The sequence below is a fragment of the Lagopus leucura genome, unplaced genomic scaffold (assembly GCF_019238085.1).
Source record: "Lagopus leucura isolate 7727_CA_CO unplaced genomic scaffold, USGS_WTPT01 Super-Scaffold_100002, whole genome shotgun sequence".
NCBI lineage: Eukaryota > Metazoa > Chordata > Aves > Galliformes > Phasianidae > Lagopus > Lagopus leucura.
This window is the reverse complement of record NW_024962263.1, coordinates 15,714,108-15,842,579: the sequence shown is the minus strand read 5'-3', so window position 1 is coordinate 15,842,579 and position 128,472 is coordinate 15,714,108. Positions and strand designations below refer to the sequence as shown.

General features: G+C 34.6%; 1 protein-coding gene across 2 annotated transcripts; it reads right to left on the bottom strand.

Moving 5' to 3' along the window:
* Window positions 1-7,241: 7,241 nt before the first annotated feature.
* CDH9 (cadherin 9) lies at window positions 7,242-68,384 on the bottom strand. 2 transcript variants are annotated; one of them, XM_042869321.1, is made up of 11 exons: window positions 68,157-68,384; window positions 51,443-51,737; window positions 32,983-33,102; window positions 30,598-30,765; window positions 26,599-26,786; window positions 25,096-25,349; window positions 24,409-24,545; window positions 23,400-23,521; window positions 10,886-11,003; window positions 10,537-10,788; window positions 7,242-7,729 (listed from the first exon to the last, which is right to left on the bottom strand). In XM_042869321.1, the coding sequence occupies exons 1-11, from the start codon at window positions 68,382-68,384 to the stop codon at window positions 7,242-7,244; spliced, it is 2,370 nt and encodes a 789-aa protein (XP_042725255.1). The 2 variants fall into 2 exon arrangements, with proteins under 2 accessions (XP_042725255.1, XP_042725256.1); XM_042869322.1 differs by lacking the exon at window positions 32,983-33,102 and having other exon boundaries at window positions 68,157-68,225.
* Window positions 68,385-128,472: the final 60,088 nt, after the last annotated feature.

The following is a 128,472-nucleotide window of genomic DNA, read 5'->3' as shown; positions in this document are numbered from 1 at the left end:
TTCTTTCTTTCTTTCTTTCTTTCTTTCTTTCTTTCTTTCTTTCTTTCAAGAAGCAAGCCCTTGAAAGCACATCACTTTCTCTTGCAGCTATCTGAGATCTCCCTCAAAAACTCAAAAAAAGAGCAACCTTATCTTGGGAAATATTTGACTTGTGGGGTCCCATGGAAGGTCACTTTCATTTAAGATGTCTGAAGACTGTGTGGCTGTAAAAACTCTTTTAAAAGCAATATTTCTCATCAGTTTAAGCAGTGAGGATACAAAAATTATAACCTCCTGAATAGTAAGCTGTCCTCCTCGAGGTAGCGTGGCATGTGAAGAGCACGCTTCTGCTCCCACTACTGTTCTGCTGGGTGTCCTTAGGGAAACTGTTGCACAAATAAGTGCTTTTCCTACCTGTAAAATGGTGATAATGATATTGACCTTCTTTATAAAAAGCTTTAAAAACTAGGGATGAAAAGCATTATGTAAGAAGTAAGTATTATTATCGTTGCTCCTAGCAACAAGCAGTCTGTTTCCTGACAGCCACAAGAGCAATTCTCAAGTGCCAAAAATCCCAACCCTAATTTCACTCTCCTCATTTCTACTTGTGAAACTTCAGCTTTCACCTCTTCTTCCAGTAGTAAGTGCCAGATATGTACTTTTGTGGTGCAGTATCTGAGATTGGAGTGTGGTGTCCTGCTGCTTTGGGGAAAGGAAAGCTCCAATGCTCCTGATCTATATTTTAAAAATAAGATATTTTTTGGATCCTGTGCTGCTCCAAATATATTCTTTCACTATGCTAACAGATAATGAAACTGCTTCTGATGTGGTCCAAATGCCTGCCAGTAATTTGAAAGACAAACTGAAGGACAAAACTATAAGTAGTGAGCAGTGTTATTATTATTTTACTCACAAAAAAAAAAAAAAAAAATCTGTTTGTGCAGGACTACTTTGTACAGCTTGTCATTCCCCTGTGAGAAGTGATGGGAGAAAAGCTTGGCACGCTCACTCTAAAAGCAAATGCTTTTTGAAATTATGGAGATCAGTCCAAGCTTGATGAAGGTATATTAATATGTGTTATGACAGAAACTGTGTCAGATTCCACAGTAAAATGAACAAAATCGGGAATATGCTCATACTTCAAGTCATAGGATTGCTATGAAAATGTATTTCTTGCTGTAACAGTGCACATGAGCAAGAGAAAAAAAAAAAAACACTGAAGTTGTGAAGTTGTGACAAGACTATCACTTCTTGAGCTTTTACTGGTGATCAGAAATTTGTTAAAAAGTATTCTAATTAATTTTGCTACAGCTGGTGAAGGTGTTGCAGAGTTTGCTTTGCTTTGGGTGGGAATGACGGGGGGAAGGGAATAAAGGCAGAAAAGTGAATGCTTCTGAATCTCTTCTGTTAGAATGCCCTGTGACAGCCAGTGGGTTGATTCCACATTTCCTTCTCCTGCAGAAATAACAGCAAAAGGATTTTTTCAGAAGGCAAGAGCAATGATATTCACAACCCACTTTTCTGCATTTTTATTTATGTAAGATCTTAACAAAGATTCAAAATCCCAAATTTAAAGTAAATCTTTCAGTAGAGTTCAGGCCAAATCCCTTCTAGTTTGATTTAAGATTCATGAACTGAAATTCATGCATGAACTGAAGAGTAAAATATATCCTCTACTGTTGAATCAAATTATTTTATGTATTTTGGTGTGAAAACAGTAGAATTTGTCTTGTATTCTGACATGATTTTAATCTCTTCAGTGAATATCGCTAAGTGACATTTACAATGTCTATTGGTTAACTGTACAGATAATTAGTTTATATATAGATATGTACATACATATATATGCACACACTAACACGCACACATACACACACCTGGGTCAATCTGAAAGTAATATCTCCTCTTTATTTCCACGGAAACTACAAAGATAGAAAGAGTACAATAACACAATTTGTTAGAATAAACGCTCATCTACAACATCATTTTTCAACATAGTCACCACCAGTAGCTATGAAATTTGACCAGCGATGGGGAAGAGCATTTATGTCACACTTGTAAAAATCTGCATGGCCATCCAGACATGTCTTGTCTTTCATGTAGCTTCTGCTGAAACACTCACCACGGCACTGCTTTCATATCCAATGTTTGGTCTCCATAGGTGTTCAGCAAGCATCAATGAATGTCAGTGCATACCATCTTTTCCTCATGGAGGAGTACAGTGACACACTTTTACTTTGCACACACTCTCATGTCAGATGCCATTCTGTCAGACTGCCCCTTTGCTGCCACCTGTTGCATGTCAACAAAACTTAACAGAACATTCATGGGACAGGCCAACATCTACTGTCATACCAGCAACATCTACCTTGGATGTCATGGGCCAGCATAATAATATATGGTAATAAAATAGAAGACATTACTTTCTGAGCAGGCCTTGTACATACATAGCCATGTGAGTACAAAGAAACAGCCATGTTATATTTCCTGAAAGCAGCTTCTACAATGCATTTCTTCCCCATACATCTTCCAGTGGGAGAGGCAAAAATGCTTCCCATTCCAGTGTATAATTTTTTTTTTAATCTTTCTTTCTGGAACTCAAATTCATAAATAAATTATATTCTAAAGCATTAAGAATGTAACAGTTCTCCAGTATGCAATGACCCAATGAGTTATCTTTTCTGTCTTTCTACTTAGCGTAATTGAAGTGTAAATATGACTTTAAAATACAAGTTTCAGTGTGAAATAGACCATTAACTGTTGAAGTGTCCTCATTAGATATCATAGCAACTAAAAATTTTAGGCATGTTTACATCTGGTGGGAGTATAGTTTGGTTATTTAACCCAATTTAATAAGGAGAAACTGTGTCAGTATTTTACTGAAAGTTATAACCTTCCATGGGAAATCACCTCCAGCAGTTATTTCTTTACTGATGAAACAACTTAACAGTTTATCAATTTATAAAATTCAAAATAAAAGTACAAAGAAAATATATATGCATTACAAAGCTGGACCATCATACATTCATCTTTTTTCAGCTTTTGAGATATTCGCTTGTATTGAGATAGATTTGCTTCTTTTTCTTGGAATATTCCTTCATTTAGACTTTTTTTTTTTTTTTTTTTTTTTTTTTAATTTCGCTTAATCTCTCTCCCATCTGCTTTCATTCCTTTTCCTGAGTGGAAGAAAAATTGATCCTTGCTTACATTATCATCATAAAAATGATATTTCTCCTTCTTGATACTCTTTTAAAGTCTCACAGCCTTTAACTTGTTGGTGACACATGTATGAGATTTGAGGAAACCCCAAGAATCTGTAGCCTCACTAGATATGGTAGATTTCATATATGATGAGGTGGCGAAGTGACCAGAACTTCTGTCTCTCGCTTCCTTTGCAGATGCAGAATTTTCTGTAGAAATATTGCTAGAAGGAGTTCCTTCTTTTCATCCCTCCCTTCTGTTCCTGGTACCTAGTCAATATTGTATATCCCAAAGAATCAATCAGAAATACTGCCAAGGTTGGGACACATATTATATGCCTATTCAGAAGAAGATCAATCTTCTTTGGACCTTTTTTTCATTGCAACTATAAGTGTATCACCTTAGAATGCCAAAAGAAACCAATAGCTTCACAGGTATCAAGTAGAACCATTCAATAAATAAGTAAATAAATAAATAAATAAATCTATGCTTGTCAGCCTCTTCTACTATGTTAAGGGTTGTGATAGACATGAATTCCTCCATGGAAGTACACTGGGAAGCAGTCTGGCTTATGACACCAGAAGATGTTCTTTGCATTGCATATGTATGTCATTTTAGTTCTACTATATTACATACAATCAAAAAGGCAAAAAACAATCTCAGTAGATGGAAACAGTTAAAAATGATACAGAACAAAATGGAAATATTACAATAATTTATACTGTGAATTCAAATGATTCTTTGATGACATAATGAGTATTTACTGTGTTACTTTATATAGAAGAGTAAGAATAAAAAAGGACATATATAATAGAAAAAAATATTTTTGCAGCCCATTTGAATGCATAAACACACATAGTTACAAGTAAGCATATCAGGTAGTATACTGACCAACCAGTCAACCATTTTAAGAATGCTTGAAATTTTTAGTAATTTCAAGAAATGCCTTGTTTTGCTACATCAGCTATGTGAAAATCTGTGAGCTGTAGATCTATGTAGGTCATCCTCTCGACATATAATACTTTAAGTAGCACGGGGCTCACTGCTGAAATAATGCAAAAGCATGGGAAAGTACAGTATCATTCCTGTGCTGAAAACAAAGTCTAAAACTCTCCTTTTTGCTTTAGTAACAATGACTCATGGAATGAGAAATCCAAGAATGAGAGAAGGAGAGTCTTGTGCCTTTTTTGTCTTTTAAGATCTCCTGGAGTTTATGCTCTTCCCAAAGTACTGCAGAGGTGCCATGATATATTGACATCAAGTATATGCCTGCATCAGAGACTTCTGTGAGCAGACTTTTGCAATGCTTCTTCCTCTATCTTCTTTCGGGCAGGGAAGGGGGGGGAAATGAATAGTAACAATACACAAATTAGATAATTTTCATACGGAAAATATGAATTATAAATTAAATGCATACATGTAATGAAGATTAATGCCCTGGCACTCTGTTTCCTTCATTCTGCTTTCACCAGTAGCCTCTCTCAAATCAAACTGATAACATTTGATGCACTCTGTTCCAGCTCTTAGAATCTAAAGGCCTTATTCAACTCCACTGATATTTACCTTGTCTCTATGCAGCCCTGCCTGGGGACAGACATATTCTCGTTTTCATCTCTCCTGACACTACATCGTCGTCTAATATTCAGATTTCTGATGACAGCTTACAAAACTGCTAAAAGCTTGCCTCTTAGTCCAGTACACTGTGTTTGTCACTGAAGTTTGTGTTAACAACTTCTTTGTTTCAAGGAAGTTCTTCCTACAGTCCTGTTCTGGTTTGGTTTGGTTTGAATATTTTCACCCAGCAGTTCCTCTGCTTACTGACAACACTGTTTAGGACATGCATTCTGAAAATCTGGTTTTCACCTCCAAAAGTCACAAAAAAGAAATACGCATTCGTATACCATCAAGCTTTAAGTAGATGTCTTGCTACTACAGCATCTGCAGGCTATTTTGACTTTTTGTCACTGTTTTGTTTTGTTTTTTTTTTTTTAATTCAATATACTGTTGCAAACTTGACATGCAGCTCAAAGTGAGCTGTTTAGGTGCTAGCCTGCAGCTCCTTGGCCCCCTGACCTCCCTCCAAGAACAAAGCTCAGAGATGCATTATTGGAACTAGCAGGAGAAAGCGTTACAGGGATAAAGTGAATAACAGTAAAGAGAAATTTTTTGAGAAACTTAGTAGAAAGGAAAATATTAGGCAGGACTGTGTTCCTATGCCTGACTGAAGTGACTTTGTATGTAAGCTCTCTATCAGATTTTTAGTAAGAGAAGAGTGCCTCTGTAGGCACTTTATATCATCTTTTGTATATGAGGTAAAATTAACTAATGCAGAGTCAACAAAATATGTACAAACACAAACAATGAAAATGTTTTCAGATCCACTGTCTCAGATTTCAGTTAATTTTATGTGGGATCCTTTTATCAAAATTTGAGCTTCTGAGAAATGACAAATATCCTTTTAAATATAGAAGGTACTTGTTTCTGAAAAAATACAACTATTTTCCATTATTAAAAATTATGATAATGAACAAGAATTATATTCTTAAAATGTTTTGAGGAGCTTTCTGACAGAATTAATTTGAAGGTGCCACTTAATTTTTTTTTTCTGAAAAAGAAAATCTGAAAAATACCTAATTTATATAAATCTAGATTATGAAATTTAATAATCTAGAGAAAATTGTAAAAACATGTTATTTTGGACATCCAAATGCACTTAATTTTCCCTAAAAATTGTATTAATACATATGGTATGCATCCTGTATTGTTAATTTATTTGGTTCTTTTAATGCTTCATTTTTTAAAGAGAAACTTTTTAACTCTCAGTCATATCACAACTGATCCAGGTAAATTCTTCCTATCCTGTATTGGAAAGAAAAATGTGCATTGCATGAAAGGTGAGGCAGCAAACGTATTAGAAATGTAAATGTCAACTAGATAACTGTATTAACACTTTAAAATATATGCAAATGTAGATAGTTCTTTGAAAGAAGAGAACGCTAAAATATTTAATAAAATATTCAACATGAACAAAGTTGAATTTTATTTCTACTGCATGTCTTGCTTTAATTTAGAAAGGCAGTATTAGTAAGAGAAGTCTAATCGTCCTAAAACCACAAAATAATATTAGAATACAATCTAATTCCCCTTTCTTATGTCTACCAAAATAAATCTTCAAGGTTCCTTAAATCCCCAGGCATGTATCTATTAAATCCAGCCTCTTGTTACCTGGTCACAAACGAAGATAAGTGTGGGTGTAGAGAAGTTTCACAAAAAAAAAAAAAAAAAAAAAGAACAGTAATCTTATGCCATATAGTAATACACATTGCAAGGCAGATGGCATTTATTTATAATTAAAATTTCAAAATCATTTATCTTTTTTCTATGCTACATTCCCAATACAAAGTACTCTCCATATTGTTCTTGCACAGCACATTTCAACTACTGATCCATTGTAAGATGCACCTGAAAATAAAGTTTTGCACGATACGCGTTTTTATATTGTTCAGAAAGACTGAACAGTTTTTTTGTGATTAACAAATTATGTGCATAAGTAGTGTTTTTATAAATACTAATTTATTTAATAAAAATACAAAAATATAAATATACATATATAAAAATATCATGATGAATCAACACACAGACATTCTTTAACTCAATAAATATGGCAGTAATATTAATATAATTTAAATATACTTTAGAGATTATATTACAGCGTGGGTTCACAATGTCCCAGCTAATAGGAAAGGTAAAGCAAAGTAATTAAAACAAAAAAAAATCCACCTCATTATTAAAGGCACAAAAAGCCTTTTATTGTGTTTTCATTGTAAATGAAAACCTTTTTCTCAGAATTGTCTAGGCAGAAAGGGTGAATTATAGACTTTTTTATCTAAATCATTCATAACAACTTACATTGACTTACTGATTAAGCAAACCCTTACTAAGACAGCAACTATTTTTAGTAAAAAAAAAAATAATAATCCCAAGTAAGAGAGAGTAGGCCACTTTATCTAGTAATATAGACATGAATTCCACTAACATTGACCAGGTCACAGATTACTTCCTCAGTCTCTATCACTTTCCTCTCCACCATACATATCTGCTAATTTTTTAAACCGAGGTCCCCAGTCACTGAGGTAATCATAGTCTTGGTTGCCATCTGTGGCGAGTGATTCCAGGCTGCTGAGTGAATTTGCTATGGAATCATTTCCTTCATAAGCATACGTTGCTAATGAATCATAAGGAGGGGCAGCTGGGTCTGAATCATTTTCCTTTAGCCTTCGATGAATAAAATCTTGAACATCAATGTTTTCCCAAAGTGGTGCAGTCCGTCTTATCTGAAATATAGTTTCTGGTAAGACATCTCTTCTCATCTTACTTTCCTCCCTTGCTTCTGGATTTCTCAATGTGCCAATGTCAAAAGCCTGGGTGTCTTCTTCCCCACCCCCTTCATCATTGTATGTCACAATGTTGTCTCGAACATCATCCTTCGAGATGATCAAGGGTTCTTTCTTCCTCTGTCTCTTGAGGGCTGCAAACAAGACAACTAACACTGAAAAGAAACAAAAGACGAAGGAAGAAATGTAGAGTTAGAAATGAAATATATGAGAAAATATTTTCATTACCTGTTGTACTTGAAATGTCAAAAGATTTTTAGTAGGGAAATAGGTACAAAAGCTGAAGTTGAGGTTAATAAGTAAAAATATTGTGCAGCAGCCAAATGTATATGTTCTTTTAAACCTATGGGAGCAATGGTTAAAATATTATGTATTCCATATAGATATACAAGTTACTATTAAGATAATGTTTAAAACTGGAGAATGTATTAAAATAGATCATCCTATAGGCATTTGACTTCAGCTTTACTTTTGTGAAGTACTGCCTTCCTGGCAGTTACTAAAGGCAATGTTATAAAAAAAAAAGTAGTTGAATCTCCCAAACAAAAACAATTCACTCTCTTGAAAGCTAGTGATTTAGGTATTCCTAAGCTCATGAATCACTACTGAAAGCAGGATCTGCAAGCTCTCCCGAAATCAAGAACCTAAGAATCTTCAGCTATCAATATTATTGACAAAACTGGTGTTTTTTTTTTCTTCAGTGACTGCAGGAATTGAAATCTGATCTCTGCTACTGTTTCATCCAAAGCATGATTCTGGTAGTTTAAGAAATACTGGTTGAATAAGACTTTGTTTTGGAGAGGTAAGAATTGGCACTAAGCTGAGCCTCTACAGAGGTAGATGAGAAACTAAAGTCAAGCTTTGTAAATACATTCTGCTGGTTAAATGCTATTGATTTCAGTAGGAATTCAATACTTAAATGCATTTAAAAATCTGACCCTTGCTCCAGTATCTGAAGTAAATAGGAAAGGCCAACAAAATCATCTGTCAGTGAGGCGTAACAGCGGATGCCAAGCCACACTTAAAGGCATTAGAGCAGTATATTAAACCTTGGGAGCAAAGTTTTTTACTCTAAATGACTTGAGTGATGGTGAATAAAAAGAATGGACATACTGAGGCCTGAGGGGGAACAAAGATCCTCTGCATGTCATAGTACAGTGCTGCAAATGTAAAGGGTCTTCTGTTTGTGATTTTGTGAGTGTACAGGAAGAATCTTTTTCAAATTTTTTTCTAGTACTAGACAAGGAGTAGTCTATTCATAAATTTAGTAACTTCATATAAAAGAGGGCAGCTGTAAGGGCAGAACACTAAAAAATTATTATGAAAAAGTACAGCTGGGTACTTAAAGCTTCTCCTGTGACAGGCACAGTCACGCCACTCTACTGTCTGAACATACTTCTTGGTGAATAGTATTTAAATAAAGTTACAAGAACTACATCAGCTGTAAGCTAAGAATTTTGTTTAGCTGAATTCCAGCCTTATTCTACTTCGTCTTCAGCTATGTCTGTAGTGTTAAGCAAAGCAGGGTCTCTGACCCTGGGTCCAAAAGATTCAATCTGGTCACGCTTGTTTTGCACAGTGCAGGTCCCTGAGGCTGTTCTGTCTCATGTGGTGTTGCTATGGTTCTAAGGAGCAATGATGATCTTGATTTTTATTTTTAGTTCAATGTTTCTGTACTAACACACTGCAGCCTACTAGAGTGGTGTATTCATAGTGAGAGAGTATGTGTTTTGTGGTATATATTTCATGTTCTGTGTTATCACATGAGAGAGGGCTTTGAAGATACAGACACCATCGACATGGTGTTAAGAACTGTGCAATCTGGAGAGCCAGATCTGATTAGAGCTTGCATCAAGATTGATAGCTGGGAGGTGTGCCCTGCAAGTTCTGCTGCTCAGGCTGCTCTTGGACAATGTCCTGAGGAAGTAAATTTGGATCAGGCTGAAAACAGGAATGCAGTGATGCTCAAACCTGAACATTAGGAATAACTGTATTATCAGAACTCAAGCAGTCTCCCTTCCCAGATACAGTTCCCAAATATGTAGTTCTGTCTCCTAACAGCCTCTGTGGTCATCCGAACATTTACTGGAGGTAGCCCAAATCCACTTGATCTTGCTAGCAATCCAAATACTAACAAAATTATATAACCTTACACCTGTTAACTTCTCACTCCCCCCTTGGCAATCTGCACTGGCTGAGATGGGTGGGAAGCAGATGAGATCTAACATAGAGATTGACTGGAAAGTGGAGACAATGGACCTCTTAAAGAGGCATTTTTGGCCAGCAAAACCAACAGGCTACAATTTCTGTGCTCTTAACAACATGTTATGAGCTACCATTTATTCTAATTCCTTCAGATATTTCCTATTTTTTCAAATGCTGCTGCTGTCCAGCTACCCATCTAACTTTTGTGCTCAAACTTTATTTAATCAGCTGTACTCACTACCACTTGCAAGCAATTGAACATTTCTCTTCTATGCTTTTGAGCTAAATATTTCCTGAGTATAAAAATTACAAATCATTCATGATTAAATAGCTGGTATAATTGATATTTTTCTAATCATGGAGAAGCATATCACTCATCTTCAGGAAGATGATTTTCAGAGTCCTGGATTAAAATTACAATCTGTTTATAACGTAAAATATTGCTCTGATATGCACAGTATCTGCAACTGAACTTAGATTTTTAAATTTCTTTTCCCAAATAATACCAATAGTCTCATTGTTTCATTTTTATTCATTCTTACAAATTATAATGATGAATAACAGCCCACATTTGTTCCTTTTCCCCTCCAATCTCCTCTTCCTACTTAGAAAAGATTTCTTACAAAGGATAAAAGATTGCATTAGATATGAAATATTGCTCTGCAGTGTCATATGAATAAGGGGTTGAAGAATATCAGGGGTCTAGAAGCAATCAGTCCTTGTGTTGTCAATCATATGTCACCCCACAGGTACATACCCAGCAGGATGATGATGCAGAGGAGAATGGCAATCAGTGCCCCTGTGCTGAGGCCAGCAGGAAGGAGCAGGGCCTCTGTGTTGCAGGACTGCATGTTCCCTTGGCTGTCACAGGCACAGACTTGGATGGTTAGGGTGCCAGTGCTGCTCTGAACTGGGTAGTCATTGTCAAATATTATGATTGGAAGGTGATAGGTACTTGTCTTACTTCGGCTGTATCCATTTCTTCTAGTTATAATTCCTGCTGTGTTGTCTACAATGAAAAAGCAGAATAAATGTTTGTTACAGGATGAACACAGGATGGTATTGGGGCAGGGGTAATAGGGAAGCTGGCGCTGATCAGCAGTTACCTTTGTTGTCCATAATGGAGAAGTTTGGATGAACAGCAAATTCTGGCACCAACTCAAAGAAAAATTTGTGTCCTCGAGGAGGTTCATCTTTGTCAACTGCACTCACAGTCTGTATCAGCTATAAAGAAAACAGTATTTCATGCTTTTTTCTTTCTTAAGAGATTGTGTTCGTTTTAAATGAACTCTCTGATACTCACGTCCAGTGAAAATCTGATGAATCTCTGTAAGTAGGCACAAACTGATGTCCTAAGCCAAATGTTCCCCACATAAACACAGGAGAGGTTCCAGTAAACAAGTTGTTGCTTTGTTGTTTAAACATATAACAGAGAATGAAAAAAGGACAAGTCTTCACTGTGAGACTGCCATTTGCTTTGATTTGTACTCAGTATCTTGCAGTGGTACAGAAACAATTGCCCTTCTAAATAAGACATAAACCTCCTGTGGCCTCATATAGCAACGACACAGAGCAGTGTGTAAACCAATTGTTAAGTGGGTCTAATTCCCAGACTACCTCATCTGCGCCTGGTGATAAATTGTAGTACTGCACTGGCAGGATGCTCAGCTCTCCTGAGGTAATAAAGGGAGATACTTTACTCTTTCCTAAATTGAAATCTCTGGCTGTGAAGTTTTACAGCTGTAAACAAGGGCACTCAAGCCTTCTGGGGGCAGTGGAAACAGCCCCAGCACAGCATCAGAGCAGAAAAGATTGAAAAAGAAGGGCCTCAACAGTGATTCCATGTTGCAAAGGTTTTCCTGTTGCATAAAAATAAGTGCAATTATGTGAACCTGACTATATATAGACACATGCACACTAGTAATTTGTCTTTTTTTTTTTTTTTTTTTTTTTTTTTTTCTCTACCTTGCTGCTACTGGAGGCTAAGGAATACAGCTGCAGAACTGCAGAAGTAGAAGCTACCTGAGAATATCCATGAGCAGAGCTATGACTTGCAGCAGTTAGTACTGTGTGTGAGCTGTGTAAGGAGTAGTAATGCAACAAACTGTTCAAGTGATTGCTATGCCCCTTGCACTCTCCAGTGGATACTGTGGATACAGCTGGAGAATGGCCCATACTCCACCTTGAATTTCAAGGTATGTTTGAGTTCAGAAGATGTCATCTGAAGATGACAAAGCTCATTGGTGTGAGAATGAGAGTAAGCTTCTTCCAAGGATGCTACAACTCAGTACAGCTGTGTTTCTGTAGCACCTAAACTTAGAGGCAGAAGGAGCTCAGCAGTCTGACTTGATTCTTTTAAAGCTGTGAGGGAGCCAATGCCTGATTTGAGGTTTTCAAGAGTTTCCAGTGCATAGGGTGTCCTGAAATTCCGCAAACATCAAAGCCATTTGTTATCAAAGGCTTACTTCATGCCTTGTTTTTCTGATATTTCCAGGAAGAGTACAGCATGAGCCCTTCAAGAAATACAGTAATTGACAAGAAACATTGATATGATTTTTAAGCTTTGTGGAAATAAAGTAAGGAGCAGCTTTTTTTTCTTGCAGACTGCTACAGACATCACCTTGAGTGAGAGTTGAGCATAATGAAATTTGGATGAGTATTAGCATATCTCAGAATGAAACTCTATTGGATGAACACAAATACAGGGCTGTAATATTCAGAAACTAGAAATCTCTACACAATGAGCATTCACCTATTTTTCTGGTAAACCTTGGGATACTTTAATTACATGTAATTACAGTCAACTGTTACATAACAATTTAAAAAAAAAAAAAAACAGCAAAAACAATAGAGAAGGTCCTAGGACCTTCTTCTAAAATAATTAAAAGAGATTTTTTTATTTATTACTATTTTATTTCTATGTTCCTAGGTATCCTGTCATCAGAAATGGACTCGAAAGGGAACGTGCAAATATCAGCACTGTACAAGAGGAAAAGAATATGCTGAAGGTAGGATTATGCAGTTTATTTAAGCATGAATAAAATAATGACTATATACTGAGGTCTCTTCACTTCTAGAGCATTTGATGATCATTCATCACCTCACTTTGGGTGTTTTAGTTAGTTAGTTTGGTTTTTAATCAATTTCTCAAGATTAAACAAACTTCAGTTTAGGACATAGTATTCTGCCTATGTCTCTGATTCTGTCCCCTGTTTCCAATTTACAGTCTATTCCTCTTCTTCCTGTTACTATATGCTTCTGAGAGTGGCCACAGAGAGAGTAAGATGAAGACATTGCTTTGCTTTAAGTGAAAGTGGAATATTATTATAACAAAACACACTTTTGATAGATGTAGAATATCAAAATGAAAATATTTCTTCCCTCAAATTTTTATAAGTTTGAAAACACACACACAAAAGTGCTAGAGATGAGTTAGAATTAAAATATGTGGTAATATTTGTGCAATTACTTGATGAAAAACTCAAGGATAAAAAAAATCCTCATGTAATAGCTGCCAGAAATTACTGTTGAGAATCTTGGAGTTTTTTGAGATGTAATCAGTGGGATGTTTATAGCATCTGGATTTTATTCCCTTCATGTGCAAATGACATGGGGGAGGACAATTATGCCAGGCGTAGCGAAACCTAATTACATTGAAAACTTATTGTTGAGGATAAGGCTGAAGGAGAAAACAATAATAACAACAACAGCAGAAAAAATCTTTTCATCTGCTCAAACTATTGGCTGCATAAATTGTGAACCAGCTGTTTTTTCATCACGAAAGATTTGAGAACAGAACAATGAAAAAGGATGAATGCAGGTGATTTAAAAAAAAAAAAAAAAGTTAAAAGGAAATTAGAAATGTTATCTAATTAAGTTTTTGTTTGTTTATTTGTTTGCAATACAACTGTAAATAAAATAGATGGATGTTAGTGAAAATCACTGCAGAAATGAAAAATATGAGCCTATTTTTATTGTGCATTAAATCAGTTATTTAAAAAAAGAAATAGTACTGATTTGTTTATATTTTGCAATTTTACGATGAAAATATATTCTTCTTCCATTTTAGGGCAATTGTTGAGTTATGATCACTTTTCTGCAAGACCTCAGAGAAAGATCTTCAACATTGTAGGATTTATGAGGGAAGCCCTACTTCAGGAAATTTCCTTTTACTCAAATGAGTAAAGCTTATCAGTGTTAGAGGAGAAAAGAAGCATTCTCATTTTGTCTTCCATTGTTTCCAGGAGAAAGAGCATAATTTGGAAATACAGCATTATTGCCACTATTTTAATGTCAGTGCTGTGTGCACTTCTCTGCACTTAAAGAAATAGACATTTTTGTGTTACCTTTGAGGGTATTAAAAATACAAACTTAGACACTAATAACTTCTCTTTTATATTTGGGACAAAATGGTTCTACTAACTTGACAATGTAAGATGAGTTGTGAATGATGAAATATTCTCACTGGGAGAATATATTGGAGAATTCTTTTCATGATGAGACCAGAGAATCTTTCTAAAATATTTGGGCCCATTTCCCACTGGAATCTATTTTTTAAATATGACAATGGTTTGGTTAGAATATTGCTTTCATTTTTTTTTTATTCTTTTCTCCAGAATACTGTTTTTCAAAGATCATGACTCACACGAAATTCAAAACTGTGACTAGTTTTTCTTCTGGCTATTTTATAGCCATTTGCATTAAGCTCTGGAAAAAGAGAGAAAAAAAATGATCAGGAATGAATAGACTACCTCATAACAGATTCCACAGATGTAGTACAACCACAGACACTGACTGCTCTATAGTTTGATTCATGCTCCTTCAAATACAGGAAGAATATAAAAGCTAGGTGGGAGCATTCTGAAATAGTAAGAGTCCCTAATCACTTCAGAGATGTTCCTGAGGCTGCATCTGTAGACACAGAGTTGAACAAGCAAGAGTGTTGGGTTATGGACTCACTCTTAGGACTGTCTTCAAAAGGAAAAGAAGAAACATTAAAGCAAATGTTAGGCTAAAAGTACATCTTCACCTATACAGATATTTTAATAAATAGCACCAGCTAGCCACCTTTTAGGTGAAGTTTTCAGCCTGAACTGGTTTGATACTTCGTCCGTACAAAGCACAGTTGCAGCTTGGCTCCAGAGCCCATACTTCAACAATGCAACACAATGCTTCAGGCATTATTAAAAAGTTAAATGAAGAAAGCTGAACAAGATGAGGTGAACAGATGAATTCACATTAAAAATTTCTACCCAGAAAACAAAATTTGAGATAATTTGAGTGTCTACCGAATAATCTGCTGCTAATTATTTTTTTCGAACAGAAGCATACTGGTGATGACTGTCATGTTTGAAAATACGTATAAAATGTTTTAATTTTTTTTCAAATTTTTTTTTGTTAAAATTCACTTTAAACAAGACAGTGAAAAATAATGTCACTTGCAGAGGAGTTTAAAGATGCTCTGCTGTTTTAACCAGCACCTTTGTGAATTTTTAACAATCCATTTGTCGTATAGCATGAAATTTGTATCTCCAGTGACTGAGAAACAAGACCTCTGATGAATGACATTATTAGGAGAGAGACTTCACAGCAGGATCTGCTGAATTTTCTTTTATTTCTTTTGTGGGATTACAGACTGGCAGAGGAATAGGCCTTGAATCCGGTTGAAATGTTTGGGCTTATGTTCTTGTTACATTACATTCTTAGATAAACCTGGATATTGTACAACACTGAGAAATTTTTCAAATGCAATTTTTCTACTTTGGTGTGCTTCTGAAATAAGTTTTTAAAACATCACTAGACACTTGAGAAAGGGACATTTTGTTCATTGTTTTTGTCTGACACTTTTTTTCTGAAGTGACTTAGGAGAGAACAGAATAAATCCTGCATCTTGGAGCACTGGCTTTGTCATTTCTTGAAACATATTAAACTTCTTTTGTGTAGCAAATAATTCTGTGGTGTTTGATCTCAACAATGTATCTGCAATAAGCTATGCAAAATACATAAGAGTCTGTTTTTGAGAGATCAGAATGTAACAGTTTACACATACTGTAGTGAAATGATGGAAAAGCAAATCTGTGTCTCTCCTGTCCTTTCTCTTTCTTGTCCCTTTTTCTGCCTATGTGATCTGGTAGGAACAATTGAACTAACCTTGAATACACTGCTAATGCAGCACAGTGGGAAGTGATTGGGTTCAAGATCTTGTGGAAGATTAGAAAGCAGCTACATTTCTCCAGGACTAAAGTAATATTGTTCACAGAACGATAGATTCATAGAATCGCAAGGTTGGAAAGGACCTACAAGATCATCTAGTCCAACTGTCCTCCCACCAACATTACTACCACAAGCTACTAAACAGTATCTCATAGCTCTTCATCCAGACACCTCTTGAACACTGCCAGGGATAGCAACTCCACCATCTCCCTGAGCAGGCTGTTCCAATGCCTGACCACTCTCTGAGAGAAAAAGTTCTTCCTTATGTCTAATCTAAATCTCCCCTGGCTCAACTTGCAGATGTTTTCTATTCCTATTTCCTCGGGTCCTGTTTGTTGCCTTGCAGAAGAGGCCAAACCCCTCTTCACCACAACCTCCCTTAAGGAAGTTATAGAGTGCAGTGGGGTCTCCCTTGAGCCTCCTCTTCTCTAGGCTCAACAATCCCAGCTCCCTCAGCCACTCTTCATAAGACTTGTGCTCCAGACCCCTCACCAGTTTTGTTGCCCTTCTCTGGACAAGTTCCAGGGCCTCAGTGTCTTTCTAGTAGTGTGGGACTCATAACTGAACACAGTACTCAAGGTGCGGCCTCACCAGTTTGATCTCCTCCCTGCTTCTGCTGGCCACACCATTTCTAATGCAGACCAGGATGGCACTGCCATTCATGTTCAGCCAAGCATCAACCAGTGCTTTAGGTACCTTTCCTCTTCACAGTCATCCAGCCACTCAGCCCCAAGCCTATAGTGTTGCATAGGGTTATTGTAGCCAAAGTGCAGGACCTAATTCTTGGCCTTGTTGAACCTCATCCTATTGACCTCAGTTCAGTGATCCACTTTATCTAGATCCCTCTGCAGGGCCTCCCTGCCCTCAGGCAGATCAACACTCCCTCCCAGCTTGGTGTCATCTGCAAACTTACTGAGGGTATGCTTAAACCCCTCATCTAGATCATCAATAAAGATGTTACACAAGATAGGCCCAGTACTGATCCCTGGTGGACACCACTTGTAGTGGATCGCCAGCTGGACTCAATTAACTACTACCTGTTGGGCACGGCCTTCTAGCCAGTTTCTTACCCAAAGAAGGGTATACCTGTCCAGGCCATGGGTAGCCAATTTCCCCAGCAGAATAATGTGAGAAACCATGTCTAAGACTTTGCTAAGTCTAGGTACACTACATCAACAGCCTTTCCCTTGTCTACCGGTCTGGTCACACAGTCGTAGAAGGAGATGAGGTTGGTCAAGCACAACCTGCTTTTCATGAACCCATGCTCGCTGGGCCTGATCCCCTGGAAACCACGCACGTGCTTTGTGATCTCACCCAAGATGATTTGCTCCATAACTTTCCCTGGTACCAAGGTCAGGTTGACAGGCATATCATTCCCCAGATCCTCCTTACAGCCCTTTTTGTAGATAGGAGTTACATCGGCAAGCCTCCAATCCTTTGCGTCCTCTCCAGACAACCAGGAGCGCTGGTAGATGGCGGAGAGCAGCTCAGCAATCCCACTCCCCCCAGCTCCTTCCTCACCCTAGGGTGGAGCTCGTCCATTCCCATGGACTTGTGATAGTCCAGATGGAGGAGGAGATCTCTGTCTCCACCTGAATGATCAGGGGTGTATTCTGCATAGCATCCCAGGCTTCCAAATCAGGGTGTAAAGTGCCCTGAGAATAACTGATCTGGCTATTAAAGACAGATGTAAAGAAGGTGTTGAGGACCTCAGCCTTCTCCTTATCCTCAGTGGTCACATTCCCCGCTGCACCAAGTAAAGGATGGAACTTCTCCTTGTTTCTCTTCTTACTGTTGATATATTTATGAAAGGATTCCTTATTCTCTTTTACTGCAGTGGGCAATCTGAGTTCAGGTTGGGCTTTTGCCTTTCTAACTTCCTCCCTGCATATCTTAACAACTTCCTTGCAATCTCCTCAAGTAGCCCATCTCTTCTTCCAGAGGACATAGACTCTCTTTTTCTTCCAGAGTCTCAGCAGTAACTCCCAGTTCATCCACACCAGTCTTCTTCCCCTATGGCTCACCTTACAGCATTCAGGAACAGTATGTTCTTGTGCCTCTAAAGATTTCCATCTTGAGGAGCATCCAGGCTTCCTGGACCGCTTTACCCTTAGGGAGCAACTCCCAAGGTACCCCTGCAACAAGCATCCTGAACAGTCAAAGTCCGCCCTCTTGAAGTTCAAGGTAGTAGTTTTGATAGTCACCCTTCTGACACCTCCAAGAATAGAGAATTCTACAATTTCATGGTCACTCTGCCCAAGACAGTCCCCAGCCTTCACATCTCCCACCAGTCTTTCTCTGTTAGTGAAGAGCAGGTCTAGCAGGGCACCACCCCTTGTAGGCTCTCATACCAGCTGCGTAAGGAAGCTATCTTCCACACACTCTAGAAATCTCTTGGACTGCTTCCTCTGTGCTGCATTATATTTCCAACATATATCAGGGAAGTTGAAGTCTCCCATGAGAACAAGTGCTGGCGATTGTGCAACTTCCACAAGCTGCTCATAAAATGCTACATCTTTCTCTACATCCTGATTAGGCAGTCACCCACCAAGATATCATACCTATAGGCCTTCCATCTTATCCTTATCCATAGACATTCAATTTTGTCATTCCCAGTCCCAAGCTCTTCAACATCAAAACACTCTTCAATATAAACCACACCACCACCCTTCCTTCCTCATCTATCCCTTCTGAAGAGCTTGTAGCCATCCATCACAGCACTCCAGTTATGGGAGTGGTTCCATCATGTTTCAGTAATAGCAACTATGTCATAGCTAGCCTGTTGCAAAATCACTTCCAGCTCCTTCTCCTTGTTGCCTATGCTGTGTGCATTAGTGTAGATGCACTTCAGCTGAGTCATTGGTCTCACTCCCAGCTCAAGCGTTTTTCCCCTAGCCTCATCTCTGGTGAGCCCTGTTTTTCCCTTTCCCCATCATAGCTAGTTTAAAGTTCTTTCAATCAGCCCTGCTATCTCCTGTGCTAGGATTCGTTTCCCCCTTTGAGATAGGTGGGTTCCATGCACTGACAACAAGCCAGGGGCTGAGTAAACTGCCCCATGATCAAAGAACCCATAGTTTCTGCCTCGACACCAGCTTCTGAGCCAATTATTCATTACTTGTGCTTTCCAAGCCTGCCCCATGTCCTTCACTACCCCTAAAGGTATAGAACAAAAGATCACTTGTGCTCCTGTACCTTGAACTAAATGCCCTAAACACCTGAAATCTCTTTTCATATTTCGTAGGCTTCTCTGAACAATTTCATCACTGCCCACCTGAAGTATGAGTAATGGAAAGATATACCCCCAAAAGAATTATCAAATACCCCCAAAAGAATTATTTCAAAATCAGTGAAATCCTAAGTGGATGCCTAACTTGTCAACGTAGTGCTTGTGCAATCTCATGTGTTCAGGTAGTGATCCAGCATGTGCATCACTACAGTGACACATGTGGGTAAGATTGAATAGACTTCTGATCCTGGTGCATTATGTCTTCAGAAATGTTCTAAAATACCTACAATTTAATGAAGTTTCATGTTTGCTAAAGCAAAACAATTTTTACTCTTTGGCTCTGGGCCAACCATATGCTGACAGTTTTAATGCAGGGCTGAATTCTTTATAGAAGTTGGAAAGATTTTAATTAAACTACTATTCTTATTTTAAAAGTGAGACAAATAGGGAATTTGTGCCTCTCATGAAATCAATAGGTTTCTACTTGGAGAAGAGAGGGACAGCATACAGCTAGTTGTGACTGATAATTAGCAACAACCACATTAAAAATGCATTATCTGTCTTCTTCATCTTAAAAAGGAAGCAGTGTATGGAGAGTAATGAAATGAAAAATCTGCCAGCTTTCCAAGAGAGAAAACAAATTCTTTCCCTGTTCTGATGCTTGAGAGCCCCTAAATGGCAGGAAAGAATATAGCATCAATGCTAAAAAGCAATTCAGGTAGTTTTCTTAAATATTATCAGTAGATGTTGAAATTAACTGAATTGTTGTCACTAACTTGCTCAGTTTATTCAACCTCCTTTTCAAGTAAATCTTCCTAGTTTCCATGGAGAGGATTCATCCTCTAATCCAGCTACAAAGACACAATTAATTCCTGTGACAAGGGCATGAGAGAACTTGTACCAGAGCCTTCCCTACAGCAGTCCCTGGGGCTCCAGCACACCATCAGAGGATTAGGAGTTTTTAAATTCTGCAAGGGGAAGGCTGCATCATACTCCTCTATAGCTTGTGCATTAGGCAGTGGGACTCGCAAGGTGACAGATCTATTCCAGCCTTATCAATGCTATTGTTTATGCATCTCTAGTGACAATATTTCTCCCTAATCATACCACTGTTATCTGGAGACAAAACAGTGGCAGAGGAGGAGGAGACACTCTGTAGGATTTTCTTTCTGAAAACAACAAATGGAGCCTCTAATATCAGCTGATATAGAGAATGAGTAATGTTACTAGACAGTAGAGAACAATATTTGATCATTCTGACTGCTTCACTATGCAACTGGGATTTAGAGAGCATGGTGATTAATAGTTGGGCACAATTAAAAAAAATAATAATCTTTTAGAAATTAACTAAATACATTTATCTTCTCAGTCTGTCTCTTCTGTTATGGGCACCAGATGTCGAAGCACTGCTGTGATGTGTGAAGAAGCAATAATGACTCTAATAAGAAAGTATTTTTAGGTGATATTTAAAATAAAGTGTAGTACTAATTGAATGCATATTAATTATACTTACTGGGGGCTGCTAAACATGAGCTATCTGGAATTTAGCATCTATAGCCCAAACATTCCAGTTTGCGTCTCTATATTCAGTGTTATTTTTAGGTCCCAAACTGAAAGTATTCTCATGTATTAAAGTTTATTTGTTTTCTGAAACAGTTTCAAATACAGGTAAATATCCAGGTGTAAATTCAGATGCCTGCATGAGGAAACTAACTGTTAAAAAATAGAAGAAAGGTCTAGTTCTCCCATCCTTCTGCATCTACATTTGATGCGTACTCTCTTTCTAGTATCTGCAGATTTTTCCAATTAAGGAATATAATATCTGGAATTAAATTGATACAGTAGATGGGTGGAAGATCTAAACAATAAAACACGTAATTCGCAGGCCTTCTCATTTTCTCATGGCTATTTTTAGAAAGGCACTGACTTCACTGGAAAAGTAAATGCAGTTTTCTATGTTATTGGGTAATTCATCAAGTATTCTAGACTATTTGGTGAAAGAAAACTGACAAGAGTTTTGACTGGATTGAACTAACTGATAATATTCTACATGATTAATTTCATTGAAATAGTACTACTAAGCTCTAAAGATTTCTTTGTGTTATTCAATTAAAGTATATGACCTACTTTGCTATCAGCCATTATACTAAGATTTTAAGATTTCTTTGTCTCAATTTCATCTTGTGCAAAGAAATTTTGTTGCACAGTCAGAATTCAGGTCATGTGCCAACCATTCAAATCAGTGACTAGAATTATCTGAATGTATTCAATCTGAAGAAAAAAATAAATAAATAAAAGAGATTGTAGATCATAAAAAATATGAGGTTTCAATAATCAGAAGTTGAGAGAAAGGCTTTTCTCATTCTATAAGTATTGAACTATACAGTTATATGACAATTAATGTTGTCGGCTATGACAGTATGTTCTGATCATAAGCTTCAGTTGTTTTGAATCTTTCAGTTGTTTTGAAAGATGTATCTTGTTCATTTTTCTGATATTTTAATTTCCTCCACTGTTTTAATTAAATTCACCACTGCCTTTGACATGCATATTTATCTATGTACATCATTCGTATCAAGAACAAAATCATGGAATCATAGAATGGTTTGGGTTGAAACAGACTTTTAAGATCATCTATTTATTTCCAACCTTTCTATTATAAGTAGGGACACCTCTCAGTAGAGCAGGTTGCTCAAAGCCCCATCCAATCTGGCCTTGAATGCTTCCAGGGAGGAGGCATGGGGGGCAAATACAATGAACTTTCTTGAAAAAGAATTAAAATAAGATCAAGTACCTCTCTGAAGCCAATCGATTTCACTCAGACTATCCTCTGTATTTAATAACCCATTTAACTAAGTTTCAGTAGTAGGGGCAATATTAACACATTAGTAGACTGAATGCAATTTACACACCTTTCAGTTTACACACCTTTTTCTCTCTCTTTTCTATTTTTGTCTTTTTCCATTATATATATATATTTGTTTTCATCTCTTAAACCTCTTTTAAAACACCATTGCTTTGCATCTGGTAAACTGCATATTCTTGCCCTTTCTAGAGTTCTGCAAGCTCTGACATTCTAGATCAATCCCAAGTATCATTTATGCTATTTTCAGTACAGTCATCATGGCCTTGGTAAATACAAATAACTCTCGACAGAGAACAAAGTTAAAAATAATGTATTTTCTGATGCATATCCATGTTGCTCAGTCCTATAAAGTCTTTGAGTTTTGTGTAGTTAGTATGCTCAAAAGACAGAAATAAAGATCTAGAATTCTGTCCTGGCCTCTACCTTAGCAGAAACAAACTCAAATTTCCTTTAGGGAAAATAATCATCTCAAGTCTTTTCATCCTTTCAAAGATGAGAGAGGAAATAAGACAGGATTCAAACGTGGACTTAAGCACATGCTAGAGTGACAATTTCAGGGTATATAATCTGATGCTGCATCCAGTTATTTGGTATCAACTCAGTAAGTACTTTCGGAATTAAAAATTAGCAAAACATTCTCTTCCTTCACAAAACTTAAGACAGAAAAGCTGACAGATGTAATCATAAATACACATTGTTTCTAATTTTCTTTCATAAATCTTATCATCTTTTTAGATAATTACAGAGTTTATCAAATAATTTTAAAAGCGATGTACATGAGTTTTGCTCACATTCAGCTCAATTCAGAATTTTATAAAACTTGCAAAGAAAACAGTCACATTAGCTTTATTTATTCATGTACTTATGCATTTTTTATATAAAAGACTTTTTTATTCTACATCTCCTTTACTGAAGCATAGTAAAACATTTTCCTGTGTTTATGTACTTGAAGGTGTGGCTATGTCAACTAAAGCTTTGAAAAACTTCCCAAAGGAAATGGAGTTATGAGAGAGTACAAAGATATTTTGTAGCATTATGCATAAGTAGATCCGAAAAATATTTTCTGATATTAAGGATGAAAACACACCCTAAATAAACATTTCCTTATACTATGTGATATTATATTAACATAAAATCTTCCATCTTTATCTTTTAAAATCTTCTGGTAAACAACAGGTAGCTACTGTAGTAGACAGGGACTAAAGAGGTTGTTGGTTTGATTTGCAGTTGTTGAAATGTAGACACTATGAAGTCTCTATAATGATACTCCTTAACAGTTTCACTAAAATTCTCAAAAACGTAAACATTCACTTACCTGTCCTGCTTTTGCATTTTCGCAGACAAATGTTTCATAGTATTTGGCAAATTCTGGTGCGTGATCATTTATGTCTAAAATCTGGATGAAGACAGGTATCTGGCTACTTTGTTTAGGATTATCTGAAACAAGAGCATGATTACAATGTACTATGTACAATGCGAAGTTTTGCACAGCACACAATTTGTGAAAAGATCTGTTTTGTTTTTTTTTCCTCCAATAGACACTGGAAATATTAATCTTCATAACATGAAAACAATTATCCTCAACTTTCTACTCTTGTATTTTGCATAGGATTAAAAGCCCTAGCAGTATTTGAAATCTTTTTCTTCTATTGTACTACTTGAATTTTGAAATTATACAAACGAAGTCTGCTTAAAAGATTTGCATAATTGGCCACTGAGTTGTTACTGACATTTGACTTGAATTCCATACATTGGTGAAGTAAATGATTCATTTTAAGGGCTGTTTCCCGATGCAGAGCTGTCAAGAATAATTTAGAGTCAACTAAAGAAAGAGAAAAAAAGTGTTGTCCCTTCTAAAACAGTAAAACCACAAAGTGGATCTGTGCAGATATTAAAAGCAGTTAGTATTGGCAAGCTTGACATCTGGCATCAGGCTATAGTCGGAGATGACTCATACACTACATTTACTGAAAATGGAGGCAATATTTGACCTTACAGTGAAGGAGTGTTGTGTGAGGAAAAGGTAACAGTCTTTCTAAAAATTAGAAAATTTCCTTCTGATGCCTGTTATTGGTTGGCTGAGATACATTTATTCTACAGTAAATGATTTGCAGGGAATTCTCAGGAAACCAGTTTTGTTCAGAATTCCAAATTATCTTTCCACAAATGGGCAAAGATAATCCTTAAGTAGATATATAAGCACATATAAAGATACTCTATGTATTGACAATATTTGAGGAAGGGCAGGCCTACATCATAAATACTGTAGTATTTCAGTCTTTCTCAGATCCAATGTGCTTCTTAGTTAAATCACTCCAACTTACTGATTTCAGTTGCTATGACAGTGATATTGTGCCAGGGAGTTTCTTCCCGGTCAAGTGGCTTTGAGATGAATAAGGATCCATTTCCTGAATAGATGTTGAAAATTCTATCCAGGTCAGTGTGTCGATCCACAGTATATCTGTTAAGATATATTACAACTGAGCGTCACTGTTTCTTGACACAGTCTTCAGATTAGTTTACAGCCACCTATAAACATTTTGTGAGTTTCACTGTAGTTAATCAAGAATGTTTTCTAAACAGGTAGTCCTAAGCTTTTCTGTAACTGCCACAGGAATGCAGTGTGTTACAAATACAGAGAAAAGTCTTTTTTAAGACTGAGCGGAATGAAGGGCAAATTAATTATGTGTACTGTTTATTAGATTGTTATTCAAAGTTATGTTTGAATTTGCAAAGTGAATGATGAAGTAAAACTGAATGTTCTTAGATAATATTTTGTCAGTGTAATTCTTGGAGAATTCAGCCATCAAAGGACATACGTTTCAGGTGTAGTTGTCACTTTATAACTGCTTGCAATCACAAGTTCCCATAGATGTTTATCTGTTGAATATTTTTCAGTGGCTCCTATGAGCTTAATTACATAAGCGCGCCACTGTACTACTCCATCCTCATCATGCTTTGCGTGAGATGTAACCAATATTTAAAGCATTTAACAACGTGTAATGACTTACTTTATTGTATTTTTTGTTATATCTGGATCTCGGGCTACAACCTGCCCAATAATGCTTCCTTCCTTGGCATCTTCATCTACTTCTATTAAATATGAGGATCTGCTGAACACTGGTGGTTCGTCTATGTCTTCTACAGAAATTTTGACCAGAGCTGTGTCTTTAAATGGCCCCAGCTGAAGAAAACGAGGATCCAGATGAGTGTTCGTTGCTTCCACTCTTAAGGTGTATAATATCTTCTTTTCAAAATCCAGCTGCTAGGGAGCAAATAATATTAAGAAAATTGCATCATTTTATAAGAAATGTGAGTCGGCTTTACAATGATGAATTAAATATTTAAGCATTTTTCAGAGAAAAAAAAGTCTCAAATTTGTAATGATCTTGGGGAAGATGGCATTTTCTAAGTATAAGAAAAAATGAGAATTATACAGGGAAGCAAGACAACTATGATCTCTTTGCCTACTACTTGTTCAGATTCATAGAAGCCCTGGATGATTTATCTATATAAAAATAGAAAGAAACAGGCAAGATGTACTCCCTCCACAAGTAGGAAGTGCAAATGTCCTTATTTTCCTTATGGAACAAAAACACTTATGCCAGCTCTTTAAGTCACTCTGCCCTATTTCCACTCTCCTGTCTGCTCCCATATTATCACCTAGTCTTGTTTATTCTGCATCAGTAGTAACCGTGATACAACTTATTCCTACACTCCATATTCCACAGCGAAAAGAAAAAATGCAAGATCTGATTTCCTGCCTATGTGTATATTTGTATGTATACATATATATACATAGATATGTGCATGCACGTGCACACAGAAATGAACACATATATACAGTTTCCATATATTTGTATTACGTATATATACAACAATTTACTGTTACTGATCATTTAAGAACAGAACTAAAAAGAGTGTTCATACTTCAACAGTCTGAACCATAAAAAGCACCAAACCAATCTGTCAGAGATGGCATTTTGAGATAAATTCCTATCAATCCCTTTGCTCTTAAGACCTCAATTGACATAATATCGAAGAACTTAAGTTTCACCGAGGCTGAACTTAAACCGAAACAGATTTAAGGTTCTGAGTGTACTGGATTTTCAAAGAGATTACAGGGTAACAGGCTGTAAATGTAAGATCATCAAACAGGAGGTGAGCCTCCAACCTTTTGTGAGTACTACTGCACCATTCAGCTGACAAACCCCACTGCAAACTGAACCCCTCCAGGTTCACAGAGCCCTAATTTGAAAGTATTGTGTGAGATTACATATATTGAGCAGACAGCTGCCACTGAAATATTGCTTTATGTGAAGTGACATGCCAGTAAATTTCCCTCGAGACTTGAAAATAACAGATATCTGCTGAAGAAAGAGAAGAACAAAACTAATAGAAGAACTCCTTGGCAGCTTTGACCCCTTGTGAGATCTACCCTCCCTTACCCTGGAAAAATAACCATAACACCTGGAGAGCTAAGTACATATAAAAGAGAAGGAGAAAAAATAAACCTTTTTGACAGTTATAATCCCTTCCTGTGTATCCTTGTCAGTGATGATATCAAACACATCTGATCCATCCCCATTGGAGATACTATACTCAATCTCTGCATTTTCACCCAGATCGGGGTCATTGGCTTTAATCCTACCAAGAGGAGTCCCAGGTGGTGCAGATTCAGGAGAGCTGAACTGGTAGGTGCCTGGAAGAGCAAAATCAAACTTTTTATTTTAAGAAACTTTGTTCTTCTGAATAATAAACACCTTCAATTTCACCTCGAGTTTTTAAAATTACACAAAGAAAAATGCCATTAGTCATTACACTAAACTTTTACTTATACAAAACAGGGCTTGGAGTTGATTGACAAACTGTCACAAAAATTTCAAATGATTCTTCAAAGCCATTTAGTACAGTGTTTTTAATATTTTTAATACTGGAACAGAGAAGCTCAATAATATGGCAGTGATTCTAATGCTGATTCATTAACTATTCTTCTTCCTCAGTTCTCCAGACATGTTGCCAGATATATTTGTAAGTAGCAGATTTTGTTTTGCTTCCTCAAGACAGAAGAGCAGTAGCAAAGCAGGAGACTAAGACAGAATAGGCTATACTTTTCCTCTTTTAATATTTGGAAATTTATATCCATTTCAGATGTTCTATCTAAAACAATTCATTTATCCATTATTGGTAATACATAATAAAGAGTCACAGTAAAGAGAATTTGAGTACATGTTCATGTTAATTGCTATAGTTAATTAAAATGCACATACTTTTAGATTTTCTTTAATTTACTCAGCACATACATATTGTGCTCCTTCAGTGGTTGGTGTCATTTAATGTTTTTATAATCAGGTTTTGCTAGAAAAAATTCTGATTACACTAACAGAAATATTTCATCTAATACACAGATGAAATGTGAATTTATATGTATTTTCTGACAACATTCACCATAAAAATCTTAATATTAAGACATGCTATAGCATAAAAAGTATTAATAAATCAGATGGTTTTCTTGACCAGTAAGAACTAAACAATGAAGATTCTTCACCATTAGCAAGACAATTCTAAATCAATATTTTCTGTAATTTGCTGGAGAATATTTGACATATATACATTTATATATATAAAGAGCATATTCCACGCAAATTTCCAGAATTTGAGGTTTTTTGAGCTATTTTCTGATGTAAATAAACATGAAATCACTATGCAAAATAATAATACTGGAAAAAATAGCTTAAAATTCTTGATCTGACTAATTAACACTGGGCAAAATGCAAAAATATTTTTTGAAGGATCTAAAAATTGTATTAACCTGAAGTACAGTACTAACAAGTATATTTCTTTTAAGTAGCCTATTGGCTGTTTCCTGTATTTACACATACTCTGCTTTCATATAAGACCCTTGCAGAGTCCTAAAGGTTTATTTTATGCAAAAAAGGCCGTAGTAGACATCTGAGTGATGAGGGAGTCTGTACCTCAAAATGTACGGAGTACAAAACATTGTCTCTGGAAATACCCTGTAATTATATAGATGTGTAACAACATGGAAGCTAATGCTTGATGCTAAATTTTATTTATTGTTACAAAATTGCTCAGCAATAGACTCTTTGACTGCAATCCACACAGATTAGAATAAACGTTATTCCCTTAAAGCTGAAAATTTGAAGAAAGTTAGGACTCTTGGCAGCTAAATATAAGTTTGAAGGCTTACTCAAATTCAAAGGATTGTCAGAAGTGCTGAGAATACTGTAAGAATAGATTTAATAATTCCACTTATGGCTTCTTCCATATATACATAAGTAATATAAATAAACAACTCCCTTAATTGTTTTTGCATCTGAAAACACTCCTTATTTTTGTTGTTCTGCCTGAGAACTATGTAATTTTGGGATGTGAGATGGCTAGTTTGATTTAGAGTACAATTGAATTTCAGTTTTGAATTTTCATTAGTGTGCCATATAAATTCAGCATTTAAATTTGCCTGTTTTTCAAGTGTGAAGAACATTGAACATTTCAGGAAATAGAACAAAACATAAAATGTTTCTTCTTATTGCAATCCAAACATCCAGTACTTCACAGTGCTCTCCACCAATTTCATTCTTTTATCTACTTTAATAAATCAGTCTTCAGTTCTTCAGCAACATCACATTAACTCCTGTTGTGTCCACTTGCTATTGACCCTCTGCACTGGGTCACATTTGTACTTATTCTTGCCTCACATAAAAGAAAATGGAAAATAATTGCCTTTGGAAGGAGAAAACCTCCAAAATCATGTATTAATTTGAAGGGATGTTCTTATTTATCTTAGAATAAATTAAAATTTTCGGATGTGTCTATATACCTGGTTTTCCCTAGAAATTTTGAAAATCACCCTGTTAAGGAGAAAGAAAATAGAAAGGGAGGGTCATCAAGAAAATGAAAGTTACTCCCCTGAAGACATCCCATAGCAATTAATGTATGGCCAATTTATGTTCTTTAGTGATATTCTATGTAGGAAGCTACATGGCATATTTTATGAAGCATCAAATTGTGTGAATTTCTTTACAGTTATGTACCAGAACCAAAACTAATCATAATTATCAGAACTTCTATAGACTTCAGGCTTCAGCTAATCTTTCAAGATCATCATTAAGGAATGAAGGCTAAGGAGACTGAGTGAGAAACTAACATCATTTTGTAGTTCTGTGTATCCTTCATTTTATTGTTTTATATAATTTTGTTTTGTTTAATTTTATTTAATTTTATTCAGCAACAAAGCTTGGAATGGGCTATACCACACTCTAATTTAGGTTCGGGAATTCCTGTTTGCCAAAGTACTGTAGGCTGTATTATGCTATAAAAGAGTATCCTCTCCTAAAATCAAGCAGAAAAATTGGTTGAAAACTGTACTGATTATGATTCAAATTATCTTTCTTTATAAGACCCACTGTACTTTCTCTCCCGTCTCGTTTTAGAACACAACCAAGTAGGAAGAATGAAAGCAAGCTTCAAAACTCCTCTCTCCCACTCTGAGTTTTCTAACATTTTAAAGAATCTGTTCTAGGCTGACATGCTTATACTGCTTTGAGTGTACTTATCGCCATGGAGCTGAAGTACTTTTCAAGTTTCTTTAAGTGTGGGAGAGAGTTCAGCCTTGTTTGTTCATTCTTTGGTGAATTTGTAAAGAGAGACGGTCAGGTCTCTTATCAGTGCTAACAAGCAATTCAAATTTTACAACATGGACATTCTTCCAGCAGACACTGAACTGAGGCTGTAAATTTATTATATCTGTAGCCTGTCAAGCAGTTAGTAGACACTAATTGTAACAACAAGGAACTGGATTTAAACAAGTAGCCTAGGATGAAAGGATCTGTAGTATTTCATGAAGCTTACTATATTGTGCATTTTTCTATTGTTTTAATTTTAATTTTAAATTTAATTTTATAAATTTTGTCACATTTATTAAACAGACATTTTTTAAAACCTCAGTTGTGCATCAGATACAGACTAGATTATACAAAGCAGACTTTATCAGGAATTAAGTACAGATTACAAGTACCTGAAGCAAATACTTAGACTTCCAGCAAAGCATATCTCCTGATCAACTCTGCCTGTGCAAGGTGGTATATAAGAAAATTTGGTGAACTACTTGGCTAAACATTAGGGGCATATAAACTCAATCCTAGATTTTGTTATTAAATTTCAGTAAAGGTTCTGAAAACCCTACAGTTACCCAAGTCTGCTGTTACAGTTAACATTCCTATGAGCAGAGTAAGAAGGTGAAGTAAGCTTATAGTTGCAGAAAATGTTTTGACATTTAAAAAAGAAGATTCACTTTGCCTTTATGTCACTGCAACAACAACAACAACAAAAAAAAAAAAAAAAACAGACAGCAGTGGGCTGGTATTTATAGTAAAACAATAAATAAATAAATAATAAAAGGCAAGAGAAAAAAAAGATCACAGAAGGTGACAGTGAAGCAACAGATTTAGAGAAATTCATTGGAAAGCAACAGAACTCTTAGTGTTCCATACTCTGAGGAAATCGAGGTGGATTGTCATTGACATCCGTCAGTGTGATGTTAACCGTGGTGGTCCCTGATAGTCCTCCCATCTGTCCTCCCATGTCTTTGGCCTGGATGACCACTTGATACTCCTCCCTGTTTTCTCTGCTCATGTCCGGTAGAGCAGTTTTGATTATGCCTTAGAGAAAAGAGAAAAAAAGAGACACAGAGTAGAAGGCACACTTTAACCTCCGATTTTTCAAATATATAGAAATAAAAGAAATATATTATTCATTGTTTCTAATATTCTAAATTAGTATTTCTTTCAGTGGCAAAATTATGTTTGTTGAACTAATAACCTTTTTTTCAGCTGCCATCCACAGCTATTATTTTAATGCAATATGAAATTTGCATCCCTGTAGAGGGTTTGATATTATGGCCTAATGATGAACTCTATCATGTCCTGGTTTCATTATTTCAAACTTTAATAGATCCATAGATTTTAAAGACTAGTGAGGGCAATGATAGTCAACCAGGACTATAGCTAATGAAGAATTGGAAAAGACTATAAAGCTAATGCTGGAAAACATTTTTACATAGCACACAAAAAACTCAGGTGATAAAATAAAAATAAAAATCTCCTACCCTGAAGAAAGATCAAATAAATCTTCTTGAGATCCAGAACACAAACAGTCTTTCCATTATGCATATTTTAGAATATAAGCAGAGTTGCTGGGTGGCGTTTTTTGTTGTTGCTGTTGTTTTTTGTTTTTTTGTTTTGTTTCGTTTTTATTTAAAATATAGTGGTTCTGCAGGACTGAAGTGATGATTACTTTCTCTGTTGAAGTGGAAGAATTTAAATACAGTTTCTTTTTTTCCCTTGGGGGATTCAAATGCCTTCCTTTTCTTTTTCAGAGGAAGGCACTCATTACCATTGCATGTATTTTTTTTTTTGTTTGTTTGTTTCTTAAATCTACAGAGTTTCCCCTCCCAAAAAGATAGTGAAACAAGGCAAAAAAACAAAAGTCAAAATTCTCTAGTATAGTTATGGCATTTATATCCTATTCAGAGTTACTGGGTTCTACCTACCATAACTCAGCATGTTAATGGGTGTAACATCAAAAAGAAAAATGGATAAAAATAAAGGTAATCCCAAAATCAAAGATGAGCTCTGAGATATTCCCCAAACTGTCTACCTTCTTCAACACCTGCTAGCCTTGGTTAATGAACTATCATTGTCCTTTTCCCTTGCTTCTGTATGGTAAAGTTAAGAACATGTGGAGAAAAAGAAACAAACTTCATTCCACATTATTCTCTCTTATTATCCTATATATAATGGCTATAATGGCCTTGCTGAATTGCAAAAAGTAATTGTTTCAAAAGTAAATTAGCCATAATCTGAGCATGCCCATTAGACTAGGAACTTCATGGACTCTGGAAAAAATTTCACTTAAATTTTGGATACTTATACCAGAATGAATTTGATGATACGCAGAAACATGGTAGTGCAATGCATGAAAAGTTTTATATGTGTTGATATGAACCGTTTCTTTTTGATTTCAGTAGCTTTTTTTTGTTGATTTGATGTTTTATGGGGCCACAATTTTGTGGCCCATGGTAAAAGTACAGGAAAAATGTATGCCTTTGAAACCCAGTACTGCATTAGTATTCTTCTTGAAATTAAAGAAAATAAAAATAAAAATAAAAAAATTTTAAAAATTAAAGTCTGTTCTTTGTTGATAACCAAAGAACCAAAGTTATTAACCAAAGTTCATATGAGTCTTTCTTCCTTTGCTTGACCATTTCTTATATAACAGTGAAAAGGATTTCTCCTTATGCTTTAAGGCCCTAAGTAATGTACTAATGGTTCTTATTCCAATTCTGCTGGAGTCAGAGTATAGCTTCAAAAAACTTTTTGACATAAAAATTGTAATTTAACAAGAATCTGTCACAAACTTTTATGGATAGTTTATTTACCTCTGGAGATACTTTTTTTATCTCATGGTCTGAAATTTTCCATGTGTGCATATGCATATGTATATCTACATATACACATATTTATATATATGCATACATTTAGAGATGAACCAGATAAAATCCCAGAAACTGGTGTAAAACATTTAAAACATGAATCTTTGAGCCCCTTCCAATAATCTACACTCTAAACGATTGACCTTAGAGTTAACAATTGTCTTCCATAAACCGTATTCATATCAAACAATGAAATTATTCTTCCAAACCAATTTTATTTTAACAGAAAAGTTATACTTTTGTGGATTACAACTTCCATTTGTAAAAAGATTGTCTGCTTTATGTCAAGTTATATCACACAATATTTAAATAAAAGTGAAAAATATCTTCATCCCTGTATCTACTCTCTGTCATTTCAAAAACCAGAACCTTGTGAGTTGCTAACCTGTTTCTGGATCCACTGAGAAATATGGCTGTCCCTGAAGAATACTGTACACCACTTTGGCACTATTTCCGTAGTTGGCATCATCAGCATCTGTGGCTGTCACTTGAATAACGGATGTACCTAAATGGGCACCAAACAAGGAATTAAAGAATTCTAAGAAGGCATGTATTTCTTAGAAATCATATGTAGTATTTTCAGAACTGGATTCAGTAAAAAGTCAACATCTGATAGATAAATCCAGTATTATCATCCTCAGGCAAAAAGCAAAATAAGTCATATCTTCTCTATGACTAAAACTAAAATCAGTATCACTTAAACTCCATGATTGGAGGTTGGTGGCCCTGCATGTGGCAGTGGGGTTGGAGATTCATGATCCTTGAGGTCCTTTTCAATCCTGTCCATTCTGTGATTCTGTGATCAGATAAGCATTAGAAATTTACAGGGAATGGCATATCCTTTGAAAAACAGTAAAGCACTAATTTTTTTCTTGTACACTTAGAAACTAGGAATCTACTATGTGAAAAATACTATTATGACTTTCAAGTTCGGCTTAAGTAATACACTAACTTGATTTTCTGTTTAGAAGACAACCTCAAAATATCTGGTCAAACCTAAAAAAAATTCTGTCTCAATCTAATTTTTAAAATTACTTTTTAAAAATTAGTTACATTTTGCAAAATCATATGATGCACTTTTTTCATCCTTATTAAAATTATCCAACTATCTGGCAAATAATTTCTGTTAAATCATAACTACGATTTTTTTAAATAAATATTTATTTTGAATAAAAACTTTTTCCTGAGGTCCTCTGATCACAATGAGAGAATAGGATATATGAGATTAAAAAAAAAAAAAAAAAAAAAAAAAAAAAAAAAACGGAGACAATTCACTGTGTGTAATTCATGGTTTAGAAGCAAATGAAAGCTTTTATAAAGCCCTAGACAACCCTATACAATAACTGTTAAAATATAATATTTTTAGAATATTACATATATATAAATCTTCTCAAGCTTTTATTTCTAAGCAATTTTCAAGATATCAGTATGCATTTTGCTAACCTAATCTAGAGCTGACAAATTTCTGTACATATGGAGGCAGTCTAACAACTGAAACTGTAAAGATCTTTAGCTTCTTATCAAGGGCTGATGGCTGACTGAGAAGAAGCTCTTTACTGTGCTTCTGGATAAGTATTGTTGGTATATCTCACTTTTCTTATTTAAAAAAAATAAAGGTCAAGCGAGTTCAGTCCACTTAAATGAAATCACTTCCTATCCTCTTTTTTTTAATTTACTCTTAGACACTTTAGATTGGAGTTCATTCCAATAACTTGTGGTCAGGTAGCCTTCCTGAACTATAAAATTGGTGTTCAGCTATAAAAGATGTTCAGTCATGTGAGATGTTGAAGTGCATGATTTCTACTTTGGCCATACCATATATATGAGGGACTAGGGTATGCAGAAACATGGGAGCATGTTAAGTCCTGTTATATGTATCTCTTTCCTCATAGTACGTAACAGGAGTTTGCACATAATTTTACCTACATAAGAGTAACTGTCCTTTCTATTTTAGGTTATCAAAATACAACAGTTAGTTATATTAGTTATTACTATTATATAGTTATTACTATTATTAGGTAGTTATAACAGAATAACTAGAGGAGAGGAATACTTCTTTCCCTGCAACGTAGAATCAGTAGAATGAGGTTGAAAAAAGGCTTTGTCACAATGCATCAAACACTAAAGAAGCTTTTTGCAGTTAGCAATCTAGATTATTTTTGGCTAGTTATACAGAGGTTGCCTGCGTGCCAAGGCGAACTATGAAAATAATCCTGAAACAGTGAATGTTTAGGGACAATTTTATCACTAAGAGTGTTCAGCTGAACTGTTTGTCTGGGTGTAAAATAAAAAGTATTCTTTGCAAAATTCCATAAGATCCATCTGCTTTAAAAAAAAAAAAACAAAAAACAGCAGTAGATAAATTAAAGCTCATGCCTATTCCCAGCCTTGGGACTGAGACAGAGTATGGTCATAAAAATTGAATGCACATTAACTTTTTTTTCCCCTACTTTCTTGTTCATCTGAAAAAAAAAGAAAAAAGAAATAGAATACTGAAGACTGTTACAAGGATAATATTTTCTTTCAACAAAGGCATTCCACTGCTTTAGTCAGTTTTGTGGAAATTTCTGTCTTTCTCTCAGTGGACTGTACATTTTTGTTTGTTGAGTCTCAAATGCCATGTAGGAAGGCTGCTGAGGAGAACACAAAAGCTTTAACCCTATAGAAAATATAGAGGTCACTACCAAACAAATCAAGCATATCTGATGTAGATATCATTAAGTTTACAAAATATTTAAGTTTTCTTTCATTTATTTGAATTAATGGAGTGACTAAACAATAGTGCTAAAACACCTACACCTTGCCAGTAAGCTAACAGTACCACTAAGGGACATGAATAACAGAAACATGTCCTCAGAAAATTTAGTATCAGCAAGCAGTTTGTTTTCTTCTCTACCAACACTATGCTGTGTTAGAAAAGAGAATATTCATGGACTGTAGGCAGTGCTTGCATAGCTATTTTTCTGAGGAGGAAATTTCTCTCAGTTTCTATGTTTAGAAATCCAAACAGAAAAAGAATATACTGAAGTAACTCAAAGCTATCAACAAATAAATTGGCAAGGTTGTAAAAATGGTTTGGATGTTTTTTTGACCTAAATCAGTTATGACCTTTACTCACCCTCACCCAAATGATACCCACAGAATGTGGATTTTCAATTTTTTTTTTTTTAATGTCCAGATTAATTCACAAGAAGTCTTTTTCCTCACTGTTATATTAGGCTATACTAGGCTGCTATACTAGATATTTTTTGAGATGCTTCCGCAGCTGCCAGCTTGAACACAGTGAGGAAGAAAGAGAACAGAGAATGAAGGAATTAAATTAAACATCCTGGAGGGTAGGGAGTATTTTAGCTTTTGGCTTTGTTTCTCATCGTTCTACACCTTTTTAATTAGCAATAAATTAAATTACCCTTTCCTAAGGGCCTTTTGTTGTCTGTGATGGCAATTGGTGATTATTTTAACAAACAGTATTTTCCATTTTTCTTTTTTCCGTACCCTGTTGAGGAGTAGTGAGTAGTGAGTTGAGAGAGTAGTTGGGCTGGTGTCCAGAAGCTATCCAAGGTGAAACCCACCACACAGCAAAGATATTGGACAAAATGTGCAAATTGCTTCAATAGTCATCTAAGAAATAATAACAATAACAAATGTTCATGTGTGTTCTTATATCTGAGTGCATGCAAGAATGTGGAGTCCAAAAAAGAAATTTGAATTAGAGAGAGCATCACTCCATATCTAGGACAGTGCCTGAACAGAGTTCCATGGATGGCCAAAACTCATGAAGAATGAGATATAACTTTGAAAAAGCTGTTGAAATGAGAATGCTTTTCTGAATTATCCTTAATGTGTTTGGGGTCTATGTAGTCTTAGGTCCTCGAAAGATTTCCTGTTAAAGAAGGTGTCATAACATGACACCAGAATGTTTTATATGGTGTGTGTGCACATCCCACAAAGGATTGCTGTAGTCCAAGAGGTCTTCTATTGAATGAGATAGGTATAACTTTATTTTTATGTAAAATATTACTCTCCAATATGCCCTTGTTCCTTCTTGGCTCAGCTGATATGAATTAAAACAGCTTCTGACAATCAGAAGAATGTATCTGTGTCTATTTGAAAATGTTAATTAGTTGATAACTTCTTTGTGACCTTCATTTTGGACAAAGCAAATGAGCGCATTATATTCTTAACACAGTGCATTTCAAGACTCCTCTATCAAAGCAGAATCCAAGTGACATACAGGGGTTTAAATATCATTCAGAACGAGGAAATCTCCTTTCCAAAAGGAATTCTGTAGCTTCAATGTGCATTTTCAATTTGATTCTTTGATTCTTTAATTCTTGACTTTTTTGATAGAAATATGATTTCAGATCTATTCCAACTTTGATTACAAGGAAAAAAATAGTGTTTGGTTTAGACTTTGATCTTCCAATATAAAGACTGCAAGAAGTCATTTCACATGAAAAAAACTGAAAATGCTGAAAAAGAATATTTTAACATTATCAGATGGTTCTGATTTTTACACATAATTTTTTTTTTTTTTTTTCCGTAGCTATGTTCAAAAGAAAACTCCACTCAAAGCAGAAAGACTGTTTCATTTTCAGAAATAGAAGGCCAGCTGGAGTAAGTGGAGAGGCAGGAAAGACTTTGTTTCTCTAAAGGAGAAGTTCTTGTGCACGCTTCCTGATTTCAAGTACAATGACAGACTGCTCTTCATCAAGTTTATTCATGGAGATAAGATTTTAGAGGAGGAGGAGAACTGTCACAAGCTGAAAAGATTTGGGAAAGGCCTAGAAAATCTCTGCAGTCAAAAGTAAGAATTTTGTTTCATTAAAATCCTATAGAAGATTAGTGGATAGATAGCTTGCTCAGACAGCATGAATCCAGATACTGTTTTCATCTGGACATGCAATAGAAATGCCACTACCGTAAGACATGAGTAAAATTTTTATTTTAAGTGAGCTACAGAATTACTAAAGTATAGTAAACAACTTTCAGTTTTGAGAGCTGGTTATTCTATTTGAATAGATAGAATCTCTGTGTAGGCAATATACTGGAAAAAATTATGAACTACAGGCAGTCAAAACAATGTCTAGGACTTAAAAAAATATGGATCCACAGAATTTATCACCAAGATCTCATTAGATTATCAGCTGGAGTGGATCACATTCCTTCAGGAATAAACACAGCTGAGACCTAACCTTCATGTTTGGTTGGAAGGCGAATACTACCTAGAAAGCTGAAGGAACATGGAATTGCAAGTGAACTTTGCTCTTTACTACATGACCCCAGTTTAGGAGAGATTCTGCTAGACTGCTTTTTCTTTGATACAGAAAGGGCAAAAAGGGTAGAAGCATGAAAGATTTGTTAAAGCAAGAGGAACGAAAGAGTATAAGCAGAAAAAGAGCGTCAACAGGAAAAAAATATAAAAGATCTGAAGTTAGAAGAGTAATAAATGGGCATAACAACACTAACTAGAAGAAATAAGGAAACTGTGAAACTGTACCCAAAGGAACAACAGCAACAATAACATTACATGGAAAATTAAGAAAGAACTTAAAATGTGGTTCAGTAATACATGATGAGCTAAAATATGTATTAAAAGCAAAGCAATAAAAACAGTAACAACAAACACACACAAAGAAGATGCAGACTTCTTTTTACCCAACTAATTATTTTTAATAGCCCAACAACAGACTTGAGGTGACATTTCATTACATTGAATATATGCTGTCCCATATTATCATGTAAATAATCTCACATAATGATTGATCCAGAAGTCAGCTGATGTGCTAACTCCAGTAGATGGGTACTCTACCTTTGATTTCACAGTCTACTGATCTTCCATGGACACAGTAATCTGTGCTAGAGTCACTGAAAGTAATTTCTGAGAGATGCAGGAAAACCAAGCTATGATAAGAAGAATAACTTCCTTTCTCAGAATTATTTTCCTTTCGCTCTCCTTCCAGACCAGTAAGACAAATGGGCCTTACTACTCATTTCCAAAATATGAGATACTATTCTTAGACAGGTTCACTCTTGAAACAATCCCTTGTATTATATAAACATAAGAGAGATATTGTCATCATTTCTTGTTTTGATGCTTTGGGATTTTGTTCTGTGCTCCCTTTTCTACAATAAAATCTATTTACATTTTAGAGTGCATTATCAGGACTTGCATTAAAATACGTGCTAAAGATTGTTTGACTGCACAGAAAGATGCAATGTTGCTAAACTACTCTGTGTAACCTTTTGAAATGCTGTGTGGGCTACAAGCTTTTGACAGTGAATACAAAACATATACCATTGCAAAATAATGTCTGGAATTGAACTAGAAAGAATGGGAAAGCTGAGCAAAGCCTCTAGCCTTTGCCCTCCTGCTGTTCAATCTCTTGATACAGTAACTTTAGTTTTTCTTTGCTAGTAATTGTGACTGCAAAGTGCATCAGATGCTCTGCATGAGAATTTGAAAACTTTTATGGACAAAATAAGAAGTGGAAAATAGTAAAAAGAATGAGAAATAGTTTGAAGTATTGGTGGGTGAACAAGACTGGATGTTTACCCTTTGAGGAATTTATTCTTTTTTTCCTCTCACCATGAAGAAAATCATTTCTGAAACAATATTGATGTCATCAAATGACAGTAAAGAGTAGTTAGACTCTTTCAAGTGTTAATGTTGATTTCCTCTTACACTGCATTTCCTAAAATAATGAGATAAAGTGATCTGTCACCCATAATTAATGAACTGCTTCTTAGAATTCTTTTACATTTGTTAGATATGCTTTATGTACTTACAATGAATTAGCAGACATTCAGGCAGAGCAAGTATCTTCAGTCCAACTAACGAAAACAAAACAAAAAAAAAACTCACACACAAAAACAAACAAAACCAAATAAGGAAATAAATAAATAAACCCACAAATTCAATATTATCATTAAAATTTCTAATCAAAATGAAGATGAAACTCATCACCTGTGTTTTTCTGGGCTTGCCGATGCTATGTATATTTCAAGTTTTCCAGTTATAATTAATTTCTAATGAAACTAATATGTGCAACAGGTAATACCACAATATGCCGAATAATTACCTCAATTATTTCTGTTTGTCTGGAATGCCTTTACAGAGTGTGTGAAAACACACCAGGTTTACCGACTAACAAGTGCCATTCATGGCAAGTCAAAAAGCTATTCCATCACTTAAAAATTCCTTAAAGTCCTGTTTTTTTAAAAAGGTTAGAGTTGTGAATCTTGCCCATTTTGCCTCACCTTAGTTCCTGGAATACCCTAAAAGGGAGAAACAACTTTTTCAGCTGTTCATATGAGAAATTTGGAAAGAACTGTCTCCCCCTTGATCCTGGCAGTAGAAGTTGTAGTTCAAAAATGTTGCAATACCTTACCTATTTATTAAAAATCCTGATAATGAATAGCAGTTTCAATCCTGTATTCAAGGCTATTTATATTTTCTAAATTATAAAATAATAAAATAATCACAAGGATAATATTTCTTCTCTATTGTCAAGACCTTCTTCATGAAGCACAGACTAAAGAATGCCCTTAATTTAATTATTCGTGAAGAGCTTTCTGCTTTACTGGTTTTTTTTCCCCCTACAAAGAAGTTACCTGGGGACCTCCATTAAGTCTATAACTTAAGTCTTCATTTAAAACTCAACAGACAAAAGAAACAGGTTTCAAGATTTGTCACTTTTTAGGACTACATTTAGAGTTTCCTCTGTATAAGCCCTTACATTTCTATATTTTACACTGTAGTGCAGAAAGATGTCTAACTTTTCAGGAAGAATCTATTTAGCTTCCATTTTATCTTTCATTTGCCCTCTCATTTTGAGCTTGGCTTTTGTATCTCTTTATTAGATTTTGCAGCTTCTTTACTGTAGATTTCTATTCAGAGGAAGAGAATCTCGTGTATCTTCAAAATACTTCTGCAATACAAATAGATAAAAATCTGAACAGTTTCTAGCCTTTTCCAGCTCCACAGACAAACGTGATCAAAAGCTGAGTGTTAATCTCTATTTTGACTGGGAAGGTAGTGCTGATGGACCTGCCCGTGGCAGGTGGGTTGGAGCTTAATGATCTTTGATGTTCTTTCCAACCGAAGCCATTCTATGTTTCTATGATACTGTTTTTAGACAAAAACAAAACAATACTAGAACCTGCATGATTCTATGTTAATGACTATAGATGTGAGTACAGTGTGTATGTGTGTGTGTACATGCAGATAAAAAGCCTCAAAATTAAAGTAAAATTTTAGGAGGTGCTAAGTCACAAGAATTTAATGTTATCATTTTCAGACATTTCATTTATTTTTAAGAGTTAAAATATCTACCAAATGATTCACATGCAGAAGTTTTCTTCTTTTTTTCAATGGTGTTAAGAGACAGGACAAGGAGTATTTGGGCACGGACTGGAACACAGGAAGCTCCTTTTGAATATGAGAAAAAAGCTTATTTACTTTGAGGGTAGCAGAGCAGTAAAACAAGCTGCCCAAAGAGGTTGTGGAGTCTTACATGTTCTGGAAATATTTAACAGTTCTTGAGAAGTCTCCTGGAAAAAAAAAAAAAAACGACTATCTTTGAGTTTTACTTTCAAAAGACAGTCACATGTTAGCATTATTTCAAAAACTAAGCCTGACATTTTACACTCAGCTGCATAGCATTAGCAACTAAAATGCATACTCAAGCATCCAGAAAGCTGTCTTTGCTTCTAAAAAGGATTGAAAGCTTCTGTGTTCATGAGATTAGACTGAGTGAACATCCCAGAGGTTTACCCTTATGTTTTAAAAGAATAAAAAATGAAATAATACTTCTAAATACAGTTTGTAAATTTGTTTAATGGTGCATATAGACAATTCTCAAGCTGATTTAACTCTGACCTAGTCAACTCCAATTCTTGACTTAGATCTCTTTGTCTATTTGAGAAATCTCATTCTCATAAATCATTTAAAGGAAGATATTTTTTGGGCACCTAGGATTACTTAATTAGCTTAACTGTATGGTGTGAAAAAAAAAAAAAAAAAAAAAAAAAAACTGTGGATTTGTGTGATGTAAATAGAAGTATTAATGCTGTCATTTCTACTTAAAGAAACCTACGTTTAGACAACAGATTACTTCTCTACTCTTAACTTGCTTATTTTAATGTTTTCTGTGTTTTAGCTTCAATAAAGATTGTTGCACACCTGTGTTATATTTAATGTGTTGCTTCTGATAGAGGCATAGGTGTTCCTAATCTTATCCATTCTAATTCATCCTAGTTATGCCAATCCTTTGCACAAGCAGTTCAACTGCTGCAAACTCCAATATGGGTCATATAAATGAGGTCTCATTGCACCTGTTACACTGCAGCCTGTCTTAAAAGAAGCAAAATTATCTGTACATGTAACAGCAGATAAATGAGAAAATTTGGTGCCTGGAAACTGACATCAAGTATAGGATTTGGTATTTTTCATAGCTCTGAAAACAGATTGCACGTGGCTGTGAATAGTAATTCATTTTTTTATTAAATGCTGTATAAAAGACATAAGTTTTTACATGTACTGGCTGAAGCAGCATGGCTGCTCCTTTCTGTTTTCAGAATGTCGTTGAGATTTCTACATTTTACTTGTGGGGATGTGATAGGTGAAAGGACCTCATTTGAGCACCCTATCTAAAAGAAAACATCACTAGGTATGCAGAACATATCCTACTGTACTGTGTTGCAGTGTGAGAAGAAGCACTGATGTCGAGGATTCAGGCCCATTAGGCTTTTGTTCAGAGATTGGAGTGTTACACTGAATAACTACGGAAGTAAATGGAAGTAAGATGGACACATCGAACAATTTTTAGTGTGAGTATGATGCAAGCAATTTTAACACTAATTTCATTCTTTAGTCTTGAGCTTACTCTCTTTTTTTAATGTACACAGATAATGGGAAATAATAAAATGGTTGCAATAAAGTAGCCAGGTGAATAGTATTGTACTGAATAATTTCAAAGAGAGATAAAAGGAAACTACATTTCTTTTGGAGCAGGACTGAAAATTCCCCTTGGCACAAAGACAGTCACTCTGAGAAATGTTCATTGCTGCAGCAGCAGATGAACTTATGTAGTCTTCCTTTGACTGGTGGGAAATTGAGACACACAGAGATTAAAGTTTTTCATTGCATCTTCCAAGCATAGGCCAGGCAATTTACAAAGCCTAGAGCCGTATGAAGTACTTTAAAATTTGTCTATTCTACTAATTGCTGCATTAGAACTGCCCTCATCTTATCTCTTCCTATAAGAAATAACTTAGATCATGAAAAATGAGCAGGTAGATGCAAATAGGAACTCAGGGAAGGTTAAAAAATTCACGGTGAGTTGGCAGCAGCTCAGTTTTCACAGAAAAGATATCTGAAAAGTATCTAAGCTTCACTGTGTTTAAAGCAAGAGCCAGTTACCTTTCCTTTCTGACAGTTCTACAAAAGCCCCATTCGTAGCACCAAGACAGTTATTTTTGGTAGGGAGTTAGTAGATGGCTTTGGTTTTCCTCCTGCATTCCTTGCAAGGGATGACATAGTATCCCTGTTGTAGTATCATAAGGAATCACAATAAAATAAAATAAAATAAAATAAAGTAACAAAAACATGTTAAGAAGATCTAAGGATTTAGAAGACAAAGAAAATGGAATAGATAAAGAAATTTTTAGTTTATCTGTGAAGCAGTCTCTCCTGTTTTTCCTGCTTTATTTTGCACTTGCACCCTCCTGTCACTTCATGAACAGTTTCTGACACAAGTCTAACCTTATGTGAACTTATCTGGGGAACAAAGTAGTGAAACTAGTAGTGAGGATGAATTCATTTATTTTTTCTTATGATTATCTGTTTAAGTTTTATTTTCTTAGTTTAGAGAGCAGATGAGGCATAAGTCAAGAAAGTTAGGAGCAGAGATACAGTAAAAGAGTTGCTTCTTTTGTTTATATCTTGAAACTTCCTTATCTGTAACGTGAAAATGTTTTGTACATCTTAAGCTTGAGAATAATTTAAATTCTTCAGAGGCACTGATTTGAATCTTATTAACACTGATTTTTGTCCCTCATTTTTCTGAATATGCAGTGCTTCTCAGTTCTTTCAAATGAAACAGTAATATATTCTACATAAACTGTAAGGGAATAATGATTTATCTGGTGATTTACAAGGAAATTTTCCAAAATTTATAGAAGGTTTTATTTCAATTTTCTCTCCACCTTCATATACATACATATATATCCCAACAATTCCCATATGATGTTCTACCCTTGTAAGATTTGTCTTCTTTATTACTTCTTAAACATATACTTATAAGGAAAAATACTCCTTTCAACAAAAGAAAGAGTAAATTTATGAAATTAATGTTTCTTAAAATAAATAATAAGTATGTAAATTAGAATAAAATGTAAGCAAGAACATATTATTGCAGGTTAGTAAAATAGTTTTAGTCAGATTACAGCAAAATCAAGACCGTCATCCACACATTTATTTATAAACATCTGAAACCAGAAAAAAGACGCAGAGAGAAAATATAACTGTTTCCTGCTGAAAAATGGAAGAAAAAAACTGCCTCCATTAAGTCATTTATATAGATCTATAGATTAATGCTTACTGACATGAGCAAATTCTAAAATAGAAAATAAGATGCTTGCTGTGTTTTGTTTAGTTTTTGTTGTTGTTATTATTGATAGTTTTGTTTGTTTGTTCTGTTTTTCTTTAATAAACTATCAGCTCCATTTGGTCTTGTAAGGTATTCCAATATGAAATAGCAAACTGTGAGAAATGTGGTTTTATGATTATATGACACTGAACAAGCAATGTAACTAAAATAAATATCAGAATGTAGTCCTATTAAAAAATTCATTGGTAATTGTGATATTTAATATTACAAATAAACAATACAGAAAGGGCGAACAATGATACTGGAATTTCTAAAACAACCATTGTGTAACTGGTGTTGCAGTATACAGAGTACAACAGTAAAAATGACAGTATGATCCTGTGAGTTTTCTTTCATTTTGATCTGTCTTTTTCCATTTCTCTTTGCATTTATATATTATGCAAGTATCTTTAATTTAGAGTAGCTGTTAAAGGCATGCATAAGCTTGCTGTAATCCTGTATGCCTGAGTCTAAAAGGGTCATATCTCTATTTCATGTATAATATCCCACTATCAATCTTCACTATCCAGCATTTCAATAAAAGTAATTTCATGAGAAAATGTTCAATTTTAAGTTTAACCATTTAAAATGTGGCCCTCCCTCCTCATAGATTATACAAGTCTTATCATACAGAATTTCTGAATAGGGAAGTGACTTTCCTCACATCTATAAAATCCAGAAATTAGCAGTGGAGTTAAGTATGGAGAAATGAATGCTAAACTAAATTAGGCATTATCCCTTCCCTTAATAGGATCAATTGAAACACAAAATGTTTTGGAAAATACTCATCAGCCATAAGTTAAAGACCTTTAATGAGAAAAAAAATTGTAAGCCTTACTCATTAATATAATCAGGGCAGGTACAGGAGAGCATAATAATATTGACCCAGGAGTCAAAAGCGATTTTAATCCACAGAACATCACATTGCTATCTTACATCTTAAAAATCAGGAACTTTTTATTTTCTGAGAAAAGTGGCTGTCATAGTGAAGTGTGGGGGGTTGTTTTATTTATTTATTTTTACTTGTTTCTTTTTTGTTGATATTCGGTCATTTGTATAGGTAATCACATTTTATTTAGACAAATACTTAGATCAAATTTTGTATTGGTGTAACATGTGTTTGGCCCTTCATAGACAGTCTGATGAAAGCCACAAGTTGAAATCATTACATTTCAATCATGATCAGAACTATACTTTTTCATTTACATAAAGAGGGAATTAAGACATTATTCTCCAGACACATAACAAGTATTTGTGTTCTCAAAAGTTTCCATCTATCATATTTCTAAAACAGCCAATTCAGAATGCATCATGCTCAAAATCCACCTGCTCTTCATTGTGACCAAGATTTCGTCTTACAGTTTTTATGTTATATTAATTTTAAATGTTGAAATTCACACATCTTGTGTGAACATCCAGCTTTCCTATACTTTCTTTTTTTTTTTAATTAACCTTTATTGTTCTGTCTATTTTTCTCATTTTGAAATTATTTTTCGTTAAATCAAATCACCTCATCTTAACAATCTTGAATTCTTATGCTATTCTATTTACAAACATATCTACAGCAGTTATTAATCAACAGTTCTTCAGTATAGTAGCTGACTTTAAGAAGAAAATCCATGCTACTGAGTTTTAGAATCTCTTAAACTTTCTAATTTAATTTTTTAAGTTAATATCACTGTGAGCATTTAGCATGATCATTTCCATAAAAGCTATCTGAAATTAAACTGCAGTCAGCTCACTTCACTAGTTTTGATTGCTTCTAGAACTAACTTTGTTACACAGCATTTTAGGTATACCCATAATGCTGCTGGGGATATGACTGGATCAGATATAAGCATAGCCAAGTTAATTTAAATGCAGCTTGATGGCTGCAGTGCAGATACTGCAGCATAGGATCAGCATAAACTAATGCACAAATAAGCATTCATCCCTTCTGGGCTTGGATAGGCTATGCTGAAAATCCATGTTATATTCTCACTCTTCTTACTATCAAGCAAGTCAAACATGAGTGAGTTTTGCCTACTGGTATACTGAAAATCACACATTCTGTCAGAGATGTTAGCTTATATTTTTCCCTTGTGTGCTCTAGATCTAACTATTCCAAGAAGCAGTCAGTAACACAGTGAGAGGTATGTAGTATGACATAGAATTTGAATAAGAGATACATAAGCATTCGGAAAATAGTTAATGGCAATTTCAGTTCAACTTCTCAATCACAGACATTTTTCTGAGTGTTCAGGAATATCTGCAGTCATTGTGGTTAACTTTACAAAAATACTATAGATTTAATATTTATATTTTAAAAATCTTTAGATATAAGACACAAAATTGATAGAAAGAAGTCAACAGTAGTAAGAAAATGAAAATGCCCCTGAAATTTTTTACCTCATCATTGTGAGTGCATTTGTGTCTTAAGAGGTATAGTGTATTTCTGTAGTTCTTTCCAGTCAGAAAAACAATTTGATTAAGCATGCAAGGATCTGTTTATACATAGTTATAAAAAATAACAGTCATCATCCTGAGTATTTATAGCATGTAACACAGTACTACACTGACTTTTTTATTCTACGTTCTCTGCTTGAGATACTGGATTTTGTTTTACAGTTCTTATTCTCTTCATTTGTTATAGAGGGTCTTAAAGAGGCACTTAATTCTTTCTTCAAAAGCATGGGCGTCCAACCTTTTGGCTTGCCTGGGGTGCACTGAGTGAACAGGAATTTTCTTGGGCCGCATATAAAATATATAATATATTAAACCTATACAAATAACAAAACCTCCTTTATTTTAAAATATTTTTATTAAAACATCAAAAATGTAACAACAGAAACTTAAGTGGGATTCTGTTTTTATGAAACTAATGAATGCATTAAATTATTTTATGAAATAACACCAGCGAACTTAAACAAGAAAGCTAATATGTCTGCTTAATAACAAAACCCACGTGTCTTCAGAGGCATTCACAGGTGTAAGTGGGTTGAAACTTCGTAATCACTGTTTTATTCACTCAGTGGCACAAGAGTAGTAACATGTAATACATGTGAGTTTCAGTTCAACTGAGTGTGTGTGGAGGGGTGTGAGAAGCAGTTAGCACTTCTCTGCTCCCAACTGTCTATAGCATACCATTGTTGCCTAATGAGCCCACATTCAAATTATGCACAATAAATTCATGAAAAATGAAAAATATCACTAAAAGTCACATCATAATATTAAAAATTGTGAGGCCACATTACTAGTTGTCCAGGAAGCCATAGGTTGGACAAAAAAAAAAAAGGTTCTAAAACCTTTTAATCTTCTTGAATGCACTTCTGTCATCTCAGTCTTTTCTTTTTCCATTCCATTTTCACTGCTTTCTGATCTTCTTTTTCAGATATACTAATTTTCCTAACAACAGCAACCCTACCAAGCATTATTTACTCTGTAATTCCTCAGGGCTGGTTGCTCTTCTGTCACCATTTATTTTACATAAATCTATGACATTAAGATTCATTTTAAATTCTGCAATCCAGAACATGTTTCCATATCAAATTTAGCTACTGGACACCTATCTCATTTACTAACAGCAGTGTGTGACAAAAACACTCAAGAGATTAAGTGTTGAGGTGTAAGTAACTTGATTGCATAACTCACAATTGAAAATCTGAAAATTTGTGTGCAACACGCACTATGGAAAATATAATTTGGACTGCATATCCATACAAGAGAAAAGTAAGCAGTTGTTCATTAAATCTTTTCTATAGCAATAAGAATTATAACTGCTTAGATATCATAATGCATTGGATATTTTTTAAAAGTATATTCTCCTACTGTGGAACTTTTGACCCAAGAGATACTTCCATAGCCCATTGCTAACCTGCATTGGTTTCGAGTCTAATTTTTGTTACTTTCTTTTCTTTCTTTCCTCTGCATTTCACTGTATGCACTGTTTAGTGCATTTTGCTGGCTTATACTAATCTTTGTTTCTTTTATCCAGTTAGTTCAAGAACTACATCATTTTCATTCTGTATTTTATGTATGTTTTTTGTTGTGTGTCTTATGGAAGCATTTGAGTACAATTTGCTCACTTGTAAATTGCATTCCCCTTAGGAGAATGATTTCACCTTCTTCCTCCCAGATCATTTACTTCAGTCATGGCATCTGCTTCCTCATCTGGAGGAACAGGGCAAAGAGACTCCAAGGAAGAGTACCTTTTCATATTTCTTACCAACCTCAATATACACCATGCTGCTTAATTAACATTTTTATGACTGACTGCAGAAATACAAAATTTCTGCTCCTTGAATTCACTGATCTGGATTTAGGGCCTTCTTCTCTGCTGCTTTGATAAGTTACAAAATTACTTTTACTCACTCAAATTCAAATGCTAAAAATTGACATTCTGGTGTAAATTTATAGTTCCAAATGCAAATAACATCAAAGCAGAGCAAAAAACAACTCATATTCCTTTTTTGCCTCCACACTGAAAGCTACTTACCACTTAAAACCATTTTCTGTAGTGCTGTCTTCACAGTAAAACTCTTTACTGCATTTTTTTATTGACAATTTTTCTATTGAAATACATAATTATCTTTTATCTTCTTCCTTATCGTTTATAGACATTTCATAGACTTAAAATTTCACAGACAATTCTAAGGCACTAAGTCCTATATCTTTCTATTATTCTTATGCTTTTCCACTGATTCTTAGGAGATTGGACTAAGCATTAAGATTTAACATGGACATAATGTTGTTTACTTTATCTGTTCCAACATAATACCTTACTGAAAAGAATATTTCAAGTTAAATATGACATGTGCACTGACAACAATTTTACTTCACAAGTCATCAGGAAAGAAAATTCTCAATTGGAAAAGATTTTTCTGTTTGCATGCATCCTTGAAATAACTATTTTAGGACTCTTCACATTACACATAGTACTGTAGGAATTCCACTGTCATTATTATAAAAGTGTCAGGTTACATTATCATACGATCATAACATGGTTTGGGTTGGAAGGGACCTCAAGAATTATCAAGTTCCAAACTTTTGCTGAAGGCAGGGCTGCCAACCTCTAGATCAAATACTAGATCCGATTGCCCAGGGCTCTGGTCTTGAACACCTCCAAGGATGGGCATCCGCAACCTCTCTGGGTGGCCTATTTCAGCACCTCACTACCCTCTCTGATTAGATATCCCCCCTGATATCTAATCTAAATCTCCCATCCTTCAGTTTAAAACCATTCCCTTTGTCCTATCATTATTTGTCTGTGTAAAAAGTTTATTTTTCTCCTGTTTATAATCTCCCTGTAAGTACTGGAAAGCCGTAATGAGTTCTCCCCACAGCCTTCTCTTCTCCTGACTGAATAAGCCCAGCTCCCTCAAACTACCTTCGTAAGAGAGGTACTCCAGCCGTCAGATTATCCCTGTGGTCTTCTTCTGGATCATTTCCAAAAGCTCCACATATTTTTTGTGCTGGGGGCCCAGACTTGAACATACAGTACTCTGTCCTGCTAGGGCAAAGAATAGGAGGACAGTCACCTCCCTCGCCCTGCTGGCCACCCTTCTTTTGAAGCCTAGAATATCATTGGCCTTCCAAGATGCATGTGGACACTGTTGGCTCATATTACAGTTTTCATCCACCAGGACACCCAGGTCTTTCTTCACAGAGCTGCTCCCAGTGAGTTCTCCCAGCTTGTACACATATCTGGGATTACCTTGACCCAAGTGCAAAATCTTGCAGCTAGGTTTATTGAACATCATTATGTTCACAAGGGCCCACCTTTCAAGTTTATCAAGGTCATTCTGGATAACATTCCTTCATTCTATCATCTGCACTACCCATCTTGGTGTCATCAACGAACTTGCTGAGGATACACTCAACTCCATCATCTATGTCCCTGATAAAAATGTTAAAGTGCATTGGTCCAAATAAGAATGGACTTCTGGGGGACTCTGCTCATTACTGCTGGCCTCCACTGGAAGTAGATCCACTGACCACAACCCTTTGACAATGTCCTTCCAACCAATTCTTTATTCACCGAATAAGGAATAATTCACACTTCAAATTCATACGTCTCCAATTTAGAGTTAGGGATGTGATACAGGACCACGTCAAAAAGCCTTGCACAAGACCAGGTAGATGACATCAGTTGCCTTTCCTTCGTCCACTCATGCCATCCATCACAGAAGGCCAATTACACTTGGTGATAATTATTAACTTCAGGAAATTATTTTTGCAAAGACACATTGGTTGCAAATATTCATAGGTGCTTTTTTTTTCTGTCTGAGAAATGACATCATCCAGGGCCTATTTTGGAAACCATTACACTAATTCTTGGTAAGTAAATTATTCTTGATATATTCCTTGTTATTTGTTCCCCATTGTCCCAGGTATTTCAGACTTAATCATCAGAGAGATTGTCTCTACTGTAAATGATTAAAATGCACAGATGATCATTATCAACTCTAATGAGTGTATGATTGTGAATACTATCTATGATGCTATTATTTCTACAAAGCTCAAAGATTTATTATACTTTGAGGCTATATTTCTCACCCAACTACTAATGGAATTCCACATTTTTCAGCGCAGCTGTGAATTGCTTTAAGCTAGTTATTTTTTAAAAAAATTAAATTTATCTAACTAAATATCTAATTTATTTGGGAAAGATGTTCACATGTTTGGTATCCTAAAAAAAAAAATAATAATAATAATAATAATCATATTAATGTTGATAACAAAGATACAAAAGCAACAATCCAAAACAAAATCCTTCATTATTTTAGCAAGATATTTTGCATCATTTTGATACATAAATTGATTTGAATACTTACTTCCTAAAAGTGGCTCATGTCTAAAGCTACAGAAAGGTTTGGAAGATTACACACTGTAAATATAATGAAAATGTATGTTATAGAAACAATACTCTCAGGTGTGACAAAACTGATAAGACAATTGTATATCTTACATTCCTTGCAGGTCCAGTGGGCTTAAAAGAGCAAAAGAGCAGCTTATAATGTAGAAAAAGGATTTAAATGTGGATGAAGATTAAACAAATAAATAAAAACATGAATCAATCATTTATGTTATCCTGCTGACAACAGAATATTTTCCTTGGATGTTTACAGAAACTAAGTATCTCAGATAAGAAATTATTTGCAATTCCAAATCAGCCCAAAAATGTTTGGAATCTACATAAGGATAATTTTTACCTACCAACTCCAGACATCTCCGGGATACTGGCGGTGTACAGATCCTTGGTGAATTTTGGTTCATTGTCATTGATATCGTGGATTTTAATGATAAATTCAGACTCTGGCTCCACTTGTCTTCCAGACTTTCTGTCTATAGCCTTGGCACGTAGCACATACAGGGACTTTTCTTCTCTGTCCAATTTCTTTGCAGCATGAATATCTCCTGTATTTTCATCTATAATGAACAGACTGCCAGCCCCATCTCCTGTTAATATGTATTTTAAATTTCCATCTCCTTTATCTTGGTCAGTGTGTAGCTTCAGGGAGGTAGAAAAGAAGAATTCTATAAATATATGTATTGTTATTACAGACCAAATCATTCAGCATATATGAATAAGTCTGTACAATCTTGACTGTAATTGGGGTCAGCAGTGGTTATCTTCTGTTTCACTGTTGAAAAAATTACAAATTTGTGACTCAGTAATACACAAAAAAATATTTCTAAACAAATCTGTAAAGACATGAGGAAATATAGATGATGATGTAGTAATGTTCAAAATTAAAACTTAAAACAAAAGATAACACTTCTTTCAATAGCCTATCAAGAAAGTGATAGTAGTCTCCTTATTGAAAACTTTAAAGATGAAAGGGAGTGTAAAATCCTCAAGTTTCTATTTGGGGAATAAATCTTGTTTTCCCATTTATTGACTGTTGATGATGCACTCTTGCATTAGTATCTTGTAACAAGAAATAGATTTTAAGGATTACAGCTTTTGAACTTCCCCAGATCACCTATAAGTGTTTTGGTCTAAACAACTTGTGTTTCTAACATATTTCTTTTGAAAGATCTTGCTTCAGTTAATTACTACCTTCCTTCTAGTCCTCTCCACATGGGTGAAATAATTCTCAAGAACACTAGGAGATAAATTTTCAAAGCATTGAGTGGAATTTTACAGTTTTTTTCTTACTACATTTCTACATAAGAGTTCAAAACAGTATGTTTGTGATCTTAGAGTTACTGATAACTTGCTGTACAATACCATTGTGAAAAAGTGCTTCAAAACATCAGCCAAAGCAAGGCCTTGAGACTGTCTCAGATTTTAGAAATTCTGATACAATGCTCTTTTCTTGAATTCTACTCCTATAATTTCATTTACAGGGGTATACACTTGCTCTTTAAAATCATCTGCAGTACATGTCCCTCAGATATATGTTTACAGTCCCATCTGACCACAGCTCAGTAGCCTGAATGTTTTGGATATGGATAGAAAGAATCCAGCTTTTTTTCTTTTCTCTGAATAGATGGTAATATGTCACCCACCTGAAAATATATTGTTCAGTATCAGTAAAGGCTTTAGTCTAGATTGTCAGTAAAGCCAGAAAAGTTATTTTTTGCCATTTTTTTTCCTCATTTCTCTATCTCAGTCTGTGTTTATCTCCATGTTTCATAGCTGAACCACTTCATCTTTCCATTACTCCACCTGTATAAAGGCTGATCGCGGAGGATTTTGTTAAAATTCCTTCACTTTGATTTTTTCCACTGGTTTTACACTGTAATGTAACACTATTAACACATGTGAGCTGATTATTCTCTTGTTCTTTTAGAGGAAAGAATGGATGATATGACTATCTGAGCAATTTTAATACCTACTGTATTCAGTCTACCACTGTAATAAATCTCAATGAAAATTCTTAAGGATTAAATACAAATTGTTTGAAGAATGTAATACAATATGCATATAGCACTCAGAAAAATCCTCGGTGGCAATTAGCCAGCTCTAAGGAGAATATAGAAAAAGTAAATTTGAAGACTGCATCTTAGTACAGAATGTGGAGTATTATGTAATTAACAAACAGAGTTAATTAAAAGCATTTGAGTATGAAACCTGATCTTGTTTCCAGGGCAAAGAAAAAGAAATCAAAGTAGATTTATGTGTATCTCAAGTGCAAAATAGAGTGTATTACTTTTGGTCAGATGATCTTGTCTTGTGTCATACAGCACAATTTCTGTGCACTAGGAAGCATGAGGCCTGGGGATAGTGTTGTTGAGGTTGTGGCCTCAGTTAAGCTTACATCCTTATCCTTTCTTAATGTTACTTAAACTTATATATATATGTTCAAATGCAGTTATTGATATAAATTTCTATGACTTGTTATACAAATTAAACTGAATTCTGGCCTACAGGTAATATCTGCATAGCAGTCTGCCTCGAAAACTGCATGTGGAGGGACTTAACTATCAGGAGCCTTGGTCTTGAATTCTCAAGAATGTGATTTGTCCAGAGACTCTGGAAATTTTCCACTTTTCAAAATAAGCAACCATTTCTGGAACAAAATATTACGCAATTCTGAACCAGGAAATGAAAGAAAAAATTAAAAAAAACAGGGCAGGAAGTGAAATGAGATTTTTACTACTTTTTGTATTATTTAGAACAGAAAACCAAAATCTGTATTTAAATAAAAATGTAATGTAAATGTGGAATTATATCAGAAACCATAAATATATAAAATGCATTTTATTTTCATTAGAAATTGTACCTGGAATATTATTTTAATATAATTTTATTTGAAACTGTGGTAATGCTGTGGATTAACCTTGCATCCAGCTAACCACCACACAACCTCTCACACTTCCAAACAGAATGAGGGAGAGAATTGGAAACAGTATAGAACTCATGGGTTGAGATAAAAGCTATTTACTAAGACAGATAATAATGTAGTTCATATCTGAATAACTGTTAAATGCTTCTCTCAGGCATCTCTGCAACCTAAAGAATCATTCAGAGAATATAAAAATGACTTTAAAAACAGTGTTTTTCATAATAAGAATCCAAATACAGCTATTTACAGTTGTTTATTCCTACAAACTCTTTCTAGATCTAGAAATCTGTTCTTCTACTGCAGACTGGTCCCTTGTATAAAAAAGAAGATACATGTAGATAGGTAGCAAAAATCCAGACTGTGATTGTAAATAGTGCTGGCTTGCCAAACTCATTTTGATTGTTCATTTGAACAATTCTTTTGGTAATCCAGAATCAATGACCTTTTGCAGTGGGGCAATGATGAGCAAGTAGTGGGGACACTGATCTTTGTACATTAAAAAGTGATTTTGTGAAAAAAAAAAAAAAAAAAAAAAAAAGAATCTATCCACCATCATTCCCTTATCCTGCCTAACTATACATAGATCCTAAGAAAATAGATTAATTTATTTTATCTGGCATTCCAAACTGCTCACAAATATGTTCAGTAGATCAAACTGTGATGGATGCTTTAAGGTTCCCCTGATTTCATGTTTCTACCAGATTTTAAGCAGAATTTTCAAGCACAATAAATTTTGAAATAGAGTATGATTTCCAGGCAACATATTTCTTTATCCTATTGCCCACTTTCTATTAACAAGACCACTGAAGTACAAGGTACCACTTATTCCATATGTATCAATTTCTAATTCCCTTGAATGTTTTATTTTAACTTAGCATTTGATGAATTTTCATTAAGCTATGATTTAAGTTTGTAGCATTAGAGTTTGTGAAAAAATAGATTTATTTCCATATTAAAAATAAATAATAATAATTGCAAAAATCAAAACTTCTAATATGCATCTGATATGAACAAAATACTAGTTGTGTAGAATTTAACAATCAAACAATTCTCACTGTAATAAATTTATATAACTGCAACTACAAATATTATTTTCAATTTACAAAACAGAGAAACTCCAGATAAGATTGCATATATTTATGTAAAATAAATATAAGGTGAGATACAGTTATAAGAATGTGATGCAATTTAATTTTGACTGGTAGATATAGATATACATATAGATATAGATATAGATATAGTCCATTCCATTCTATATCCAACATGGAGTCATTTGAAGTATTTTGAAATGAATTTAACATTGAAGATGTTCTGCTATTTATCTTAATTATCTTAATTTCTTATTATTCTTTCACACATATTTATTTTGCTGTAGTCTCCTGTGTTGCTGCTTAAATGCACTGTCAACACAAACTCTCCTGAGGATCATCAGAGACAAAAATATCAGTAATGGTTATGGCAGTGACAATTAGCTTTCTCTGTAACAACGTATGTCTTAGGAATGAGCATATTTTTAAATCTTCTCTCAATCTTCTTTCTTTATTTGCATATGAAAAATATGCATCTCAAATTACCCTTTCTATCCAGTTCTGCAAAACTGATTTTTTGTTTGATGTGATAATCAAGATCATGATATTTTCCAAATAAATCTTGACATAAATATTCATGGGTTCATGTTACAATATGTAAATGAGTAGAAAGACAACAGATGATCTCAGAGATCTGTAGCATAATTTTATTTGCCCTAAGTTAATACCTTGCACCTTTGATGTCTTCAAGTACTACTCAATATTTATCAACAAAATGTAGTTATAACACATAACTTCTTGCTTTCAGGATTATTACAGTCCATGACTCCTCAAAAATTACTATCACTACACATGGTAGAAAAGAAGCCTATGTTGAAAGGAAAACAAATTTCATAAATAGTCAAGTTTAGGAATTGTTATGGAAAGAAATAAAAGTAGCAGAGGAAAAAAAATTGCCTGAAGATGCCAAAATTTAAAAGTTCTTGACTGTTGCTTAACACTTCAATTTTAGTTTATAGTCTTATGTAAACTGTGTGGCAGAAAGTAACAGTATCAGAAAGTAAATTTTTTCAAGTTAGGCAGACATATAATAAGTGGAAAAGAGAAGAATAAGCATTTAACAAATTATTTAGTAATATCAATACACTTTCCCCATGTAGAAAAAAAATCTTCAGACTTCATTTAGATTTCATTCTAATTATAATTTATTTCTGTAAAACTACTGTTGTAGAGGAAAAAGGGGAAAAAAAAAAGAGAAAGTTGAGCAACTTATTGCTATTGAGATGGACAAAGAGAGTGCAAATATTTATTTATCAAAATTCAGAAAGGTGGTATGTTCTCTCCTGTGGAGAGGAATGAGAAGAAATGAAGGACAAAGATGCCTCAAGAAGAGGATAGATCCATGTTTACATTGAGGTTTACACTTCTGTATGGTTTACAGTATGCCTCTGTATCATGGTATCGAAAAAGGGCTATTACTGCAGATTTCTTATCTCCATTGTCTTCAAGCGGACATTAGAGCTGCCTGCTCTTTTGCTCTCTTCTATCTGCCACAGGCACAACAGTGAAAATGTGAAGTGTAAATGCTGCAGTTAGTTTGCTTTGAGGCTATCACGAGTCAGAAGAAGAAACTTGGAAGCCATAACAGAACTTTTTTTTTCCCCATGAAACTGAAAGCTGTTACAAGAGTTATATATTGATATTTTTTTTTTAATCAAATATATTTCTGTTTAAGGATTTGTTGAACCATCTGCAGCCGTCCAAACATTTTTCTGTTCATTTTGTATTTCATGTGCAATTTATGCCTCAGATGGAAAAAAAATTCCCTCCAAACACTATTCTCAGCCTCTTAGTTTGCAGTACAGTTAAAGTTATTCCCATATGCCAGTCACAACTTTGTCTTTCCTAGAGAGTCTATTCCTTGAGTTTAGCTTTCAATTATGGCATAAGGCAAAATTCTTAAGTAATGTATAATTTAGACTGAAAAGCTTTTCCATAATATTTACGTAACACAGCATTATATTAATAGTTTGACAGTTAGGAAATAGTAAGTTTTGGCTGTAACATATCCAGACTGATTCTGTAAAATATATAGGGAAACCTCAGTAGTCTGCACATGGTATACATGTTCAAGTGGCAAAGTGTTCTAAATGTTCTAAGATTTAGCATGATTCTTTCAAATATTCTTACACCTTCTGAAATGGGAAGCATAAGTAATGGGAAGGGCAGAAAATTTTTTCAGGTGTGTCCAAAGTGTGAAGCAATGCAGTAATCCTTTTTTAACAAGAGGCAGAAAAGAATGTTTCTAAAGCTCCTCAGATATCTAGTAATAACAATCTGTAGCCAAGATTTCTGGGCTGAGGGAAGAAAGAGGAAAATCCAGTATACATTACTTTCACAAAACCTTGTGCCTATTTGCATCAGATTTTTATTTAGATATATTACTAGAAGTCAGAAGAGTCATTCATATCCAGGTGAGAAAGAAGAGAGTAGTTGAAGAGGTGGATGGATGAGTATTGAAAATAAAATAAATGAAATTCACATAAAAAATGCAAGAAGTGAACTTGAAGTAAGAGTTTGTAGCACCGCATTCAATCCCAAAATCTCACATAAAATATGCTGAGTGCTAGTGACAAGTAGGATATTAACCAGTACCCTCATTACATGATTTCAGATTTACAGCAGCTGGAATATAGAAGCAACAGGAGCTCTTCCTTCATTAACATTTCAACTAATTAAAAACTCTAATGACATCTTAATAACTTCAGTGGTTCTTTAGTGTAAATTGCAGTAGCAGCATCTGCAATGCCTTAATTTTCTATTCATGTATGTTTAATCAAAAGTTTTATGTATGTTCTAAATGGCAATGTATTTACCTGACATGAATCTGTGACATCAGCGCAAACTTCTTAATTAAACAACCTGACTTTGTGTGTGATGGTAACCTAAGTGACTGTATATTAAACAAGGCAAATGACATTTACTTTTCTTATCTTCTATTTTCCAGCATCTGGTTCTTATGTTCAGTTCTCTATTGTTACAAATTCTCTAGAGAATGATACTGTGAAAAACACCACTGACAACAGCTGCAGGTGCTGATTTTGGCTTAATGGTTAGAGGTAAATCTAGTTTTCAGTTAGGAAGTGCTAAGAAGAATTCTTAGCAGTATTTTGGTGCTGCTGATACAAAAACAATTAGGGAAAATTCTTTTTCCCTAATACCCACATCTCCTCCTCATGCATAGGAGTTGGAGTACTGGAATACAACTACTTTCTCAAGTGTCTCCTCCCCTTGCATACCTTCTATATCTCTTGTGCCCTAGTCAAATCTGGAAAGATGGTTGCATTCTTACTTTTGTACAAGGAATTGGATTTCAGAGCATATAGAATTTTCTTGTCCATTCTAATTTCTTGATTATCCAAATCAACTGCTGAGATGCAGGTTCTCAGCCTGATTAAAAAAAATCAAACTTTTGCTGCAGTTTGTCAAAGACTATAATTTTTCTGTTCCAGAATATGATATATAGGTTACTGTAAATGATTGTAGTCATCACTTATGTCCACAGATCAGAAATTATCACATCACAACTCAATATCAAACACTGTCACTTTAATTAATCCCTGGAGCAGTTGGTAAATCCATCATTATTTTAAAGACTTCATAACAAGACAGTACATATATTTTTCATAGATTTTTTTTCTGTCCAGAAACTTCTGGGTAAAATCTTTCAGCATGTGTGATATCTTGCAGTTTGAGGGCTCAAAATTCCAAAAGATGAGCATAGAGATAGGCTGAAATAAAATCTCTGTCCATTGAAACAATATTAAATTTTGAAATGGATAAATTTGGAGAAACATGGGGGAGAGGGATGTGAGCATGCAACTATGAGCTGCCTTTTTCATTCTCATTTTGTTCTATGAATCTAATGTCCTTGAACTTGTCTAGTTATCCTTTGTCCTAACTGCACAAGAGTTACACTGATTAAGTTCTGTTCTTTCCAGATGTGGATCATCCACAATGATCTGAAGATAGTGTCAATAACAGGAATTTCTTTAATAAATTTAATCACAAGTGTGTACATGAGTGTGTGTATGAGGGTGAAGCAGGAAGGGGGCAGTTTGTGTATTTTCTTGCATTATGCAAGAGAAATAGAATAAGACAATGAGATGTGAGTCTGTGTGATCAAAGAGTCTTTTTTTGGTCTAAAATCACTAAACAGCCTTCCATATTTGCAGTACCAAAAAAACAGGACCAGACTATAGGTCAACTAATTCAAAGGAAGCAAACCCAAGAACATGCATTTTTTCTAAGCTGTTCAAAGATCTATTTTTTCCAAAAATATTCAAAATATTTGAAGCTATTAATGTCATTAAAAAGATTTATTCTTATGTGAATGCACATCAGACCTGAAAGAGTGATGATTCTGAGTTCCATACTTATTGATTCTCAGTCAGTTATCTAAGAAAAAGTTTCAAACCACAGTTTTATATATATATATATATATTAATTAATTTATTTTTTTTCTTCCCCCCAGAAATTGTGATCTGCAGTTGACAAGCTAAATATTTTGTGGTTAGGATGCTGGATGCATCTCTCAAGAAGTTCAAGCCTCAATACTTATTCTAGAATATGACTGTTCAATTGTGACTCTTTAAAATCCTTAAATTTGAATCTGAATTTAAATTTTAAAACGAACAGTTGTGGAAGGTAGATAAGATCCTTTCTTGATTTTAATAATCCTTTGTTAATGTTTATTTCTTAGCAAAGGTAACCAAACAACACAAAAAGGGGATAAATTAGTTTAAGATATTATACTTATTATACTGTTTACTCTTCAAGTTGCACTGGAATTGTAAACTTTCACACTCATCAAAGGACACTCAGTGAAAGTACACTGTAGAGGTATCATCCCTCTTTTGTGCTCTTCAGTCTGAGTGCCGTTCCCCATGCCCACCAAAGCGCTAAGGCACAGTGTCTTTGTAAAATCTCAAAGGTGGATATATCAGTATAAGGTCTGAAATCAAGAAGGGCCAATAATAAGCACCAAGTCTTGAATATATTGTGATAATGTAGCTTCTTACCTGAAGCTATTGCTAAAGGAAGAGTATGCTGGGAAAGAAAAAGATTTATTTCCAAGTAGTTTGGAAATAAATATTTATGAAAAGATAAAAAGAGGTTTTTTTTGCTATTCCTTTTTTTGTCATTGATCCAATACTTACTGAAATTAGCATTATGTACTTCTACAGTTTATTTAAATGTCATTTCAGATTATTGTCTTTGGAAGGTCACAATGGCAAAGTCAGGATGGTAGCTGGAACATTTACCAGAATAACTTCATTATTTTCCTGGCACAAGAAAATCTGCAAAGTACAATACCGTTTCATAAGAGCCTGAAAGAGGCTTTCAGGTTCAACCTAACCCACAGGCTGATTTTACCTGTTTGATTAAGCATGAGCACTATTGCTTAGTGGAGAGCAAGGGTAAAGCTGCCTGGGGCTTCTAATGAAAACTGCACAAAGGATGAACAGCACATAGAGAAGCCAAAGCATAAGGCTGAAAACAAGCATGAAGCCCTGCAGATCAACAGTGCCACTTCAGCAAGGGTATGTTTAATTGCTGAATCTGCAAGCTGTAACAGATGAAATTAGATGAATATGGAAATAGTAGATAATGCAAGAGTTAAATAAGAGTGAGGTCTAATGATTTTTTTGTTGTTCATTGGGTGGGTGGGTGGGTTTTATTGGTTTCTTTTCTTTTGCTCTTTAGAGTCTCAGAGCTAATATTAATGAAAAAGAAATCCATCAAAACCCATCAGGATGTGCAAAAAAAATGAGTTAATATTAGTTTAACAGCATGAGTAGTCAAAGCGCTTGCATCTGCTTAAAGCACAGAAAAAACAAACTATTGGAGTGAATTTTGTATTAATTTGAAGGGAAAAGAGAAGGAAAAAAAAATTGGGGGGGAAATAGAGTCTTCAATGCTAACTGTAAAAATATCTCATCCTTTGTTGAATTACATTTTTGTCTTAGTATTTACTTAGTACTTTGGATAAGCACATAGAACATCAAGTAAATTTGACGTTCTTGCTAATTATACTATGACTTTATCTGAAATAAAATATTGACCATTATCATATTGAGTATGTGGAGACTTTAAGATGTGGAGATTTTAAGATAGAACTTCACAATCTGCTAATATTCAGAATGAAGGATTAAAAATGCTCCTTTCTCAAATATTTTTCAACCTTGACATGTGCTATCATTTCTGCCTTGATTTTCTCCTCAAACATGTGAATGTGCTAATTGCTAATTGTTCACCTTTGCAGTGGTTATTCAATTTTCTAACTGTTGTCATTTGCTTCTGTAACTTTGGATAACTGTATTCTGATATTCTCTATTGATCTTCAAATTGACTATACATAGACCTTTCTCCAACAGAAAGGTTTTTCACAATACTACTGTCTGACACAGTCAAATTGGCCTTGTGAAGTAGTCACATATTGATTTGCTCTGATGGGGTTTTCTCTCTTTTTATTACTAGACTGGCAGATATCAGTAAATCACAACATAGTCAAAACACTTCCCCCTTTCAGAATTGCTCCTGTAAAGTAATCCATGGAATAAATATGCAGAATCATGAAAAGTGTCTTGATAAAATCATTTTCTTCACCCTCCCACCTTTTCTGCAGAGTAAATGATTGCCTTATAACAGGTAATGATAGGTCTGCAGATTACTGCTAGTCTAAATTTCTCACCAGAAGTCTGGGAAATGCCAGCCTGTGAAGTTATAATAAGAAGCTAGGTCTATCTTGGTAGGTCCCAAGCCAGCTGGAGCTCTGAGGCACACCTGCATAGGTCTTTTAACATAAGGATCTTGCAAAGACCAAGAGGCTTTCAAGCTCAGAAAATTTATTTTTTTATTGAAATGAAAATGTTGTTTCATAGGGCAACTGAAAGTTACTACCAGAGACAGGAGGAATTTCCATCCTACATGTCCACATGGCTTTACAGTCTTCTTTTTGTTGTTTTTTTTTTTCTTCCAGCTTTCATTTTTGTTAGCTTATCACTCTCAATCCAAACAAAAGCTTTTTATAAAATCTTCTTTAAATCTCTGTTTTAAATAATAACTTTGACTTTGAGTTTTTTAATTGTCTGTGTTGCAAAGAAAGTCGCTTCATGCCAACACAAAGGTGACCAAGCCATAGAGTGCCATTTGTCTTAAGCAAACAGCTATGAACAACTGAGTGGATCAACCACTGTTACAAATGTTTCTCCTTGACCTAATTAAAAGAGTGCGAATGTTTCTCTGAGTGAACAAGACTCACATGAGGATATGAGTATGTAGCACAGGACAACATAAGGTATAGAAACTGAACAAATTAAACAACTATCAAAAGAGTTTTTTTAGTGAACAAGCTTGACTTCAGCTTACATATTCCTTTAGAGAAACAGAAGATGACCTGCATCATAATGATGATTAAAAAAAAAATCATTTTGATATTCAATATTGCACTCTGTGCATAGAATATCTAAAAGAATGTGGCCAGAGAGTTTGGGACTCTTACGGTTTTGCAGCCCATGCTAGATGTAGCATTTTAAGAATGTTCACACTGAATTCTTTCCTCATGTGAATTATCCTTCTGAATGGTTATAAGTCAGTAACATATGATTTTTTTTCCTTTAAACATATCATACTGTTTAGTTAAAGGATAGTAAAGTAACATGCTGTTTTTAACAGCATTTAGGTGCTGGACTGAATGCAACAACTTTTGTAAAGAGAATGTTAGGATGCATCTATAATGAACTGAAGAACACGTTTGGAAGACTTACAGTGTTTCTATATGTTTTCTCATGTAAGAATAGGTGACTTATCAAACTGATTATGTTGAAGGAAAATAACAAATGCTTTGAGTAAATCTTTATGGATTTATTGCATATGTCGATTAAAGACAAATAAAAAAAAACAATTTTTTATATTCTAAAGGCAACATCAAGAGAAAATTCAATATATAGATAAAAAATATTTATGCAATAAATCAAGAGCCAGCTCAATGAGTCACCTTTTCTGATCACAAGATCTTTTTTCCCAAACTTCCCAAGGCAGAAGCTAAGTATTGCCAAGTTCATCACAACATTGTTGAGAGGACATGAACAACAGTGGATGAACTGAGATAATAATGATGGAGTAAGGACTACATTCATTCAATTTTCTTTCTCTTCAATTACATTAAATAAGGAAAAGAAACAAAACAAAACAAAAAAATATATATAATGAGGTAATTGAATGAAACTGTATTTTTAAGTCTGATGAATGTGGTAGTGTAGCAAGACGTCCTGTATTTTATATGAAGTTCTTTTGATTTGCTCTCTCTTTTCCTGTAAATCAGACAACAGTAGTAGGAATCCCACTTGTAAGTGTCTGAATACTAGTAAAGTGCAGACTGCAATTAATAAATGATTGCATTGAAATAGATACTGCAACCAGCTCACCAAAAGAAACATCCTCTGTATAATTATCTTTATAATTTTTAATAAGATATGTAGGAAAATGTCATGAATCAAACTCATTTGTTAACTGGTAGAATAGAGATTTTTCATCAGTTTGCATCCAATTTAAATGGCTCTTATGACATGTAAAGCTCAGTTTGTTTATTTTTATAAAAGCTATTAAATGGGAGTTACTCATGGAATAGTTAATTTCGAGCAATGTTAATTCTTTTCTATTTGTATTTCCCCCTTTAATATGAAAAATAAAAGTTCTGTTTCTTACAGGTGGTGTAAAAAATGTTATTGTTCCCTTTCTTTTAATTTTTGGGATAGATACGCATTTTAAATGTTTGGTATTGTATAGTTTAACATTGCTCTCACATAGTTTGCATGAAACTTCACAAATTATCTATCCTTCAACTACCTTTGATTAGTTGACTGCCTATTCTATGCAGAAAAAGGCTAGCTTTCATATGAAAACAGAATTGAGCAGTTTAATAAAAGGAAAAAGAAATTCATTTCTTGAAATCTTGTACATATATTTTTGCAAACCATAAAGAATTGTGTTTTCCAAAATTGTTGATTTTGACTAGGTCTGTTTCTTCCCTCCTAGGGATATTTCATAATGACAACAGTTAAAGATGTGGAAAATCTGACATTTTGCACAACTGAAGCATTTTTACTGGGTGTCAGTTAAGTTATTTAGAAATAGGGGCTAATAAATTCAGTATTAGCTTTGGAAAGTAAATCTAAGTATCCCTGAAGGGCTATCTGTTTTGAGACTCCAGTGCATTTTATTGGCTTTTCCTTTAATTAATGGACATGATCGCATCAACGTTTTAATATTCTTAAATTGCATGTCCATTTTCTTAAGTTTTTTCCTTAATATATTTGTTGAGACAGTGAGTAAATTTTGATAGACTTTTATCTCACAGAAAGTCAGTGTTTTAGATTCTATTTCTTAGGTCCTTTCTGGGGCTTCAGCTGGGGTTTTCTACCTCATTAAATATAGTAGCAGCTGAAAAATCGAATCCATGATCTTTCCCAATGTGAAATGAAAGAATACCACATTACAGTTTCTTTTTTGTTTCCTCAGCCCCTTTAAATTTCATAAAATATTGACAGATTTCCTTTTTTGTTTAAAAATAAAAACCCCTCAAACATTAAACTTTGTGTATTATATTGTAGCCCTTTTTTTTTTTTTTCTTTTTCTGAATTCTTGGTAGGTAGTATGAGCTGTACCATTTCCCTCACTGTAGCCCATGAAAAACTTCTCATGCTGATGTTTTCACTAAGTTGTTCAACATTCATACTAAGCAACAGGTATCTTGAAATAGCATTAAAGTTTTTATGTTTTAATTTAAAAAAATGGGGATTTTGTTTTTAATCAGGACTGTGATATTGGTTATGCTACCTTTCTATCTGACCAAACATTCCATTCACAAATTCTCCATGGCAAAATTTATCCTCCTCTGTGTTTTTTGTACATGTAGTAACCACTGTTTTCTCTAGATGCTTCCTTAAATTAATTTAAAATGAAGATGAATTAAAATATGTCATAGACAGTTCTTGAATTGTTTCAGGTATGAATAAAAGGATGTATGAAATTTCAAGTCTTCCTAATCTCTCATCTTTTACATAGAGAAGCATCCAACAGTTTGATACAAATAGATTGTTTGAAGAAGGAAAAGGGAAGAAAGATGCGTGACAGATATACAATAGGTTCTTCTTACTCCTCTTTCTACAATATTCACAGGGTAATTGTTTTACATGCATGCTGCTGCCTAAAGACGGTCAATGATTCACCTCTGTCCTTTAAGTAATTTCCTTACTAAAGTTATTCTAGGCATCAAGTCTTTTGGCACCTGTTAAATGCTAATATCTTTTACTCACAAAGCAATATTTTCTATTTCACTAAATGCATTGGACGCACTTACTGGTGTCTATTTAATGTCACATGTCACCATTACCACTGCTTCTGTCCAAAAGCTATCTAGCAGTAACTTAACTTTAGTAGGTAGAAGTATCCACATTGAGCCCAGACTGTCAGAAGGATTTAGATAGTCAAGTGGTTGGAGGGAGTGTTCTGTTCCTTATGTTTCTCCCTGGTACTGGTCTAAACAGGGCTGGAGGACTGACTGATGGGATGGAGAGGTATTGGCTGTCACAGAATTACTCTCCATCTCCTCTCCATGGGTCGATGATGTTTAGTAAAGTGTATAATAATATGCCACTCTGAGAAATGTGTTATTTTGCTCCACTGCCAATAACAGAACACACAACAAAATGAAGCGTCAGTGAAATAACCTCACTAACAAAATGCATGCAGTAACATAATGAAGTAAAATTATTTTAAAATTAAAATGTGAAGGGAAAACTAATTTATTACTACTATACCTATAATCCCTTAGATGTTCATTTTCTGATAATTTTTCTTAATTCATTTTATTTTATTTCTAGTGCAGCATTTATTATTCTGCCCTTGTAATCTATCTGCCTGTGTATATCCATATTAAAGAGGGACTGGATAAGAATTCTTACTACCAGATAGTCCCCAAGGGTGGGAATAAAAGTGCTTTCTCTTCACACTTTTTTTTTGCTATTTGCCATCACTTCGAGCAGAAGAATACTAAACCTAACATTTAAGTCTTTTTTGGAGATAATCTTCAAAAATTTTGCTTTCTATAAACAGCAAATTTCTTAGTTGCTAATTCTAGCAGCTCTCTTTAGGAGCATGCCTCTCTTTAGGCATGCTGTGTATGCCACATGTAGTAGGGAAATTTTGGTCTAACTCAAATATAAGGGCTGTGTTTTTATGCTACTGAGAACAGTCACAGTCATTTTGTCATGTCATGAACTGTACTAAAGTTAACGCAACCATATGGATTACATCACTCCAATCCAACGCCCATCTCTTTGGAACACTGGATAGTGTTTGTGGTGATTTATGTTAGAAAATCACTAACGCTGCTCCTCCCTCAGGGCCTCTGTACAAGATTTTGTGGTGAAATGTAAAAAATCTCAACACACTCTCTGAGTTGTAATAAATATATAATCTCAGGTACTTATACTGCTGCATGGGCATCTGTTTTCTTTCTTGAACTCAGCTTTGTCAATAGGGTCCAATGGTTTTTAATTAGTTTGGAATGATTGCAGAGTAAATTAACACCTGATACAATATACCATGTAGACTCATTACTGAGTAATTTTCTTTGTGTGAAGCAAACATATTGATATCAGTCTCTAGGTATGCTTAATTTATTTGAGATTTAGAATGCATAGATGGTCTGAAGTCCATTCATCTATAGTACTATGTCCAGAAAAATAAATTCCTGTATTTGCTACTTACTTGTCTCTATACAAACTTTATGTTCTAACAGAAAATATTTCTTTAAGTTGAGGTAGAGCTTCTATGGAGATCTGTGCACTTTATTATATGTTTTCTTTGTAAGCTTCCAACCAATTTTTTATTTTAGAAATTATGCAATTAGTTTACCTTTATTGAAGGTCATTTCAATAAAGGTTGACTTATACCACATCTACCTATTTTTTACACTGATAAATAAATCTAGCAATAGGATTATTTGGAATTATCTTATTTCTACTTACTACAACAGAATCGTGTGAGTATAATCTTAGTATAAATGGGTTAGAATCAAGTTCATAGTTATAATTATAGTTGGTTTCTCTGACATTTCTCTCATAATAGAGCTTGCTTTCCAGATGATCATACCTCACATGATTAGAGGTGTTAACAAATGTTCAAAAACAATTTGCAGTCTTTTAATTAAAAATGTCTCAATCCACATGGTAGTAAGGCACCAGAAAATAACAGCTACAGGACAACCCTTGCTAGTGAGAGCACTGTGAATGAATGACAGAAGTTGGAATTAAAATTTATGACTATTTTACGATAAACATTTCCTTGGTTTGAGAGTCATTCTGGGTGGTTACTCTAAATTAATATCAAGACTGCACAATTACACCAGAACACAAGGCAGATCTGTAGATGGTGGACTGGAAATATGGAAACCCTTGAGTTGTGTGATATCAGGAAAGATAGAACTTTGGAGAGCTGGAATTCAGAAGTGCTGAATTCTTTCAAACCATTAAGTAAAGATCTCAGTTTGTCACAAAGATGATGAAAAATATTGTTTTTCTCTTCTCTTACACCTTGTCTGTGCTTACAATTGTGCAGAGGAAGAAATTTTATTGTTGATAAATAAGATTTTACATTTCACTTGAAGAAGCATACATCCCGGTAAGCTGGCAAGTGCCACAATGTAGATGAATGAAAGCACAGCTTTTCTATATCCTTATCTAATATTTACGTTTAACAGTTTAAAGCTGGAAATGATGAAGTGATGAAGTGTGCATAGGCATATGTAATAAGAAACTGTACCATGCTGGTCTGAACAGTTTCCTATTTTATTTACAAAGTTACTCCATTCCCTGAAAAACTTGGAGAAATCAAGAAAGACTCAAATGACATGACAGGTGTTTTCTTTGCCTGATATGAAAAACTGGAAATGCTGCATCATAAAAAGCAAAGAGAGGGAGGGGAAATTCCAGGGTTGTCAGATGCATCACCTGTAAAGAATCCCTTACATGTAGAACTTACCTTACCCACGTATTGAGTATCTGGACCTGTGTACTCTTCCAGCAAGAAAAATTGATTCCACATCCATCCACGCTTGGTACGATGCAGTGTTTTTCCATCATTCTCTGACAGTCTTGTTATCCTTTCACTGTGTGAATACTTGTTAGTTCTTTTTTGTGATGGCATCATATGAATACCATGAAGCACAGAGCTCCAAAGCAAAACTGTCAAGAAGGAATAAGGCCTCATCATTTACAGAGATGCTATTAGACTCCACTTCTGCAATAATTCACCAGACAAAATTTTCAAATGTTATATTCCTCTTGGAAATAGGACCTAGGGAATGGAGAAAAGTGTTTGAGTACACTGCAGTCTACCAATAGCCTAGTGATCAAGACAACGACCAATGCAAATTACATAAAACTGTATGAATTGTATGAACAGTTGTGTATTTGAAGCTTTTCTTGAGACAATCACATACAGGAATTAAAGTTTAAATTTAAGTCCTTTGATGCTACATTCATTCTCTTCCATTATACATTCTCACAGTATAGATAGACAGTAATTTAAGACATTAATTGAGTAAAATGCCTTTGGTCTGAAAAGTTTAGCTAACAGTTTCTTGTTTAAACAATAAAAAAAATCATGTAGTAAGAAAACTTGTAGTCTAACCTCTTCCATCTCAGTCCAATGGAATCTTCTTTTATTATCTGCAAGTCTGAATATTCTCTTATTTTGTAAACAAGAAGACTCCCTATTGTCAAATATCCAGAGAATACATTTCAGTTTCTGTATAAAGGAGCTCATGATAGAAAATGAAATTTAAAGTATTATTGATGACTTTAACAAGTTTCTTTGCAAGAGCGAGTTAGGAAAGTTTTTTTATCGGAATTCTGCTGAGATTTACAAAATTCTACTTTTGGGTCAGAATCGTGCATGTGCTGTGTATTTATTTTTTCAGTATGGGAATTATATGAAATTGAATTGAAATAAATTTCAGTTTATTTTTTCAACAAATGGGAAATTTCATTACGTAGAATATTGTTATTATTGATTCTTACATAGATACTGATATTTTCTGTAGAAGCTTAGCTTCTTGTAGAAGAACACAGTTTATCCAAAAACTTTTTTCATATTGTTTTGTTTTTTTTGTTCTTGTTTGAAATGGAACAGTCTTAATTTGGCAATACAAGTGAGATTCCAAGTGTCTCAGTCTCTTTTATAACCTGGATTATTAGGAAAACATGCTTTAGTTTTTGGATATTCTTATCTGAGCTGTGATGTGTATTACAGAAAATCTAGTTAAACAGTACAGCACCTAAAATATCAGGAAGCTAGTTCATGGACAGTGATAGTGACAAGAAAGCATGAGAAATTATACTGAAATTCTAAAATTTGCCAAAATGTATATACCCATCTTACTTTCTCTCAAAACTCTACTTTAACAGAAGCTACCTTTACTTTTTAAAAATTATTTTATTTGGAGGATGGAGATGTCTTTTTCAATGGGAATTTATGGAAATAGGATTTTTTTTTAAATGAAAGTTATCAATTAGTTGAGAGCCAAAGTTATTTAAGAAAAAACATTCCATGAATAATATTCTAAATGCTTTAATGAGTTCATAGATAAAGTTGTGCCCTTGTGTGGAGTTCTCCTTAAAATTGTGATATTTTTTGTGGTCTCAGGATCTTAACTGTCAGTTTGAAAGAAAGATCAAAGTCTTAGCATTTTAGTAACTTCAAACAGTTTTATCTGAGCAAGAAGTGAGAGCATAGTATATTTATCACTCTCTAATATGTTTAAAATCAAACAACAAAAAAATCAATTTAATAGGTGTCAAATTTATGCAGAAGATAATGGATATAATACAGGAAAACTTTTATTTTATTTTGCTTTGTTTTAATTGAAGAATCAGAGCACAAAGTAAATTCAATTTACATAAAATCCTGCATATGCATCCTGTACATACATCTTGGCACACATTAGTGGATGTGGTTTTTTTGAATTCTGTAGGTACGCTCAAAATCTTATTTTCTATCTTTTAATGTCCAGTATGATCCTGTTGAATGTGCAAGGACAAAAGGCAACTCTCCTGTGGCTAATTTAATGTCAGTAATTTTTGACATTGTGAAATAGTTCATGTTAGATACATAATGTGATTGCCTTCTTCCATGCTTATTCCATAGAGATCAAAAGAGATTGATAAAATAAACCAACAAATAATAATTAAAAAAGGACAATATTAAGTTCAATCTTTTATCCTGATTTTAAATGTCTAAATTTAATTATTCTAATTCCCCGTATAACATAGACAGAAGTATTTTTTATCATTGAATATAACTGTCTATCAGTGTAGCACATAAAACATGGTTATCTGGACCACCAAATACATCACCATTCAGGGCCTATGCAGACTCTGCAAATATAATGCTTGAGGTATTGTACAATAGCAGTAAAAAGAAACAGCAGCTACTTTTGAAAATACTCTATACAAAGAGCAGATCTCCTCGTTTGTAAAATGACACTCAAGGTTCCTGTCTTAACCTTGGAAACGTTGCTTGATTTGTCTTAAAACAGTGCTTTCTCTTTCAGGGCTGTGTTATATTATTTATTTGCTAGATTGCAGTTCAAGGATTCATATTATATACATTCTGAAATAAAAAACGTGCAAACATACTGATCCAACTTTGGATTTGATTGCTTTTGCTTTGGATCTGAATGATATGCTGAAACTTAACTAAATGTTTTGGCTTTATGTACTTAAATTCATTACTGATAAATTTCTCTAATTTCTTGGAGTTTATTAGCTCTTCTACATTAAAAAATAATGAAGTAAAATTCTGAAAACTACATATATATTTGGCAAAAAATTAATGCATAGTTAACCTAAAAAGCAGAAAATCCTAAAATACATGTAAAATATATTTATCTTCTGAATTCATTAGTCATTATTCAAAACTATAGAAAAATCTAACACTCCAATATTTTAGATTGGTTTATTGTTATTTATTTATTTATTTATTTATTTATTTATTTAGAAACAGTACTGGGGGAAAAATTGTGACTGTCAATATATGAGGGCTACTCTGAAAGTAATGCCTTCTACTTTATTACGTCGGGTCACAACATCAGAGATGGATATTGGTGGTATGGCAGTAGAGGTTGAACCTCCCCACCATGTTTCCACTACATTTTATTGCTTTGTGACAGATGGCAGTAGAGGGGGATCTGACCTGGAAGCACATATGGAGCATAGATGTTACATAGACCTCCTTCATGTGGAAATAAATGGCACCCACTGCCCTTCATCAACATTTGCTAAATAGTTATGTTTGTGGATGTGAACACAGTGATGTGGTAGGTGGCATGTTTCAACAGTGATGGCAGAGACAGTGACTCACCTCCACTGGCGCAGATTTTTACAGTTCTGAACCATGCAGACCCTTGCTCATCACTGGTGAATATGGCAGTGACTATGTTGAAAAATAAAGCATTTAGTGGCTGAGAATTTTCAATATGAAATGCTGTTATTACACTCTTTGTATCTGTTGTACTTTTCATGGAAATAAATAAGAGGCATTATTTTCAGAGTACCTTGTATTATCAGGTAGTCATTTGGAGATGTGTGAGTGTATGTTCAATTTTGTGATATCAAATGGAAGTAACATAGGAAAACTCAATTGTTTAATTTTTGCTATTTCAAAATGAAACGTTTAATTTTCTCAAAGTCTCCTTATTCCTTTCTGTCCAAAATCAGTGTGCCATACTCATTCAAATGCATTATATGCATTAGATGCATTACACTTTTCACTGTACTCAAAGAAATCCTGCAAAGTTGCTGTTGGTTTACGCGTCTTGTCTTACAGTCAGCTCTTCAGGTAAGTCAGGATGAACACTTGGAAGGTTCAAAAGGCATATTGTTACGCTGAAACAAAAGTTTTCTGGAGCACTCTGGAAAAGCAAGAGTAGATGCCCAAGGGGCCACAATTTGCATTGTGTAGGTGGTCTAGATACACTATACAGAATTATTTCTTTCAAATACCAGCCTTTTTAAAAGGGAAAACTCCTCGGAGTAATATCGGTTCCCGTATTTAATGTGGTTTTCTGTGTAGTGCTGCCCTCTACTGTTTTCCTTGCTAATTAACAGAAGGACTTACTACTCATCAAGAACGATGAAAGCCTGATTTTGAAACGACTAACAAATACATAAATAAATAAAGCCCCTTCTTTCCCATGGTAGGATGTTCTAGCTGTAAAGAGAGATTTATTAGTCTAGATGATTCTGGATCTGCTAGACATTATAGCAATTAGATTTCTTCCAAGAGGAGAAAAGATGTTTTGTCTGAAACCAGAGAGCAGAATTTTAATGATTTTTGCTCTCAGTAACTGGTTTACATTATATTCACAATCCTTATTGCTTCACTTCTGCTTCCAGTATTTACACAATAATAGAGTCAATTTATTATTCTTGTTAAATACTGAAAAATCTTTTTTTTTTTTTTTTTTTTTTTTTTTTTTTAGGTACATTGGAAACTTCCTTAAGATGAGCTATTCCCATACTACACAGTTTAATGCCTTAAGTTGTGGAGAATTTTGTTCTTTCCCCACTCAGCCAATCAGAGCATCTGAGTGGATTTGATTTTTACACTTTGAGGGATCCATGGTGGCTACCTGGAATCATTACAGTCTCACTTTGCAGGAAGGACTCTGACATCAGAGCCCTGCAACAGTTCCAGATAAATGAATTATGTCTATATAAAAGACATGATTCTCCTGAGCATTATAGCAACTAGGAAAAAAAAAAGTATATTTTTAAAGTCCTTTTGAAAGTAAAATATTCTATTTAGATTCTCCAGGTGTAATGTGCAATAAGCCCTGCTGGGATCAATAGCACGGATTTGTTAGCAATGATGCCAATTTAAATGTTTCTATAGCAATAGCCATGGCAATGTTTTTAATTAGTACAGCGCAGTCACTCACAAGCATGACATGAGGAAAGGCTAACCTTCAGCAACTTGATAACACATCCCACATCAGTTTGTTTCATTTGTTAATAGTGAAGTAAAAATTTGTTTTTAAAGACATGGGCTGCAGTGCTCATTTACATCTAAAAATAGCAGAGTAAACTGCAGCAGCAGCACTTCATATTGCTCTCACCAGGTTTTAAATAGAAGGGATGCAACTGTCTTCACAATGATCCATACAATCTGTAAAACTAAGATAAGTCTTTAAACAGTATCTAACAAATGTAAATCTTCTGTAGCCTGTATGTGTTTCACTGACTTTGGCTATGTTTCTTCTGCAAACAAAATATCTGAACATGCATAGGTCGCTCTGAAAGTAATGCCTCGTATTTATTTCCATGCAAATTACAGCAGATACAAAGAGTATAATAGTACTATTTGATAAAGCAAATTCTCAGCTACAAAGCACTACTTTTCAACAGAGTCACCACCATTTTTAATATATTTTTGCCACTGATGAATAAGAACTTGCATGCCATATTTTTGTAAATCTGCATGGCTGTGAGGAACATGTCACTGTCATAGCTACTGAAATGCACACACCACCTACTATGCTCACATCCACTTTTTGGCCTCCATAAATGTTCAGCAAGCATCAGTGAATGCCAGCGGGTGCCATTTTTTCAGTGTAGAGGAATTCAGTGACACACCTTTGCTTCATAAACATTGCTAAGTCAGACACCATTCTGTCAGACTGCCCCTCTACTGCCTGCCATCTGCCACACAACAATAAAATGTAACAGAATACTGTCAGGAAGGTTCAACCTCTGCTGCTATAACACCAGCATCTGCCTCTGATGCCATGGGCTGATACAATAAAGGAGGAAGTATTACTTTCAGAATAGCCCCTGCAGCTTTGACCTATGGAGTCTGAATTCCAAGAGCAATGACTAACATAGTATTAACATAGGCTACACTATAAACTTCACATGGTCACCAATAATATCAAGGCTTATGCTAGATCTGTGCCACTTTTGCTTCAGTCATATTTATTTCCTGTCTACCTAAAGACAGACGAGGTATGTATGTACATGCCTCCTTCCAAATGCAGCTGACAATGAGTCCTGTTATCCTAGATAAATGAATAAACTCTGGATGCATCAGTGATAGCTGACTTTTAAAAAATGTATTCCTAATTTTTCTCTTCTTCATAAGTAAAGATAGGGTTGGGTACAACACTGGAGAGATGAAAAGAAAATGATGACTGTGCATCTTCACTATAACCACCTGTTGCTTAATCTGGGAGAATGAAGAAAGGTATCTTCATTTATTTCTAGAAGAATTGAAGTATATTATGAGGGATCTCAAACACAGAAGGGACAGATCCTGGAGTGATGAACACTCATCTTTTCAACACTTGTATCTCACTCGGAAATGACAGCAAAAATAAAAAACAAAAACAAAAACTTCACTCCCATTGCAAACCTTTGGAGCAGAATTTCAGAATAGTTTTCCAGCTGAAAATTTTTCCAGAAAACTACTGAAGATAGTACTGAGTGTACAGACACTACTGAGTGTTTCCTTAGCTATGTGTATCAGGAGGTCACATGAACATAAATAAAGTCTTAGAGAATTTCAATTGATAACAATTTATATTGGAATAACTGAATTAATGCCCGTTGATTAATTAATCTATGTTTTATCCATGCATCCCAAGAAACATTTATCTTCCTGTTCCCAGCCCCTTGGAATCATACCTTGGAGATTTTGGACCAAATTCAACCAGGGCTTGAGTCAACCTCTGTATCACACAGTGAGAAATGCTAGTCCCATGAGTGGATGGATGGCAGGAGAATGTGTAGATATGTGTTTGCACAATCCCCACTGGCAAAGTCTCATGCAGAGACAGCTGTGTGTTAGGCAACTCTCCCTGGGCAGTGAAATAATATCTGCCCTTCTCTTCTGGGATGGAAATGAAACACTGGCCTCTTTCTCCCCACCCATACTCCTGTCAGTAAGTGAATTACTGCACTTCTGACCCATCCTGTATGAGGGTCTCTTACTTATAAGCAACGGTATTTAATCAGGCTGAAAAGAGACTTTAAAAACCTCAACTCCTGAGGAAGCAGCTCATTGGGATTTCAAAAGCAAAATATGAGTTTTCACATTAAAAAAAATAGAAGACCCTTTTTCTCCTATAATGATCCTTTGTACAGGATCTGCTTTTCAACACGAGGGAATCTAAGAAATATATCTCCAGTAAACCTTTTACACAAGGCCTTTTGAAGATCTTCCTTTGATTTTTAGTATCGATTTTTCTCCACAGGATACATATTTTCCTCTTAGCATATAATGAAATTACATAATATGTTTTTATATCACACCTTATTTACAAATACAACACATCCATGGTTTTTAAAGGTTAGCCTTTAGAGACAGAAGAATAAATATATACTATCATCAAAGCAAAGCTCTTCTTTTTGCTTCCCCTTTGGAATTACCTATTTATTTGACGTGACAAGTCCTTGCATTCAAAAACCAGTTGTCTGCACTTTAATATTGCTACCCTGCACCATTTAAGGCATTTTTTTTCCATAAGCAGCTTAACCTTCTGTCTGCCTGTCACAAAATAAAGAGGTATCTGGAGATGCAAGCCCCTCTTTTCTAGACACATTGATTCAAATCAGACTTCCTACATTAAGCAGATGAGATTCGCCTATGGTAGCACTGTTAATGATGGGACACACCAGTAATGCTGATAACTGGGACTACGTGCTTTTGTCAAATGCCTTTCTTGCAGCTTGTTATGCAGCTCTCTACTCCAGTCACACAGCTAAGTCCTAATGAAGCATTCTGAGATTCTATGTCAAACGCCTCCTACCATTTCTTATCTTCTCAGCATAGCATGTAGCAGGATAAGAACTTGCTACATTTTCCAAGTCTCTAGCTTGTATAATAGCCCAGCAGGCTGTAATAAGCCAGAATTTCTTGGAATGCAGATATTTTCAAAATAGTACCTCAAGTAATTTTTTTTTAAATACTAACCTTTTTTTAGTTCATGTCTATTTGAGTCATTAGAAATCATTCATATAGGGAAGGATAGTGAAAAACAGATGCAGTTATTTCCTGCATCATATATATATATTCACTTATGTGAACTGGAAAAAAAAAAAAGAAAAAAAAAACAAGTTGCTGACCAATTAAAGGTAGTTAGCAGATTTGGAGTGGTAATTGCAGCCTGTTGTTGTGTCTTCCTTCCTGAACAAATGAAGCAGCTGCTGAATGCTGTCATTTATCAGAGCTCAGCCCTCTTTGTACCCTTCTGCCTTCTCTAAGGGGAATGCAAAATCAAGAAAAGTTTCATCCTCTGATCTGAGAAAATCACAGGAATTTGTGCACAGAAATAATGCATAGATTTAACACCACTTTTGCCATTTATTATTTCAATGTGAAAGGATCCTGACACAGTTGAGATTTGAGACTGGATTTTCATAATAAATAGTCTGCAGTATCTACAAGTGTCATTTCTACCAGTTAAACAAGTAAGAGTGATCTCAGAAATGTTAAGTATTATGATTTCCCTATGTCTGAATCTCATTCTTAAAAAGATTTTCCCCTATATTCCCAAAAAGAAGCAGAAGCACTTTTCCCTCACATCTCGTTTGACATCATTAATGAAAGAAAAATATAAAACATGAGTAAATTCTTAGCAGGTGTAATAATGTATTGCTAATTCTCTTAGCATTCTGATAGTCCAAGATCTTTTCAAGAAGTATGATAAACATCTATGATAGTATAAAAGCATGGAGAAATATATGAATATTTTTTCTACATTTTCCTAGTCTCCAGATATTAGATATTTAGTAATTCCAGTAGATAAACTTTATCACAACTTTCTGCTGCTCTGCTTTGCTTTGAACTCATGTAAGTTCCTAGGAGCCACAGCATTGTGCAGCAAGGAGAATAGCAGTTCAACAATCTACTGCGAGACCAACTCCTTTTTTTTTAACAAGGTACGTGATGGCTTCATTATACAACTAGACCTATAGTTGTAAGCCATGATGAATAGTTATTTGTTCTTCACTGTCTTTGCCACTGACAAATTTATCAACGTGTATCAAATTCTCCCTCAGCTGTCTCTTTTCCAAGATGAAAAGTTCTGGGACTGCTGGTTCAATCATTCCTTGTTTGGAAGCCATACCATACTTCTGATTGCACCTTTACCCTTCTCTGAATTTCTTTGTATTTTGTGTTAAGTTGTTTGAGATGGGAGAGTTTCGTTTATTGCAATATTCAACATGCAGGAGCTTCATGAATGTAGAGACAGTCAATCACATTGTTTTTGTAGCACTGTTTGTTTCTTTCGATTGTTGAAGAAATCTGTTATTATGTATCTTTATATTTGGGCATTAATCCCAGATGCGAATAGTCAGACTGTTATTTTAAGTGTGAAATCTGGAGGTTAGTATATGTATTGCTTTATGTAACTTCATAATTTTATTATAAATTCATCATCCGTTATTTTGACGACCAGTGTCTGTATTGCACAGACTGCAATTTTACTAAAAATCTACTGTAGTTATTAAACTGTTTTAAGGTAAAGACCAGATGATGTGGCAAAGATGGAATGTTTACTTTGTCCATGTCATCTGTGAGAAACCAGTCTTAGTCCTCAAACAGAGCTGTGAGTTTTCTCACAGCCTGTTGTTACAGCCTAAGTTGTTTTAGGGAGGGACTGTGATAACAGTGAAATGGCATGGGCAATTGCATTACAAAAGTTGATTTTCTTGTCATGTGAAATATACTAGCATATACTAGCATATACATATACTAGTGTCATAGCTATAAAAAATATTTTGTGAGCCTATGCAAAAGCTGTTTAGCTTTATTACACTGAATGTTACTTGCAAAATTTTTTCACCTTGGTATTTGAACCTGTTTTCAGTTTATTTACATGTTAAGTAATGCTGGCTCCAGTACAGATCCCCATGAAACAACACAGCAGACCTTATTTCAGTGTGAAAACCAATTATTTACTTCTTCCTCCTGGTTCTTGTCATTTAATCAATTACTGATATATGCAAGGGCCTTCACTTCCAGCTTGTGGATTCTTAAGAGCCTTTGGTGAGTGACTCTGTCAAAAGCTGACTAGGAGCAGAACGGGAACATATCAAAGAGGTCAGTTATCCATATACTTGATAACACTTTCAGAGAACTGCAATAGCTCTGAGAAGCCAGACTGCACTTTCCACTGACTTTTCAGCGCTACATCATTATCACTACTTTTATTCTTTATAAGAGTTGCTGTTAGTTTCTCCGTTAAACTTTGACATTATTTGTCCTTGATAGAACTTAAACTGCTTTTTTAAAAATGGGCATTATATTTGATGTGCTGAAACCTTCAAGTGTCATGGAAGATGTGGTACAGGATTGTAGGGAATAATGATTAGTCACTGGTTAGTCACAAGAAACTGCTGATAAAGGTTTTCCATGAAATTCCCAAGTATATTTCAGTTTTTAATTGTAGAAATTTTTAAAAGTATTTTCTAATGAAATTTTAAATACGGCATTCTGCAGATATTTGGCAGTGGATGTTGGGTGCCTTTTTTTTTATTATAGTGGAGTCCCTTCCTGATATTTGTTTTGTAAAGCTTTGTGCATTTTCCAATGGTGGTGGTGGCAATGGTGATGAGGAGACGGTTGGACTAGATGATCTTAAGGTCGTTTCCAACCTTGTGATTCTATGATTTTATGATTCTATGATTCTATGAAATTGTAGCCTAAATGTCCTCAACTAAATTTCTTCCTGTGCTTGATTCTTACAGACAGGTTCAAACAGCCCATCAAGAACTCTGATCAAAACTCACAGTTTGGCTTCCATTTTCAATTTAATATGGAAATTTAGATTACTTCAAGTTTTAAAGTCCTCTGAGGAAAAAAAAATCTCTAAAATTAATCTATTAATCTCCTCCACTCCCCTCCTCTTCACTTCCCTTCCCTGGAAATTTTTTGTTTTTTTCCAGAATTTCAAGATTCTCTGTAGTATTTCTTGAATTTGATCATTTGTGCAAATTTGTACCACAGTTTATATGTGATTTACTATTGCTATAATGATAGTCAATTCTAGAAGATTACATACTGATCTGGAAATGGGTCTAAAATGGGGGGAAATGTCATCTGCACATATATTTAATCACTTAATTTTTTCTGATCAGACATCAGTTGTTATTGCAAATACCAACTGTTTCACTATTTATTCAGAGGCAGAAGTAGCTAGTCTATATCAGCTAGCTTTCAAATAATGTGATATGTTTCCTTTGGTAAATTTTGAACTATAATTGAGAGCTAAACATTCTGTATCCTATTATGAATTTCCAGAAAGTGCAGATTTTCATGTGACTTATTTGGATTAATTCAAAACACACACAGTGCTTTTCAGATAATATTGTAGAATTACTACCTACATCTTCCCGCCTTTTTCATTGAAACTTGGTACAATATAGAGGATGAAATATTGAATATGTTTCCAGTTTCTAAGAGGGAAAAAAAAAAGTTGAAATATGTCTGAAAACAGCTGAAAAAGCAAAGCATATGAAAATGTAGAATTATGACATCCATTCTAGTACAGATGGTTTGCCACAAATGTCAGGATATCAACAATCATTAAAATATATTTATCTCATAAACTTAAAACATCTACATCTTTCTCCATTCTTAGATTTCTAAAAGATGAAAGAAGAGAATATATGGGAGTATGAGCGAATTTATAGCCATGTACCATACTGGTATGACAACTCTAGTTTCATAGAAAAAATTAGCACAAACTTATATTAGGAAAAAAGTGCAGAGGTGACATTCAGGATGTGTATATTGGGTCAGTTTTCTTTCTTATGAGTAGATACAATGCAAATAAAGTTATGTTGTCTACAAATGAGTTTTGTCCCATTCTTTTTACCTTTGTGATTTTGAAAACATCACAGCGGCAAATTTTGATGCCACTTCATAGTGGGATTGTTAGCACAGAGCAGCAGCTAATGAAATATTTTCATTGCTATTCCCAATAAAGTTAAATTACTCTTTTGTTGGTGTTTTATTCAATGAAAATAATGTACCTTCATCAAAAATCTATATTACAATGTTGATTTTTTAATAAAGAGTAACTGCTACTAATGTATAAAATGAATAATAATGATCCTGTAGAGTGAAAAACAACTGTCCTACTGGTTATACAGCTCTTCATGAACGTTAATTTTGGATACTGTGAAGGAAAATATGCTGCAATGGTATAATTAGGATGGTCATTATAATATATAAAAATGAAAATACTTCATATAAATCCAATTGTTTAGTTGTGTAGCCCAATATCCTAATGAATGTTGAGAAATTCCTATTTTGAGTAAAAGGAAGAGCCAAAAAAAATCCTGAAGAATAATTCATTTATATAAACCTGCTTAAACATTTGTATTTTATATTAGGATAATAAGAAAGCAATAGGAAGGAATATGACTGGAAAAAAGTCTGCCTTCTTGCTGACACAGCAGAAGTCATTGAATAGTGCTGCTGAATTTTTCATGAAGACTTTTTGCCAAAAATTCTATTTCTAGTTGACTCAGCACAGAATACATGGAGACATGGAGAAAATGGAATTAGTTTTACAATATGAATTATACCTACATATTAATGTAGAAGAGTAGAAGAATTTTACTTGGAAAAGTAAAATTCAAATTTGTAATGAAATAGAAGTATGCCCATAAAGCCAATATTGCTAGATTGCTAGTCTTATGTTAGGAAAAAGTTTTAATCATGAACGTTTAGGCTCCATCAGGATTTGTTGTTCTACACTAGTACATTTTAACACTTTTTCTCCATCTTTCCATCCTAACAAATCACTTCTTATTTTGCAAGAATTATTCTTTTTTTTTTTTTTTTAACTTTATAAATAGCTGTATGTATTTTAGTTCTTCAAGGATATGTACCAAAATTTCCTGTAATCAGTGCATATAATTCACTGGACTTTCAACTAGAAAACAGTCGTGGAAAATTTTTTAAAAGCAAACCAATAATAGTTTTATTTTTTACTGTGAGTTCCTAATGAAGTAGAAATAATGTAGGAATAAAATCTAATTCTTTTTGGTCTCTTCTCTGGAGAGTAAGCTAGCTTAAGTGCTTTTCTAGATATCTTTTGTTTATAGTTCTCCTTCATTTTGTAAATAGCAAAACCGAAATAAGGATCAATCTGTGAAAGAATTTTATACTTCAGGTTTGTACATACTTGATGGACTAAAGCTTAACATCTTTCTAAAATATCTTAGTTACAGCCCTAACTGGAAAATGTGTGTCTATTTTTAAAATGTACAGATTCTGTATCTATAATTGCATTTCACAAGAAATGTATAATATCTGGATTTATTCATTAAATTCATTGCTGTTAAGTAGGGAGGAAAAGTGAAAGGCTTGTGGGTTTTTTTTGTTTTTTTTTTTGTTTTTTTTTTTTTTAATATTAGGACATTATGAGTGTTCTTAGTACTGAATAGTAGATGTGTGCTATCCAAAAGAGGGAGCCATAGTATTATACTACATCTTTCTACTTTATGAGGTGATGAAACTGATTAGCTTCTTTTACTCCTTTTCCTTGGACTAGAAGATGCTGCTAGCTCTGAGATTTTTGTTGTTCTTCTTATGTGAAAAAGCGATATAGGTCAGAACTAAACCATGCATCCTAGTAATTTTATTTGAGCTGACTATAACAGTTGTAATAAAATCATACATGCTTAAACAACATAAAAGTATATTGTCATAGAGTCATGTCACTTGTTCTTGGTTCCACCAGATGCTTGCATACCAATTTTGATGGAGTTTAATTTCTCTGAATTCATTTACTATCTTATAAAATGAAAAAAAAAAAAAAATCTAAAATTATCAAAGAATAGTCTATGATGTAAGTTTTTCTGGTAAATAAAAAAAGTGAAAGACATTCACCTAGGAGGAGAGGAGAGAGGACAGAGGAGAGGATACAAACATTTGAGAATAAAAATCTGCAGGAAAGCAGTATGAATGTTCTTCAGAGGAGAATTGTTTAAAGTTAGGTGAACATACCATTCATAGCTCATATTTGGCAGATAAAGTTTGGTTGCCTTCTAGAATCTGTTTTATGTTACTCAGCTCAAGAGTCATAGATCCAATTCTTTTTCAGAGCTGATGAGTATTAGCAAGTTCAGAAATTAAAAAAAAAAAAAAAAAAGATTTGTAAATGCTCAGATTCTTCAAAAATTGTTGTTTTCCCAGGGTCAAGTTTTTCATGTATTTTGAAATCCAAGTATCTTTTTTTGTCCTCAGATGTTTAATCATCGGGGATTTATATAATTGTAGTACTTTATGCGTTTTGAAAGTCTCTGCAACTTTCTGTAGAACTTCAGATAACAAGTTTGGGAATAAGTATTATTCCCTATATCTGAATTTACCACAGTGATGTCTGAAGTGCCTAATAGTATATATTGCAATACATTATGTAGATTAGTTCTAGGAAAACTCCTACAAAATACATAAGGACTGCAATTTTTTTTTTTTTTTTTTTTTTTTTTTTAGGGAAGGCGATCATCTAAATCAAGCACAAATAGAATAAACATTCCACTTTTTTATTCCACCTTTTTCCTTTCATTACTTAAAATTACTTTCATTACTCAGAAGTCCTTGTAAAAGAAATTCTTTAGTTGATATATTTTTAAATTTATTCTCTTCAGGTTTAGTATCAGTATTTCATGATCATCAGTTACATTGGTTCACAAAACATAAACGCTTTCCACTTCATTTCTATTGTGACACATTATGCTTTATTAGTTAATGTGAAACAAATAAAAACACTTTGATTTAATTACTGAAAGCTTTGTTATATAATCCAAAATAAAACACTCTGCCTTAATTTCCAAATTGAACTCTTCTCCCAGTTCTGTTATAATGAAATTTTGTAATTTTTCACAGAATTTTAGTTAATCAAATTAAAGTTTTAATCCGCTGCCATTAAGTCATCTCAAAAGAAAAGATGAACTAGAGTTTAAGCCTGTTTCTTGACCTCTAGCTTTCCCTTCTGGTCTTGATGAATATACATAATAAAATACACCTACTAATACTAGCTTGTGATTTTTGAAATTCTGAAAGATAATGCATTGAAAATGTATGTGAAATTTATTTGAATGTGAGCCCTTTTATTGTAATTATAAGTTCTATATATACAAGTTCTTACTTCAGTCTTCTTTTTATTTTCTGTTTTTCCTGCTGGCATTTCAAAATGTGCTTATTTTTTTTCTCATTTATATTCACTGAAGTTATTTCATGTGCCATCAGGCTTACTTTGAATATTCTATTTCCAAACCAAAAACATTTGTAATACTTTTAATGTATTTTTATTTCAATCATGCTAGTCCTTTGCAATACAGGCTATGCGGCAAATTACTTAATTACAGTCTGTTTTAATCTGCATCTATATAAATAAAAAGTGTTCTTAAAAAGAGTTACTTTGTAGCTGGAATTCTGAATTTCTAATGACTTCACTAGGACACGTGCTTCTATTGTTTTCCGTACGGAATCCACAAAATTCTAGATTTTTCAATGTGTTTATTTCAGTGAGTATTTGAAGGTTAAATGTAACAATGGACTCTTTATTTTCATTCTTCTTCCCTCCACCATTTACACTGAATATTATTTCAGTAAATGATTAATTTATGTAGAGGTGATTTTCCTTTCTCTTTCTTGAATGTACTGTATTTGCCACACAGGTGTATGTAGCATTATTTCTAATTTTCCTACTTTTCTAGTCTTTGCAAGAAATTTTACAACTTAATTCCAATAAAAAGTTTCTGCTAAATTCTGTGTCATTTCTGTACTTTTCCACCATTTTATCTGCCATTAGCCAAAGTCTCTGTATTTCAATGAAATTTTCATTAATGATATACACATATTAATGTCTTCTAAAGCAATTGCTTCTTAAACAGATGTATACATTTGTGGTTTGTTCTGTTTAAATGGAATATTTATTAGCCCTGCATATAATTTTAAAATCTGTATTGTGTATTATTTATTGTCCTATCTTTTGGTATGCAGTTACAACTATTTATGTTATCTAATAAAATCACTGATTAATTTGAGCAATACTTTCAAAATCCTGTATTTGTCCCATTTAAAGCTGTACTGAAATTATATTTGAATCTGATTTTGAAGGCTGAACAAGCTATAATTTCTCTTTCTCTCCCTGTGCAGAAAGAAGTACTTTCAAACTATCTAGATTTTCTGATAAATTTACACTTCAGTGTATAAAAAATCAGTACCTGGTGACATTTTTCAGTATTTTCATTTGACACCTATCCTTCAAGGAGTATGGAATTATTCTATTCATTAGTTTAGTTCTGCTCATTTAAAAAAAAATATTTTATGTAGGTAGGTTGCTCCAACAGTTATGCTTTCTGTTTCTTTCCACAGAAACTACAAGAGATACAAAGAACACTGTTCGATAGAGCAAATTCTCAGCTATAAAATGCTATTTTTCAAAATAGTCACCACCATTAACCACATATTTTTGCTGATGATGAACAAGAGCCTTATTGTCACTCATAAAAATCTGCACCAGTGATGGTGACTGAATGTTTCACAGCTGCTATGATGGTGACATCATTGCTACAAAAATGTTTCCCAGTAAGTCCATTTTTCATTGGCCCAACAGATGGAAGTTGTAAGGCACTAAATCCAGATGTGGGGTGGGTGTGATAGGACAGTGAAGCCAAAATAGGCAATGTTCTCCAAGGTCTTTAAACTGACATAGGTCTGAGCACTAGTTGCAAAAAAAAGGTTGTCTTCTGCTCTGGTCTGACTCTGAAATGCAGTGATCAGAACTGGTGGTTTCTCTGGGTTCCAGTGAAACCAGACGGACCCTCGTCTTTCTACCCCGCCCTCAAAAAAAAAAAAAAAAAAAAAAAAAAAAATCCAAGACAGTGATATCATTTGACCCTCTGAGGGCTATGTCTTGAATTTTTTCTTCAATGAAGAATTATAATGTCACCATTCCACAGGCCACTGTTTTGATTCCAGCTCATAGTGGTGACACCATATCTCATCATTGATAGTGATTCAATCCAGGAAACTGTCACCTTTAGTCTAATATTGCTTCAATAGGTCCTGAGAAAATTGTATATGGTGTTCCTTCTTTTCTTCTAATTGAGCATATAAGGGACCCACCTTCCACAAACTTTGTGATTTCCAGTACTGCTACCATTTCCAATGTGTTGAAGCTGACAATCAGCTCTGCACACAGTTCCCTGGTCTTAATCCACTGATTCACATGGATGAGCTGATCAAGACGCTCTTTGTTTTGTGTTGTGATAGCTATGCATGGCCACTCAGAATGTGGGTTGTCTCTCACATTGCTGTCACCACTGCTAAAATCTGCTATCCACTGCCTCACCATGTTTGCATTCATTGTTTGGTCTCCATCAATGTTCAGCAAGCATTGATGAATGTCAGTGAGTGCAATTTTTTCTGCATGGAGTAATTCAGTGATACACATTTGCTCCATACACACTTTCATGTCATTTTGTCATACTGTCCTTCTGATGTCATCTGTCGCTCAGCAACAAAATGTAAGAGAAAAGAAGGTTAAAACTCTATTGCCATATCATCAACATCCTCCTCTAACACTGAGGGCCAAGGTAGTAAAAGATGAGGCATTATTTTTAGAGCAGACCTCAGATCACACATGCACTCTTCCATATATTATGTATCTATGTGTATCTATCCATATACACATTATACACATTAACATGGATTGGTGATCAGCCATGTGGAAAATTCTGCCTCTCCTTTTCCTCTACATCTGTCAAATCCTTCTCTACTCACTGACGATCATTACTTTATATCTTCCTTTTATAAAGGCTGAGTTTAAATGTTATTGATGTATTTGAGAATAGTCATACTGTGCTCTAGACTGTGCTAATCTTTCCATCAGATCTTACCTATGGGTTATACACAGCTGTTTTCACCAAGTACTTTGAAATGCTTTGCAGTAATTTCTGAGTGGTGATTGGAATTTTTGGAGGGGAATCACATGAATCCCAATTTACTTGATCTCTAATATGACATCGACTTTTCAGTTTAGTCCTAGTAAGATGGAACCATGTAATTATGAAGATATTACATACAATGCTGAAATATTACTTATTTATTCATAGCATTTTCTCAGTTCTTAGTATCTCTTCAAGACTTAATTTCAATATTTGATTCTGTGCCCTGTGAGAAAATCTATTTGAGTTAGAAGGGTGATACTTTCTAATGAGCAGTAAGCTAAGACTTTAATATTTTCCTGTGGTACCTGTAATTTAAGAGATCTTCAAATTCAATAATAAAATTGTTTATGCATATCTTAGCTGAAATTAGATATAAAATTTGAACTATTCTGAAATCAAATGTAAAATGTGAACTTTAACTTGATATATAGAATTGTATTTATAGAAGTTTCTGAACATCTTTGCATTAAAATTAGAATGTTTAAACGTTCTCATTTCTAATAATGTGCTGTCCCTGCCATCCTATCTATTTTCTTGTCCTTCAGATTTTCAGATTTTTTAATCCTTTTTGATTAATGATATAGAAATCACAATCTTGAATGAATTCTCCATTCTCATGTCCTTTCACAACCATTTGTTTGCTTTTCATGTTTCAACACGTTTACTGAGGCTATAATGGTTTGTTGTTGTTGTTTTTTCTTAATAAACCTCATATTTGTTAAAAATGCAGCAGGCAAATTTTACAGGCATAACAGACATAAACATGTTCTATATTCCACTATCTGGAAAGTGGGATTCTGTAGGACAGATTTGAACTTGCTTGCAATAGGTTTTTTTCATTTGTCTGTCTGTTTTTTCTTACATTCTTTTTTATGGGTTTCTGAGAAAAATCTGCAGACTCAGTAGGTAAAATCTACCCACACTTTATTTCCAGTCAGCTGTTTAGTGTTGTGCTATTCCCTGAACTGAGAACAGCACTGAAAACTGAGTTCAGTTTCTTCAATTTGCAGATTGACCTTCTCTTGAAGAATAGGCGGTATTTTCCACATTAGAAGAATGTAGAAATATTAATAAAATGTCTATTAGTTAATTAATTACATAATTAATTCTGCTAGGAAGTCACTATTGATGGACATAAATGTGATTGAAAAATATATTACAGGGCAGGTGGGCTGGACAATGTCTGCCCTAGTAGAATGACAAGCTATGGGATGAGTAGTAAACTTATGCTGGATTGAACCTTAGGCTTTCATCTCTTTCCTAGTCTTTCTCAGAGATCTCTTTATGATGGAGCACAAACATTAGTGGTTGTTAAGACATGAATCTTTGATCACTTAAATATCCATAAAGTATAAAGATAATGATGGTGGCATCTGGTTTGTTTTTTGTTTTTTTTTTTTGGACAAGTGCTCAATATGATTTAGAATGCAAGAAAGGATCTTTCTCTACACTTACTAAATCAATTCTGTCTCCAGAGCAGTGGGGACAGAGGTTTTCACTGTCACATCACTCCATGGCATAGGATGTCACCCTTTTTCCTCACTTCCCTCAGGATGGCTTACCATTCAGAACCCTCTGCTCTCTCCATTGTCCACTGATTTCTTCAAACCTACCACAAACATCAATGGTCAAATTACAGCAATGCACAAGAAAGGCAAGTGCTAATGAAGGCAGTGAAGCCAGGCCCTCTACCTTGCAAACTATGAGAAAAGATAAATATTGAAAAATATTTTGACAATGCCGTAATTCTGACAGATAACAATTATTTGTAATGAGCATCAGACAGATTAAGACTGCTGGGCACCTGGGTTACTTCTGCTCACTAGTAGATGAAATCATAATGTATCTAACTCTTACTATTAAATCAACTTTCACTTATAAATTACATATTTATCTTCACTGATGCAGATTTTTATGAGTGAGACATGCAGACAGTAGTTCATTGCTGATGAAAATGTATAGCTAATGTTGGTGACTATTGAAAAATAGCTGTTTGTAGCTGAGAATTTGCTCTATTAAATACTATTATTGTGCTCTTTGTTGTTGTTGCAGCTTTCATGGAAATAAATATGACACATTATTTTCAAAGCGACCTATGCATATACATACATATACATAATAAATTATATATATGTTTTTGCATTTAAATAATGAATATTTTTATTCTATGTTTGATTTTTTTTTCAAAGGGAATTTCATAAAAGTGCAGACAATAAACCAAATAAACACTGAAAAATACTTCTTAAATTCCGACTGATATAAATGGCAAGTTTTAATCTCTGTTCCTAGCATTAATGAATATAGTTGGTAAAATATTAAGACTGATTAATTATCAAACACAGTAGTTTATTATATGAAAAAATTCCATTTATCCTAGAAAAACATCCAAAGATTAACACCACTGTATATATATAGAAAGTAACACTTCTTCATCTCTTGACTGGGCTATGTACTGGCTTGCTACCACATCTGAGAAATAAATTGCTCGTAAATAGAGGTTGTAATTGCACACAATGACAAACTTTTTTATCTAAAGCTTAACACCTACAGTTTTCTAATTTATCATTAGGATAATAACTGTTGGATTCAATTTCACTTAGTATACCTCAGAAATTACCATGATAGACTAAAAGGAATAGTGAGAGAGCATGCTTATATTTTCCTTGTTCCCTTCAGATAACCAATGTCAGTGTGGAAAATTCTATATAAAAGAATCATCACTTCATTTGTCAATTAGCTGAACTTCAGGAATAAATAATTGAACAAGAGAGAAGAAGTCAACTTTATGTTCGCATTGTGGAGAGGCATTTAAAAAAGAGATGATTTTTTTCCTATCTTGCATCTGATCATTTAGATGATCAGGCAGGTAAGGCTGAAGTTATTATGAAAACTGCATTGTAGCAATAACATCCCTGGTTTCCCAAATGACTACACCTTGAAAAACGGAGAGACAAGCTGAAAATCTCATCTTGAACTAGTTGTTTAAACTTTCTGTATGTAGGAGTTTTATAATATGTGTTACAGGTAGAAATTGTAAGGGTGTTAAGAGTAAGAACAGATGCTTCACTGAATGCCATCAGTAAATGCTACACTATTGTATTTATGTGATTTAGACTTCAATTCTCTTTCCACAGAATTCTGGCCTCAATATGGATTAATTGACTGACATTCTTTATTCTTTCAAGATTTTCCTTCTGCATTGATAGTGCAGGCAGAACAGCAGTTTCACTGTGATTTCCTCTGATATTTACCAGTCTGGTGTGTTTGTTGTCAAAGGATGTGTTGTCAAAGGACATAAATTTGAAACTGCCTGCAAATCTCTTACCAACCCACTGAATATAAGCTTCTTACCTCACCTAATATTGGCTAAAATATAAACCACCTTACAAGGCAAGTATATGCATGGATTTCCTAATACTGATGCTGTCCATACATACATATAAATGTATGTAATATGTGCAATGTCCATATATACTATGTTCCTATCTATATACCTAAGTTGAGATGGATACTTTTATCATGGTAGGTATAGATAGATATATACATAGTTATGCAGATATATAGAAACGTAGAACATATACATGCATATTTCTACTGATATCAGTAGATACATGATTACATAGATACATGAGTATATGTATGCATATGTGTATGTGTTGTCACAAGCAGTAAAAATTTATTTATTTTTTTATTGTCTGCTAAATTCACAGACTGACTAGCATAAAATTTAATGCATACTAATTAACCTGAGGTAGAGGAAACTGAAAATTAATTTGACTCATTTATTTTCTGTTCTAGAGCAATGTCCCCCATACTTATGTTCCTTAAAAGCATGTATTTGCAGATTTCAGCTCTCATTCTGTACAGATTAATTATTTTGATGCTACAGGCTCAGAAATCACATAGAAAACTACGATAACCAACAATAGTTAATTTTAATCCCACCTGTGGTTCAGTAATTCATATTTAAAAAAAAAAAAAAAAAAGTAAACCTAGGCATTATGCTGATTTACAAATCTTTTTACTGCTCCACATTCATAAATTCACTGATGGAACTTTAGAAAGGAAGCATTCCTTCCATCTTTCTCCAGAGAATGAATGACACCACATTGTAGGGTGCAGTCAACACACCAGAGGAATGGAATGCCATCCAGAGGAACCTAGATAAGCATGAGCAATGGGCTCACGTGAACCTCATGAGTTTCAACCAATTCAAGTACAAGGTCTTGCACTTGGGTCAAGTATGTTACCAATACCAGCTGGGGGATGAAAGGATTGAGTGCAGCCCTGCTGAAAATGATCTAGGTGAACTGGTGGATGTGAAGCTGAACATGAGCCAGCAACGTGCCCTCACAACCCAGAAAGTCAACTGTATCCTGGGCTGCATCAAAAGAATAGTGGTCAGCAGGTCAAGGGATGTGATTCTTCTTCTCTACTCAGTGTGGGTGAAGCCTCACCTGGAGTACTGCATTTTATAGCTGGAGTGCATTCAGATGAAGGCCGTAAAAATGATCCAAGGGATGCAATACCTCTCCTATGAGAACAGCCTGAGAGAGCTGGAGCTCTTCAGCCTGGAGAACAGAACGCTGCAATATGATCTGATAGTAGCCTTTCAGTATCAAAGGGGACCTACTAGAAAAAAGCGGATAGACTCTTTAGCAGAGTCCGTTGTGATAGAACAAGGGGAAATGGTTTCAAGCTTAAAGAGGGTAGATTTTGGTTAGATATAAGGAAGAAGTCTTTTACAATAAGAGTGGTGAGGCACTGGAACAGGTTACCCGGAGATGTGGTGGATGCCCTATCCTTGGATGCACAAATTGGAAATAGTCATTTGCTGATAGTGATTTGCTGATTATCCATGGAATGCAGATAATTGCAAGGAATGAAGAGTCTACATGTATTTTAAAATATATTTCCATTTTTCAACAAGTCTGAACTATCATTAGAGATGAAATTTCACATTTGGAAAGTTAATGTAAGGATTACTGCACATCTTACAGGAAATGAGAAAATATTTTCTGTAATACAGCGTTCTTATTTTCACTCTGAGAAAAATATATTTTTTAATCAGATAAAATCATCATAAAAACACAGATTCAGCATTCATTTTCACTCTGAGTAAGGGAAATGCACAAAAGTAATTTAATGACTTCAGTGGGACTAGTCTTAATACAAAATGTTACTCATTCTGTAAGGACTCCAGAACTTGGCACAAGCACAAGCAGTTCTTTAAAATAGTTTAAGAAACTAAAAACATTCTTTTTGAAATGCCTATATTTGCCTGATATTTTCTCAGTTCCTACAAAGGCAGAATTATTTCCTTGAGATTTGCCACAGGCTGCTCCCATTCCTTAAAGTCAGAAGAGAAAAAAAGAACGTTTATTTAACAGTTTCCCACTTTGTATCTGAATACATTATTATAAAGGATTGTGATAAAGAATAACGTAAGTCACATGAAAGTATTCTAATAAAAAATAATGAACACAAGCAACAAAATTCAGCCAAAAAATCTCACTCAAAACTTAAGCAAAGTCATTTTAATCTACTCTCAGAATTTTCCTGAGTTATGTTTAGGTTAATATATATGTATACATACATATTGTATGGGAACTGCTGAGTCATGACCTGAACCTCTGATCAATCACCTGAGGTGAGCCATGAGTCAGCCAGAGGAGCACAGGTGAAGGCAATTCACCTGTGCTGCTGGAAGGGGTGGAGCCTGGCTCCAGCCCTCCTAGACCTATTTAAGAGCTGGCTACCAGAGGGAAAGGATCTCTTCTGGAGATCACCTCTCTTGGTGTTTTGTGGTGAGCTCAGCTGGAGGGTAAGCTCTTCCACCTATTCTCTTTTTGTGATCATTGTCTACTTTGTCTAACTCTCTTGATTGTATTGTGATTATAACATCTTGATATCTATTGATTATACAACTATATTGTGATTATAGCATCTTGATATCTATTGATTATACACATGTGTAAACATATGTAAGTTTTCTGCTCATGAACTGGGGTTACTCTGATTTTTTTAAATTCATAAATAAGCAGTTTACTAATGAAATCTTGTATAATCTATAACTTTTGGATATTAAAATGTAAATTTTATTTTATAATGTGCCTACATTTTCTTTCAAAACAGAGCTTGTGGGATTAATGTCCCCCTTCTCAGCTCACACTCTTTTTGCTTTACCTTCTTTGCATCTCCTCAGGAGCAAATAATGAAAGACAGAGAATATAAAGATCAACTATTTTAGTAAGATCTGAAGATGAGAATCGAAGATCATCCCGCATTTCAAATTTCCTTTATTGAACTATCTTGTATAATTGCATGTTTTATTGAATTCTTTTTTAAGATGTTCAAAAAATAAATGTCAAGCTCTTCATTCCTGATTATCAATCTAATTGATCATTATTTTCAGAAATTAATAGATAAATATAATAATGTTTGTATATATTGCTAGATGTATTGCTTGTACTCATGATTGCTTTCAATTCAATGATTAAAGAATAAGCAAATTGACACCACCTTCTCATGAGAAATGTTGTGTAGTTTGTTTCATCCTGATGAAAAGGCCTGCTGTTCCCATCTCCAAATAGAAAAGCATTATCTACAATTTTCTCTGTTTCACTGAATCTTTTGTTAGGTATCATTTATAAAGAGCATGTTTTGATTTTGGACAAACAATTTAGGATAACTTTCTCAACATATTATATGCAGTGGAAAATGCTTTCAGCGTTTCTTGAAAAAATGGAATTTCTGAGTGATGATGTGCATGGCCCAATGCTCTAATATTTTCTCAGGCAGAATTTCCATGAAGCTGGAGGTTATTTCCCTTGGCTAGGATTTGTGAGGTCAAAGAAACCTGAGTAATATTTAATGCCTAGAAATTTGTACTTATACAAACATCCCTGATATTTGCATTTTCATTTCAGAAGATTTTAATATCAAATTTACATTTATGTGAGACAGGAAAAACAATCTAATCTGAAGCTGTCTTTGTGTTGTTGTTGCTCTTACTACTAAAAAGTGTGAAATTCAAATATAAATACTTTCACTTAACTAGCAAAGAAATATACTGGCCATCAACTGAGGCACACCATTTTGCAGTTGCAGAAAATTTTGTGAAATAAATATTAAAAACTGTGGTATTTTTTTAGGTACTCAAGGCATATTTATTTTCATGCACGTGGTTAAAGTCACACGGAGAAGTTTGAGACTGGGAAAGCAGAGGCACACCCACAAAGCTGCTGAGAGCTCATCACCTGAACACTGTGCAGTAGTCTCTGTGGGATGAAGACAAACTCATCAGCCTCCATTTCTGAACATGTAGAATTAAGGTTAAAAATAATACGCTTGACTTTCTATCTTCACTTCTTTATAAGCTACAGCATATGTGCAGCATTGTTCTGTTTTCCCTGAAGTTACTAACAAGATTTTCCTTCAAGTAAATCACACCCAGTTTTGCTAGAATTTTCTGCTGTAAACACATACTGAGATCTGATCAGGAGTGGTTCCTCCTGTTAAGTCATGCCAGGCAGGTAGGCCTCGGTGCCACTGGAGGCTTTAACACGATCAGTCACTGGATGTCAGAACAGTAACTTGTCTTTTGCCACTCAGCGATTTAATATTTGTTTGAGAGACAAAAGGAGAAAGTTATTAAAATGACGCTTGACTGCTTTTATGAGAATTCTTTTTGTTCGTAGCTGAAAGTCATTTCCTCTTGCATTATTTTCCTTTCCCTCCCACTCCCTTTTAGCAAAATTTAGGATCTATTTCCACAAATGACTTTTCATAAACTCTCACTCACACACAGAATGCAGTTAGCTTTCACTCAGACATCCCTATTCATGTTCAAATATTTGTGCTTCTGTGGGTAACATTTGCATGTAACACCTGCTGCAAGCCTTAGAAATTCGGAAGGCTTTCTGAAATGAGTGGGAGATGCATTTTTGTCTATGCTTTTGCTTCAGTTTCCTTCTACAGTTAAATAGCCCTGACTGAATGAAAGAAACCTATAAAATAATATATCTGATATGTCCAGGTCTGTGTAACCCAGTTTTGCTGTAAGAACAAGATTTGTGCAGGAACTGGGAGGTTTTTTAAGTGTTCAGTGATGAGTTTTTATTTCCAGGAAGGTCTTTTTGCATCTCCACAAGATTTTCCAGAAATGAAAGGAGCTGAGAGAGAAGGAGCAGAAAAGGAGAACAGTGCTAGATTTCTGTTTATCCCTAAAAAAATAGGTAAAAGATTGTGTGTGCATGTGTGATTTACTCTACCCTACATTAAAACTCTTAAGTAGTATTTGTTCTTTTGTGTGTCTTGTTATCATCAAGATTTGGTCAGCATCCGGAGACATCCATCTAACTTAGTTTATCTCCTGAACAAACTCATCCTCAAAGGAAATTGTGAGTCCTGTTACTTTTGACCTCTACCTCTCATGCTTCTGCCAGTAGCTTCCCTGCAAGCCATCTTGTTGTGCTACAGAAACAATTTCCTGACACCAAGGCAAAAGCAAACGTCAGAATTAAGTTGTGTAGTTCTTTCCACAACACTGACAGTAATACAATTTAAACCAGTTGATTTTGATTGGCAGGCATAGGGAATTAAATCATCCCCATTGGCTGATCCAGTGATTGGAGTGCATCCCTGCCAACCTAACACAAACTACACTGAGTGAAGCATCCTAGTGGAGCAGAAGCCAGGCAAGGGGAGAGTGCACATCCTCCCAAATGAGCTTTTGTCTGGAGAGTTGGACATTTCTTGAATGGTCACTTCTTCAAACAAGTGTGAAAATTGAGACTGTGAATCTGTACAAGGCATACGGCAGCACTATTTCACAATGCCGTTTCTCTCCAAATTGCATTTTCAAAACTGCTTTCTGAGTTTTGGTGATGTTTATGTAACACAATTTTTTTTTTTTTTTTTTTCTGAAATAATGACTGTAATGTAGCCTCTGGAAGTAAAATACACTACTTTTCTCACACAGATAACATGTTTATTAAAGATCTTGATGAGGGGATTAAGTGCACCCTCAGTAAGTTTGCAGATGACACCAACCTGGGAGGGAATGTTGATGTGCCAGATGGGAGAAAGGCACTACAGAGGGACCTGGATAGACTGGATCAGTGAACCAAGGTTGATTGTGTGAGTTTCAATAGGGCCAAGTGTCAGGTCCTGCATTTTGGTCACAACAATCCCAGGCACTCTATAGTCTTGGGGAGGAGTGGCTGGAAAACTGCCTGATGGAAAGGGACCTTGGTGTACTGACGGACAGTCAACTGAATATGAGCCAGCAGCATACCCAGGTGGTAAATAAGGCCAATGGCATCCTGGCTTGTATAAGGAATGGTGTAGTGAGCAGAACTAGGGAAGTCATCCTGCCCCTGTACTTGGCACTCGTGAGGTTCCACTTTGAGTACTGAGCTCAGTTTTGAGCAGCTCAGTACAGAAAGGACATTGAGGTGCTGGAGCAGGTCCAAAGAAGGGCAACAATGCTTGATAAGGGCTTGGAAAATATGCCCTATGAGGAGTGACTGAAGGGACTGTGGCAGTTTAGTCTGGGGAAAAAGAGTCTGAGGTTAGAGACCTTATTGCTCTCTTCCAAAATCTGAAAGGTACTTACAGTGAGAGCAGGGTTTGTCTCTTCTCACTGGTGACAGGTGACAGGATGAGGAGAAATGGCATTAAGTTGCACCAGGGTAAGTTTAGGTTGGATATCAGGAAAAGCTTCTTAATGGAAAGGGTTGTTAAGCACTGGAACAGGCTCCCCAGAGAGGCAGTTGAGTCACCATCTCTGACTGCATTTAGAAATGGTTCAGATGTTGTGCTCAGGGACATCATTTAGGGGAGGGTTGTTAGAGTTAGGGTACTATGGTTATGTTGTGTTTGGACTCAATGATCTTTAAGGTCTTTCCCAACCTGAGAAATTCTATGATGATTCCATGATTCTAAGCAAACAAAAAATTTCACTATTGAAATCTCTCCATCAGAACTAAAAAGACTTGACAACTATTTTAGGTACAACTTTAGTATATCACAATAAACATACATATTTCATGATTTTAAAACAAGCTTGTTTATCTAACATTAATATATATATGTATTTCCATAAGCATTTGATTAGATAATATGATCATGCAGAAGTTTTACATCTGTACTAACAGAAAATGTCATTAGCTGTCAACATATTTAATCTTTAATTCATATTATTACATAGTGAAGGACAAACAACAGGACAATGCACTTTATCTGCAAAATTCACATATAGTTAGCAATATGCCTATAAAGCTAACATAATCTTATGGAATTCAGAGTAACCATAGAAAAAAAAATGTAATGAGACACCTAAATATTTAATTAGTCTGTTCTCACTTTTTGAGAGAAATTTTTAGCTATGCAAAATGACTTGGAACCAGTGATCTTTGTAGAGCCATCATTAGCAAGTCTTATCACCAATATTATTTATTAAAAAAGGCATTTGATCCCATTAGCAAAACTGTTACAAGTATTACGTTTGCCTTTTTACCCATATTTTCTCTTATCACAATGAACTAGTTTAGTACTCAACAATGGAGCATGAGCTTGCTGTGATTAAAGTAAAATATTAGGTTTGTCACAGACTTAATCAGAGTGAGACTGATACGTTGATTACAAATCTTACTCCTGCATATGGAAAGTACCCTCACCAAACTTATCATTTTACTGCTCTCACCTGCTACTTAAACCTGTCTGTGAGATGGCAAGTGGGTACAACTGTATGCACATTACCATGAATTTCAGGGGGATATGGAGTTCTTTATGGTTCTTAAGCATCATTCTTTGTTTGAAGCTAATCTGTCAGTGAAATTGAATGGATGTGACTGCATGTCTCTTGCATGTGGAAAGTAAAAGTAAAATGCCATTCACTGGGCAGTTTCTCTCTGCTGATTACTTCAAAATCAAATGGTCAGTTTGGCCTTTTAAGCTTTCTGCCTCGTTTTTTCTCTTAGTCTCTGTTTATAAACACTGAACTGGTATTGTTGGTAGTGCTTCTGGAAAACAGCCTTACGCTTTAAGCCTGTTGACTCTGACTTACTGCTCTGAACATTCAGAGGAACATCTGCCTCAGATCTCAGTCATTCTGAACGCTGAGCTTTTAGTCACCCATCATGTAAAGAAAAATAATTTCATTACCGCAGCTAAAGAAAAATAAAGCATCGTTACTTCATTCCTGTTGGTACTAAAATCCTCTTCATTTTTCATTCTTCTTAACTGTGTTTGTTATAATTAGATGTTTTCAGTACAAAGATGACAGACAGTAAAGGGTTATACTTTCTATCCGGGCAGTTGAAAGAGTATTCTGCACAAAAGTTAGATTACATTGTTACTGTTATATTGCTGTAAAAATCAGAATGAGAGTAATACTGTTTAACAGTACCACCAGATAGCGTAGACATTGCTAGATTTCTCATACACACAAGGAATTGTCATATATACAACAGCAGAAGTTTATATTTCAGAGATTATTTTAATTTCTCACTCAAAAGTGCTCTTCTGACTCTTCCCCCACCCCCTCTCTAAAAGAGATCTGCAAGGAATCTTTAACATTTTAGACATTTTAAAGAAAGCGTCTACTTTTTTTGTGCTATAGACATTTCTGTGCTACAGAAAGTTAATCTACTCACCGTGCCTGGCAGCTTGAGCCCGGCTCTGCCCATCCAGTGCTGCTTCTCTACCTGCTTCCTCCCTTCTGCCTAGCACGGTGTCTCCAGCGCTGTGTGCTTACATCTAACTAAGGCAGCCTCTCTCCCAGTATCGCTTTTAACTCAGGCAGGCAGGGAGATGAAGCCAAAGGGACTCTCTATCTGATTGGTTTCCATTCAGTGGTCCTGATTAATAAGAAACGTCCCCCACTGAGAGAGATGTTGCTGCCGATTGAGCCGCAGTGCTCAGATGAGGAGGTCTGGGGCTGGGGGGACGCCGACTTTGCCAGCTATACAGTGATTTGCAAGTGAATGCAGTGGGAGGGTTCAGAGAGGAGGGCTTTGTTAAGGACCCTCTTATTAACTGAGACTTAAATACAGAGACTCATGCTACCAGCTCAGTTTGATCTGTTTTCAGTTTTAATATAAAGGGAATGGTATGCCCATAACCTTTGAATTATCTGGAGAAAAGATCTACCCTAATTATCTACACTGGCAGTTCAGTACCATTTGTGTGTACATACTGATTAAAGAAAGTAAAATCACCCAGTACCATTGTGGTGAAAAATTATTTTAAGTTGAAGAAAGGTCAGTGTACAAGATTTCCCTATGTACTAAATGGGTTTACAGCAGCAGTAACACTGACAGATATTGATAATGATGGACTTGTCATTGCATCTGGAGGAGAACATAATGTAAAGTTGCAAAGGATATTTCAGGAGTTATGGTTAATAATGTTCAGGTCATTCACAAAAACACGTGGTTTTGCAAGCAATACAAATGAAATTTCATGCTTCCTGATACATTTTTTTTTTGGGCAGGAGTAACCATTGCTTCCCACTGTGCTACCAGTGTGCACTATTGTAGAACATCATCATTTGTTTGAAACAGCATCTTTGATCAAATAATAAGACATTACTTATCAAAATAGAAAAACTGAAGTGCTGTAAGTCCTGTGCATTTTTTTTTTTTGTGAGCTTCTGATTGCTAATAACTATTTCAGTCACTGACATAACTTAACAATTTGCAACAGGACTGCTAGGAACAGTGACTTTGCAGTCACTTTCTATACCAAGAAATTTTGGGAATAACCTTCACTGGATGTTGTAAGCATGAATAGAATAGCATAGAATGCTGTGAAGTGTAATGCAATGTAATTAATTTAGTGCCAGCATTTCCTTCTTAGAAAGATGGATCATGATGCCAGTTTCTAATTAGGAAATATCATTAGGTAAATAACTAGTGGAAGGAGAAATTTTTTTACTCTCATGGAGGAACCTTACTGTAACAAAAGATATGTTTACCTAAAATAACCAATTGAGAAATCTAAGTAAATTATTCCTCTTTTTTTTCAGGCATAAGCCCATATTATTGCTTTAGTACTACTACTGATGAGCTCAGCAGGCCCATATTCACAGTATGTTGTTTCTAATGAGAACTATGTCATCATTATATTCCATTTGAAATGATTAAGGGATTGATATAATTCATACAGCCATCAGCCTGAGTCTTTCCATTGATTTCAGTAGCACTTAAATTGGTCCCTGAGTGAACTTAGTCTTCTCTGGGAATTCTGCACATCCATTATGACTATATTTGCATATTTGTAACTGAATGTAGAATTCAGCCTAACATTTTGAAAATCAAAAATCAGAATCCAAACACAAACAGGATCAATTACTGTATCTCAACTAAAAAAAACAAAAAAACAAAAAAAACTGTATAAAGCAGTTTAAATGAGCACATGCATTTCACAGTCTACTTTAGCAGATCTATGGATAAAAATGCTTGCTATAATCTTTGTTTCAGTACGTACATGGGAAAGCAAGAAGAAAAACTAGAGACAGACAACTTTATACCTCTGATGCCTTGTGATCACAGTGAAGCCTTTAATTTTGGGTATTCACAAAAATATATATTCTTTCCTAATAGGAAGATGGTTGTATGATTAAAAAAAAAAAAATGAGTAATGTCTCTAGGTTTTTCACTTCATTAGAGCTTTTTCACTATTTTGGCTACTCTACAGGTACATTGTTTCTATTCTTATTAATATTAGGAGATCATCAAGGTACAGAGAAATCCCACAAACTGGAGAAATATGCAAGACATCTTTGCACAACTCTTCCTTGAGCTTTAGTAGGTGCTATTCCCTGGCACCTGGAGGTCTGTCTTCTGCTTTGAAGGCAGGCACACACACCAGTGCAATACTAGGCAGTGTGCACTCATAAATGGGAAAGGCTCTGTTCATGTGCCATCTAGAATTTTGTAGTAAAACAGCCAACGTTATTTATATTAGACAGTATAATGGCTGCTTTCTCTGATATATTCTTCATGATGTTGTAAATACAGCACAGTGACTACTATAGGGGAAAAGTCAAAAAAAAAAAAAAAAAAAAAAAAACAACGAAAAACCAACATGCTATGCATTCGTAAACAAGATGTACTTCTAATACAGACAGTATTACATGATTAGGGTAAAAGGTTTTGCAATATAAATTGTAAATGAAATATACATTAAAAGTAGGACAAAAAGGAGAAAGTGTGGGTGTGACAGCAACCAGAGAGGGAAGGGCAGAAATCTGAGTCCGTGCACTAACTCACAGAAAGCTACTTCATATAGGGGAGGAAAAAGAAAATGCTTCTTCTGAAAATGAGTGGGAAGAAGGTAAGACACGGAAAAGCAGAAAGTGCACCAAAAGGTTAAGGCAATATTGTTTTTATTGCAAGACAGGCTGTACTTCAGTTTTATGTTTTATGAAGTCTTTCTGGAATCAGGTCTTTTCTTTTTCTGACCCCCCCCTTTTTTTTTTTCCTTTCTAAAGGTTTTTCTGCTGGCATCCATTGGAGGCAGTGATTGCACACCTAATCTTCGTTGAAATTACGAACATTTCCTTATTTCACAGCAGCTAAGATCATGCAGCAATGCACAGAGTGGGCTTATTGCCATGATAAATCATTCTGAGTTCAATCACTGCTTCCCATCATTTTTTTTTCTTCTCCTGACAGGTTTACACTTAATTTGCTTAGGTAAAACTAAATACAAATAGAACTTCAGAAGACAGACGGAGTCATCTGTATCTACCCTGCTGTAAAATAGGTTTCACCACCTATAATCCAGTCAGGGAATGATGTCTACTAATATTCTGGTGAGACTTTGAATTTTTGAATAGTCTTTTTGCATGCTTCCAGTAAACTAAGGCAGGATTATATTCTCACACATCTGTTCCTTCCAACATCCTATGGTTTGTAAGGAAAAAAATGGCTTGGGATTTTGATAGCAAAATTTCACTTCAGTCTGCCAATTATATGACTTCTTTCCATTACACAAAAAGTAAAAGAGATGTTAAATCTTTCTCAAGTAAAAGACCCTATGAAATGGCAAAAAGAACAGAGCTGAACAGACTAAAAGAGAAAAGAAGCACAGAAGTAAGGGAAGTTCCTCCACAAGAACAGTGCCAGTGGTTGTGCAACTTGATGTCTGTTTATGTTCACTTGAACATTTAAGATTCTGAAGCGTAGGGAAGATCAAGCAAATAAATGCCAAGAGCTGAAAAACTGGTTCAAAATGCCACTGTATTTTCACCTATTCTGTGACTTCAAAAAACACTATTAGCTTTTTCTCCAGTTTTTCTCCAGACTTTCTTTTCCCGTGAAAGTCTTTAAAGGGTTCATTTGTTAAAGAATATGGAAGAATATCTGACTTTGAAAGACTGAAGAACATTACTAAATCAGACCTGGCAAGCAATAGATTTCGGCTAGCCCCCTTTGAAATCTTCTGTTCTTTTCCCCCTTTTGAGCCCCTTCCTTTGAAAAAATTATGCAAGAAACAGCCCCTCTTTCTTTTCTGAGGGAGAATTGCAATACTGTATCTGGCTCCAGGTTGCCAAAAAAAAGAAATGAGACAAGGAAAGATGCGTGTAGGAGGGAAAAGAACATGTAGCAAGGCCAAAACGTGGTAAGAGCAATTAAACGTTGTTAAACTTTGAGCTGCGTTTAAACAAGCCAAAGCTAAAATGTACTTATAAGGCAACACCATGCCCCACAGACCATTGGATTAAGCTAAATTGTCCCCAGACTTAATGGTGTGTATGTTTTGAGAAAGACAACAGTAGAAGCTTCAATCAAAAATATCTTTAACAGTCAGTTCTATAGCTTAAATTGTATATTCTGTTCTAAGTATTTTAAAATCACATTCATAAATTATTTTTTTTCCATCTTGCTAAAACCTAGTGATATTTTCTTTTAGGAAGATGGTACAATATGATTGGAGTTATTTGCCCACATACATATGTAAATTTACCAAAACATACATGGTATTATGAAAAATGTTTTTACCCCAAAGAATAAAGATTATTTAATCCACAGAATCAAGATGATTTGATGTTACTTTTTAAATTAAAAATAAAAATAAACGAAAGATCTCTTATAGCTTTATTTTTGTGAATTTGTTTTTAATTAAATCTTTTTTCTTGTCAGACAGACATAAATCAATGGAATTGATCAATTTTATCTTGCTTTCTTTACAGTCTACAGATGCAATAATTTGAAATTTCAAAACAAGATAAATCTGGGTTAGATTTTGCCAAGAGATAACTGAAAATTTAAAACGTCAGAACAGATTTAGTAGCAGCAAGCCTTTATGTTTTCTCAGCATTTAATCAAGTGCAAGCTGGTAAAAATTTTTGAAGTATACCATAACAAATACATGAAATTAAAATGTTCTAAATTTTCAAATGATTTAATAAAAATTGTGTGGGAATATGCATTATTGCACACACATAGAGTTAAACGCACTGTATTTAATATAAACAATAAATATTAAACAGAATTTATGAACGCATCAATAGAAAATTTATAAAGTCCGTAAAAACATAGTGTGAGTTCTAGGCTAAAATGCAAATCCTAACACTTTTATATACTGATGCACTGAACACTTTAGTTCTCAGTCTTATATAAATAATTGCATACATGGGTAATTAGAGCTTGTCAAGATCTTTAACAAAGATTTTTCCTTCGGTATACTGGCTTTCTGAAACTATTGATCGGTACTGGATTCTTCTTTTTGATCTCCTATATCAAATCCTTTGGGGAGAAAACTGTGAGCACTTGATTCCTGCCTGAAATGGAACTTTCCAGAATGATTTAAATACAGTGTTAAGCTTGACCTTATTCAGTTTGTTTTGGGTGAAACTTTTGTTTAATTGCTTGGTTGTTTAGATGGGCTGGTTGATTTTGTTTGTTTTTGCATCTCAGTGCAAAACATTTTGAAACTCATTTATTCATGTACAAGATATCTTAGAGGGTTTTTCCCCACAATCTTAATCACAGTGAATGAGAAATTTCAGGAATATAAACGAAGCATTTAAATCTTTTTAGAAACTGCGCCACTTTCATGCTTTCATGTTACAGAAATATTACTCTAGTGGCCTTTACCTTGGGACAGACACAATAACGTGAGATTACTCCCACTTACACTTGTACACACACACTCAGACACTAAGTAAGTAAGTAAATAAATAAGTACGTAAATAAATTAATAAATAAATAGTGGTTTTTGGGAAAGAAGGGGTAGCCCTTGGTCTTGTAAGAGATTGAAGTGCTATGAAGTGTGAATGAAGCTCACTTGCTACAGATAGAATGAACACTAATCAAGGCAGATGTAACGCTGGTCTACTGTATTTGGAATCAATATTTAGTTGTACAGATGTAACCCAAGTTACTAAGATTAATTTTCAAATCTTAATCACACAAAATCTGATGTCAAGAGAAAAAAAAAAGAAAAAGAATTTAAATGGAATTTTATAATATCAGTAAAATCTCAGATTTTTCATTATTCATGCTCTGCAAATAAATAAGTAGATAGATAAATAAATTTAAAAAAATACTGTGAAGTATTCTGAAGCTTGCAGCTAGACAAAACAGTACATGTGGAACTGTATATTAACATGAGATTTCTAACCTTAATTCCATAGCTAGAGTTCATATGATTTTGGTATGTATACTCAAGTATTTATCATTATAAGCTGCTAAACATTCAGTTGCCATTTATTCATCAGCTTAATGCTTAAATTATTTTCTTACAGTATAGAGCATATGACAGTTATGATGAGTTACTGAAAAAATTGTGGGAGGAATGTTGTTTTCCTCTAGCATAGAAGTAGAAGCAGATTTAGAATAAATAGCAGAAGTAGCAGATTTTTTTTAAAAAAACAAAGCTCCCTCAGATGACCTTTGCCCCTTGATATGACAAAGATAAAACATTTTTCATCCTTTCTACATTAAAATAAATATATACACATAAATATTTGTATTCCAGACATTATTGCTATGTAGAATATTCTAGATCCTTCCCAAGTTGTCTTTTGCTTATGTGTATAAAAAAATAATAAATAAATGTTTCAGTCTGTGACACATGCCAAGGCTGTCCTCCATCAGTTTGGCAGGCACCAATTCTGTTTACATCAGGTAATTTAGATAAACTTCCTCATCTTCTGTGTGTTAATGCTTAAGTTCCCAGTCACTACTGTTCTTGGAGCATCACCAAAAAATCCATAATTGTATTATAATTGAATATTGAGATGAAATTCATTTCACTTATTTTATTGGTCCAGAAGTTAGGCAGCCACTTTAAGCTATTTCACCTGCTATCATTGGAAGGAGAAAAATGTCTCCAGAGGAGGACTAACCCATTTTAAGATAGCTGCCTAAGATATTGGAGAAAAATTGGAGTTGCTAAGCAACCCCATATGGATTTTTTTCTTTCTCTCAGATGACTATGGAGGGGATCTTGCTGAAATGCTTAGATGTTTGCCTAACTTTCAAGTGCTGACAATAGGTGAAATTAATTCTTTCCTTAAGTTCCTTGCCATGGAGTTCTGAAAGGTCTATGATTCATGACAACAATTATTCAAGGTTCATCTTTTTTGCACTAGCTTGTTGTTAAATTATGTTTCCATAGATATCTCCTGGCTGGGAGGAAAGAATGGAAATGCAAAAAAAAAAAAAAAAAAAAAAAAAAATGATTTTAGCATGTTATTATTCGTTCAAAAATGAAATGTCCTCTCAATATTTTCCATGGTGTTCACTTACAAGAGGGTATGTGTAAAGATCATAAAAATGTCACAATATTGAGACAATCAGTACTATTGACCAGAGTGATGTGGTCAAACAATTTGACGTAGCATATTCATGCGTAGATTCTAAGTCAGAAAGTATGCAGAAAGTATGTAGATGCTTAAGTTATTTCTTTCAAAAAATATTTGAGAATAGTAGAACAGACAAATCTTAATCATTCTGATTCAGATTCAGGGATTCAGAAATAGTTTGGAGATAGCAAAACCTCAGAGACCCAGGCTGGAACTTTGGTGCTGAAGGAAGGCGATGTTAATGACCTAAGATAGAATATACAACATTTTGTCACTGTTTAGTCAATTCTATTACCAGTGACAGGACTTTCCCTCCCTGACATTTCTCTCTTTTGGAGAGGGAGAAGAAGTATAAAGGACATAACCAAGATAAGGAGGGATAACTAATATATTACAAGTGATAAAGAATGTAAGTCAATATGATATGAGAAGGATTTACAGATAATAAATTTAAAAAAAAAAAAAAAAATGTTGAGAGAGAAGATTCAGCTCTCTTTGCTACCAGAAGTGGAAGAGTTGCTAACAGCTGCTTCTATCTTTGCTATCAGAAATGGAAGAGAGGCTTCTCCCCCATTGCTATGCTATTCTACCCCTTTTACCTGGAAACAGAAGTCACATGGGGAGTACCAGAGACTTCTGGGGACTGTAGTCTGTTTCTTCTCAGTGTATCTACTTCCCAGAGAGCAATCATGTAATACATGCAAATCATGTAAGCTGACAATGCCAGGGAATGATCAAGGAAATGCAGCTTCCTGGCACAAAGTTCCATTATTAAAACAGCTTGCTTCATGATGTCATAATATGGAATACTGATAACATAGGACAGACTTAAGCTATGGGCAGTATTTTCTGCAGGCAACTCTTTCTGTTGCCTTCTCCAATGCGACTGTACAGTTCCCCAGTGTGAAAACAGTTTAAAGTGTGTGAAGCAACAACTTGGCTTATAGAATTATAAATAAATAAATAAATAAATAAATAAATAAATAAATTGCTATTCTTATGATTTTATATTTGTTTTAGTATGTTTTGGAGTGTATTTAATCCATTTAATTTTTTAAAGTTATTATTATTATTTCTGCCTTTAGATTTGTTTTGTAAATAAGCGGCACGCTAAAGTACTTAAAAATTCTGTTTCAGTCAGCTGTAATGGCATTGCTTTCTAACTGAGGAGAGGAAACAAGTAAACTGTATGTTCTCACTTCTCTGTGCCTCTTATGAGAAACACTATGCTCTGTTTTACAGGATCCACACAGCACTTGGTTCCCTAGCCTTTCTTTGCATAATGCTGTGGTTGATTTAAGGTGAATTTATTTTAACTAGAAAAATTATTCTGATTTAAGTCCCAATTTACAATTTTTTCTTTTTTTTTTTTTTTCCCTAAGAGCACACATCTTTTGGTTAAAGTTATTCTAAACACAGCAAAGGGGGCTCTGTGCAATATCAACCATTCTTTAAATAAATCAATAGTGATACTGTCTAAATTATATTGAAATCCTGGATGTTACCAGAAGGTTAATGGAAAAACCAGAACTGTACACTGTAAGCGTGCACACAGAGATACATGAACTTACAGAGGTTTAGATAAAAATGCTGTACTTAGTATTTATTTACTGTTTTTACATGATTTGAAATCAGTGACTATTTTCTGCTATTTTCTACGTTCCACTAAGTTAGATATGGAGATGGGGAAATTTAGCAAGAGGGAGGGTTGCTCACAATAAGGATAAAAATAAAGGAGACAGATGAGAGGAAAACGGATAAATGTATCGAAATGTGAGGCTGATCATCTGGTTATTTTGCTGTCTAGCACAGCATCCAAAAGTTATTCAGAATCAGAATTTATTCAAAATTCCAAAGACGTTTGCATGTTTGTGGAAAACAATATACCTTGCTCCAAAAATGCATTATACTATGAATTGTAGCTCTAGCTTCAAAACACTTTCCTGGGGTGAATAGGTCTCCTCTTAGGATGAAGGCCAGATGGAGTAGCAGAATACTTTTTTGCTGAGTTTCCCTGAACAGCAAAATAATCAAGTTACTTCAGCAGATGGACAACACAGTGCTTTAGGTGTTGCCAGCTTTGTACAGGCACTCATGTTTGAACAAGTCTCCAATGCTATGTTGTGACAGTTGGTCTTTATTATCATCTATTTCTATTTCTGTAGTGAATAGAAAGCTTTTGTAGAGCTCATCACCACTCTATGTCAGGTGCTTTAAAAACATGCTGAACAATGCTACTTTTTGTATTAGTGAATGTACAGTTTAAATGGCTATAGACCTCCTAATGTAAGCGGAAAGAATACAACCGAACAGCACATACAGAACTATGCTGTTCCCTTTCAGTCACACTGCAGCCTGGAGAAGGGAGGAAAGATTATGTTCCCACTTGAGTGTCCACCCTAGACAACAATACTTATTTCAGACTACTGCACAGAAAATTGTTCAAAGCTTAATCATAGCCACATTGCCTCGATTAGGAGGAATTGATATGTACCTTCTGCTCTCTTAGACATATGTCAGCACTTCAGCAGCAACACTTATTGCCATGGGTAGCTTCTAAATTTTACAGTCTTTCTGGTTTTGGTTGGTTGGTTGATTGTTTTTTGTTTGTTGGTATGTTTTTTTCCCACCAGTAAAATCCAATGGAATAACTGTACCTAGATGAGGTTATCCTCAAAATTGTCATAGGTCATTAGACCACCATCTGTGGGAATGTAGCATACCTTTTACAATGTTGAGATATCTTCAGTCTTGACAGTAGATAAGCAGTATTTTTCAGATCTAGCCAATGCACTGAGTAACCAAATTACTACGATAGGCATTATCCAGAAATCTAAAGTAGTGATAACAAAACTCCATCAGCTTGCACATTTTGGCCAATGGAAATTCACAACAGCACCCACAGGAATATATTCGAATCCTACCAGCTTCCCATTTCTTACCTTTCATACCCCTTCTCTTTTAGATACAGTTATTTACTATTGAATTGCAAGAGCACTCTGGAGCACTATCATGCCCCAAGATGAAAATTCATGAAGCCAGATACTAAAGTCCGAACAAAATATTTTCAAAGACATCAGTCTGGAAAGATTACCCAGGCAATCTGAGAGATGTTATTTCTGAGCTTAACTATTGTGCATATGACCCGTAAAATTCCTTTGGAGTAGGTAAAGAAGGAAGCTTAAAACTACTTCTGCATCAGCTGTAGAAGTAGGGCAAATAAAAACAGAAAAGTACTTTTCTCAAAATCCTGGGGTAAAGTATTAGAATAAGCAATACAAACCCAAAATGAAGTGTTGCAATAACGAAGCCGACAAAAAAATATTTTCCTCAATTTTTCCTTTTTTTTTTTTTTTTTGCTGGCAAATGAATTTCATATCCTACAAGTAACAAGATATCATTTTCCAATTATACTTAGTTACTTCTGAGAGTTGAGTTTATAATTTTGATTTTAGAAGTAAAACATTCTCAATTCAGATATTAAGACTTTTCACTAAGGATTCCTATTGCTAAAGGGGATTTTTGCTATAAATCTTCAATGACAATGTAGTCCAGTTGCTACCAGGAAACTATCTTCATTATACGCAAAAATTATTGTATTGCCTCAGGCATAGATTAGCCATTTGGTATAAGCTTTGTTAGTACAGTGCATTCACTTCTATTCTCTCAAGCCAAGTCAAGCAGCGAGCTGAGGCCACTGTCATAAAGAAACTTCTGGTTAAAGCCTTTGTACCCTATCAACTAGATAACAAAGAATAGCTGTCATTACAATAATGGTGTCATTTTACTGTTTTAATTTAAGAGTTACTGACTTTCTGATTGCAAAATTAATTTTGTGAGTTCAGTCTATTATTCAATTACTTAGAAAAATTACTCTGAATGACACCTTGTTTCAGTGTAAGAACTCAGCATAATGAAAAAAATGCCTGTATTTCAATCTCAGTGAATCCAGTTTTAATGACAGGGTACAGTAAAAAACTGTCTTGGTACAAAATATGCAGATTCAATCACTGATCTGCTCTTGCCATATCTGCCTGAAACAATTCCCTTCAGGGGCTCACATGACTCCAGCTGGTAAGGCCAAAAATGAGGAACAACCCTTTGGTTAGCTCTTTCAAACCAGAGCCCTGGCTCTCTCCTGCCTTTACACTCTCCTGTTACTGCTCTTCTTTGTCCCTCTTTCACGTCAGAAGTAGTGAAAGGCTATCCACATTTCTTGACTGTGTCTGAACCCTAAGCATCACTTTGCTGCCCTTTATCTGTAAACTTGCAGCATAAAACAACAAACGATTGGAGAGCTGCTCTGAATTAAAAGATTTTCCTCTGTAGTATTACCCTGAAGAGCTTGCACAGTAAAATAAATTCTGTCCTGCTAAGCTACAGAACTAGCGCAGGCATGGGTCCTTCATGTCAGGGAAAATGCTCTGATCCGCTCACACTACTGGTTGTAATCAATGCACTGATGGGGACCAGCTTACCAGTGTCTGTTGGATTTCCTCAAGTGCAGGTTGCATTCTCTTAAGATTGAACTCTGGTATTATTTCAAGTCTCCTTTCTATTTAATGGTTTCTAAATTATTTGTCTTGCTGCCTTCTAGTTTATATACTTTCTGCCAAGCCTCTTAAAAGATTAAAGTGAATTTGCTACCCTTTCAAGTGAGGGATATAGTGAGAGTGAGAAAAGAATTTGATGATATTGTACATGTCACTGATTAGCTTCAAACTACAGCTTTTCATTGTTTCCATGCACAGTGCCATTCATAATCCTAATGAAAACAAAATTCCATCTATGCACAACTTTTCCCAGGGATGAACACTGCTGTTTGCATTAAGGGCTAATGTAAATCCCAAGGAAATGAGACCACTACTCAAATTCAGGCTGTGGTACTGTGGTCTGAACTTAGATCTGCAGGAAAAGTGCCAGGTATGTCAGAAGAGGCAAGTGATCTGAGCATACTACTGTTCCAGACATTTTAAAGACCTCTGTGATAGATTAATTCAGCCCAGACACTAAGGCAGCCTGGCTGTGATAATTCTGACACATTTCCATTTACCCCAAAGGAGAGCTGTACTCATTTACTCAAATGCAATTTCTCCTCTGACTGACGGTTGTACCATTTAGAGATTAAAAATATCCCAAACCTACAGCTTTAGTTGTTGACATCTTAGCACAAGCAGCAGGAAATCATAAAGCTTGAGATTAATAGGGCTTCAGGGCAAATTTGCTTTATTCAGACAGGCTCTGTTTCATTCTGGTGTGTTCCTCTGTCGCCATAAGGTTTGCTTTCAATAATTAATTTTTAATAAACAATTAGGTTTTTAATGTACAAAATGTAAATATAGACATGGAGTCTTCATGCAAAGAGCCATCAACAGATGTCCACTTAAATATATCATATACTTATGATCATGATTTTTTTTGTGTAAAATGCCCATAAGGAATTGTATGTCTAGGGTTTATTGTTACAGTGTTTAGTGCTTGCTACTTGTATGTGGAATAGTTAGCAAAGTTTCTCCATCTTTCTCAGAATTTACTTTTTTTTTTTTTTTTTTTAATTTTGAGCTCATGGATTCAGGCATGAGATGAGCCTAAAACAAGTGCAGAATCAAAGCACATTTTTAACTAGCAGACAATAATTCATTAATATTCTTTTTCATTTGTGTATCTGGGAATGTCTTTATCATTTTGGGGGATTTGGAGTTCAAAGATCACTGATACATGCTTCTTATCTCCTTGTTGAACAGAAATTATTTTTCCATGGCTCTCCTCTTGGTGATTGATAAGTGGCGCTGACTCTAATACTTATTGTTTCTCTTTTCTATGGGAAATGTTGTTAATTTTTTAAAAAATGCAATGTAAAAGGAGATATCTTACACAAAAATAAGTTTTTTAAAGTAGGCATTGTTTGTATTTTTGCTGCCCATACAAGACACGGATAATGTGAAACTTAACTGAATGTAGAATGAAAAATTAGTTTTGTTTTAGGGATTTTGATTCTTTGGCCTCTTTTTAGATGGGAAAGTTTTTGATGCATCAAAACTTCTCACAGGACTGGGAAATTGTTTCCTGCCAATTGTACTAATAAGGTCAGCTTTACGTATCTTCAGACTATAAGAAAGGATATCGTTCTAATGATTTGAAATGCATGACAGAACAACTTACAATTTTTAGAAAGTAAGATGAAAATATAGTAAGTAGATTCTAACTGAATGAATGTATTTTAAGCAAAATATAAGTTTAAAATTGAACATAAACTTCACCTTGTGATATTATTGTGTAAGTATACCACATAAGGCAATATAGTCATAATAACAAATTTTCTGTACCACTCAAAGTTTAGCTCATTCTTTTTACACATAGTAATGTGTCATTATTATTGCTTTCCATCTAATTACTTGTTCAAGACACTAATGATAGTATGGGGAATATATTATGAATTTCTGCCTTTTTATGTACAGACCAGCCTTTTAACTATGTGCAAGCTTGTAAGGATGAAACAACATATCTAAGTGAAAACAGACTGAGAAGTGCTTTGTGTGGCAAGTGAGCACTTCATATTTCAGATATCTCAGTGAGAAAATTCAGAGACTTGGGAATGTGAAGGTGGGAGAGTTTGTTTTTCTGGTTTTTTTTGCAGTCTTAGTACTTCAGCAAATCAGGTGACATGCTCTCAATCAGCATCTGGTGAGGAGTCCAAACATACCACGATCTGAACTGTGCTATATGATTTAGCTTTCAAGATGTTCTTGATTGGAACACTTCAAGGATAACAACCTTCTGTTAATAATAATAATGATAATAATGATAATAATGATAATGATAATAATAATAATAATAATAATAATAATAATAATAAATTGCAAACTGCAAATGCACAAAACTGGATGAGCAAAGAGGTACAAGAAGCAGAGTTCCTTCATACTGGACAATTTAAGTAGTCCATGCACTTCAAGAATCATTCCCTTATTTATGAATTAGTGAAAACTTGATAGTTATTCACTAAACATTAAGACATTTTGACACCCAATTCTTTCTTTACTCAATGGTTAGAGATTTATTACCTAAGCACATTTGCATATTGTAGCTTTTCATTGGATTACAAGGTGAAATAAGAAGTACATTTCCCAAAAGAAAAGTTTGGATTTCTCTCAAACTCTTTGATGTGTACTCTGACTGCAAAGTGCAGATCTGGTCCAGATTGCTGGAAATTCCAGACTTTCAGCCTGCTCCTTTCCATCACAACCCCTTGTTCTTACTAAGCACTGGAACAACTCATTTACAGTACTCCTAATGTTAGGAATATACAGCCTGATAAGCCATGGTGGTAGCAGTTAAAATGTCAGTAAGTGATATTGAATGTGAATGAAGTGCATGGCAGGTGGGTCGGGACTGGTAAGTCTTCAGGGTCCATTCCAACCCAAGCCATTCTATGATGATTATATGATATTTACTCTTAGTTTAAGTGTACTTTGGAACAATTGCATACAGTCCAACTATGTGTCAGATTTTGGCTATATTTTCCTTTAGCACATACTGGAAGGTGTAATCACTTCCCCATGATTTCTTGATGTCCTGAAAGCAAGTGGGACAGGTCTGGTTGCTATAGCTTGATTGAATGAATCAGTCTTTTCCTTAACTGATAGATCAGTAGTTAGAATATGCATACTGGTTCCAAGACTCTCCAGATATGATCTGCTGAAGTATGATAAATTGCACGTGGAATGGACAGTATGTCTCATGTGCACCACTTGCATTTCTTGTGCAAATTCTGGGTGTACAGTACAAGTATTAGCAGGATTTTCTAATCACAAAAAGGAATAAGATCTTGATCACGTAAATAGGATAACTCATTTACATAAAAATAAAAGGTAGGTAAATCAGCCCTTTCTGAGCATCTTATAATAACACCATCAGAAAAAAATTGATTACCTTTTGATGGCAGACTTAAGTTGAAAGTCAAATGGGAAGGTTTTTTTAATTTAAAATTTGAAAACAACAAAATAAAATTGTCATTTTTTTTTCTTAAGCCTCTTTTTTGCTTCTTATTTTCTTTAAATTAATAATAAAATAAGAATTTAAAATGTTTAAAAATTCAAGTGAAACTACATCTGATTCCAAATAAAATCTTTTGTCAAGTAAAACTGGAAGACAGTTTCAGTTGTTCACCAAAAAAAGACATTGCAGAAGCTAAATTAACGTTGAATACTTTCACAGTCCTGACAATTTGAGCAATTTAACTTTGTAAAGTTGAAAAGTTTTTGATTCATTAGTTAGGACCTTCACAAAAACATCTTATTTACAGAGAAGTCAGCTGAAGGATGGAGAGTTAGCCCCACCATACTTTCAACAATGCCTTATGTGATGTATTTGCCCTTCCTTTTGTTTTAATGACCCTGGTGCAGCACACCCATAGGTCATTGTTTACCAGAGTCACTGACAGATGAATCAAGAGATAGGGATATAGAGTTTTGTTGACAAGACAGCTCTGACTAAAGAAGTAATTTATGGTACGAGAGATGTGTATTCTCATCTCACTATAAAAATATCTTCTCTGCTTTACTCCTCTTACAGCATCTTGATGCTCTCTTCTTCAACCATTTCATTAGCCAAGTTAGTCTATAATTAATCTGGAAATCAACTGATTTGCTCTAGATGGAACTCTTTCACTACACAGTTGTTCATAATAGGAATGACATTGCTAAAATCACAAAACTGAATGTCTCTGTAGAAGAGACCATCTCTGGATAAACTATATCTAATATTTTAGACACTAAGGAGTTCCTGGATACCTATGTCTGCAAGATTGCAAGCTTACAAAAGGTATTTCCCACCTGTATTTTAATTGGCTCATAAAGGACTATTGCACATGTCCACGACTATGAACCTTCTGTTTTCTGCTGATTTTAACCACTAATTCTCCAGTAAAACTGGGATTTATGAGAATGTTATTTAGCTGGAGTACCTCTAAAATGAAGAAAGGCTGAATAAATTGGGTCTGATCAACTTGGAGAAAAGACTTGACTGAGATCTTATTAATATATATGAATATCTAAGGAGAGAATACAGAGAAAATGGATCCAGCTTTCATTATTGGTGTCAGTGACTAGACAAGGTAATGGCACAAACTAAAATACAAGAAGTTCTGTCTGAGCATCAGGTAACACTTTCCTACTGTGTGAGTAATGGAACATTATCACAAGTTGCCCAGAGAGGTTATGGAGTTTTCCTCTTTGGAGTTCTTTAAAAGTCATCTGGACATGGTCCTGGGCAAGTGGCATTAGATGTCCTTGCCTAAGCAGATGTTGGACCAGATCACTTCCAGATGTCCCTTCCAACCTCATTCATGCTATGATTCTGTCATGTGATTCTGTTCCCTGCAGCCATTTTGTGATTTTTGATACAAATGTGAAATGAAAAAAATAAAATTACACTGAGACAGGGTTTGTGTGTCAGATACAGGAATGTGATGCAATTTTATATGGCTTCCACATTATACACTTTCCTCAGAATTGCATGACTTAATATGTTTCTTTGCCTTTCCTTCCTCATTCAAAGCTTAATGCTGTCTTCTGTGGGCTTGGGATATCTATTTAAACTGTGTGTTTTGAATGAAATTCACAAGATTCGCAATAATAATATTCTGCTGGACACTGGGACATTAGAAATGCAGCACTGAAAAGACTATGTCGTATTATGCTGTAAAAAAGGAATTTTAAATGTCAGTATACTCAGTCAGGTGAAAGTAATACTATTCTAGGAAGTAATTAGGAGGGTTTACAGCTATTAGTTGTCTCAGGTCAAGATGATTAGAGGAAGAATCCTCTTTATTTAAATAAGTACGGGGCATTATTATTATCTGCACTGTCAGAGTTTAAGACTTTGCTGTCACTTGACAAAAGGTTTTTAAAAAGCTACTCTCTTAAGTTGAATTATTTTTTTTTTATTAGGAAAAAAATCTTTGCTTGAATAGAAATGACATGGTCATATATAAGGCTGGAAGCACAATCGTTCTAACTTCATATGATTAATACAAAATGATCTGTATTGTTTATTTAGCTCAAAGAAATTTCATTAAAACAAAATTTCAGTGAAAATTGTAATTCGTGGCTCTGTTAGTTTCAGCACTCAAAGTCTTGAAGGAGATGAGTTTACTTGGACAAGTTTATCCTTGTGAAAATTACAATTTACATTGTCTTGTTTCACATTAGTTGAATCCTGTTGAAATCACAAAGTTCAGGCTGGAGGAGATAAGGTCCAATCACCCTTCAGGTTAAACTTTATTCCATTTTAAATTAATTTAGTGAAATATGTTTGGAGAAGTAGTTGTACCTTATGGGTTTTTTTTTTTGTTTATTTGGGGTTTTTTTTGCTAAACAAGTTGCTTGTCAGGGAAAATTGATGCAGCAACTTGGAGGAAAGTGAAAGATTGTTTAGATTGTCAGAGTTTCATGTTTTGAGATGATTATTTTTCCATAATTGTGCACAGGCATTTATAGTACTGATATCGAAGGAATTTTGTTTACATTTTTATGTATTTTTAAATAAAATTTCATGAATCCAATTAGGAGCCCAGAGAGTACCTCATTGCATGAAGCAAAAGAAATGAGGAAAAATTCACTGCAAGATAATATTTCACATACATATTGATGACCACAGCTTGAGGAAAGTGGATAGCCCAAGAATATATTGCTGTTCACTTTTTCTTTTTAACTATTTTTTTTATTTGATCTTGCAGATTCTGAAACAAAACAATCAAACAATCAAACATCAACAATACCTGGCAGCTCTCAGATTCTTGAAAACTCCTTTCACTTATGTAAAAATCTAAAATGCATTTTAAAAAATATTGGATATCAAAGAAACTTGTTTTGATAGCCCAGTGAGCTCTAAAGTCTTCCCAAGAGTTCTAGGACAGAATCATAGAATGGAACATCCTAAGTTGGAAAGGACAAACAAAGATCATTGATTCCAGCTCCTGACTCCGCACAGGACTACCTAAAAAATCAAGGTATATTTCTGAGAACATTGTCCAAATTCTCCTTTAATTATGGCAGCCTGAATGCTTTGCTAACTTCCCTTGGAAGCCAGTTCCAGTGCCTGATCACATAGGTTGTATGACAGTGGCTATAAAGAACTGCAATATTTGAAAAAAAAAACATTGAAGTTGTCACCTAACTTACTTCTACATTTCTATAAAGGACATTCCTCCCCTGTATATTAAAATTTACCTATGTCTTGCATTGTCAGTGATTACGCATAGTAGTTAATACAAAGTATTTCTCCTTCAGCTGACTGATTCTCACTTCATCTTCAGCTGTCAGTAAAGGTGCTGTCAGAGATATTATTCAACTTTTTTGAAGTCAGTTACAAGGTGAGTTTCATCACAATTAAATTTGAGGAATATGGTAAATAAGTTTTTGAATGTTAGAAAAAAGCAGGTAGACTGTACATATATGAATGATCAACTGACAAGTTTGGCACTCAAAAATATAGTTGAATTTAGATTTCAGTTTTTTGGAGGAAGACACAAAATGATAATTGTAGAAACTGAATTTTATAGGTGTAAGGGATAGTATAAATTCTGAAAAGAAATTTTGAATATATATATATTAATTTTCACAAAGGATCCTAGTTTAATGGTTTCAAAATTACTTCTGTTATTGAGAATTAATTTTCCTTTTAAATATAATTTGAATTTCACACACACAAAAAATATTATTAATTAATGTTAGGCTGAAACTGAATATTTGGAAAATAAACAGAGTATTTCCTTTGTTTTTTTTTTAAATATTTTTAACTGAACTGAAGGAAAAAGTATAGAGAAATCATTTGTAATTATATTCATGTCTTTAAAATACTTTAGCTCTTCAAGGTGGTAATTTTCTTTCAAGTTGGAAACATGACTCATTTATCATGGAGTAGAAAAATACAAAAATACTTCCTATCTGATTTTCTTAAGATGTTGAAAAATACAAAATCCGTGTTACTGGAAAATATGTCCTAGTTGATAAATACTGTATATATTTCCTGGTAATTATTTTCTCAGAGATTTGTGCAGGCCTCAAAGAACAGCTGTGATTTCTTCACACATACTAATTATTGTATTAGCCTTTAAATTTCATCTGTCTATTGCTGCATTTAAATCAAATGTTCCTTGGTATATATGACTGGCAAAGTTCTAAGCTGATATAATCAGTACTGCTGAACAAAGATTAAACCCACCTAAATGGCAAATCTTCAGACCACCAATTCTGACATTGCCAAGTGACTGTTAATTTTCAGACAATAGTTTATTGAAAAGGTTGCTCACATTGATGTCCAATAACATAAAGAAGCAGATTTTTCCATGTGCGTATCAGAAGAAGGAGAATGGAGGATTTTTTTTTCCTTAACCAAAAAAGAAAGGCAGGGAGGACACAACGTGTATGGTTCTTCACATGCAGAGAAAGTACAGTAACAAGAGGGCTTAAAAAAAAAAAAAAAAAAGCTAAAGTTTAAATATTACCTTGATGAAGAATGTAGAAAATTATTTTCCCTCCATCTATCTCAACTAATGGTAAAACAAGGAAAAACTGACAAAGCAGGGGAAAGAAAATCAAGCTTTTTTGAATTTCACTGTTAGTTTGGGTTTTATGAAACATGAAAGTAAGTCCAAACCTTGGTTTGTCTGGAAAACCCAAGAAAGTGTCATTGTACCCAAACCTTGCTCTCTAGCTTTTTTTTCCACTCCTGTTCAGAAGTAATGCCCCTCTATAAAATAATCTTAAAAATAAGGATTTGTTCAGCTAGAATTCTTGAAATGATGTTTTGGTACTATGGGAAGTAATTTAATTGTCAGCACTGCCCACCACATCTTTTCAGAGATCATGAACCAGAAAATTTCGTACAACTTCAAAACTGAATAGGGATTTTTGTATTGCAGGCATATATAGAATAATTTTGAAGGTGTTTTCACTTGAAAAATGCTGGTTTACCTCTTGAGTCATTACCTTTCATTCTTTTTTTTTTTTTTTTTTTTCATTGTCATAATGCACAACCTGATTGATCTGGCCACCTCTCTCATGCCAATTCTGTTTCATCTTCTTGACGGTCTTTTCTGGCTCTTTTTCTTCATGATAAAAGCATGCAGTTCTTCCTTCCTCCTCAAAAAGTCCTCCAGTGACCATTTTTCATTTCATGTAATTTCCATCTTCCTTTGCTCTTCCACCACTATTCTCAGTGGTTACACAATATTTTGCAGAAACTGTATTCACTCATTCCTCTCTGTTATGTAAATAGTTCTTATGTTACATGAGTATTCTTTTTTTTTTTTTTTGCAGCTAGTATCATCATCTTGATTGTTGCTTGCTTCCATCTGGATATTGTCATTAATTCAGATACTTACTGGCCATAAATCTTTCAGGTTTTTCTTTGTAACGCCTCTAAGACAATTCCTTGATTGTTGTCTACAAAGCTGAACTCCTGTCTTGCTGTTAGAGTGTCATGCTGCCTACAGTTGATAATTACAAAGATAAAAAGCTTTTTTTTCTGAGTTGTATGGAGAATTCTGACAAAAATATTAGTTATATTCTGTTATGGTCATTAATGTTTCCTTGAATTTGTATATTTCCTTTGTCTTAGCTTTCTAAATCCTGTCTAGAAAGGCTTTGCATTTAAACCATCAATAATAATTTATCATTCTGTTTATCTTTCTTCATTCACTGCTAAAACTTTACCCAAGACCTAATATTAGGCCACACTGTTACTGTGCTAAACATTCAGATAAACAGCTTCAGGGCTCTTTATTATGCTTGTCCTCTAACTTAGCATGACTATGAAAAGCAACTGAATTGTTGTCAAAACTTTTTTTCTTTCATATGTCAAAAAAATACTACAGGAGATTTGGCAGTATTTAGACAGCTAATGTTTCAAAATCATTGCCTTATGGAGCAACATATCCAATCTTTTTGTCTTATTCATCTCCTATTTCTTGTTTTATAAATGGATTGTAAGTTGTTTCTTACACAAATAATCAATTGTTTTATACCTTTGCAACACTGCCTCTTTTAATATTGGTTTAGAATAGTGACATTAGAATAACATAATTATAAACAGCAGAAAGAAAAGATATTTTTGTGAAAAAAAGATATATAGCATTATGCTTTCCCTTATCCTCTGTAGATCTTTTTGGTAGCCAGACTTTTAGACAATTTTGATAGCTAATCTCTTAGGCCAATGGGAATTAAAAATCCCAGTGATGCCAGATCCTACAATGAGAACATAAGAACAGTAAATCATCTAGTCCAGAATCCTTTCTCTAATTGCAGAGTTGATAAGATTTTGTTCTACAAGGAGAAGCTGAAAGGTCCCAAAATTTATGCTTTAAGTGATTCATGACTGTGAGGAAATTTTTGCTCCTGTCTGTTGCCTTGATACAAAATCAAAAATGTTTTCTTCCCATTTTTCTCATCTGGTTTTGTTGTGTTGTTTTTAAATATATATTTTTAGGCTATTTTCAGGAAGACAATCACATCTTTTTTGAAAAACATGAAAGATATTATTTTCTTTGGCAGAATATAATTTCTGCCATTATTAATAAAAATTCCCCAAAATTGCATCACTTTACTGTAGTATGCATTGCTTTTCATCAGTAGGAAATTTAACTTCAAATCTCCACAGTCCAGTTTGATATTGATTCACAGTTTTAACTTCACAGAATCATGGAATGATTAAGATTGGAAGGGACTTCTGGAAGTCATCTGGTTTCACTTTCACTGTTTAAGTGGGAACACCAGGAGCATGTTGTTCAGGACCGTATCCAGATGTCTTTTTACGATGTCTAAAGAGGAAGAGTTTGTTTGTTTGTTTGTTTGTTTGTTTGTTTTTCCTTTAAAAGACAGATTCATTCTGTTTTTCAAAAAGGTAGAGATTTTGCCTATATTCATTGAAGATATGGATGATAAGTTTTTCTCTTTCTTTAGCCTGTTACTTAAATTTTTCTGGTTTGGCTTTGTAGTAGTTATTGTTTAATTCATCAGACTGTATTTTCATGGTGATACAACTTAATGTTTTATATCTGAAGTCATTAAACATTGAAATATAAGTTGGAAAAAATTCTTCTTCCTGTGGAACACCTCTGGACCACAGTGTTAAGTAAACAGAATGATTTCATGAACTGCCAAAAATTATGCAAATTATGTCAATGAACATTCAAGTTTAAACAGAGAAGAAGGTAGCCTGAAGATATACATAATTTATCTGGATATTGATTTTACACAGGAATAAATTATCACACATTTAGATCATATGGGTAGTCCATTGGCAAAGAAGGCAAATAAGATTGCCATATAACAACTGTTCTTATTACTGAAGCTGAGGTTAAGGTGTCTTATAACATTTGTTTTATCTGAGAATGCATTAGAGGGATTTGTCATCTTTTGAGTAATCAGTAGCTTTCAAAAATATTCGAAAAATGTCCTAATTGTTCCATTACATTTTTAAACCTCGTTTTGAAAACTCAATAATTAGATCTAACATTAAATGTAAGTCATATCACTGTAGTGAATAATTTAAAGCTTCAGAGAAAATTTGAACCCAAATGAAATGCAAGATCAAGACTTCGATGTGAGGAAATCTTCTTATCTGCCTTCAGCCCTGGATGACGCCTAGATCCGATGTGAATAGGTATCATAAGACTATTTTCTTTGCCAGTGAAGAGCTTAAAAGAGTCATTATTATTTTCATGACATTTTAAAACTCTGAAGTTAAGAACATCTAAATGCACACGTTCTCAGGAGACACCCTTTCCAAGCTAGAAAATAAATATTTCTCATTTCCATTTCAGATTATCATAAAACTATAAACCATCTCTGGCTTCCAGCTTAATCTTATCTTGAAAGGTGAATTGCATTCTCTATAAGTAGAAAGTTTATAATCAAGACTTAGACATATTGATCCAAGCTGAAGCACTTGATGGAGAAGTGAATGAAGTCTGAGCAATGTTTTCCTTAGGACAGAGACAGAAGAATAACTCTTATCTGCATAAATTATGTTACTCAAAAAATCAAAAGCACTATATTTCTGACTATATAAATGACAGAAACTAATACATAGATTTATTACGAAGCAGAAAAAAATATATATATTACCTCTGAGTAAACCGGAGGGAAAAAAAAAAGACTATATCTAAGAAAATGAGGTAACATTTGAAAGTAACATCAGAATAAGCTAAGATAACAGCATTCTAAAAATATTTGTCTGTGGAATAATGAAATTTTCTATTTTATGTATGCCTAATATTTTACATGCACAGTCTCAGAACGTGGTGAGTTGACCCCAGTCAGCAACTGAGAACCTATTAGCCACTTGTTACCTCCCTACTCCCTCAGGGTTAGGTGAGAGAGTTGTATGAGAAAAAGTAAGGAAAACTCATTGGCCAATATAAAGAAGGTTTAATGTGTGAAAGGAAAAACAAACAAACAAATGCAAGTTAAACAAAGGCAATCACGCACCACTTCTCACCAGCAAACCAAGAACTTCTCACTCTGAGCAGTAACTGCTTTGGAAAACTCAGCACGATGCTTAGCATGTTGATAAAAAGTATGGAATATCCATTTGGTAATCTTGGGTCAGCTGTCTCCTGTATTCCCTCCCAAAATTTCGTCCACACTCAATCTACTTTTTAAGGAAAAAGAGTGAGAAATAGAAAAGATCCTTCTATTGAGCAAGTGCTCTTCAGCAACAGCTAAAACTGCAATCCGTTGTCACACAGTTTTGAATATAGATTTAAAACACAACAACACAGTGTGCTATAAAGAAAATTAACAGCATCCCAACAACAGTACAGAGAGATCACATTATTTAAAAATAAATGAATAAATAAATAAATAAGCACATTCTGAATAGATTACTTTGTTTTATTTTTTGTTTCTGAAATATTAATGTTTTTAATGTCAAGGAAGGATCAAAGAAACTGTAGAAAACAAGTATAGAATTTCATCAAATATCTGAAGGAAAGTAATCTGAGAGGTGTGAATTTCTTTGAGTACAAATGTTGAATGCAGCTGACACAACTGAGATTCAAAAAGGGAGTTTTAGAACACAATTCTGCAATTTTCCAAATGTTTTACAAGTATTTGTAATCAGTTGAAGTTTCTGCTCATCCTAGCAGTAGGAATCAGCTTCAGTAAGGGCCTGCAACTCAAGCAGTAAAGTCAATTAACTTCAAGACATAAATTTTATGCATTAATTCCAGTGTTCATAAAGCTACACGTTTCAAGGTTGGGGAGAATATTATCACAGTGATTAAAACTCATAGGCAGTCATAATGCTATATCCTCAAAAAGCTGCAAGTGGCAGATGAGTCTTGCTAATACTGAAGCAAAAGAGAAATCTTGATAAACAAGCTTGGAGGTCACAGCAGAATATGTTGTTATCAATATGTCATCGTGTAAAATATGTAACTTGACTCACATCTTATAAATAAATCTCCTCAAAGCATAAAGCACAAAGGAAAATTTGGTCTTGTCATGTCTTCCCACAGAGCAACATAGCCTCCCACTAACAGAGTCATGCAAGCACTCTTCAGAATTAAGATTGAGTTCACAGGGGAGATTCATCTCTAAGTTAAATACTGTTAATGTACTCATTTAGATTCTCCTGTAAAACTAGTGCAGATCCATTCTAAACTATGAGGGACACATCCTCCCTTAATTATTTAACAAATACAGTTTTGTTTTATGGTGGAAAGAAAGCTGTCAATGGCTTTTTGGATCATTGTCTTCCTTGGATCGTTGTCTTCCTTCAGAGACCTAAGACTCTTTAGAGAGTTTGGAGATGTATCTTAAGTAGAAACACTGCCACACCCTTTAACAGACATCTCTGTTCTCCCTAGTACCTATGTTTCCCATTTATTTGCTAGGCTTTGGGCTTTCAGTGACATCAGGAAGACTGTATTTCTTGGAGATAAATGCACCACTGCCAGTGCAAAGGAAGGAAATAGATCTTAGTATAGTGCAAAGAAAAAATGATAAACACTGTAGAGTCTGGCAAGATAAAAGTAAATGCTGTGACTGGAGGTACATGAGAAAGGGAAGGAAGTGAAACCATTCCTGATGGCTTTAAACAGGACAGTGGCTGAAACAGGGAATAAGAAAGGAAAATACATAGAGACCATGAGAAAGCTGAGTGGAGAATGATAGAAGTTACCTAAGTGAAAAGATCAATGTGATCCAGTAGAAAAAAAAGGAGCCTGTGGCACAAATGGGACATGGCACTGTAGCAGGAGAATGCAAATGATTTGATGAGCAGAGCAGAGTAAAGCCAGAAAAAGCTAGAGCAGGCATGTTCAATGTGCAGCTCACAGGCTACCCACAGTCTGGGACAGCTAGTAATGTGGCCCTGCAAGATCATAATCTTTTAACATTGTTATGTGATTTTTACTGATATTTTTTTTGTGAATAGCTTGCATGAAGCTCAAGCACAGACTGTGTAGGTGGATACTGTGGAAGGGAGGTCTCAGTACAGCAATAACTCCATTTCTTGCACCTTCCACACAGAATCAAAGTGAAACCAGTTTATATTACACTTTACATGCTCTTGTGCCACTTGGTGATTACCTACAATAATATTTCAACCTACCTGTGTGTTTTTGTGTGCCTGTGAGGACATCCACTTTTTGTTATTACACAAGCTTTATAATTTAACTCAGGGTCAAGTTATATAGAAGACAGCATTTGCCACTGACAACTCACTTCTGATGAAATATCACTGCATCATACATCAAGAAAATGTATGTGCAAAAGCTTTAAAAATGGATAATGTCATGCAAATCATTATCAAATCTGTGAATTTCATGACAACCAGGGGATTGAATCATCACCAATCCAGGAACTCCTTAAAAGTGTGGATGCTGATTATAGGGACATTATTTACTTCTCTGCAGTAAGAGTACTAAGTCAGAGTAAAATGTTGAAAACATTTTATGATTTGCAAAATGAAATCAAGTCATTTATGAAATCAAAAGGTAAATTTGTATCAAAACTTGAAGATGAAAAGTGTCTCAAGGATTCAGCATTAGTGGTGGATTTGACTGCTCATCTAAATGAGCTAAACTTATCTTTGAGGTGAAAATTGACATATTCACTCTAAATTTCAATCCATATTAACATTCTAAATAATGGCAAGCTCAAGATATGGCAAATAATTTTATGCATTTTGACAGATTGGCTAAACACAGTCGTATTAGTAGTGAAAAATATGCAGCTTTGCTTTCTGCTTTAATAAGGAATTTGAGAATACTTTTCAAGATTGCAAGAAAAAATAATCAAATTTTAGTATATTTGTGATTCCATTTTCAGCCAACATAAATATATTACCTATGAATTTTCAAATGGAATATGTAGACTTGCAATCAGACATTCAACTAAAAAATGCTTTTTACTAGATTTTTATATAAACTATTTTACCAGAGTAAAATATCCTTTACTTCACAGTCATTTCTTACTCATGTCATTGCTCTTTGGCATTTTGCACATTTGTGAATGAAAATATTTTCATGAATGAAGCACAAGAAGAGTAATATCAGATTCAAAATCTTTGATGAGCACTTTGACAACTAGCTAAGAATTGCAACCACTGCCATCAGACCCAGATGTATTATTTTCACAAAAACAGGGTCAAATATCCCACTAGTTTAATGTTTTTGTTGCTGTTTGTTGTCTTTTTTTTTTTTTTGGCTCAAAGCTTGCTTCCTGAGGTATTTCTTGTAATAAGACTCTGACTGATTTATTGAGGAGGCAAGTGATGGATGCTGCCGCGTGACCATCAGCATCACTTTGTGGACATTTGAAAGCCTCTTTCCTTCAGGGTGCTTGCCTCCAGAAGAGAGTGCTCAGGAGTGTTTACTGGCGGAAGATCTGGCCTGTGACTAAACAGCTCCAGCTTGTTATGGGAAAATTGGGGAATGATATCATTGTGTCCTGTGAAAAACAGGATGTAGGTGGGCATCCCTGCTCCCCCTTATCTGCTGGCAAGGCCGGGAAAATGGGAAAAAAAGAGTTTCTGCTGTGATCCCAGAGCCAGAAGCTGCCACTCAAAGGAGAGCTGACTCAACCACTTTGGATTTGAGCTGTCACTCCAAAAAGAGCTGACTGGACTACTTTGGAACCATTGAAAAGGGGCCATCATCGCCATGGTCACCACCGCTGTTATCAACAGAACAACAATGCCTGACGACCCACCACTACTGAAGATCAATGACTGAACTACAAACCACGCTGGATCCATGGTGGTGACTATCTCCCTCTTGTTTCCTATAAGGACTTTGCTTATTCTTATATTTAATATAATATAATATAATATAATATAATATATATATATATTATATAAAATATATATAATTTTATATATAATTGCTTATATATTTCCTTAAGGACCTTGCTTATTCTTTCCTATCTTTTCTATCACCCTCCTTTCCTTCTCCATTACCCTAATTCATTATAGTGTCCGTCCTCCCCTTCCCCATCTCCCTGATGAAGACCTGTAATAAAATGGCTGGACCAACACTTGAAACATTGTTTCTTAATCTCATGCTGGGTATACAGATACAAAAAGAACCTCCTCTCCCTCCTATAAATTGGAGTGAGAGAGTATAATTTTAAAACATTCTGATAAATATATATATATAGATAAATTTATATATAGATAAATGTATATATCTATATATAAAGAAATGTTTGTTACTTATATATATTAACTATATTAGATATTTTATATATGGCCCAAAGTACTTCTTCAAAACCTTCAACATCTTCATCAGTGACCTTGATGAGGGGATAGTGGCCACCCTCAGCAAGTTTGCTGATGATACGAAGTTGGGAGGATTGGCTGACACGCCTGAAGGCTGTGCTGCCATTCAGCGCAACCTGGACAGGCTGGAGAGCTGGGCAGTAAGAAACCAGATGAGGTTTAACAAAAGCAAGTTTAGAGTCTTGCATCTAAGGAGGAATAATTGCATGCATCAGTACAGGTTGGGGGATGACCTGCTGGAGAGGAGCTCTGTGGAGAGGGACCTGGGTGTCCTGGTGGACGGCAGGTTGGCCATGAGCCAGCAGTGTGCCCTTGTGGCCAAGAGGGCCAATGGCATACTGGGGTGCATTAAAAAGAGCGTGTCCAGCAGGTCGAGGGAGGTGATCCTCTCCCTTTACTCTGTCCTGGTAAGGCTTCATCTGGAGTACTGTGTCCATTGGGCTCCCCAGTATAAAAAAGACAGGGATGTCTTGTAAAGAGTCCAGCAGAGGGCCACAAAGATGGTGAAGGGCCTGGAGCATCTCCCCTATGAAGAAAGGCTAAGTGAACTGGGTCTGTTTAGCCTTGAGAAAAGAAGATTGAGAGGGGACCTTAGATAAATATCTAAGGTGTGGGGGGCAGAGTGGTGAGGCCAGACTGTTTTCAGCAGTGTGTGAAGACAGGACAAGGGGAAACAGCCAGAAACTGCAGCATAGGAAGTTCCACACAAATGTGCACAAGAACTTCTATACAGTGAGGGTGACGGAGCACTGGAACAGGCTGCCCAGGGAGTTGTAGAGTCTCCTTCTCTGGAGATGTTCAAGACCTGCCTGGACATCTAATTCTGCCACCTGGTGTAGGGAACCTGCTTTGGCAGGGGGGTTGGACTTAATGATCTCTGGAGGTCCCTTCCAATCCCTACGATTCTGTGAAATTCTGTGAAATTCTTCACTCAGTGTGGCCCAGGAAAACCAAGAAGTTGGACACCTATGACCTAGAAAGTTAGTCTGATACTCCATGGAAATTGCCCTTTTCCTTGTGTTCATTGACTATCATGTTTTAAGTATGTAATATGTATGATGAATGAGGTTAAAGACAAAAAAAAAAAAAAAAAAGTCAGAATCACCTCTCTTCATTTTTACCCATGCAGTAGAGATTAAATCTCAAGCTGTTGTTATCTTTGCCTTGATATAAGCATCTCAGGTTGGTTTTTCGAATAAAAGATTGCTCTGAATAAAAAGACCACTAGCTATCTGAATGACATAGGAAATCTAACATTAGAGAAAAATGTTCACAATCCAGTCTTAAAAATTGCATCATACCATATGGGGAAAAAAAAAAAAAGTGGATTAATATGGTTTAGTCATTTAAATTCATTAATCTGACTGCTTGAAACAGACAAATTCTAGAATATTAATTGCTACAACGTTCTGACTCTTAGATATTAAAAAAGAATCTTGCAATCTCTCTGACGAGATCTTTGCTCCTCAGTACCAAGGATGATGAATTATTGCACAAGCTTACTTTGAAGCATTGCTTTGAAAGAAATTAAGGGGTATTGTTTAAACAAGTTAGAAATTCCCATTAGATAATTTCAAAATTTGTTTAGCTTTAGCTAAAGGCTAAAGAAATAGCCTTTAATGCTCTGTTGAAGTCAAGGTAAATTGAGTGAATGAAAGCTGAAAGGCATCATCTTTCCCAAATACTCTTGTATCTCCGTTGCAACTTCGTGATCTGGGTGAGCAGAAAATTAGATGACTAAAGCTGGATGGATGGTTAGGCTCAGAGATTAGCTCTCAACAATACATGTCAGCCAGTGGCAGGAATCTCTCTGGAAAATTGTTTAGTGTTTCTATCAACGACCTGATGAAGATTCAGGAAGGCATTCTACAGAGTTTGGAGGGGGCACCAAATCAGGCAAGCAAACACTGAAAACTCTCAAAAGCAGTGCAGAGGGATCTAGATAGAGTGCAGAAAAAAAAAAAAAAAGAAAAAAAAAGTTCATCAGGAATCTCATGCAAAAGCTGAGACAAAGCTGAGTGCTGCCCCCAGGCAGGGAGAACGCAGGTAAGGACGCAGACTGGAGCCTGAGTAGATGGGGTAGATCAGTAGAATAGACCTTAGGCAGGCACAGGCTGGGCTTCAGCCAACAGTGTATCCTACCTGCAGGGACAGCCAACAGTGTCCTGGGAGCTGTATTCACAAGGGCACAGCCAGGACAGAGGGGAGAGAGGTCAACGTTTTCATCTGGTACTCATAGGATCCAATCTATATCCTGTGCCCAGTCTAAGCATTGAAGAAAAATATAATAGAAAAGTGATATAAAATTTCTACAGTCAATATTTGTTCAATAAGTTGGTTTTATTAATATTGTTATTGAATTTATAATGCCTGAGTCTTCAGTGAATAGAGATGGTTGTAAATTATCCGCTAGATAAATGTTTAGTTCAAGTAATGCAGGAATATTAAACCTGTAATCTGCTATTTGAAAGGTTTTGTATTTGATCACTTTTTTCTTCTAACCTTTAAAGAGGCCTCTGAAAATTTCTGTCATATTAGCAAAAGAAGACGTTTTCCTTAGCACTGAAAAATTGTGCATATCATCAATGAAGAGAAATGAAAATAATACAATGAAAATAATAAACTACGAACAAAAATGCTATTTGTAGTGAACTGGGAGCCTGAGATTTTGACCAGCCTTAGTTGCACATGTAGTGTCTATGCATCATCTCAG

Bases quoted from the DNA above. Each gene is read 5' to 3' on its own strand.
- CDH9 (XM_042869321.1), bottom strand. From the start codon at position 68,384: ATGAGGCCTTATTCCTTCTTGACAGTTTTGCTTTGGAGCTCTGTGCTT. The intron at 11,004-23,399 runs GTAAGTGAATGT...TTTTCTTTATAG, and splicing joins AAAATGCAAAAGCAGGACAG to CTGATACAGACTGTGAGTGC. The intron at 7,730-10,536 runs GTATGTACCTGT...GTTTCTTTTCAG, and splicing joins CTGCATCATCATCCTGCTGG to TGTTAGTTGTCTTGTTTGCA.